Source organism: Quercus robur, chromosome 11 (assembly GCF_932294415.1).
Source record: "Quercus robur chromosome 11, dhQueRobu3.1, whole genome shotgun sequence".
In the NCBI taxonomy this organism is placed as follows: Eukaryota; Viridiplantae; Streptophyta; class Magnoliopsida; order Fagales; family Fagaceae; genus Quercus; species Quercus robur.
Genome location: NC_065544.1, coordinates 20,211,274 through 20,343,052, shown reverse-complemented (window position 1 = coordinate 20,343,052; position 131,779 = coordinate 20,211,274). Strand labels below are relative to the sequence as shown.

The 131,779-nt window shown below is 35.1% G+C and overlaps 4 protein-coding genes and 2 long non-coding RNA genes across 11 annotated transcripts; 3 read left to right on the top strand and 3 right to left on the bottom strand.

Moving 5' to 3' along the window:
* Positions 1-14,167: 14,167 nt before the first annotated feature.
* LOC126707336 (chaperone protein dnaJ 20, chloroplastic-like) lies at positions 14,168-14,931 on the top strand. Its single transcript, XM_050406943.1, has one exon. The coding sequence runs from the start codon at positions 14,233-14,235 to the stop codon at positions 14,758-14,760; it is 528 nt and encodes a 175-aa protein (XP_050262900.1). The 5' UTR covers positions 14,168-14,232; the 3' UTR covers positions 14,761-14,931.
* Positions 14,932-17,032: 2,101 nt separating this feature from the next.
* LOC126707333 (high affinity sulfate transporter 2-like) lies at positions 17,033-70,263 on the bottom strand. Of its 3 annotated transcripts, none has more exons than XM_050406937.1 (15): positions 70,000-70,263; positions 69,784-69,891; positions 21,366-21,619; positions 21,219-21,267; positions 20,906-21,113; positions 20,510-20,684; positions 20,322-20,387; positions 19,952-20,065; positions 19,740-19,856; positions 19,530-19,656; positions 19,132-19,418; positions 18,829-19,019; positions 18,269-18,354; positions 18,105-18,181; positions 17,033-17,500 (listed from the first exon to the last, which is right to left on the bottom strand). In XM_050406937.1, the coding sequence occupies exons 2-15, from the start codon at positions 69,848-69,850 to the stop codon at positions 17,357-17,359; spliced, it is 1,962 nt and encodes a 653-aa protein (XP_050262894.1). In that variant the 5' UTR covers positions 69,851-69,891; positions 70,000-70,263; the 3' UTR covers positions 17,033-17,356. The 3 variants fall into 3 exon arrangements, with proteins under 3 accessions (XP_050262894.1, XP_050262895.1, XP_050262896.1); XM_050406938.1 differs by having other exon boundaries at positions 21,366-21,486; positions 69,651-69,891; positions 70,000-70,261; XM_050406939.1 differs by lacking the exons at positions 69,784-69,891; positions 70,000-70,263 and adding an exon at positions 21,836-21,903 and having other exon boundaries at positions 21,366-21,728.
* On the top strand, positions 23,795-26,027 carry LOC126707337 (uncharacterized). Its single transcript, XR_007648904.1, has 3 exons — positions 23,795-23,986; positions 25,237-25,678; positions 25,912-26,027. It is a non-coding gene; the product is annotated as an uncharacterized LOC126707337 (long non-coding RNA).
* A 14,682-nt stretch (positions 70,264-84,945) lies between the features above and the next one.
* LOC126707335 (sulfate transporter 1.3-like) lies at positions 84,946-99,829 on the bottom strand. Of its 3 annotated transcripts, XM_050406940.1 has the most exons (16): positions 99,720-99,829; positions 99,483-99,608; positions 98,888-99,029; positions 94,675-94,991; positions 94,525-94,573; positions 94,220-94,427; positions 89,539-89,713; positions 89,357-89,422; positions 89,003-89,116; positions 88,790-88,906; positions 88,582-88,708; positions 88,184-88,470; positions 87,883-88,073; positions 87,344-87,429; positions 87,180-87,256; positions 84,946-85,829 (listed from the first exon to the last, which is right to left on the bottom strand). In XM_050406940.1, exons 4-16 carry the CDS (start codon positions 94,969-94,971, stop codon positions 85,686-85,688), a joined length of 1,938 nt encoding a protein of 645 aa, XP_050262897.1. In that variant the 5' UTR covers positions 94,972-94,991; positions 98,888-99,029; positions 99,483-99,608; positions 99,720-99,829; the 3' UTR covers positions 84,946-85,685. The 3 variants fall into 3 exon arrangements, with proteins under 3 accessions (XP_050262897.1, XP_050262899.1, XP_050262898.1); XM_050406942.1 differs by lacking the exon at positions 99,720-99,829 and having other exon boundaries at positions 84,946-85,288; positions 99,483-99,708; XM_050406941.1 differs by lacking the exon at positions 99,720-99,829 and having other exon boundaries at positions 94,675-94,971; positions 99,483-99,708.
* A 699-nt stretch (positions 99,830-100,528) lies between these two features.
* LOC126707349 (uncharacterized) lies at positions 100,529-104,650 on the top strand. The gene is made up of 3 exons (XR_007648914.1): positions 100,529-100,803; positions 100,892-101,032; positions 104,382-104,650. It is a non-coding gene; the product is annotated as an uncharacterized LOC126707349 (long non-coding RNA).
* An 8,003-nt stretch (positions 104,651-112,653) lies between these two features.
* LOC126707741 (protein TIC 40, chloroplastic) lies at positions 112,654-131,627 on the bottom strand. 2 transcript variants are annotated; one of them, XM_050407608.1, is made up of 13 exons: positions 131,099-131,627; positions 130,952-131,009; positions 130,816-130,833; positions 126,884-127,145; positions 124,290-124,396; positions 124,077-124,203; positions 121,086-121,158; positions 119,606-119,646; positions 118,799-118,844; positions 118,396-118,490; positions 114,057-114,160; positions 113,810-113,857; positions 112,654-113,078 (listed from the first exon to the last, which is right to left on the bottom strand). In XM_050407608.1, exons 1-13 carry the CDS (start codon positions 131,344-131,346, stop codon positions 113,019-113,021), a joined length of 1,287 nt encoding a protein of 428 aa, XP_050263565.1. In that variant the 5' UTR covers positions 131,347-131,627; the 3' UTR covers positions 112,654-113,018. The 2 variants fall into 2 exon arrangements, with proteins under 2 accessions (XP_050263565.1, XP_050263566.1); XM_050407609.1 differs by having other exon boundaries at positions 126,887-127,145.
* Between the last annotated feature and the right edge of the window lie 152 nt (positions 131,628-131,779).

The window sequence follows — 131,779 nt, the reverse complement described above, 5'->3', positions numbered from 1 at the left end:
ATAGAACTTCAGATTTCTTATTCAACCATCAGAGACTTTAACAGTTAAGTTAATTGAAATCCAGTGCTGGAGCAATATTTAGTTGTGAATTATCATTATATTTATCTATTATTTACTTTGAGTCTTTGAATAATGAGGGAAATTATCCTTATCAATTAGGAAGTCTTTGAATAGGAGTCGATAAGCACAATACTTATCCTTATCTGTTGCTTGGATTGATTAGTTGTTTCTTTCAATTGGAGTCTTTAAGTCTTTACAGGACGTGACATTAATAAAAGAAGCATTAAGAAAGCATGATTTTTATACCCATAGAATGGTAATTTGAAATATTTTGGGGTTCTCTTAAAAAAAAAGAAATATTTTGGGGTTAGCAAATCTGTTTTGGGCCTTGTGGCCCGATAAATGATGTGGTGGATTTGAATTATTTATTTACAAGGTTTATTGAATTTGGATCCATGGGTTTGGCACTTGGCAGTCACTGTTGGCTGTTTTGGGTGAATGACAAATTGTCAAAGTCAATAAGAGAGTAAAAATGACATTCTCATATGTATTTAACGCCAAAAATGTAGTAAGAGTTGATTGAAGAACTAAATTGCTCATATTTGCAAAGTGAGGATCTAAAATGATCAGATTAAAAATCTATGGACGAAAATAACATTTTTGTTTTTTGGAAATTTTGAGGAACAAAATAATAGTTTAACCAAATATTATTATTAAATATAAGAGGATTAATTGTATAATTTTTTTTAATTATAATACCAAGTATTTTAACACACATTCAAAGATGAGAGAAGGTCTTAAAGAAATTGACAGTAGTCTTAAAGAAATTATATAATATATAGTAATCTATATTTTGTGTAACCACACTTTATGTCTTATGAGCCAAGATTTAAAGTTCATTTGTCAATTACCTATCTTGATTTTTAATTAATCAATCTTCTCCGTAATAAAGAATGAGATCTTAGTCTTACCAATGAATAGTGGCAGCTGCAGATATACTTCAAGGGGTTTAAATGAATCCCCTTACTTAAAAAAAAAAAAATATATATATATATATATATATAATATTGCTTTACTAATTTAATTTACTCTTAAAAATATTTTTGTACACTTTGTTTTAAATCTTGCACACCCTGATTATATATCAGTTTATTCCACAATCAAACAAGAATTTAGTGTATTATTTATGTATGGATGAGTGTGGTTGTGTGGGTTAATAATTATCCGGTGCAAGTGGGGTTGAGTTTTGTCATTAAGTTTAAAATATTTTTTTATAGAGACAATGATAAATATATAACCACAATTGCGTAAAAAAAAAATTATACAAACTTAACAAAATAAAATGGTCATATTTACATTAACAATAGATAATGACAACTAATAATAAACTATTATGAGACGATTTCAAAATATGAAAACTCATAGAAGAAAATTGTAAAACTTCATGTATTTGTGATTTTTTTTTTGATAATTCAATATATTCAAGTTTTTTATTTATTAAATTTTGTTTAGTTTAAGTTTCTTAATGACCCCCTAGAAAAAACTCCTAGTGCGACCACTGCCAATGAAGCATTTCATAAAGCAATGCATTTATTGGATATTGTACAATTACAAATTTACAAGGAAATTGCAACAATGTACTAACATCTTTAGAAAGAAATTAGATATTTACTAATGAATTAAGTTATATCATTTAAAGATTTTAACTAACTTTCTATAATGTGTTATTATGTAACTGGATCGACAACATTCTCAGTATCCTTATGAAGAATAAATGTTGACAAGGATATTAGCATGTATTTGTAAATTTCTTTGGTGTGCTCTAAAACGTTCCATATCAAGATTTTTTTTCCACCTATTTATATAGATTCAGTGGTGGAGTCAAGATTTTAATTTAGGAGAGCAAGATCAAAAAAAAAAAAAAAAAAAAAATTAAAAGTAGAATTAATTTGAAAAATTAATCAATTTAATAACAAAAAATATAAAAAAAAAACTATATGTTTATTTAATTTTATCCATAATACATATTTCATATCATCAAAATAAAGAAATAAAGTAAAATAAATTCATAATTAATAACAATCAAATTAAGAGAATAATTTAAATGCACAAAGTTTAAAAATATAATTTGATCCTCAAAATAAAATGAGAAAAATAAATTAATATGAAAATGTTAAAGAATATAGCAAACTTTTTGTAAAGTTGCATACATGTCTCATTTCTTCCTTGAATGTTTTCATGTAGAATATGACCTTTCTTCCATTGTTATTTTAAGTAGCTAAATTTTGAATTTATATAAAAAGTTAGTATTTGAAACCCACAAAAATATCAAGAGATGAAAGAGAAATGTTAGTTGACACTCTACAGTTTTAAACTTCAAACCATCAATAATGCTATAGATTTAACTTTTTCACAATAAAATTCATACTCATTGAAGTAGTTGACTATGAGTAATGAAGTAAAAGTGTTAGTATCAATTACGTCTACCGTCTACTGTTCAACGTTAATTACTTTAGCAATTGTATAATTTGTTTGTGAAAAATTGTGTATACAACATTAGTGTTGGTATACAAAGATATAGCATTAAAAAAAAAAAAAAAAAAAACCTTTTGCGGCCCCACTAATACTTTAGCGAAAGAGAGTCAAAGCAAATATTAAATGATCCGTTTGGTTGGGAGGATGAAAAAGTGAAAAGATAAAAAATAGGGAGGGAATGGAAAAGTGGGAGGATAGAAAAGATTTTAGTTTTCCTCCTTTTTGTTTGGTTGAGAGGGTGGAAAACTTTTTTTATTTGGTTGAGAAGAAAAATGGGAAGATAGAAAATAAAATTTGTATAAATTTACTCATATTTCCTTATTAAAAATGATGCCAAATTAAAAAAAAAAAAATGAGAGGAGGGTTAGTTCTGTAATTTGACTGCAACAACTCTTTTCTTCTTTATTTTCTCCCTAAATTGTGGAGATAATGTTTTAGTAAGCTCAGAGAGAAAACACATAGACTTCACCAATTAAAATTTTTTTTTTTCTCTCCTCTGTCCAAGAAAACACCTACAAAATTTGTTTTCTCTCCCATATTCTCTTTATTATTATTATTATTATTTTTTCAATCCTCCGTAAAATCCACCCAATCAAAGGTACCTTTAAATTTTACCTAAGCCCCCACAAATCACCGTCTTTTATGCAGGAAAAGACAAAATGAGGTTGCTAAGTTACTTTATGGAAGTGAATTGATTAGTGCAAGAGGGGGAAAAATAGTGAAATAGTTCAAATAAGCACCAGCAAAGATCAATTTTTGGGGAGCTCAAGCCTCAAGGGGGACAATTGCCCCCTCTCGCCCCTTGGCTCCTCCAGTGGTTCCCAATACATGTCTTTGCAAGTCCTGTGTAATTATAGCTTAGGGCCAATTCCTCATTTGTACAACAAAAGCTCTTCAAATGCTAGATCTCTTTCATTCTAAAACTCCAAACAACTAACACTTGCTATCTGAAGAACTTCAAGTCGGTCTTAGTGCAAATGGGCAAGCTCAAAGCAATTTATGGTGAGGTTTTTTATTATTGTTATCATGGCACTCGTGGCTTTTATTGGAAACACCCGAGTCTTTACTCTTTAGTTGAGATTCCTGGTTATCCTCTACAATGTGAATAGGTTTCATCATAGCCTTAACATTGGCAATTATATATAAAATGCATGGGTGAAGTGTTTTAATATATTGATAATATATAAGTGGAAGCTAGTTGATTTCAATGTTTTCATAAAATATTCTTACAAATATAATTTTTTTGAAATAAAAGCCATAGTGATTTCATTTATTCAATATAATGAGTAACAATGAGAGAGAAATAAGGGACATTCTTCAAGCCAAACAATGTTCTTATTTTCTTTATGAGCACTAGCAAGAGCTAGAGTAACTCTATTACATCTTAAAAGAACACTAACCAAAGAAATAGTACAAAAAATTTCACAAATAATAAAAATATCCTCTAAAATCTAAGCAACATCTAAAGGTAGTTCGATCTTACCCCACTTCAACAACTCCACAAGTTCATGAAGACATTTTGCTACGAACTTTGGAAATCGACATTCTAAATAGAAAGACAATGCTTTCCACTTACATAACGAGTACATTTTTGCCAAAAATATGTTTTGCATTTTTGGGTGTTTGTTTGCTGGTAAAATTTGGTCAAATTTGTAAAATGCTTTTAGGTGAGAGAAATTTTATTTGTAGCCCTCTCTTTCTCTCTCTCTCTCTCTCTTCATTGACACCATTGATGGTGTTCGGGGCTGTAGGTTTTGGTGGTTAGGCCGCCGCTCATGAACTCTTGAAATGTTTCTACTAAAAAATGTTGTATAACAAAATAAACAAAGTGTTTGAGATAAAACATTTTGCACTACCTATTTTATAATTTATTGATACGACAAGTTGTGACTAGTATAATATTATTTTTATATAGATTCGTTATTGATATAATTTTTATCGTATATTAGTCACAAATTACAATTTTAACAACTATAAATAAAAAATATAATGAAAAATTTTTAGTGACTTTGGCTCCATTTAGTATGCGAGTTCAAACATATGTTTTCAGTTTTTAAACAACATTACACGTATTTTCACATATTTTTTCATCCACACGTATTTTTAAAAAAACTGAAAACTGTTGTTTAAACATAGTACAAACGAGCTCTTTACTTTTTGGATCCATATTGATTTGGGTGATTTGGGTTATGACTTGAAACCTATGTATGAAATATCCCCCCCAAAAAAACATGTATATTGTTTGGACTTGGGATCCGAAAGTGTCCGTTATTGGTTTGAATTTTGAATGGGAACGAATTTCAAAACTTGCAAGTTATCCTTTGATAAGATTTTATCCTTTGTTGCTTTTAATGCTTACAAACCTTTCACGTAATCACATGTGCTTGTGAAGATGATAGGTCTATATGGAATATAATTAAGTTTCCAAATCCAAAATTGTCCTATATGGTTCGAGACCCAGTAGCAGAGGGTACGTAAAAAAAAAATTGAAACTTTCTGTAGTTTACTGCTTTTCTCAGCTAGCTAGGCAAGGCCAAAGTACAATTCATGTATTCACATCTTTTGGAAACTAAAAAACTACATCAAAGAATGGATTCAACTCTTAACTTCACCTTTCCTTATAAATTCAATAGCAACCAAGAACATAAAGTTTCTTGCCACAAAAGGAGAAACAAACTACGAAAAGCAACCTATACATGTCAACATTAATTTATATACAAGAGTCAGATATTAATCAAATTATCAAACAACTGCTAGCTTCCTCCTCTTGGCATTAGCAATAATAACAGGCTTGCTCGACTTGTAAACATGATATATAGACCGAAACCTCCTTTTCCTTCGATCGAAAATCTCATCATCTTCTTCAATGGTTTCTCTGATGTTATTAGTAGAACATACATCAGCTGCATCATCACCTTCGCTCTGTTCTACTTTCACCTCCGAGCTGTTCGCGTTGTTATCATCGTCATGGTTGTGGTTGTCATCCGAGTCTCCGCTGAGTTGTATTAGCTGCCGAGCCACGTCCATCTCTGACTCTGAGAAACTATAGCCGATATGCTTCTTCTGGGTTCTTCCATCTTTGCAAGCCAGTGATAGTTTTGCCATTATTTTCCCGATGAAATCGAGAGAGAAAAGAAAGAGAGAGAGGAAAAATATCAAAGATAGGCATAGATGCCCTTATATATAGAAGAGGATTGAGTCATAGGTCGGTCAATTATTATTATTATATTTCAATACGCGGCTGCAGATAAAGTAAATAATCCCTCCTTTCTTGCTTGAAAAGTAATCTATATTTTGCGTTAGCTTATCAAATATTCTGTTTTTTTTTTTTTTTTTTATTACTAAAAAAGCTCACACGTCGGTCAATAATATGTGTTCTTTTTGGGCCTACGTTATTATACAGACTGGGCCTTCATTAACAATGTCCTAAAACTTAAAAAGTTTAGAATGGCATAAATCTTTTTGTATGGGCTTCTATTTTTTGCATAGACTTCACCTGGCTAATGGGTCGGGGTAATCAGGTTCATGTCGAAAATGGGCCTTCGTTAAAAACAATATATGTTCTTTTTGAGCCTACGCTATTATACATACTGGGCCTTCGTTAACAATGGCCTAAAACTTAAAAGTTCAGAATGGCATAAATATTTTTGTATGGGCCACTTTCTCTTTAAAGGTGTGGCATACTTCTTGGTAAATTTGTTTGCACAGACTTCACCTGGCTAATGGGTCGGGGTAATCAGGTTCAAAAATAACAAAATACTCAGAAATAATAGTTAAATACTTTATAGATTAGGTGATTTTCTATTAAGTGCCAAAAAATGGAATAGGAAACAAAGCTATGTAATGTTTCATGTGGGGGACATATATGCATTGATGAGCTTATTCAGGTGTCTTTTTTTTAGTATAATTAAAAACAATTATAATTACATGGTTCAATTATATAAATATATATATTTATATATATATATATATATATTTAAGAAGATGTTCAAATTAGACATGGTATTAGCTTACAATTTTTTTAAACAATATATTTCTAAAATATGTAACGATTTCTCATATATATATAATTTAAAATTTAATTGGATTTAGATTCTTCGGATTTTCCACCTAATAATTTACTTGCCACAAAAATTAAAAAATTAGATGAACACGTGATGCAAAATTGGATTTTAATTGAAATCCAATTTAAAATCTAATTAGATTTAGACTTTTCAATTTTTACACTTAATAATTTATTTGGCACAAAAATTTAAAATCAGATGGAACATGTGGTGCAAAATTAATAATCCTATATATATATATATATATGGCGAAGTCAAGCCTCATAGATACGTACTATGAGGAGAACGTGATTCAAGTAGTATTCTTAGACATGGCAAAACAGGCAGGTCAGGTCAATCGGGTTGCGGGTCAAATGGGTCACGGGTCAAAAACGGGTCATTTTAAGCAGGTTAAAAATGGTTCAGATTAATCGGGTTGCAGGTCGGGTCGGGTTGACCTGTATTTTTCACATGAATTTTTTATTTTATATATAAATATATATATATATATATATATTTATATATATAAAGAAAACAACATGTATTTGCCATTTGGAAAGTTATGCAACAAATTACTTGATGTAAAATGCATTATTTTGAATTCACTACTTATATCAAGAATGAATTCAGTTCAACTTATTAATACTTATTAAATAATTTTAAAATAATACAAATCCTAACATTGCTTTCTAAAACAAAATAACATAAAGATAAGTAAAACAAATAAACAAGTTTTATTTCTACACAATATCAATATTCCAAAATATAAAACAAAATTACAAATAACTTATTGGATAACTCATTTGATAAAGAATAAAAACATATAAGAAAGTTACAGTCTTGAAAATTAATTTTATAGTTTATTATCAATTGTGGTAGGTACTCTATTTCAATTTGAGATATACATTAAAGTTTGATTGCTTACTTATTTATACATGGTCTTTTTTATAAATATCATATCATTGTTAAGCAACACACATTTTAGGAAATATCATAATTTATTTTAAACATAAATTGTTAAAAAATAGGTCTAAACATTCATAATTTATACTAATTTGATACTTTGGCTTTATTATTTTCACACTTGTGAATGTGTCTCACACATTTCTACAATTTTAAATCTATTTTTAACTCTATTATAACCAGATTATCTAGGTATGTATTTTGCTATTAGATATCTAAAAATCTTTATTCATTACATAATGCTCAACCATTTATCTTTCAATTAATTTGCATGCAGTTATGTAAACATATCAATTGTTTCCTTAAAGCGCACAATAAAAAATTAAAGCAATATTGTCTTAATTTCACTATTTTTTTTTACGAAAAAAAAAAGTTTTAAAAAAATAGTTCGAGTTCGGGTTGAGTCGGGTTGACCCACAAAAAACACAGATCAGGTCACGGGTCAACCCGTTTTTTGCTTCGGGTCAAAAAAATTGAGTTCGGATAAAGTATTTTTGGGTCGGGTCAGAAAATTCTAACTCATTTTGCCATGTCTAAGTATTCTATTGAAAGAACATTTATAAGTGAGGTTTTCTGTAGCAAATCTAGAGGTATAAATCCATACTTGATTATCTCAAAGTGTAATTGTTTTTACTTTCATTTCCATCAAACTCTAATCAAGCGAAATAATCGCAACACAACATCCCTTAAAAATAAAAAATAAAAATTTAATGAAGACAAAATAGGCAGTGTCCAGTGTCCTTACTTCTAGTTTCTAGTTTATTTGATAGATCACAAGAACTTGATTTATTTTTATTTATAATTTTTATCTATCCCCAATCACTCACAATCCCACATAATGGAACATATTAAAAATTAATAATTGATTGAAAGTTAGGTCAAAATGGGCATTTGTCCATTTCGCCCAAAACAAGTAGCAAAATATCTCTATTTTGAAACTATCTAACAAAATGCCCTTGTTTTGAAACTCAATTTTTAAAAAATCGAGTTTTTCTTTAAAAAATCGAGTTTTAATGAAAAACTTGATTTAATGAAAATCAAGTTACTTGCAAAATGTTACATGGAACTGGAGTTAAATGTAATTTATTTTTAAAAGTTTTTTGCCTATAACTCGATTTTCTAAAAATTGAGTTTTTCATTGAAACTCGATTTTTAGAAAATCGAGTTTAAAACAGGGGCATATGGCTAAATAGTTTTAGAACATGAGCATTTTGCTACTTGTTTTGGGTGAAAGGGGCAAATGTCCATTTTGTCCTTGAAAGTTAAGTTAAAACATAATATTCAAAAAAAAAAAAAAAATTTGATAGATCGCATGAACTTTGTTTTATCTATACCGAATCACTCTCAATCCCACATATACGATGGAACAAATTACGGAAAGCCAACATTAATAAGTGATTAAAACTTTGAGAGTTTTTTTTTTTTTTTTTCTTCGAAAGTTGAAACATAATCTAAAAAAAAGAAAAAAAATGATTGAAATATACGATATTTAACAAAATTATACAATATTTTTGATATCAAGCCAACACTTGATTATTTTAGGATATGTATTGTACGTATATTTTTTTCGTACATGGACACCATGTAAGCGAAACCCTTTATTTATTTTCTTTTTTTAAAAAAAAAATTTAAAAGATAGTAGGATTGATTTGTTTTGTTTTGCTGAAAATTAACGAATAATTTGACCATACTGGCCGTTAATAGAAGCATGGGTGTTCACATTGTTTTGGATGAAAACAAATGAAGAAGACTCCCTACTCACATTGGTTATATCAGTCAAAGAGGGCTTGAAGTGGGGAAGGGAGCTGTGTGTGTTTGTAGACACACTATTTCGTTCCTCGATTATAATGCATACCTTTTGCGCATGTGTCCCCCCAATAATGAACTAATTAAATGACGTGCATAACTCTCTAATCTCTCTCTCATTTGACACTTTATTATTTTATTTTTCAACTCCTTTATTTATTTATTCATAGTTTTTACTATCAATCTTTATTTTAATTGCATTTGAAACTACAATTTTTAATCCATGCACGCTTGTCTTTTTTTCATTTTTCCACAAAATCCTCAAATTTTGAAAGTTATATCCAAAAAGATCATGTTATGTCTCTCAACCTCCTTCTGTTAATTTAACTTAAAGAAACGATTGCATTTTATTTCAAATATATTGGCAAACCCAGCTTTAGTGGTAAAAAAGAAAAGGACAAAAAACAAAACAGAATGGTTAATAGTGAGACGTACATTTTGGGTACAGGGGACAGACACCTCCCACACTAAGCAAGTCCGGCGTGCCCTCAGTTGCAAGATTTTTGTCTTGGTTGTCATTCCCCTGTTCCAGTCGGGCAGTAGAGGGTGTGCAAACAAAAACAGATAGTAGGTACGTGGACTTTAAAATTTGAAAATAGAGAGTGGAGACCATATAAGGACGGAAAATAACAATAGGAAAGGGGAAGAAAATTTAAAAAACAGAGAGGGGAGAAGATAGAAGGGGGGAACAGAGTAAAAAGAAAAGAAGAAAAAAAAAAAAAAACTAGAGAGAACAGAGGATAAACATGGAGACTCCATTTTCGATTGATTTGGGAACTAAGATGTACCTGTCGTTTTTCATCTCCTAAAATCATTTTCACCACATCTCTTTGCATTCTAATTTTCAAAAAGCCTTCAAAACAAAAAAAGACATTGAGAGAGATTGAAATTTCTTGGGAGAAAACCCAATCTTGAGGGGGGACAAATCTAGAGCCAAGCTAACAAGTCCAATATCCAAGTTCTTGCTGTTAGCCAGGCCCACGTTGTACACAGATAGTTCAACACCTCTCCATCAACCATCGCCGGTGGAGCGTCGCGTGGTGGGAGGACCATCCTTTAGAGAACGCCGTTGTCGTCGCCATTCATCTCATTGGAGTCATCATCAAACTCGTCCAAGGAATTGCTGGGTATGTTTTCAACCTTCCCACTTCTTATTCTTGCGTGTTTCAGTCATTTGAAGCTTGGTTGTTTTGCTGGGTATTTGCTTTTCAGTTTGAATGTTAAAGCTTGAAGCTTGGCTGTCTTGTGAACAAAGAACAAAACTTGGTTGTAATAAAAGAAAGCTTTTATGATGACCTGTCAGAGGTAATAAAAGAAAGCTAAAAGTGAAAAGTGGGGTTAAATCATGTCATGTGACTTCTTACAAGATGTGATAAAAGACAGTTTTTTTTTTTTTTTTTTTTTACTGTAGCTAATCTCTACATGTTGCCTAGTCCCATGTTGTTTCCAACAACTTCCATGATTTCAGTTTCTACAAACAAAATAAAAAAAATATACTTTGTTTTGTTACTTCAAATTAGAGGCAAGTTCATGATTTCGGTTTCCACAAACATCAATAAAAATATACTTTATTATTATTACTTTTATTATCATCATCATCATTATTATTATTATTATATTTTTTACTTCAAATCAAAAGCAAGTCTATGTTTTCGGTTTCCACAAATAGAAATAAAAATATACTTTATTTTTACTTCAAATCAGAACCAAGTCACAAGCTAATCTGATTAAGCCCACTCTTCTCTTAGAAAAAGTAATCCCACTAGTTCCCTTAAAATGAAATCTTCTCATGTTGCTCAGATCATGACTTGGAAGAGTTTAAGCTTACACATGTTTTTTTTGTTTATATATATATATATATATATATATAGAGTAGTTGTTAATTTCTTTGTCATCATTTTGTTTCGTTATTAACTTGCTGCTTAATTTTATTATCGTTATCTTGTCTTATGATTTAGCTTCAAGCCACCATGTCATAAAATCAACTACTTGCTTGATTTGGTGTAACGAATTCGATTAATAATATTGTGCCCATTGAACGATTAATTGAACATCAAATAGTCCTTACTTATTTAGTAGAGACCAGTAGACTTACCGGGCATGCGTGGGTGCCTCATACCTTCTCACGACATAATTTGACACCCGAACTTGTCCTTGGTGGACGTAGACCATTTTCCTTATCTATTGAGTCAATCAAATAAAAAAGAAAGGGTTTTATTTCTTGTTTTATTTTCCCTTATAAAAAATAATAAAATAAGTGGCGACTCCTCAACTTTTTTTCAAACTCATGATTTTTCTAATAAAAGATACTCTCAAGATCAAACCTTTATTTTCTTAAAAACCCATCCCAAGGGGTGTCACGTGGCCATGTCCACAGTGTTCAATTCTTTTTGTTTTTTAGGAGAACACTCGACATTCTGTCATTCTTTGCTCCTCCCTTTAATCCATTCAAAAGATTGCCTCGTACCTAGTTTGAACTATAATTCAATATTTGGCTTTTAACCCTAATTATTTAACACCAAAACAAAGCTATAAAAAGAAACTTGAGGCTCACAAACACAATCTTTTAGTCAAACTAAAAAAAAGATAATTTACATGTCTCTGCAATGTTATTATTGTGTACTCCAAGAGTATACTTTCTCCCTCTCACATATGGGTCGTGGGTCTCACTCATTATGGGGTCCACCTCTATGTGAGAGGAAGAGAGTATACTCCCAGACTATTTAATAGTTTTCCATATCTACATGTTGTAAATTCGTAAGCTGTACTGATTAGAAATTAATTGGTTATGGTTTTGCAATTAAAAGATAAATATTTATTGATATATATATATATATATTAGTTTTCATTAAATTTGCAGAATTAATTTTTATTATGGATGGCAAATGTGAGGCGGCTGGTGTTAGTTGAGGTGATTGGATCTTAGGTCAGTGGTGTATGGTATTAGTTGGTCAATTTTGGGTTCTAAGAGACTTGGTATTTGTGGATGGCTGATTGGGTGGTTGTGGAAATTATGGATGGGTTTGACCACCACCAAAACCAAAGTGGTGAGCAGCATATATAGACATATAGGTAGGCGGTTTTGGTTTTATATTTTTATTTTATTTAAAAATAATAATAATGGACGTCATTTATAGATAACTTACAATTGGCATTGTGGTTAATCTTTCTTAATAACATATGAAACTTCAATACTAACATAGATATTGTCAAGCCTTTTAACTCAACTAGCACTTTATATTGTTTTTTATAGAAATATTTATAGTTCAAATCTCTCTCACAATTATTTGAATTATAAAAAATAAAAAAAAAATCTAATATAGACATCTCAAATCTCACAATTCTCTCTTGTTGCTCTCTTAAAATCTAAAATAATTATATTCTTAAAATAATTTGTGAAAAGCTTTATAGTTTAACTGGCACATTCTAGTGTTTCCATCAAGAACATTAAGAGTTTAAATCCCCCCACCTTTACTATCAAATATTAAAAAAGAAAAAAAAAAAAAAAAGGCTTATATACATCCTTTTCATTTATATAGGGTGGGGACTAGAATGGCAACTAGGAAAGAAAATGAAGAAAATAAAAAGAGTATAAAGAAATTGTAAGAAAGAATTATCGATTTTTTTTTAACACTAACATTTAATTAAAACTTTTGGTTGTCATATGTGCAATCACATCATATTATTATTAAGCAGTTATAAAGTGAAATTAATTAGGTACAATTCATTAGGATCCTCAATTAAATTCAAAGACATGTTTATATTAGCTAATGAAGCACAAATAATATTTTCTTTTCAAATGAAAATTAAATTCTATGCAACTATGTCTTTGAATTTAATTGAGAAACTTAATGTATTGTACATAAGAAATTGTATTTAAGTTTTACTTAAATAAAATGTTAAAGATCATATTTATATTGGTTTATGTTTATTATGTGTAATGGCCTAAGTGGCCTGATTCAGTATAAACTATAAACTACACCTAACCTTAGACTTTCTATTTTTTTGTGAAACACCTAATCCTAGACATTGTAGCATCTATATATGCCCTACTAAGGTTCTTTATATTACACATTGATGATAATAAACATGTACCCATCTAAAACTTCTATATCGTGGACGTAGGCCATTAGGTTAAACCATGTTATTCTCTTGTGTCCTATCTTTCTTTCCTTGCTTTCACATCTTCTTTTCAATAATTTTAACATAAAATAATCGTATTGGTATAGGTTTTATGAAGTAAGAAGTAAAATTAGTAATTAACTAATATGATTGGGCATATTAAAGAAATTGATTTATTCTAAAACGAATAACTTCAAAATATATACCCATACAAAAGAGCAGTTTTCATTTCAATAATTAAGTGTTAAGAGAACATTTTTTTTCCCACAATGATCTTAATGGTTAATTATTAATAAATTATCTAATATATCAACATATACGTAAAATAAAATATTTTTAATATACTTGTTATAAAATTGTGAGTTTGATGTGAAGGAGGGGAGTATGATGTTTTACCAACACTAGATATTTAATTATTATATATATATATATATATATATTCTTTTGTAAACACGATTAATTGATATAAAAAAAAGTGTAAAATAAATTGAATCAAAACACTTGGAGGCCGCACACCACGATAACACCAATCGATTCGATGCTTACCAAGGAGAAAACGCGTTTAGTTTCGTAATTACCAACTTCACCACTTTTTCAATCTCCATGGCAACTTCAAGAGCCAAGTCAATGTTTTCATGCCGGGCACATTCATTTCCTTTAATAAATAAAGAGACTAAAACCACAAACCCGATAGACTGTGCTCCCTATATATAAGGATTGACATATATTCCTCTTTCTTTCAAGCTTTTGCTTATTAAAAGTCATGGCTTTTTTGCTAAGTTCAAGCCAAACCAGTGTCAATTCATTGTTCTCTCTTTCACTTCCCATTAAACAACAGCGGCCTCGTGTGCTTGTCAATAGTGTTTCCTGCAGAGCCACCAAAGTTATTGGTAGTGAAAATAATTCAACCAATTTCTATGAGCTCCTTTCTTTGAGTCCAAACAACGCAAACATCAACGAGATAAAGAAAGCATACAGAAGCAAGGCTCTTCGATATCACCCTGATGTTTGTCCACCTCCCATGAAGGAAGAGTCGACCATAATGTTTGTTCAACTGAATGCTGCATACAAGACTCTGTCAGATCCTATGTTGCGCAAAGAGTATGATTGTGAATTGTTGGGGCTGAGAAATAATTATGGATCAACATTGAAGATGGATGTGGATGTTGCAAGAACTAGGTGGCAAGAACAAATTAATGGATTGAAAAGGAGGTCAAATCGTCGTACGGCTCAAAAGGAGGGGTCAAGGGGTAGTAGAATAAGGGCTCAGAATACGAGGAACAAGGACTAATATTTTCATTTTAAAAAAAAAATTACATGTCAATAGTTCTCAGGGTCTGGGCAATTTATCTGTTGTATTTGTTATTACTTTGTAATAGTTTGTTCTAAATTTATTTATTAACATTTTACACGTAAATATGAAACCACGTACAATACATCGTACGGAAGAATTCTTTATTTATTTATTTTAAAAATGCCAAATTCACAAACTTTTTCATTTCAAATTGTTGATGTGGTATGTGATTATTAGTAAGTGAAAAAATGATATTAGTGATGTAGCTTAAATGAGAACTAGTAAGAATTTGCCATGTCAATAATTTATAAAAATATTATAAAATAATTTACAATTGTAGCATTATTATTTATTTTTGAATGCTTCGATTTTTTAGCATAGATATCGACGTGTGAAGTATCTTTGATGTGTGGGGGTTATTGTTAAGATAATGTAATACCCATTCTTATTTGTATGTATGGTTTTGAACTTCAAAACTCAAATTAATTTATGCTGAAAATAGTTTCACAAATAAACAAGTTTTTATTGGACAAGTGTAAACCAAATAATTAGTACGTAAGAACATAAAAATAAAAAATAAAAAGAGAAGTTTAGGAAAAGTTGTATAGAATCATGGAAAAACGTTGACCTTAAAGGTTGATTTGTACAACCCAAAATAAAAATTTGGTGTGATTGGTTCTCAGCACTAAATAACATCCTAAGATCGGACTATAGTATTGACTTTTGTATTGGACTCACTTCCACACGCAAGATTTCAAGGAAAACCTTTTAATGTGCCTTTCCTTTACAATACATATGGTAGAATACTATTCACACAAGAGAAAATACATGGGAGATTGAAGAATAACACTTTCAAGAGAAGAAAAGTACAGTGTTATTGTTCAGAGAGAGAGAAAGAGAGAGTAATTAGTTCTAATGAAAATTAGGTGTTCTGATGGTGTGTAAAATAAGCCACTAAGTTAGTTAGATAACAATAAAATAGTAGCTTAGCTTAAAAAGAAAGCAAGATTCAATGTGCAGAAATAAATCTTAATTGCTCAAAATATCTTGAAAAAATAGCAAAAATAAAAGTCCAAAGTAAAATTGATCTGGACCTAGATGTTTGAGATGAGACAAGGTACGTACACGTGTGTTATAGATAAAATACAAGTTTATACTAGACCCATATATTAATATATCAAAGGAGGTTCATAATTGCTCATAAATACACGAATGAGCTCACTTCAAATGAATGTGAGTCTGAGTCTCTGACAATAAACTCAAAATATTTGGAACATGTGCACAAAAACAATTTATTCGAAGAAAAAGAAAATCTTATAAATAGGTGCCCTAGAAAAGAATAAGCCAAAACCACAAAAGACATCCACATTACCCAGAGGTGAAATATTTCTCAAATATGAAATTATCAAAACTGGAGGTTCATGGAGTAATTGAATTTATTTCAATGAAATTTAGGTTATGTTTAAAAAAGAATGGGTAATTATTACAATGAAATTTATTACTCCTACAAACAGTCGTCTTTGTTTCTTAGAGATTATTCAATAGAATTTATATTTATTACCAAATCCCTATTAATTATTGAATTTTAATGAGACCATATGCACTTTGGATAAGTAATCTTGCTGACCGCAAAAATCTTTATTTCTCTTCTCTCTTTTGTGCTTGTAATTTTTTTTTTTTTTTGTTTTTTTTGAGAAGAAGTAATTTTCTTTATTTGATTTTATGGGATGGGCTAACAGTACTATATCATACATACAAGAAATCTAAGAGCAAATAACCTATATATAAAATAAAATAGATGGGGATCGTTGTCTAGATGGGGATCTTAATTTAGATGAGCATCATTGCCTTCCAGGTGAATAGGGGAGAAAATCATCAAGATGCAAAATACTAACAGTGCATTTGGTTGGGCAGAGAAATGAGAGAATAAAATGGGTATAGAGAAAATAGACAATAGATTGATAAACATGATCCCTTATTTGGTAGAGTATAGTGGAAGAAGGGGAAAAAAAAGTGAAAAATGATTATATTTTATTCGGACCATAATTTCTGATCTTTCTAAAATGTTAGTAAATAAGAGAGAAAAGTCTTACATAGATGATTTAGCAATCTTATTCCTTTAGTTTATTATATTACAAATACATTAATAATAATTTATATAAGATTGGTTGATTTCTCTGCACCTTTTTCTCAAACCTTTATAATGATAAACTTTATACACTTTAATTTCTCCTCTTTTTCCCTCAAATCTTCTATCCACTCTACGAAATAAAACCTAAAAAAAATTGATTCAAAGGAAAGGAATAACAAAATAAGTACAAAGAAACTCAGAGAGTCAGAGTTCATTGAAAAGAAAATGAGTGGATGAAAAAGAAAAAAGCAAAAGACAAAAGAAACAAGATGCCCAACGACCAACGTTATATGGCCATTCTACTTAAAAAGATTAGGGCTCCCCAGAACTGAAAATAAATTTGCTAACAGCTATGAAAACTATCAAACACTCCACACTATTTCACAATTTAAACACCACCCCAGCTTCACACCTTAACTAGCTATTTGCATTCTTTCACAACACCCTCGCTCGTAATATATATTATGGCAGTTCTTTAATTCTCGGCGACAGCATTTCAATAGCATCTGCAACTGTGAGAAAGATCATGTCTTCACCGATCTTTTTTGTAAACGCGGATGCATGCAGCTTTTCGGTCACGATTGCCCCAGGGTTTGCTAAAACAAGCTGTTACAAAACCATGATCAAATTATTGTCACTAATACTTTTGGTTCTCTAATAAACTTCACACTGATGAGTGAAATTCAAATCCTAATTCTTCTCATAAAATGATAACATATAACTTAAATTGTGCTACAATATTCTTGGCATATCTGTTAATGAGTAAAATTATAGTCTAGTATGTAGAAAAAAAAAAAGAAAAAAATAAATAAACAAACCCTACAATTAAAGTGTTTAAATGGGGTATGGTTTTCATCAAAGAAGTTTATTTAGGATTATTCAGAAGAAATATGAATTGTTTGCCATAACCAGCTAGGTAGTTACATATAATTTGAAATTTATTAGATTATAAGGAAATTTAATTTTGGTGAAACGTGTTGTACATGTTAGGTAGCTAGGTTTACTTGTCTAACAAAATTTAGATAATTAATGCTTCAACTTGGAGTATTCTGTGTTGACAAAGAAAATGCAGTGGATGTAAATCAATGCCAATTAGTGAACATATAATATATGAAACAGTAGAAGTCCTAGACAAATATCAAGATATATCTAAACACAGTTGAGAAAGCAAATAATAGGCACATAATTTCTGAGTTTAAATTAATCTTACCTTAACATCTCTGTTCTGAAGTGTCTTATGTAACTCTTCGAAGGAATGGATGCCACTGGTGTCAATATCAGTAACAGCTGCAAGATTGTGAATCATATGAATATATTCCTCTAGTAAGTATTAGAACCAATTCCATAAGGACCATGACTAAACAAATTGCTTACGTGACATTTCAACGACGAGATATTTGATTCTGGGTCCACTGTTTATCTTCAAAACTTCTTCTTCATTGCTTAGCCATCTCAAAATCCTGCAAGAAATTGGATTTAACAACTGTCTACTGGACTAGAGTTCTTACTTTCAATTTTTCCATTGTAGTCTATTGAACAAAACTAGGCCATTTTTTTTCCCTTTCTATGACTTTGGAGGTTCTTATGTTTGCTAAAAGTATTCCTTATTATATGTAGAAATTATCACAAAACTTCCATGAAAAAGTCCGGGGATCATAACAGACACAAAAGCCCTACATGCCTAGGTAATCGTTTATTTATGTGCAAAATCTATGCTTTTTATGCTCACATGTGGGCAGGAGGAGGTAATATCTTATGTTTGGATTGCATGTAGTGGAAAGGTAAAATCCTTTTTTCGGAAGATAGGGGGCCATGCCCTCCAATTGATGAAAAAAAAAAAAAAAAAACCCTTAATCTTAACAATTTTAATTCGGCAAAAAATATATATATATACAGGGCTGTTAATTTGTCATAGAAAGAGAGTCTCAAAATACCTCTCCTTAATATAGTTGGAGTTTGAAAAGTAGATAGCAGAATCAACTCGAATAATCAGAATTCCAGAAACAGTTTTTGCAGTAGAATATTGTTCCACATTCCTGTAAACATGAGTCCCTGGGAGATTCCCAAGTACAGCAGTTCGTGGCCTTGTAACCTGTAGGAGGATTTTGGCAAAGGATATAGCCACCTACCATAACAAAAGGTAAGAGTTTTCAGTGAGAAAATCAAAAGATGAAACACTCAAAAATGGGATTGAGTATTTTTATTCAAAACACAACTTTTGTTGAGTTCTTACATACCGCAATTAAAAGGCCTATCTCCACACTTTTAAAGACCACACCAAAGAAGGCTCCCATACAAGCAAGAAAATCGAATTTATCAATCTTCCATAGTAGTATCGCAGCTGGAATGTCAACTAGGGGAAACACCGCTGCAATGATGATAGAAGCAAGTACAGCATTTGGGGTGTACTTAAACAATGGTGTGATGAGTTCCAATGTTAGAAGAACAACACAAGACATCACAATGTTGGCAACTGCTGTGTTGCAGCCAGCCATGAAATTTACTGCAGAGCGAGAGAATGATCCTGCATGCACACGATGAAGATGATTAATAAAATGTTGAAAGAAATTAATCTGTGATTAAAATTTAGAGGCTCAGAAATATATAATTTCAATTTGAGTACATTTTTACACACCTGTAGCTACATAACAAGATGTCATGGAGCCAACAATGTTCATAGTTCCCATTGCCACCATTTCTTTGTTCCCATCCACATTGTAGTCCTTCACAGCAGCAAATGTTCTAGCAATCGCTATAGCTTCCTAGAATCCAACAGATTTGGCTTTAATATTGGAGAGTATTATTAGGCTGATTTCTCTTAATGATTGTAAAGAAATTAGCTTACCGTCAATGCTATTAAACCAGCAACCACACCGATCTTAAAACCTTTGAGAAGTAAATCTCCAGTCCAATAGATTTCTTGAGCAGATGATGGGTTTATGCCCTTTTTTATATATTTCACCTGACACAGTAAAAGAAACCGCAATGTGAGCTTGCCAAATCCTTTTTGTGGCAAGCTAAACACAAAATCAAAATGATAAAATTAAGAGTACTTACAATTGCTACACCTTCCTTATCAGCACGAGTAATATATACACAAAATGTGGCTACCATGACGGAGGTCAATGGAGCAATAGCAGATACCCAAAATAATTTGGGGTATTTTTTGGCCTGTGCCAATATCAAAGAAAAAGTCCATAACAATGAAAATGATTTAATTTAGGTAACATAGGAATTGAAGAATAAAAATCCTCTACCCACATAGTATTCTAGTTTATATTCCACCAAAGAATTTCTATTTTTTATTTTTCTTTATGAAGTAGATAAAATGAAAATTAAAAAAAAAAAAAATCCCTATAGTTGAGAGAGTATAAAGTGAAATATCAAGAGTGAAACATAGTATTTTTATTAGAAATAGGATACTTACAATGTACTTGGTGAGCAAAAGGAAGGCCAAGAATGACAACCCAATTACTATGGTCTGCCAGTTCCACTGTACAACAAGTTAGAAAGTCATTCACACTCACTCATGGGATTTTCCGACCCATAATAAACATTGACATCATTTGATGAAGAGAGAGAAAAAAAATAAAAATAACGTTACAAATTCTGTACCCCATGATGTACTGATCCAAAAACTGAATGCATCACTGAAATAATGTCAGTCTTCTTTGTGAAGTTTGTTATACCAAGAAGACCTTTGAGCTGTTGAAGGCCTATGGTAATGGCAGCCCCAGCCATGAATCCAACAATGGCAGCATGAGACAGAAAGTCAATTAAGAAACCCAATCTGCAAGCAATGGTCAAACCATCATTTTAATGTTAGGGAGATTACAAATTTTATTTTATAACAAAAAGTAATTTAACCATTAAATGAATGTTAAAATCTACCAATTATAGGTATTAAAGTCAAATATGTAGTACCCTTTAGCATTTTCAACTTGATATAGCTATCTAAAAAGTCTATAGCTGAATTGTCAAAGAACAACAGCTAATAAAAGAATAATATACCTGAAAAATCCAAGTGCGAATTGAGTGACTCCAGCAAAAAAGGTAGCAGTGAATACAAGACGCCTATAAGCAAGAGCATTTTTCTGTGGATCAATCTCATTCTGCGCCATAGTTCCAATCAAAAGAGACACCACGGCCACTGGTCCTATGGCAATATCTCTGGAGCTACCCATGAAGGCATAAATAAGAGGTGGAACAAAGCTAGAGTCTAGAGAAAAGTCAACAACAAACAACATTAATTATTGATTAATAAAGCAGAACATATTGTAGCAAAAAAAAACCGAGGATGTTTATGAGAAACAAGGAAACTCACATAACCCATATTGGGGATCAAGATTTGCAAGCTTTGCATATGCAATATCCTAGTAGGAAAAATATTTGAGCATCATTAGAAATGGAAACTGAAAATTAATATATATAGCTAAGCTTATTTTGTTTTATGGAAATATTTTTCACTCACCTGAGGGACACACAGGCTAGCTATGGTGAGTCCAGCAATCAGGTCACCTCTGAACTTTTCCAGATTGTAGCTTCTTGCCCATTCAAGAATCGGGAAAATAGCTTGGAGTACAAGAAAAAACCTTGTATGACTTTTTTGGCCCCGAAAAGCTTTTAAGGGTTCATCGTGGAAGAAAGTTTCCTTGATAACAGTTTGAAATTCAGTGAGAAGATTTTGCTGAGGAGGCCTTTCCACCTTGTGAATATGAGAAGAAGGTTGTGGATGGCGTCGCGATGAAGGGCCGCTCCCGATCTCCATCTCGTGAGTAACACGCCCACTCATTTGAGCCAGAAACTAGTTAGCTCTAGTATATGTATATCAAACCTATATTAAAACAATGGGGCAGAGAAAATTGAATAGAACTTAGAAAATACTGCTAAAAATGATTTTATTCAACGGAAGCAAATTGTAACAAGTTAATGGTTACTAACTGTGGAAAGTAAGGCTGAGTTAAGCTGATAGATAAAGATGGAAGTACAAGGTACAGGGAAGTAAGTTCTTATTGCTTATATATATAGGCAAGCCTAAGCTTTTTGGTTTATTTATTATTTCGTCTGATATGACCAATTACTTAGCATCTAGCCGTCACGACTATGATGTATACAAAGGTTGACTTTCTCAAAAATTAACCTACAATTAGCGATTAATTTCAAGCTTTCAATAATATGATTGGATTTGTTTTTAACTGTCACTCAATATTATTATTATCAATTTATTTCTCTTTAACTTTTTATTTATATTTTATGGTACCTTTATCATTCTTGTTCCCCTTAAAATAATATATATATATATATATATATATACACAATACTTACGTATTGTTCCTTAGATTCCCCTTTTAAAATTTTGTTATGTGAATTTTTCCTTATGAGATAGAAGTATATTTTTTAATTAAATAGACACATGATTCAATCTTAAGTGGGAAATCTAAGGAACAACACCTAAGGTATTGTACCTAAATTTTGTCATATATATGTGTGTGTATGCGAGCGCATGTATATATTATAAGTACTATTTTTAAAGGAAAATGAGTGGTTGATCGTAAAAAAGCATTAAATGCGAAGATATAGGTAAACGTGGAGGGTTGGTGTGGCACATAAGGCCCATTTCTGGTACCCACAATTGTATTTGATTGAGTTTAGGTAGCGGAGGTGGAGACAAATGAACCAGAGCCCTTTTGATTGAGATCAATATTGAGATTCCACAAGGACAGAAGCAGGGATAGCAGGAGCGCTCTACAACAAAATGTAACTATAGTGACGAATTTTAGTGGCAAACATTTTTTCGTCACAAAAAAGTACCAAATAGTGACAAAATTTATATTTCTTCGCTATTTATAAAAAAAAATTAGTAACATTTAACAACGAAACTTAGATTTCGTCACTATAGGTTGTGTTGAATGAAACCAAATTGATCTACAGCGACGAATTTGTTCGACACTAAAAGTTTAAATTTTTTGCGACAAACACTTTTGTCACTAACCTCGTTTGGGAGGAGGGAATGGAAAGGAATGAAAAGAATCATTTTAGAATATTCTTCCATTCCCTTGTTTGAGAGTTTTAATGGAGGGAATGGAAAGCTCATTTTCTTGTTTGGGAGTTTAAGTAGGAGGGAATGGAATGGGTAGGAGGGAGCACTCATTCCTCTCTATTCCCTTAAAACCTCAAATTTTCATTCCCCCCGAAATTGGGAGGAATGGGAGAGAATGAAATTAGATTTAATGATTTTTTTATTAAAACTCCCAAATTACCCCTATATATTCAATTCTTTATTTTAAAATAGGGGTCTAATAGTAATATTATCATAAAATGATTTCATTCCATTCCCTCCATGTTACTCCCAAACAATATTACTTACACTTTATTCATTTTCATTTCTTTCCATTCCTTTATTTTAAAACATCCAATCAAGGTTACTTAATTTCATTTCATTCCATTCTTTTCCATTTCTTTCCATTACTTAAATACATTTCATTCCATTCCATTCTATTCATTTCCATTCCCTTATGATCATTCAATTTCATTCCATTCCATTCCATTCCCTTATGAACTCCGAAACGGACAATCAGGGAAGAAAATAAGTCATCACTGAAAGGAAAAACCAAAACATTAGTTTTATTATCTACGATGAATTCGAGTTCGTTGCTAAAGGCAGGCAATAGCGACGAAACCCAAGTCATCACTAAAGAGGTCATATATATATCACACATTCATCAGCCCCTTTTTTTCACTTCACATTCAACCCTTTTTTTTTCCCACTCATTCTCTCCCTCACACCGTTGACTCCCAGCCCGCCGACGCCGACTTTGACCCAGCCCACTGGCGTCGACCTAGCCCCCCGCCAATGACGTCAACCCAGTCCCTCATCACTGTCGCCGTGACCAGCCTTTTTTTTTTTTTTTTTTTCCCTGCTCACTCACTCTGATTCACTCTCACTCACTCACAGCGCCAACGCCGATGCCAATGCTAACCTAGCCCATCGACGCCATCAACAACAACGACATCCCCAAATGACGCCGTCGAGCTTGACTCCTACATCGCCGTTCAAGAGATCGATGGTTCTGCTCCCACTCCCAAAACAAGGTACCCCCTCATCTCATCTCATCTCTTTGTTGCAATTTTCAGATCTCGAGTTTTTTAGATAAAAATCCTCTTGATGATTAAAAGAGAAGAAGTATTTTTTTTCTTTGTTTGTTTGTTTGTTTGTTTGTTTTTTTTTTTTAATTTTATATGTATTAATATTTTGGACATGCTTGAGGTACTTTTTGTCTTTTAGTTTCCTTTATGTAATCAAAGTTCTTGCATTAGCAATTTGGCATCATTAGCAAATGTGTGAGAAGATTCGTGGAAAAAGGGTATTGAAAGTTTCAGGTCTATTTGGCTTGGTGGGGACTAAAGAGAAGCTACTTGGAAATTGCTTGATCTTTAGCTCCTTCTCATTTTACCCAACATTTTTTTGGATTGGAGAGACACCACCAAAAATAGGAAGCTTATAATTTATTTATGGAAATTTATTATTGTTATTTATGGATTGGAATGTTATATGATAAGTACACAAGAAGCATCAATTGATTCAATTATATAAATATATAAATTTATATATATATATATATATATAAATGTACAGGTATCTTAATTGCCATAAATATTCCAAATTGAAAATTGAAGTACAATGAGGCATATACTAAATAAATATTCTTGGAATGTATATTGAATTTTATAAAATTATTTTTCTTTTTATGATTGGTCTTGGTTTTAGTAAAACTCCTTTTTAAGTTTATTCATTCTGTGTACTGTTATTTCTTGATTTTTGTTTCTCTACCAAAGAAAAAAAAAGGAACGTAATAAAAAGAGAGAATAAATTAGAAAATCAAATTTAGATCAAGCTTTCTAGTCTTTAGTAGGAAGATGCTTTTAGATGATACAAAATTTGCTGTCAAGATCAAAGTTGTCCAATACTATAAGGACATAGCCTTGAAGTGATACTTGCCATTTTTTAACACATATCTTGCCCATGTTGCATCCATTACAATTGAGCACTTCCCTTGGTCAGCTTCCAACCCCCATTCCCTTTAGGTTTTTACCTTTTTAGTTTAAAGACACAACTTTTGTCATGACTCTGAAATTGTTGGTTGTAACTTGTAAATAGTGGAGAAAAAAGTAGTGAGTTCATGTGAAAGTAATTGTCCACCACTCACAGTTGACCACTTCATTAAGTTGTGACAAAATTTCTAATTATAGAAGAACTGTTTTACCTTTCTATTGGTTACATTTTTTTTATGCTCATTGAAAGTGCAACATTTTTTTTTTTGGGGTGAATTTCGATATTAAAGGAGTCGGCGATCTCGAGTTTGAAGGGGTGGTTGGCGAATCCGGTGATTGTGAGCAACCCGATTCTGAGGTTGATTGCTGGGATCGTGTTTACAATAAGGCTCTTAAGCACACCAACGCTGGTGGCACTATGGAACTGTAAGTCTTAAATTTTGAAAAATAAAAAATTTGGGATTAAGGTTGTTGTTTAGTATTAGATTAGTAGAGTTATTGATATAGTAATAAAAGACTAGAGTAGGAATAAATCAAAATTAGACATTATTGTGCTTCACAATAAATCAAAGAGACAAGAGCTAGGAACCAAGAGGAGCGAGTTAGGGACAAAGAGGTGCGAGCTAAGCAAGAAAATGTCCAAAAGAATATTCTTAAATTTTTGAGGAGCAAGGGTTATGATGAGGTTCTTACCTATGAGGGTGGTTCATCTTCAAGTTAAAACAATTATTGGTTAGTACTTTTTTTTAGCAATTGACTCGTACTACATTGTGTGACTACTTTTTTTGATGCATTATTTGAAACTAATTGTATTATATTACACTTGAAAATCTATATTTGCTTTCTACAACTTATACATTAGGAGTTGTGGCTACTCTTAATGCATTGTTAGAAATGTTTCTTATAATATAGTTAATATTTTTACTTTACAATTTTAATGTAGTATTGTTTTTATATTTGTGCAGATTTCTTATTGGTGGCTTTTAGGGGATTTACTTTTGGCATTACTTGAAGACATATGAGGACATCTTCTGTTGATTATAATTATATTATGCTACACTTTTTGTATTGTATGTATGTGTTGCAAACAATTATTGTATGGAAGAAGTTTGAATTGAATACTTGTTTTATTTTTTACTTGTGGAATGTATGGATCATTTTTTTTTTTTTTTTTTTATAAATGTGTTGTTGAAATAAATGTGTTATTTAAATGTGATGTTTTAATAATGTAATGACATGTTACAAATTAATATCAAAGCCATGAAAAAAAAAAAATAGAAAATAAGTTTTAGCGACGAATTTTTCCATCACAAATATAGCAACAAAAAATTGTTTTAGTAATGAAATATTTCGTCACTAAATGTAGCAGAATTTTGTAAAAAATGGTTTTAGTGACGAAAATTTTCGTCGCTATAATTCTGGTGATTCAATATTTTCAATTTTTGATGTTGATATCCCAAAATTTTAAAATGCTTATATAAAATCTTGACAAATCAACCCCAAAAAAATTGAACTTACTATTAGAAAGAGGATCACTCAAGTTTTTGGATTTAAAATCAAAACATGGACCAAAATATATTGTAAATGAACCAAACTGTTTATAAATAGCTTGAGCACGACTTAAGAAAATACTTGTTTATGTTCGTTTATTTGGCAAGAAAACCAAACTCCAGCCTAAATTTAGGCTCAATTATTAAATGAATCAAGTTTGAACATTATAATGTATTCATGAACAAACTCGTGAATATGAGACTTGATTTAAATATATAATATTATATTGTTACGTATATACTTGTCTAAAAATATAATACATTTATAGACTTAAGATTGGATTTTATATGCTTGTAAATAGGTCCATATAATATCAAAGTATTATTTCTAGTTCATTCATTCATATTAGAAGTAGTCTAATTTTAGTAAAAATTCATAGATTTGTAAAGGAGTAGAAAAATGTGCATTAGAAAAGTTTTACAATAATCAAATGATCCTATTCCTACTAAAATTTAATAACGTTATCCAACGCAGCTCTGAGTCCACAAATTTTTTTTGTTATGTAGATGTTACAATGTGAAACTTCTGTCCACAAATCTAAGTAGCCACTTGAAGATTCTAATCAAGTCAAAAGTTATGATAACTTTTAAGGAATTGTAGAATAAATTATATTATGCACAACACACTCTCTTAATCATAATAATTTATTTTTGGATAATCATAATAATTTATCTATTATGATTATATTATATCATTTTATAGATGTTACTCAAATTTAAGTTTCCTTAAAGTCTACCAGTGATATTTGCTATATGTTTTGGTTGCATCTTTGCATTGTGCCATTTTAGGGAGTTGCACAGCTTCACTCTGTAGGTTATTCTTGAGGAGCCTATGAGGTGCTAACTTTGAGGAATATGGGGTGCTTTGCTGAGCATATATTCATGAATAAGTGGTACTTAAAATATTATTAAAACAGGATTTTGAAATTTTATTTATTTATTTAAATTACACGTTCAATAATAATAATCCCTCATCTACTTTTTTAGGTCTATTTTCATGTTTTAAGTGTGGATATTTTAATTAAGCCTTTTAAAATGTCTACATCAACGTATCAAATTATCAATTGTAGATATTGTGTAAAATGAAAGATGTAAAATAAGTATAAGAAAATATTTTCACAAAAAAAAAAAAAAAAAAAAAAAAACATAAGAAATGGGAAAGACAATATTGCTACACCTCACCAATTAAATACTAAACGCTCAGGAGTCAGGAGTCCCAAATTTTGGAGGTGCTTCATGAGAATTTATGGCCAAAGCTCGCCTATGATTTTAGGAGAAAAAAAATTAACTGTTAGGTCCACAATATTGCTACTAGAGGTTGATGCTAGGGTTTATTTCTGGAGCAATATTCGTTTTTTTTAGAGAGTTTCAACTAATGGCATCCGCTCATAATGATAACTATTTATTATTAAACTAAAACACTAATCAGTTTTTGGTATAGACAGGGATAAAATCTCAGATATCTTATTTAACTATTAGAAACTTTACCAGTTGAGCTAATTGGAATCTACTGCTAGGGCAATATTTAGTTATGAATTATCATTATATTTTATCTATTATTTATTTTTGGGTCTTTCAATAATGAGGGAAATTATCCTTATCAATTAGGAAGTGTTTGAATAGGAGTCCATAAACACAATACTTATCCTTATCTGTTGCTTAGATTGATTAGTTGTTTCTTTCAATTGGTGTCTGTAAGTCTTTACAGGACGTAACACTAATAAAAGAAGCATTAAGAAAGCATGATTTTTACACCCATAGAATGGTAGTTTGAAATATTTTGGGGTTAGCAAATCTGTTTTGGGCCTTTTGGCCCGATAAATGATGTGGTGGATTTGAATTATTTATTTACAAGGTTTATTGAATTTGGATCCATGGGTTTGGCACTTGGCAGTCACTGTTGACTGTTTTGGGTGAATGACAAATTGTCAAAGTCCCAATTTTATCGGATGTCCCCGCAATAAGAGAGTAAAAATGACATTCTCATACGTATTTGACACCAAAAATGTAGTAAGAGTTGATTGAAGAACTAAATTGCTCATATTTGAAAAGTGAGGATCTAAAATGATCAGATTAAAAATCTATGGACGAAAATAACATTTTTGTTTTTGGAAATTTTGAGGAACAAAATAATAGTTTAAGTGTTTAACCAAATATTATTATTAACTATAAGAGGATTAATTGTATAATTTTTTTTTAGAATGCTAAGTATTTTAACATACACATACAAAGATTAGAGAAAGTCTTAAAGAAACTGATAGTAGTTGTAAAGAATTTGTATAATATATAGTAAGGGAAAAATGGCCACATACCCCCTGAACTTTGAAGTAGTGGCCAAATTAAGAGAATAATTTAAATATACAAAGTGGTGGCTCTGAACTCGATGCCGTGCTGTGGTGGCTCTAATTCTACAGTCTCTCTCTCTCTCTCTCTCTCTCTCTCTCTCTCTCTCTCTCTCTCTCTCTCTCTCTCTCTCTCTCTCTCTCTCTCTCTCTCTCTCTCTCTCTCTCTCTCTCTCTCTCTCTCTCTCTGTGCCACCGGTCAGACTTAGGTTGTTCTTCTTTCTCTGTTGGGTTTTTTTTTTTTTTTTTTGGGTAAGATCTGTTGGGTTTCAATTTCATGAGATGAGTTCATATTTTAAAGTTACATGTGAGTGTCACGTGATTATTCCGTTAACACATTAACAGGAGACTAACTAAAGTATTGATTTGACAGTTGTGTAAAGTTTAAGGAGTAAATTGGCCAATATAAAAGTTGAGGGGGTGTCTTGGCCACTAGCCTAAAGTTTAGGGGGTGTATGGGCATTTTTCCCTATATAGTAATATATATTTTGTGTAACCACACTTTATGTCTTATGAGCCAAGATTTAAAGTTCATTTGTCAATTACCTATCTTGATTTTTAATTAATCGATCTTCTCCGTATTAAAGAATGAGATCTTAGTCTTACCAATGAACATTGGCAGCTGCAGATATACTTCAAGGGGTTCAAATGAATCCCCTGACTTGAAAAAAAAATTATATATATAAAATATTGCTTTTCTTATTTAATTTACTCTTAAAAATATTTTTGTGCACTTTGTTTTAAATCTCTTGTACACCCTGATTACATATCAGCTTATTCCACAATCAAACAACAATTTAGTGTATTATTTATGTATGGATGAGTGTGGTTGTGTGGGTTAATAATTATCTGGTGCAAGTGGGGTTGAGTTTTGTCATTAAGTTTAAAATATTTTTTTATAAAAACAATGATAAATATATAACCACAATTGTGTAAAAAAAAACATTATACAAACTTAACAAAATAAAATGGTTATACTTACATTGACAATAGATATTGACAACTAATAATAAACTATCATGACATGTTTTTAAAATATAAAAACTCATAGAAGGAAATTGTAAAACTTCACGTATTTGTGGTTTTTTTTTTTTTTTGATAACTCAATATATTCAAGTTTTTTATTTATTAAATTTTCTTTAATTTAAGTTTCTTAATGACCCCCTAGAAAATAATTCCTAGAACCGCCACTGCCAATGAAGCATTTCATAAAGCAATGCATTTACTGTATATTGTACAATCACAAATTTACAAGGAAATTGCAACAATATACTAACATCTTTAGAAAGAAATTAGATATTTACTAATGAATTAAGTTATATCATTTAAAGATTTTTACTAACTTTCTATAATGTGTTATTATGTAACTGGATTGACAACATTCTCAGTATCCTTATGAAGAATAAATGTTGACAAGGATATTAGCATGTATTTGTAAATTTCTTTGGTGTGCTACAAAACGTTCCATATCAAGATTTTTTTTCCCACCTATTTATATAGATTCAGTGGTGGAGTCAAGATTTTAATTCAGGAGAGCAAGATCAAAAAATAAAAAATTAAAAGTATAATTAATTTGAAAAATTAATCAATAACAAAAAAAATATAAAAAACTATATGTTTATTTAATTTTATCCATAATACATATTTAATATCATCAAAATAAAGAAATCAAGAAAAATAAATTCATAATTAATAACAATCAAATTAATAGAATAATTTAAATACACAAAGTTTAAAAATATAATTTGATCCTCAAAATAAAATGAGAAAATAAATTAATATGAAAATGTTAAAGAATATAGAAAATTTTTTGTAAAGTTGTATACATGTCTCATTTCTTCCTTGAATGTTTTTACGTAGAATATGACCTTTCTTCCATTGTTATTTTAAGTAGCTAAATTTTGAATTTATATAAAAAGTTAGCATTTGAAACCCACAAAAATATCAAGAGATGAAAGAGAAATGTTAGTTGACACTCTACAGTTTTAAACTTCAAACCATCGATAATGCTATAGATTTAACTTTTTCACAATAAAATTCATACTTATTGAAGTGGTTGACTATAAGTAATGAAGTAAAAGTGTTGGATACAGAGTATCAATTACGTCTACCATTCACCATTAATTACTTTAGCAATTGTAAAATTTGTTTGTGAAAAATTGTGTATACAACATTAGAGTTGGTATACAAAGATATAGCATTAAAAAAAAAAAAAAATTGCGGCCCCACTAATACTTCAGTGAAAGAGAGTCAAAACAAACATTAAAAGGATCCGTTTGGTTGGAAGGATAAAAAATAGGGAGGGAATGGAAAAGTGGGAGGATAGAAAAATTTTTAGTTTCCCTCGTTTGTGTTTGGTTGAAAGAGTGGAAAACTTTTTTATTTGGTTGAGAAGAAAAATAGAAAAATAGAAAATAAAGTTTATATAAATTTACTCATATGTCCTTATTAAAAATGATGCTAAATTAAATAATAATAAAAAAGCAAAAAAAAAAAAAAATCACCCAAATTTGTTAAAAAATAAAAGATATACCAAGTACAAAAGAGAAATTAAGTCACGTTCAAATAAAACCCAAAAAAAAAAAAAAAAAGGGAAAAAGAAAGTAAAAAACAACCAAAACGGCAAAACATGAGAGGAAGGGTAGTTCAGTAACTTGACTGCAACTACTCTTTTCTTCTTTATTTTCTCCCTAAATTAAGGAGATAATGTTTTAGTAGGCTCAGAGAGAAAACATCTAGACTTCATCAATTTTTTTTTCTCTCCTCCGTTCAACCAAACACCCACAAAATTTGTTTCCTCCCCCATTTTCTCTTTATTATTATTATTATTATTATTTTCAATCCTCCGTAAAATCCACCCAATCAAACGTACCCTTAAATTTTACCTAAGCCCCCACAAATCACCATCTTTTATGCAGGAAAAGATGAAATGAGGTTGCTAAGTTGCTTTATGGAAGTGAATTGATTAGTGCAAGGGGGGGCAAAATAGTGAAATACTTCTTGTAAAGTGGTGGGTTGTGCTAGCGGTGTTGGGCTGCTTTCTGCGGCACTAGGCCCAAGTTTTCTGGAAAAGGGAGTTGGGACCGGTCCAGCTGCAACTCAAGTTGGTCCGGCTTGTGCGCAAACTAGGCCAGGTTTACCAGGAACGTGTTTGCGGCAGGCAGAGCTGTTTCAAACAAGTTGTGACAGACATACATAATAATAATAAAATAAATAAAATATCTGGCCACTCGTGGGAAATGACCAAACAACCCTCAAACACAACTACAGCAATGATAATCACTTTTACAGAAGGAAAATAACAGAACGAAAATGAACAAGTATTAATATGTATGGGCTAATTAGAATGTTAGGAAATCAACTAAAATTTGGTCCGGAGGAGCAAAGCCAGAGAGGAAAGAACATTCCTTCTCAACGCAATTAATCTCTCAGGAGAAGTCCTACCGTGGAGATTAACTATTTTGAGAGAAACGGACCTGAATGGTTTATGCACAAAGGCTCCTTGTGATTTTTACAGAGAGCAGGACTTCATGAGGGAGAGAGGGAATCAATCTACCGGTGCATGCCTGCCGTTCTAATTCTCACTTTATTTTCTTTCTGGTTGTTTTCTTCCCTTCCTTCCCATTCATTTCTTTTTCTATTTCTTGGTTTTTCTCTTCAAATTCCTATTTCTTAGTTAAGGTTCCTGTTGTTACTCCATTTTTCTGTTCACGACAAGACTCTCTTTTTATAGTGCTTGTTGTGACTGGATTTTACTGTTTTAGCCCTTAACCTCCTTTGTCTGGTCTGGGTGTACTGGCCGACCATTACTATTCCGTCTGTGTGCCACCCTCCATCACCAGACAAAGAAGGGTATTTTGTTTGCTTGTCTGCCGTGGCACCCATTCCTGCTACAGTCTGAGTTCTTTCTCTCTCCCTATTCCTCATGACATGTACCTAGTGGTTCTAACTCAGCTTGCTTCTTTTGGATAGTAAGTCATCCCAGCAGGACACCTCCCCGAAAGAGCCTGAGTCGGAACCTCAAAAATAGATTTTTCCCTTCTCCCTACCTCCAAACCATGCCCTCTGAATCTCTGACCCCCGACCTCACCATGCTCTGTATTGGCTGGGTACAGGCTGGTGGTGCCTGGGCCTTGCGCGTGCCTTCCTTCCATATGTGTCCAAAGTCTGTCTGCTGCCCATTCGTTTGTTGTGGTCTAAAGACTTGCCTACATAGCCTGCTGTCCGTTTTCTTTGACCTTTTATGTGGGCTGCTTTTTGATTTCCCGCTCCTCTTAGGAGTTGGGCCTTATTTGATGATGGACCTTATATTTCTTTGGCCCACTTCTTGATTTCCCTCATTTCCTGCCATATTGTTCTGTTATTCTTGCTGTGATGACTCAATTCTGCTGGGCCTTTTTAGACCAGCCGTTTACTCTTTCCCCCAGTGACTTGGTATGACCACTGGTTTTTCCTACTTATAGGCTCCTGTGTCCCTTTTATCTTTCTCTTGGGCATCCTTGGCCCATTTGCTTTCTTTGGGCTTCCTTGGCCCACTTGCTTTCCATGGGCTTTTACTAACTTCATTGGGCTTCTTTGGCCCAATTACCTTATTCTCATCCTTGGGGTTCATGAGCCTGCCATAAATCCCTTACTTTCTTAGTTTGCATTACTTTGGGCCTGTGTCGACCTTTTCTCACTTTTCTAAATCATATACTGCCCATGTGTATGTTATTTCTATCTTTCCGGGCTTCTTTAAGCCCACTTGCCTCTTCGAGGCCCATTTGTTTATTTCATGGGCCTGTGATTCATTATTCCTACTGCTTGGGCCTAATGGTTTTGCTATCTGCTTGCCAATTCTTTGTTGCCTTGTTATTGGGCTTTTCTTCTTTCTACCTGGATTCTCACAAATGGCCCTCAACACTTCTAATAAGTAATAAGCACCAGCAAAGATCAATTTTTGGGGAGCTCAAGCCTCAAGGGGGACAATTGTCCCCTCTTGCCCCTTGGATCCGCCAGTGGTTCCCAATACATGTCTTTGCAAGTCTTGTGTAATTATATCTTAGGGCCAATTCCTCGTTTGTAGAACAAAAGCTCTTCAAATACTAGATCTCTTTCATTCTAAAACTCCAAACAACTAACACTTGCTATCTGAAGAAGTTCAAGTCTGTCTTAGTGCAAATGGGCAAGCTCAAAGCAATTTATGGCGAGGTTTTTTATTATTGTTATTATGGTACTCGTGGCTTTTATTGGAAACACCCGAGTCTTTACTCTTTAGTTGAGATTCCTAGTTATCCTCCACAATGTAAATAGGTTTCATCATAGCCTTAACACTAGCAATTATATATTAAAATGCATGGGTGAAGTGTTTTAATGTATTGATAATATAATTTCAATGTTTTCATAAAATATTCTTACAAATATAATTTTTTTGAAATAAAAGCCATAGTGATTTCATATATTCAATATAATGAGTAACAATAAGAGAGAAATAAGGGACATTCTTCAAGCCAAAGAATGTTCTCATTTTCTTTAGGAGCACTAGCAAGAGCTAGAGTAACTCTATTACATCTTAAAAGAACACTAACCAAAGAAATAGTACAAAAACTTTCACAAATAATAAAAATATCCTCTAAAATCTAAGCAACATCTAAAGGTAGTTCTTACCCTACTTCAACAACTCCACAAGTTCACGAAGACATTTTGCAACGAACTCTGGAAATCCACATTCTAAATAGAAAAACAATACTTTCCACTTACATAACGAGTACATTTTTGCTAAAAATATGTTTTGCATTTTTGGGTGGTTGTTTGCTTGTAAAATGTGGTCAAATTTGTAAAATGTTTTTAGGTGAGAGAAATTTTATTTGCAACCCTCTCTCTCTCTCTCTCTCTCTCTCTCTCTTCATTGACACCATTGATGGTGTCTGGGGTTGTAGGTTTTGGTGGTTAGGCCACTACTCATGAACTCTTGAAATGTTTCTACTAAAAATGTTGTATAATGAAATAAACAAATTGTTTGAGATAAAGCATTATAAACTACCTATTTTATAATTTATTGATACGACAAGTTGTGACTGGTGTGATATTATTTTTATATAGATTAGTTATTGATATTGAATGTGCGAAAATGTGTGAAAACACAAGAGCTATTTAGACCCAAAATTAAAGTTATGGCTCGATTGATTTTACTCTAACTTAATACTAAGTGCGGAATAGAGTAAATGCGAGCAAATAAAAAAACAAGCTACTTTAACCCATAAACATTATAACACAGTAGTAAAATGAAAGGTAAAAGAGTAGGGAAGAAGAATGCAAACACAAAATAACACGCCGATGTGTTTTCGAAGAGAAAACCGAAGAACTCGGAGAAAAACCTCTCCGTCGCCTTTCAAGCGATAATCGATCCACTAGACAATCAGTTGGGATACATGGGTTAGCAAGAGACCCTCCAAGCCTAATCTATCCGATGTACCTAAGTCCTCTAAACTCTTACTCCAACAAGGCTACTCGGAACCGTGTCTTGTCTAGCTCTCCGGATCCCGCAACAAGCTCCATGTTGCATCTGCCATCCTTGGTTTCTTCCAATGCTTCCCAGCAGTACCAAAACCTCACTGAACACTCTGAAAGGGTGTGGTAAGTGTTTGGGCTATCAACCTCTCAATGGTATGGAAATGGAGAGGTAGGAGTTAAGGAAAATCCATAAGCAATTGTGTAGAGAAATGTGGGTGTAACAATCTCTAGCTCTTAAGGTTTGTGGCTAGAGTTTTCTCTTTAAAACACTCCTCAACTTTTGTGGGTAATGTGAGTATATATAATGTGGGTATAGAAAGTGTGTATCAGATAACACAGTCTGGCAAAATAGAATGTTTCACAAGTGTCTTGCGGAAAAGCCTTACCCGCGAGCTACTCGCGAAACACAGCTGTTTTCATCTGTCCTAACTCTTCGCATTCCAATCATGTGCAGGCACATGCATCATTTCGTGGGATGCTTAGTCGCGAGATACCCACGAAAACTCTTCTGTCTTCAGTTGCTTGAGTCTTCACACACTCTCTCTCTCTCTATCACACAACCCTTACAATTAAATCCCACAATAAATATAGGATACAAAAGATTGAATAAAATTACAATCAAATTTGGCACGGAATTAAAGCCAACAAAACACATAGTTGTAAATTACAACTTTACAGATATAATTTTTATCGTATATCAGTCACAAAGTATAACTTTAACAACTATAAATAAAAAATATAATGAAAATTTTTGAGGGACTTTGGCCCTATTTGATACACGAGTTCAAACACATGTTTTCAGTTTTTAAACAATATTACACATATTTTCACATATTTTTTCACTCACACATATTTTCAAAAAAACTGAAAACTATTATTTAAATATACGTACCAAACGGACCTTTACTTTTTGGAGCAGTACTGATTTGGGTCCTGACTTGAAACCCATGTATGAAATATCCCCCCAAAAAAACATGTATAGTGTTTGGACTTGGGATCCGAAAGTGTCCGTTATTGGTTTGAATTTTGAATGGGAACGAATTTCAAAACTTGCAAGCTATCCTTTGATAAGATTTTATCCTTTGTCGCTTTTATTGCTTACAAACCTTTCACGTAATCACATGTGCTTGTGAAGATGATACTATGTCTATATGGAATATATTAAGTTTTCAAATCCAAAATTGTCCTATACTCCTATATGGTTCGAGACCCAGTAGCAGAGGGTACGTAAAAAAAAAATTGTGACTTTCTGTAGTTTACTACATTCATGCATTCACATCTTTTGGAAACAAAAACTACATCAAAGAATGGATTCAACTCTCAACTTCACCTTTCCTTATAAATTCAATAGCAACCAAGAACATAAAGTTTCTTGCCACAAAAGGAGAAACAAACTAAGAAAAGCAACCTATACATAATACATGTCAACATTTATATACAAGAGTCAGATATTAATCAAATTATCAAACAACTGCTAGCTTCCTCCTCTTGGCATTAGCAATAATAACAGGCTTGCTCGACTTGTAAACATGATATATAGACCGAAACCTCCTTTTCCTTCGATCGAAAATCTCATCATCTTCTTCAATGGTTTCTCTGATGTTATTAGTAGAACATACATCAGCTGCATCATCACCTTCGCTCTGTTCTACTTTCACCTCCGAGCTGTTCGTGTTGTTATCATCGTCATGGTTGTGGTTGTCATCCGAGTCTCCGCTGAGTTGTATTAGCTGCCGAGCCACGTCCATCTCTGACTCTGAGAAACTATAGCCGATATGCTTCTTCTGGGTTCTTCCATCTTTGCAAGCCAATGATAGTTTTGCCATTATTTTCCTGTTGAAATCGAGAGAGAAAAGACAGAGAGAAAGAGGAAAAATATCAAAGATAGGCATAGAAGCCCCTATATATAGAAGAGGATTGAGTCATAGGTCGGTCAATTATTATTATTATATTTCAATACGCGGCTGCAGATTAAGTAGATAATCCCTCCTTTCTTGCTTGAAAAGTAATCTATATTTTGCGTTAGCTTATTAAATTTTTTTTTTTTTTTTTTTTTTTTTTTTACTAAAAAAGCTCACACGTCGATCAATAATATGTGTTCTTTTTGGGCCTACGTTATTATACAGACTGGGCCTTCGTTAACAATGGCCTAAAACTTAAAAGTTTAGAATGGCATAAATCTTTTTGTATGGGCTACTTTCTCTTTAAAGGTGTTGCATACTTCTTGGTAAATTTTTTTTGCATAGACCTCACCTGGCTAATGGGTCAGGGTAATCAGGTTCATATCGAAAATGGGCCTTCGTTAACAGTAATTAAGCTCTTTTTGGGCCTACGTTATTATACTTACTGGGCCTTTGTTAACAATGGCCTAAAACTTAAAATTCAGAATGGCATAAATATTTTTGTTTGGGCCACTTTCTCTTGAATGATCTGTTTGGATAGAAGGAGTTAAGGAGAGTAGAGTAGAATTAGCTAAAAATAAGCTAATTTTGTACTAAATTTTTTCTACTCTCCTCTACTTCACCTCCCTCCCCCTCAATTCAAACGGACCATAAAGATGTTGCATACTTCTTGGTAATTTTTTTTTGCACAGACTTAACCTGCCTATTGGGTCAGGGTAATCGGATTCAAAAATAATAAAATACTCAGAAATAAAAGTTAAATACTTTAGAGATTTTTAAATTTACACAATTAAAAGTTCACTAATAATATCATTAATATAAAAGTTAGGTGATTTTCCATTAAGTGCCCAAAAATGGAAATAGGAAACAAAGCTATGTAATGTTTCATTCTAAAATGAAACGTTACATAGCTTTGTTTCCATTAATAAGATTACGTACTTCCTCTTGCCAATTAAGTTGTTGTCCCTTTTTCCTTGGATCAATCCATGGATATCTCACCTACTTGTTAGATAGAATTGTGCTTGTTATTGTATTTATTTAAAAAAAAAAATCACTTTAAAAAACAGTTTGGCTATGAGTTGACCCAACCTAACTCGACTTGACCCAGAAATTAATTGGATTGAGAATGGATCAACCCATTTTTTCTCCAAGTCCAAAAAATGGGGATCAAATTTGGTTAGGATCCAATTTTGCTAGGAGGATAAATGACACTAGTGTGTAACCCTATGTATATGCATGGTACAATTAAAAACAATTATAATTACATGGTTCAATTATACATTTTTTAAAGATGTTCAAATTATACATGGTATTAGTTTATAATTTTTTTAAACCATATATTTCTAAAATATGTAATAATTTTTCATATATATAAAATTTAAAATTTAATTGGATTTAAATTTTTTAGTTTTTGCACTCAATAATTTATTTGCCACAAAAATTAAAAAAAAAATATTAGATGGATACTTGGCGCAAAAATTGACTTTAATTAAAATCTCATTTAAATTTAATTTGGACTTTTCAATTTTTATACTTAATAATTCACTTTTAATATATATATATATATATATATGTATGTATGTATGTATTTGGCAGAGTCAAGCCTCATAGGTACAATGAGGAGAACGTGATTCAAGTAGTATTCAGTTGAAAGAACATTTATAAGTGAGGTTTTTTGTAGCAAATCTAGAGGTATAAATCCATATTTGATTATCTTAAAGTGTAATTGTCTTTACTTTCATTTCCATCAAACTCAAATCAAGCGAAATAATCGCAACACAACATCCCTTAAAAATAAAAATAAAAATTCTAATGAAGACAAAATAGGCTGTCTAGTGTCCCTACTTCTAGTTTCCACTTTCCAGTTTATTTGATAGATCACAAGAACCTTTTTATTTTTATTTTTTAATTTTTAATTTTTATCTATCCCCAATCACTCTCAATCCCACATAATGGAACAAATTAAAAATTAATAATTGATTGAAAGTAATTACGTTGAAACATAATATTCAAAAAAAAAAAAAAAATTGATAGATCACATGAACTTTGTTTTATCTATACCCAATCACTCTCAATCCCACATAATGGAACAAATTATGGAAAGCCAACATTAATAAATGATTAAAACTTTGAGAGTTTTTTTTTTTTTTTTTTTGAAAGTTGAAACATAATAGAAAAAAAGAAAGAAAAGAATGATTGAAATATACGATATCTAACAAAATGATACAATATTTTTGATATCAAGCCAACACTTGATTATTTTAAGATATGTATCGTAAGTTTATTTTCTTTTGTACATGGGTACCATGTAAGCGAAACCCTTTATTTAGTTAAAAAAATAAAATAAAAAAGAGAGTAGGATTGATTTGTTTTGTTTTGTTTTGCCAAAAATTAATGAATAATTTGACCATACTGGCCGTTAATGGAAGCATGGGTGGTCACATTGTTTTGGACGAAAACAAATGAAGATGACTCCCTACTCACATTGGTTATATCAGTCAAAGAGGGTTCGAAGTGGGGAAGGGAGCTGTGTGTGTTCAATTCTTTTTTAGGAGAACATTCAACATTCTGTCATTCTTGGCTCCTCCCTTTAACCCATTCAAAAGATTGCCTCGTACCTAGTTTGAACTATAATTCAATATTTGGCTTTAAATCCTTATTATTTAACACAAAAACAAAGCTATAAAAAGAAACTTGAGTCGCACAAACACAATCTTTTAGTCAAACTAAAAAAAATAATCCACATGTTTCTACAATAATATTATTGTGTGCTCCGGGAGTATATTCTCTTCCTCTTACATAAGGGTTATGGGTCCTACTCACTATGACGCCCACCTCTATGTGAAAGGAAAAGAGTATACACCCGGATTATTCAATAATTTTCCATGTCTATATCTTGTAAATTCATAAACTGTACCGATTAGAAATTAATTGGTTATGGTTTTGTAATTAAAAGATAAGAAATGTTAATAGATGTTTGTGGGGCTAAAGAATTTGACAACCACGGCCCACTTTATACTGAGCCCAAGACCCACGCCAAGGAGGGAGAAATGGCCGAGGACGAATAAAGAAAGCCTAAATAGCCTAGAAACGTTGCCGATGATGATCTTGCTCTCGGCATCCCAAATCCTAGGAGGAAAGAACAGCACACCGGCAAAGGCAGCCTCCCAGAGTGCCCCTAGGAGAAGGACAAGTACAGTAGGATACCCATGGGCGTATGGTGCAGGAGCAATCCAAAGAGAAACTGTCACTTCCGCATTGAATGCACCCAACTAACGTTCTGGCCGCATTAATGAGGAAATGACCCTTGAATAGTGCGGCCTTGGTTGCCGTAACTCACAGAGGGTTTGGGAAGGTGGCTGATGAGACGAGCACTCGAGTAATGACCTGCATGATCAACAGGTGGAGGGTAAAGATCGACTGGAAATAAGTATATAATGTGAGAGACCCTCCAAGAATGGGGGATCGCGGAAGAAAGAGCAGGAGGAGAGAAAAATGAGAAAACTGTAGCAGTCTGCATGATCTTGAAAACCTCTGTATCCTAGTACTAAAGGAAGAAGAAGAATACTAAGTTCCTTGGACGAAATGCTCGAGGACAAAATTTCATGCTTTAACCCATATCCTTGTTACTCAGCCCATACATAACCATGTCTAGTAATTGTGGTTCGGACTAAGACCTAGTTCTTAAACCCACTATCTAAAATTTATTGTATTGGGCTAATTGGGCTTGAGACCTTTCATCTAATAGAAGAAGTGCTCGAACCCAGCCCCTACAATTAGCGCCGATTGTGGGGAGAGCTTATGTGTTAATGAGTGCAACGGTTAATCATGGTGGGATTAAGCTCCTATCAACAAGAGTCCCTCGAGAGTGCCATTTTGGCGGTGATGCATGCTACACGAAGGCCTCCCCATCGTTTCCAAGAATACACAGTTATCGTTATAACTCAACCTCCGCTCAGGGCTACTCTTCGAGGTACTGATTACGCGGAGAAGGTTGCTAAATGGGGCACAGTTCTAGGGACTTCTGACGTCAAGTATACACCCCGTACACATGTCAAGGGGCTGGTCCTCGCAGGTCTAGTAGCCCAGCTTGATGAATCCCCATTGGGGAAAGTGCTAGATAGAACCAAGATCTTGCATGGTCCTCGGACTCAAACCTATGGGGAAACTAGCTACTTTAAGAAGAACCTAAGTACTAGACAGAACCAAGGTCTTGCATGGTCCTCGGACTCAAACCTATGGGAAAACTAGCTACTTCAAGAAGAACCTAAGTGCTAGACAGAACCAAGGTCTTGCATGGTCCTCGGATTCAAACCTATGGGGAAACTAGCTACTTCAAGAAGAACCTAAGTGCTAGACAGAACCAAGATCTTGCATGGTCCTCGGACTCAAACCTATGGGAAAATTAGCTACTTCAAGAAGAACCTAAGTGCTAGACAGAACCAAGGTCTTGCATGGTCCTCGGACTCAAGCTTATGGGGAAACTAGCTACTTCAATAAGAACCTAAGTGCTAGACAGAACCAAGGTCTTGCATGGTTCTCGGACTCAAACCTATGGGGAAACTAGCTACTTCAAGAAGGTCCAAGTACTAGACAGAACCAAGGTCTTACATGGTCCTCGGACTCAAATCTATGGGGAAACTAGCTACTTCAAGAAGGTTCAAGTACTAGACAGAACCAAGGTCTTGCATGGTCCTTGGACTCAAACCTATGGAGAAACTAGTTACTTCAAGAAAATCCAAGTACTAGACAGAATCAAGGTCTTGCATGGTCCACGGACTCAAACCTATGGGGAAACTAGCTACTTCAAGAAAATCTAAGTACTAGACAGAACCAAGGTCTTACATGGTCCTCAGACTCAAACCTATGAGGAAACTAGTTACTTCAAGAAAATCTAAGTACTAGACAGAACCAAGGTCTTGCATGGTCCTCGGACTCAAACCTATGGGGAAAGTAGCTACTCTAAGAAAAATCCAAGTGCTAGACAAAACCAAGGTCTTGCATGGTCCTCGGACTCAAACTATGGGGAAACTAGCTACTCCAAGAAAAATCCAATTGCTAGACAGAACCAAGATTTTGCATGGTCCTCGGACTCAAACCTATGGGGAAACTAGCTACTTCAAGATTCGTAAAAGTTGTGGATATGGCCTAAGTGCACGCTCAGTACCTCGGATCATAGGCTCGGCCCTTGCCCCCTAAGAATGTGGGAAGACACAAACTAAGTATCCCCTTAATGCCAGTGAGTTAGAACTTAAAGTTTAAATTTCTATTACAATACGTACACCCGGCAGCAATAGTGTGTATTTGGAGCTTAAAGTTTAAATTGGTAAAATCATTTGCTTTCAAATTAGAGTTCACCTTCCCTCATACCCTGTGTCAAGCGATTCATGGACGGATGGTAACGTTTTATTTCCAATTGCTTATTTCAATTTTTTGATAGTTAGGGTTGTAAAGCTGCTTAGAATAACCAAGTTACAAGGTACAAGGTTCACAGTAATAACAATAGTAGTAATAACAATAAACCCATGTAGTCGAAAAATTTTAATTACAGCAATTCCAAGGTCCTTAAAACAAAAAAGCAGTGACCAAAAAAAAAAAAAAAAAAACTAAGTTAAAGCTGATACAAAAATTGGCCAGGTCCCCTACTTCTTCAACTTTATTTTGGCCCCTTCCTTGGGGAGCTGAGTAGGATTGGCCTCAGGACCCTTGGAGACATCAGCTGGGGGAATGGTCTGAAGGGGTTGAACTAAGAGAGCTGGCTCCTCGGCATGAGAGGCCTGAGCACTGACTATAGACTCGGCAGCCTCCTAGGGCGCTTCGGGATTCGAACTTTCATGTGTTTCTGTCACCCCAGGAAGCTTGCCCCCCTCGGCTGGCTCGTCAGGAGTGGACACAGTCAAGGTAGCCTCAGGCCGAGCAACCTCAGCCTCCTCTGGAGCACTCACAGCCTCGAAGCTGGTAGGGGCAGTCTCACGGATGGCCGAAGGGTAGTATACCTTCTCCACCTTCCACAGATCGAATGAAGCCTCAGCCCCAGCTTGTTTGAGGGTTTCATTCCAGACCTGGGAGCAGTAGAGCCTGCATACTCCAGGGATTTGAGCCTTGAGAATGGCCTGAGTCTCAGCCACCCCCGAGTCATAAGCCTCCTCCTCGGCTTTCTCCTTGGAGCTCTCAGCCTCCGTCCTGGCAAATCCAGCCTCCGTCTTAGCCCTCAGAGCTTCGTCCCTAGCCCACTCCGCAATATTTTTGTCTCCCTCTGCCTCAACCAGTTTCTTCTTTAGATCAACGATTTGCTCCTTAGCAATCTTCAGCTGATCTTCAGTTTCAAGTAAGCGCTTTGTCTGGCTTTTGGCCTACCTCTGGGCACTGGCTAGGCCAGATTCGACACTGTCCCTGGCCCTGGTCATTTCCTTCAGCTCCTCCCTGGCCTTAGAGAGGTCAGCCTCGGAGTTTTTGAGGGTCCGCGCAGCGTTCACGCGCTTGTTACGTTCAAGCTCTAAGGACTTGCTCTGCTCCTTAGCCTCATCCTCTAGCCTATAAGTGGCCTGGACGGCCTACCAATTGGAACAAACACCCGATAAATGGGAAATCAAAGAGTAGAAATCAATGGAGTCACAAGTGTAAGAAGCCTTACCATGCCCAAATACCTCTTGATGTTGAGGAAGACCTCTTGCCTCCTTAGATTCTTCAACTCGGCTATATCATTAGGGAGCAGTAGGTCCTCTCCAACGCGTCGACCACATAAATGCCTTCACCGCCCTGGAAGTCCCTTAGGGAAGCGTTGTCCATCAGCGGCTCCCCATGAAGCATTGGGGTAGGAAGCCAAGCTTGGGGCGCAGGTTGGGCATCGACCTCTTTTCCCTGACTTTGATGCCCAATCTTTAATTGCTTTTGAGCCCGCAAGGCTTCACCCTCCTCTTGAGAAGAGTGATACTTCCCCCCATCCATTGGCTCCTTACCCTTGGAACTCATCTTCCTCTTTAGGTCGGTGGGCTCAGGCCGAAGAGGCAGAGTCGATTGGGGAGGAGCAGGAAGTTTGGATTGGGGAGATGGTGGCTGCGATCGGGAGGGAGAAAACCTGGTCTGAATAGGCTGGGACTGTGGTGGAGGAGGAGGAAGCTTGGATTGTGACTTCCCTGGTGCATCCTTCCCCGGCTGGCCCTCAATCAGGTCGAACAGGCTGGTCGGGAGCTTTCTCTTAAAGCCTATCTCCGCCTGAGAAGATGTCCCCACTAACAAGAGATCCGCCTCGGACAAATTGGGGTCACCCAAGTCACCAGAAGGATCCTCGGACGGACTAGCTTGGTCAAACACACCGAATCCTTCTTCGGACAAACCCAAATCACCCTCGACCTCCGCTGCTTGGTGGGATGAAGAAGAGCCTGCCAACAGGATGCCCTCTGGGACAGGAGATCCTTCAAGAATAAAAAATTCGTGCTCTACTACAGTGATTTTTTGAAGCCGAGGATCGTTAGCTCTGATCATGTGCTTCAAGGCGGCGAATGACTTCTGGATAGGATTGTACCCTAAGATCTTGTAAGCGGCTCTGACTTGGTTGTTAGCCTCGTTTACAAAAACCGCCGCCTTGAGAATAGTCTCTAAATCTCCCCAATTGGTCAGGTGAAAGTGTCGTTGAAAGGCGTGTGGATCTGCAAAAAGAAGACATGTTCATATTAGTAACCGAACCGTGCAAATTATGATGGCATAGAAGATTAGCCCTCTCATACTCTTTATACCCCACCTGGTTCCCCCTTCTTTGTTGGGCAATGAGGGCCATCGTGCCACTCCCCAAACACAATGAGAAAATCCTTGTTTAACCCTTTGCTGGACTCAGGAAGGCACTGAATAAGCCGAACCTTATCGTCCCTCGTCTTCATATAGTAGGATTTGCCCTTCAGGAGGTGGAGGTTGTAGCACCAGTTTACATCGTGATGGGTTAATCTTAGCCCTATTTTCTCGTTTAAGGCATCCACACAACCCAGGATCCTAAACACATTAGCAGCGCACTGGGTGGGAGCTAATCGGAAGTACCTAAGGTAATCCCTCATTACTGGCCCCATGGGGATTCTCACACCACCTTCTATAAAGGCGATTAGGGGAATCACCACCTCGCCCTAGTTTCTCCTAAAATGTCATTTCCCTTCCTCACAGTACCTTAAACTTATATTGGGGGGTATCCTATAATCGGCGATGAATTTTTCCATCGCCTCTTCGATTTCAACCAACTTTTTTAATTTACCCATCTTTAAAAACAACTAAAGAGACTCAAGGAATGACGAAAGAAGGAGAGGAACAAGAGAAAAAGAAACTTAGAAGAGAGAAAACGCGGGTTGGAGAGAGAAGAAAACTTATAGAAATGAGGAAAAGCTCCTTAGACAGGCTTTTTATGCTGGAAAGAGACTTGAGTTTGGCTGGAAGTTTGACTGAACCTAGGATATGTGCGCAAGAACTCTTAAGTGCAAAGGTAAAGAGACAAATCAGTTCAAATGGGTATTTATACCTCCCATTAAAAGTAATTGTGCGAGTTTTCTCACCTATAAAGGTAAGGAACTCTCAACCGTTAGATTATCATCGTACCATTGAACGTGGGGAGTACAGAGCCACCAGAATTTAATGAAGACATGCTTCATATACCAAGGCGCTAGGAACGTGCCTCAGGCAAGCGAAGAGGCTCTGGCATTGATGGAGGATAAGACTTGACAAGCCATGACAGAGGCCCGATGTCACCAAAACCCTCATTTCCGTCCGAAGAGCTGGACATCAGGATTTTGAGGGGCAATTGTGGGGCCAAAGAATTTGACAACCTCGGCCCACTTTATACTGAGCCCAAGACCCATGCCGAGGAGGGAGAAATGGCCGAGGACGAACAAAGAAAGCCCAAATAGCCTAGAAACGTTGCCGATGACGATCCTGCTCTTGGCATCCCAAATCCCAGGAGGAAAGAACAGCATGCCGGCAAAGGCAGCCTCCTAGAGTGCCCCTAGGATAAGGATAAGTACAGTAGGATACCCATGGGCGTATGGTGCAGGAGCAATCCAAGGAGAAACTGTCACCTCCGCATTGAATGCATCCAACTAACGTTCTAGCCGCATTAATGAGGAAATGACCCCTGAACAATGCGGCTTTGGTTGCCGCAACTCACAGAGGGTTTGGGAAGGTGGCTGATGGGACGAGCACTCGAGTAATGACCTGCATGATCAACAGGTGGAGGATCAAGATCGACTGAAAAGAAGTATATAATGTGAGAGACCCTCCAAGAATGGGGGATCGCGGAAGAAAGAGCAGGAGGAGAGAAAAATGAGAAAACTGTAGCAATTTGCATAATCTTGGAAACTTTTGTAACCTAGTACTGAAGGAAGAAGAAGAATACTAAGTTCCTCGGACGAAACGCCCAAGGACAAAATTTCATGCTTTAACCCATATCCTTGTTACTCAGCCCATACATAACCGTGTCTAGTAATTGTGGTTCGGACTAAGACCTAGTTCTTAAACCCATTCTCTACAAATTTATTGTATTGGGTTAGTTGGGCTTGAGACCTTCCATCCAATAGAAGAAGTGCTCGAACCCAGTCCCACAATGTTCTTAGAGCAATGATTAATAATCTATTTAAAGAAAGTTTTATGGGGGAAAAAAAAACAATTAATGTTTTGATAATTTTTTTCATTTCCCATAAAAGTGGTTTTAAAATTTTTAAAAATAGATTGTTAACTATTCCCCTAAAAGCACTTGTTAGCATGATCCTTAAAAAATAACTATTTATTGTTATATATTAGTTTTCATTAAATTTGCAGAATTAATTTTTATTATGGATGGCAAATGTGAGGCGGCTGGTGTTAGTTGCGGTGATTGGATCTTAGGTCAGTGGTGTATGGTATTAGCTGATCAATTTTGGGTTGTAAGAGACTTGGTATTGTGGATGGCTGATTGGGTGGTTGATGTGGAAATTATGGATGGGTTTGACCACCACCAAAACCAAAGTTGTGAGCACTGAGCAGCATATATAGAAATATAAGTAGGCGGTTTTGTTTTTATATTTTTATTTTATTTATAAAAAAATATAATGGACGTCATTTAAAGATAACTTACAATTGGCATTAATGCATTATGGTTAATCTTTCTTAATGACATATGAAACTTCAATACTAACATAGATATTGTCAAGGGCCATAGTTGTCAAATCGTGAATCGATTTTTGATTTTTTTGTATCGTGTATTGATACACAAACACCTAATAAAATTATAAAATAATTTAGATATACATATATAAAATGTATATTCATTATAAATTCAAAATATATTCAACTAATGACCAATTTAATCATTACTTATGTAATAAAATTTAACAAAACTAGCTAAATAAATCAAATTAACTTATGTTTATAACATGCACATTCAAATTAATTAAACTTAGAAGTAATACATGATATTTGAACCAAAATAATAATATTTTTTCGTCATCTTGGTTAATCAACTCGATCCATCTAAGTCAATATTATCATCATATTCAGCATCTTGCAAAATTATTTTTTCATAGACATTTTCTTTATTATTATCAACATTTACTTTTTTTTTTTTTTGGTTTTTTAATTCTAATAATTTTTTCTTGGCATTCTAGCTTTTTAGACTCAAAATAATAATAAAAAATAATTATATTTTCATTTAATACATTATTAATAGCATAGAAAATAAATTTGCACATATGAAAGTGAGTGTTATGAGTATAGTCTAAATTTTGTAGGAGAAAGAGAAGGGAGGAAAAAACTCATGGACTTGTTATTTCATTAGACTCAATTAAGTTTCCCAATAATTTTGTATTAACAAAGTCTGACAACTTGTTTAAATCAAATAAAATCACAAATTTTAACAAAAAAACCCATTTTAAACTCACATGTCTATGTATCGTACGATTCACCAATACGATATGATTCATACGACACGTACCTATGTATCGGATGATTCATAAGCACTTACGATACACCCTTACGATACGAAACTTTTTGTACATGATACGATACGTATTGCGTATCGTACGATACTGACAACTATGTCAAGGGCCTTTTAACTCAACTAGAACTTTATATTGTTTCCTATAAAAATATTTATAATTCAAATCTCTCTCACAATTATTTGAATTATAAATTTTTTTTAAAAAAAAAAAAAAAAAAACCTAATGTAGACATCTCAAATCTCGCAATTCTCTCTTGTTGCTCTCTTAAAATTCTAAAATAATTATTGTAGTTGCACGATTTTCCTGGTCCAAATCCTACTGATCAGGCCTTGGCCCAAGGCGTAACACACAATAAATCTTTATAGAGGATGGGTCAAAGAACTTAGCCTCAGTGAACTTAGTCGGTCTGATGCATGGACAATGTTATTGCAGAAACAAAAAACACAAGAATGGATGTCTAACAGAAGATTCTATTTCCTGGGCACAGATCATACATTTTTTCGTCCCTCTCTTTGAGGGACTCCACTACATTATATAGGTCTCTCATTCTTATCTGAACCTTACACTTGTTGATCATCTAAGCCCCCACTTGAGCACCTGTCCTATCAGCCACCCTTATCACTCCCTTGTGAGTTGCAGTGGCCAAGGTAGCACTGTTCAGGGGTCTTTTCCTCATTAATGCGACCAAGAGGGTGGTTGTGACACATTTAATGTGGTGGCGGCAGCTTTCCATGAGATATTTTGGGTTTTATTCTTTTTTATATGCTTGGAGGATGAACTGCAATGGTTGGGGCGAGCTCTTAATCCGGACTTCGTAATGTCCGAGGAGGAGTTACTCTTCGGACAGGTTTCTTTTACTGCAATTGGGCTTAAATAATGTTTGACTTCTCCTCGGACAGGATTCTTCTTCGGACGGGCCCGTAGTTTAATTAGCCCATTATTTTGGGCCGGGCCCCACAATAGCCCTTCAAAACTCCGGTTTTGATCTCCCTCCGAGGAGAAAAGCGGGGTTTTGACATTTATGAGGGATGGAACGGATGACCTCTTGGTCCGCGCGCGTGGGCAGTTACTTTTGACGCGCCACAAGTTACGAGGCGCGGCCATTTACTCCAGACAGCTTTATGTCTCCTTCATCCAACGGCGAGATGTGGAACAAGCGGCCAGCATTGCTCCTTGAATTCGTGAGCGGGAAGGGTTTTCTCTCTCCTCTTCCTGCTATATAAAGCGCCTGAGAGGCTCATTTTTTTCTTTTTTATTCGTACATCAGAACAGAGAGCTCCAGAGAACTCCAGCGCCCAGAAATCCTTGAGCACCTCCTTCCTTCAAATCTTCATAATCGTCTCTGCGAAGCGCCCTCCACAGAAGAGATTTCCGATCACCTCACCGGTCATTTGAGAAGATATCTGTAAGTTCTGTTCGCTCCGTCGCTTCGATTTCCTCCTCGGATTTTGTTTTTCTCCTCGGTCTTTATTTCCATTCCTCCAGTTCAGCTTAAATGGGTAGATTCAAAAAACTAGTAGACACTCAGGCTGCCATGGAGGCTTTTAGGGCAAAATACCATATCCTGTCGGGGGTGGTTCTGCGGTACTGTCCCTCAGAAGGAGTACTGTTAGATAGAGGAGTGGGTGTAGTAGTCATTCCCATGATTGCCTTTATTCAAGGGGGAATGACGCTCCCCATGCGTAGGATTACCCGGGACTACTTATTCCACCATAGGTTGACGCCACACCAGTGCGCTCCAAACATGTTCAAGGTATTAGGCTGCATAGACGTCTTGAACGAGCGAATGGGTCTGGGTCTGACTTGGCATGACGTGGTATGCATGTACGAGTGCCACTACGTCGAGAATGGAGGGTATTACCTTAAATCTTGATCCGAGATGGTTAGGCTAATCTTTTGTCTCCCCATATCCAATAAGACTATGAAGGATGATTTCCTCATTGCCTCAGGAGAATGGAGTGATGGCCTTCATTGTCCTACTCAGGCAGGAACCCCAGGTGCGGCACCTTTAGGCCCAATCCTTTAGGGGAGGGGCTTAGCTCCTCGGACTTACTCTCTTTTCCGCTTATCATAGATCTTTTAGTTTAATTCTAATTTTCTTCTCGGCTGTATTGCAGATAAAGCTTTGGTTGCTCCCAAACTGAGCCACGTGAACGTTCCGGCCCTAAATTATCTCTTAAGGTCAGAAATTTACGTCCACGAGGACGGGCAGCTGCGTGCGTGTCATTTGGTTTTGGGCTATCAACCACTTACCCGTGCCTTCCAACCCGTTGGCCACGCCATTAGAGTTGGTAGCCCCCGGTTAGCTAGGATTGACGTGTCCAAGCCTGGGTGTTTGGCCCGAGTAGATCTTAAACCAGTCGTGCTACCTGGAGTCCGGGATCCTCCACCGGTCATGCAACCGCCTCCAGAAGATTTTGAAGTTGCCGCGCCAGCTGAGGAAGAGGCCGAATCCTCTCGTCTTTCCCTTGAGGAGGAAATAGACGAGTTTTATTTCAAGGAGGAGGTTAACAAAGCCCCCGTAGTTGAGCTCTCGGACCTTGAAGGAGAGCAAGATCACAACTCCGTGGCTGGCGGTCCAATCATTATAACTTGCTCGGACGATTCTTCAGACGAGGAAGCAAGCGATATGGCTGGTAAGGGGAAGTCTTTGTGAGAACTGATGTCCAGCCGAGGAAAGGGTCAGTCCTCAAAGGCACCTGCCAAGGTACAAACCCAGGACCCTCCTCCAATCGCCCCTCAAGTTCCTTCTGACCCTGGCCTCAAGGTTAACCCTGACCTAAAAAAGAAGAGGCCGGCTGACACCCCTGAGGAGGGTGAAGTGGTCCCCTACCCGGCCAAGCAGCAAAAGGCCACTCGGGGTCAGAGGAGTAAGAGGGCCAACTCCACGGAGAGCCGGGATGAGGAGAATCGGGCTGAGGTGCGCGTCAATCCACGTGCATGGAGTCCGAAGATGGAGTTAGACGGGGTTGCTATCCCCTATACTGCCTCTGTTCGCGAGTACAACAGGGGCAGAGCGGGCTACATAGCTGAGGCCCTGGAGCAGCCAGTGCTCCTTCCTCAGGATATGGAGGCTTACAGGCGGTTCTCCCAACCCGAGCTTTTTCTGTCCCTTAAGAGGGACCTTGCGATGGTAAGTCATTCTTGCACCCTTTGTTAAGCCATCAATATTGTTGCATTCTGTCCTCACTCTAGTTTTGTTTTGTTGGCAGATCACCCAGCAGGTGTTTGTGGCTGAGGAGTTTTGCTGTAGCAACCGCAACTTGGCTGAAGCTGAGGTTCAATCCCAGGCTGAGGTGGAGAAGACCGTGGGGTCCCTCAAGCAAGAAATCTTTGAACTAATGGAGAAGTTCAAAGAGTCGGAGAAACAGTGCAAGAGCGCGGAGGCTGGCTTGAAGAATGCTGAGACCCAAGCGGAGGATCAGCGCCGGAAATTGTACGTAACTGAAACCAGTCTTGCTACTGAGCAGCAGAATGTACTGGATCTCAAGGCCGCTCTGCAGAAAGCTCAGGATGAGATGAGGCGGGTTAAAGAAGAGGCCCAGCTGATCCGAGAGGCCGCAGAGGCTGAAAAGAAAGCTCATCATCAGCTCGGGGTCCAGGAAACGGAGGCCAGGCTATCCGAGGAGATTCCCGAGGTGTGTAGGGAATACTGCAGCATTTCATGGGCTCACGCCCTTGATGCTGCAGGAATTCCTGCGGATTCGGCGCTGAGACTGCCTGAGAACGTCTTCTACCCTCAGGAGATCCGAGAGAATCCTGATGGCGTCCAAGCAGCTTCTGAGCAGGACTTGGCGGTGCCTGATGCCGTCCCTATGCTTGATAAAGTGAAGGATCCTGCCATGGACTCTACCACTGAGGCTCCTCCTCCTCAGCCAGAGCAGAAGAAAGATCCTCCTGTCAAGGTTTAGCTTTTAGGCTTTTAATTTTTGTATTCCCCCTTTTTTTTTAATGAGAGTCGTCCTGTTTTTGTGTTCTTTTGTAAGGACCTCTCTTTGTATTGACCTCAGAATATTAATATAGAATGTTTGTTTTGCTTTTTATGGATGTATGCTAGTACCACTCCTTTTTTTTTTTTTTTTTTTTTTTTAACGTTTGCAATGACATAAACAAATATAAGCGGTCGAGATAAAAAGGATGCTGTGCAGCGAATTTGAATGAGGGTTGCAATGGTGCTAGACTGCACGCACGCCTTAAAATGATTTCCCTTAGGTAATAATTTCCCAAACTGTCATAAGTAATAATTTCCCCTAAGTCTGTGGTCCGAGGAGCCATGCAGGACTTAGGTTCTGTTTAAAACTATGAATAGTTGCCATAAGTAATAATTTCCCCTAAGTCTGTGGTCCGAGGAGCCATGCAGGACTTAGGTTCTGTTTAAAACTTGGATAAATTGTCATAAGTAATAATTTCCCCTGAGTCTGTGGTCCGAGGAGCCATGCAGGACTTAGGTTCTGTTTAAAACTATGAATAGTTGTCATAAGTAATAATTTCCCCTAAGTCTGTGGTCCGAGGAGCCATGCAGGACTTAGGTTTTGTTTAAAACTTGGATAAATTGTCATAAGTAATAATTTCCCCTAAGTCTGTGGTCCGAGGAGCTATGCAGGACTTAGGTTCTGTTTAAAATTATGAATAAATTGTCATAAGTAATAATTTCCCCTGAGTCTGTGGTCCGAGGAGCCATACAGGACTTAGGTTCTGTTTAAAACTATGAATAGTTGTCATAAGTAATAATTTCCCCTAAGTCTGTGGTCCGAGGAGCCATGCAGGACTTAGGTTCTATTTAAAACTAGGAATAAATTGTCATAAATAATAATTTCCCCTGAGTCTGTGGTCCGAGGAGCCATGCAGGACTTAGGTTCTGTTTAAAACTATGAATAGTTGTCATAAGTAATAATTTCCCCTAAGTCTGTGGTCCGAGAAGCCATGCAGGACTTAGGTTCTGTTTAAAACTATGAATAGTTGCCATAAGTAATAATTTCCCCTAAGTCTGTGGTCCGAGGAGCCATGTAGGACTTAGGTTCTGTTTAAAACTATGAATAGTTGTAAATAGACCGATGGGCACAGGATAATCACGAAACAAAACATGGGCAAAGCCATTTTCATTAATATTAGTATCTTCTTAGGTTATTTACATTCCATGGTCGAGGTACAGTTTTTTCATCCAGATCTTCTAGATAATAAGCGCTTATCCCGGCCACGGATGTGATGCGATACGGTCCTTCCCAATTGGGCCCCAGCTTGCCCTAAGAGGGGTTTTTTGCGCTGCCGAGAATTTTTCTCATTACGAGATCGCCCGGACTTAAAGGTCGCAGTTTAACATTGGCATCATATCCTTGTCTTAGCTTCTGATGATAATAGGCCATATGGATCGTTACTTTTTCCCTTCTTTCCTTGGCTAGGTCTAGACTTCTTCCCAATAACTCGTCGTTACTGTTTGGGGTGAATGAGCTAGACCTCAGTGTGGGAAAGTTGTTCTCGATTGGGAGCACGACCTCAGCCTCATAAGTCATCGAAAAAGGGGTTTCACCGGTTGACCGTCGCGGCGTTGTCCGATAGGTCCATAAGACGTGTGGGAGCTCTTCTACCCATCTCCCCTTTGCCTCATCCAGTCTTTTCTTCAGTCCGCTCACTATGACCTTGTTCACGGCCTCGACCTGCCCATTTCCCTGGGGGTAGGCGGGAGTGGAGTATCGGTTAATGATCCCAAACTCGCGGCAATACTCCCTAAAGTTCTTGCTGTTAAACTGGAGACCGTTGTCCGAGATGAGTGTGTGTGGAGTTCCGAAGCGGGTAATAATGTTCTTCCAGATGAATTTCTGGGCATCCACGTCCCTAATGTTGGCCAAAGGTTCAGCCTCCACCCATTTGGTGAAGTAATCGGTTCCAACTATTATGTATCGCTTGTTTCCCGCAACTTTGGGGAAGGGACCGACAATATCAAGACCCCATTGTGCAAACGGCCAGGGGCTAGAGAGGGGGTTGAGGACTCCTCCGGGTTGGTGGATATTCGGGGTGAATCTCTGGCACTGATCACACTTCTTGGCGTACTCTTGGGCCTCTCTTTGCATGTTCGGCCACCAGTATCCTTGGGTGAGTGCCCTGTGTGCTAGCGACCTTCCTCCAGTGTGACTTCCACAAATCCCCTCGTGTAACTCTTCAAGTAGAGACTCAGACTCTTCTGGATGTATGCAGAGTAGGTATGGCCCAGAGTAGGAGCGCCGATATAGCTTATAGTCCTCCGATAGCCAGAACCGAGGAGCATTCCTCCGTACCTTCTCGGCCTCCAACTTTCCCTCTGGTAGGATGTCGTCTTGGAGGAAGTTCTTTATGGGATCCATCCAGCTGGGGCTCTTTCTGATCTGATGGACCTGGGCCGGGTTTCTTCTAATGGGACTTGCTTGGACTAGATCTTCGACAAGGATCATTCACGGTAGATTATGCGCCGAGGACGTGGCAAGAGTGGCCAGCGAGTCTGTATGGGTGTTTACACTCCTGGAAATGTGTGTCAGATTGAAGGATTCAAAACTCGTCTGTAAGCGTTTAACTTGTCCTAGATACTCTTGCATCCTAGCATCTCTGGCTTCCAGCTCACCCATCACTTGGCCGACGACCAACCTGGAGTCCGAGAATGCTTCTATTACTCTTCCGCCCAATCTTTGAACCATCGTCATCCCTTAAAGTAAGGCTTCGTATTCGGCTTCATTGTTCGTAGCTGAGAACCCGAGCCTCAATGATTTTTCAATGGCAGCACCGTCCAGTGATATTAAAACTATCCCAACTCCAGATCCTCTCTGGTTGGCCGCGCCATCCACGTAGACCTTCCAATGCAAGGTCCCCCCTGCTGAAATTGTACCAACCGATTTTCCATCCATGTCTTTCTTCTCGGTTATTGTTTCTATAAAGGGTTCAGCAAACTCCGCGACCAAGTCTGCGAGGACCTGACCTTTGACGGAGGATCTGGGCATATATTTAATATCAAAGGCCCCTAAAAGCGCACTCCACATGGCGATCCTTCCTGTGTAGTTGGCGCTTCGAAGCACCGCTCGAAGGGGGAGCTGAGTTAGAACGATGACCGTATGCGCCTGAAAGTAGTGAGGGAGCTTCCGCGTGGCGTGCACTATCGCCATAATTGCTTTTTCCAAGGGTAGGTATCGCACCTCAGCCTCATGTAATGACTTGCTCACATAGTAAACTGGTCGCTGCACCCCATTATCATCCCGTATCAATACCAGGCTGACAGCATGGGGGGCTAGAGCGACGTATGCAAACAGTACCTCGTCTGCCTCGGGGCTGGACATGATGGGTGGTCGTGATAGGTATTCCTTAAGCTGCTGGAAGGCCCGAACACAATCCTCCGACTATTCAAACCCTTTCCACTTATTTATCAAGAGGTAGAAAGGTCGACATCGATCTGCTGATCGTGATATGAACCTGTTTAACGCTACGATCATGCCTGTGAGCTTCTGCACTTCTTTCGGATTCCAAGGAGCATGCAGGCTGTTAATTGCTTTGATCTGATCGGGACTTACTTCTATTCCCCTGTGGGTTACCATCTACCCCAAGAATTTCCCAGACCCGACCCCAAATGAACATTTGGAAGCATTGAGCCGCAGCTTGTGCTCCCTTAGGACAGCAAAGATTGTTTCAAGGTCTTTCACGTGCTCGGACACCACTTTACTCTTTACGACCATATCATCTATGTAGACCTCAATGATTTTGCCCAGCTGTGGCTCGAACATCCTGGTCATCATCCTTTGGTAGGTTGACCCCGCGTTCTTCAATCCAAACGGCATCACCTTATAGTGATAGTTTCCGACGGGCGTCATGAAAGCTATCTTCTCCTGGTCTTCTAACGCGAGGGGTATCTAGTGATAGCCCTGGAAGGCGTCCAGGAAACTCATTCGAGGGTGACCCACGGTTGCGTCCACCAATCGATCGATTCTGGGTAAGGGAAATGGGTCCTTTGGGCACGCCTTGTTCAGGTCCGTGAAATCCACGCAGACTCTCCACTTCCCTGTCTTCTTCCTTACCACCACCGTGTTTGCCAACCATTCGGGGTAAAATACCTCTTTGATCTGATCGGGACTTACTTCTATTCCCCTGTGGGTTACCATCTACCCCAAGAATTTCCCAGACCCGACCCCAAATGAACATTTGGAAGCATTGAGCCGCAGCTTGTGCTCCCTTAGGACAGCAAAGATTGTTTCAAGGTCTTTCACGTGCTCGGACACCACTTTACTCTTTACGACCATATCATCTATGTAGACCTCAATGATTTTGCCCAGCTGTGGCTCGAACATCCTGGTCATCATCCTTTGGTAGGTTGACCCCGCGTTCTTCAATCCAAACGGCATCACCTTATAGTGATAGTTTCCGACGGGCGTCATGAAAGTTATCTTCTCCTGGTCTTCTAACGCGAGGGGTATCTAGTGATAGCCCTGGAAGGCGTCCAGGAAACTCATTCGAGGGTGACCCACGGTTGCGTCCACCAATCGATCGATTCTGGGTAAGGGAAATGGGTCCTTTGGGCACGCCTTGTTCAGGTCCGTGAAGTCCACGCAGACTCTCCACTTCCCTGTCTTCTTCCTTACCACCACCGTGTTTGCCAACCATTCGGGGTAAAATACCTCTTTGATAGCCCCCGCTTTTTTCAGTTTTGCCACCTCGTCTCTTACGGCACTAGCATGTTCCTTTGAGGGGCGTTGGGGTGGCTGCTTCTTCGGAGTGGAAGAGGGGTTAACGTTCAGGTGGTGACAAATAAGGCTAGGATCAACTCCCGGGGCGTCGTAGGCGTCCCATGCAAACACATCAACATTTCCTCTGAGAAATCTGACCAGTTCCTCTTTTTCTTGAGAAGGCAACTCAGAGCCGACCTGAAAAAACTTCTCCGGGTCACTGTTGACAGCGAATTTATCTAAACTTTCACACCTTATCTCCTCGGCTAGTCCATCGCCTTGCCCTGCCGAGGCGACTGGTTGCTATAAGCTTTTAGGGGCCGAGGACTCAGCATGGGGCCGATGTAAGATAGCGGCCACCATACACTGCCTGGCCATGGCCTGATCTCCTCGGATCTCTTCTACTTGTCCTCTAGATGGGTATTTTACTTTTTGGTGGAGTGTGAAGGATACGGCTTCTAGGGCGTGGATCCATGGCTTGGCAACTATCGCGGTGTAGGGTGAGTAAGCGTCAACCACGACAAAATTTACCTCCACCACCTCTAACCCAGTCTGTATGGGTAGTCGGATCTGCCCCTTTGGCGTAACAATCTTTCCTTCGAAGCTGAGAAGGGGGGAGTCATAAGCTGCCAAATCTTCCGGCTTCAGGTTCAGCCCCTTGTATAGATCAGGATACATTATCTCTACCGCACTTCCTGAGTCTACCAACACCCTTTTCACATCGAAGCCTCCAATTCTTAACGTAACCACTAAGGCATTGTCGTGAGGTTGAATAGTTCCTCTCTTATCCTCGTCCGAGAATCCCAATATCAAAGAGCTTCCCTTTTTTGACCTTTTGGGTTCCCTTTGCCTGTCCTCGGAGGGGAGCCGATCAACAGCCAGTACCTTGGGGAGGGGTGGCCCAGTTCTTCCTGGTGCGGCGAGGATGACATGTATCGTTCCGGTGAGGGGTTTTAAGGACACATCCTTTCGAGACTCTTGTATTACTTAACCGGGATGGCCGCTCGAGGGGTGCAGAAGGTGACGTAACTTCCCTTCTCGGACCAACTAATCTAGGTGATTCCATAGATTCCTGCAATCTTCAGTGGTATGCCCATGGTCCTGATGATAGTGGCAATACAGGTTCTAGTTACGTTTGGAAGGGTCTCCAGCCATCTTTCTCGGCTATCTGAAATAGGGCTCGTGCCTTACTTTCTCCAGCACCTGTTGTACTGGCTCCTTGAATACGGCATTCACTGTCTGCGGGTTGCTCTGTCCAGCCTGTCGCGAAAAATCTCTCCTCAGCTGGCTATGGTTGTAACGTTCCGACCTAAAATCATTTGCTTTGGGAGGAGTGATCTTCTCCTTTCCCCTTCCTTGCAGCTGATCTTCCTTTACCCTTTTGTACTTGTCGATCCTATCCATCAACTGATGAACGTTGGCAACCGGTTTACCAGTGAGGGATTTCCTTAAGCCATGCTCGGTGGGGAGACCGCTTTTGAATGTGCTGATAGCAACATCATCATGGTTGTCATCTAACTCGTTATACACCTCCCAATATCTATCTGAATATGCTTTCAGGGTCTCTCCTTCGTGCATGGATAAGGACAATAGCGAACTGAGGGGTCGAGGGACTCTGGTGTTTGTAATAAAGCAGGAGCAGAAGGCCTGAATGAGCTGCTTGTATGAGCCTATGGAATTGGTCTTCAGGCTGTTGAACCACTTCATCGCCATTGATCCCAAGCTGGATGGGAAGATTTTGCACATTAGGGCTTCATTCTGTGAGTAGATCGCCATTTTTTGGTTAAACTGACTCACGTGCTCTATCGGGTCTGCTCGGCTGTTATAGATGGCGAACACCGGTTGGTTGAAGCGTCGAGGCAGCTTAGCCCCTTCGATTCTATACATGAAGGGTGACCTTGAAACCTGGTCTAGCGCCCTCTTCATAGCATCGTTTCCCGAACCCTTGCTGGATGGGCTCTCATATTTCCGTACAGGGCATGGTTCCCTTTCGTAAGAAAAGGTTTCACTTGGGGGGGTCCTCGACCTCCGTCGATAACTCGCATCCTCCGCATTAGAGAACTCGTCTGAGCCAGAGGGAGATCGTTTTCGCTGCACACGTCGCAACTTCCTTTTCAGGTCATCTATCTCTCGCCGTATGGCCTGATGACTATTTCGCCTCTGGGACACGTGACTACCTGTCTGAGTGTGACTCTGGCTCGTCCGGATAGTATGCACACTTCCCTCACGATTCCCTCTGCCGCCTGGGTTGGCAGGGTTATTTTGCCTTTGGGACTCAACGGGTTGTGTCTGTTGGGAGTTAGCCTGGTGAGGATTCTCCTGGTGTGGACCGAGTTCTGCCATGCTCGACTGTTGTGCTAGCTGATACCCTAGTTCTTCCCACAGACGGCGCCAATTGTAGTTGCACGATTTTCCTGGTCCAAATCCTACTGATCAGGCCTTGGCCCAAGGCGCAACACACAATAAATCTTTGTAGAGGATGGGTCAAAGAACTTAGTCTCAGTGAACTTAGTCGGTCTAATGCATGGACAATGTTATTGTAGAAACAAAAAACACAAGAATGGATGTCTAATAGAAGATTCTATTTCCTGGGCACAGATCATAAATTTTTTTGTCCCTCTCTTTGAGGGACTCCACTACATTATATAGGTCTCTCATTCTTATCTGAACCTTACACTTGTTGATCATCTAAGCCCCCACTTGAGCACCTGTCCTATCAGACACCCTTATCACTCCCTTGTGAGTTGCAGTGGTCAAGGTAGCACTGTTCAGGGGTCTTTTCCTCATTAATGCGGCCAAGAGGGTGGTTGTGACACATTTAATGTGGTGGTGGCAGCTTTCCATGAGATATTTTGGGTTTTATTCTTTTTTATATGCTTGGAGGATGAACTGCAATGGTTGGGGCGAGCTCTTGATCCGGACTTCGTAATGTCCGAGGAGGAGTTACTCCTCGGACAGGTTTCTTTTACCGCAATTGGGCTTAAATAATGTTTGACTTCTCCTCGGACAGGATTCTTCTTCGGATGGGCCCGTAGTTTAATTAGCCCATTATTTTGGGCCGGGCCCCACAATTATATTCTTAAAATAAGTTGTGAAGAGCTTTATAGTTTAACTAACACATTCTGGTGTTTCCATCGAGTACATTGAGAGTTTAAATCCCCCCACCTCTACTATCAAATATTAAAAAAAAAAAAAAAAAAAAGCTTCTATACATCCTTTTCATTTATGTAGGGTGGGGATTGGAATGGCAACAAGGAAAGAAAATGAAGAAAATAAAGAGAATATAAATAATTTGTTAGAAAGATTTATCGAAATTTTTTTTACACTAACATTTAATTAAAATTTTGGTTGTCATATGTGCAATCACATCATATTATTATTAAGCAATTATAAAGCGGAACTAATTAGGTACAATTCATTAGGATCCTCAATTAAATTCAAAGAAATGTTTATATTGGCTAATGAAGCACAAATATTGTTTTTTTTTCTCAAATGAAAATTAAATTCTATGCAACTATATCTTTGAATTTAATTGAGAAACTTAATGTATTGTAAGTAAGGAATTGTATTTAAGTTTTACTTAAATAAAATCTTAAAGATCATATTTATATTGGTTTATGTTTATTATGTGTAATGGCCCAAGTGGCCTGATTTAGTATAAACTAGAAACTACACCTAACCCTAGACTTTATATTTTTTGTGAAACACCTAACCTGAGACCTTGTAGCATCTATATATACTCTACTAGGGTTCTTTATAAACATGTACCCATCTAAAACTTCTATATCTTCTATATCGTAGATGTAGGCCATCAAGTCAAGCCATGTCATTATATATATTCTCGTGTCCTATCTCTCTTTCCTTGCTTTTACATCTTCTTTTTATTAATTTTAACATAAAATAATCGTATTGATATAGGTTTCACGAAGTAAGAAGTAAAACTAGTAACTAAAATGACTGGACATATTAAAGAAATTGATTTATTCTAAAACTAATAGCTTCAAAATATATACCCATACAAAAGAGCAGTTTTCATTTCAATAATTAAGTGTTAGAGAACTTTTTTTTTTCCCACAATGATCTTAATGGTTAATTATTAATAAATTATCTAACATATCAACGAATACGTAAAATACAATATTTTTAATATCCTTGTTATAAAATTGTGAGTTTGATGTGAAGGAGAGGTGTATGATGTTTTACCAACACTAGATATTTAATTATTATTGTTTTATATATTCTTTTGTAAACATGATTAATTGATATAAAAATAATAAAAAAAAGCGTAAAATAAATTGAATCAAAACACTTGGAGGCCGCACACCACGATAACAACCAATCGATTCGATGCTTACCAAGGAGAAAACGCGTTTAGCTTCATAATTACCAACTTCACCACTATTTCAATCTCCATGGCAACTTCAAGAGCCAAGTCAATGCTTTCACGTCGTGCACATTCATTATACTTTCATTTCCTTTAATAAATAAAGAGACTAAAACCGCAAGCCCAATAGACTGCTCCCTATATATAAGGATCGACATCAATGACATATATTCCTCTTTCTTTCAAGCTTTTGCTTTTTAAAAGTCATGGCTTTTTTGCTAAGTTCAAGCCAAACCAGTGTCAATTCATTGCTCTCTCTTTCACTTCCCATTAAACAACGACGGCCTCGTGTGCTTGTCAATGGTGTTTCCTGCAGAGCCACCAAAGTTATTGGTAGTGAAAATAATTCAACCAATTTCTATGAGCTCCTTTCTTTGAGTCCAAACAACGCAAACATCAACGAGATAAAGAAAGCATACAGAAGCAGGCTCTTCGATATCACCCTGATGTTTGTCCACCTCCCATGAAGGAAGAGTCGACCATAATGTTTGTTCAACTGAATGCTGCATACAAGACTCTGTCAGATCCTATGTTGCGCAAAGAGTATGATTGTGAATTGTTGGGGCTGAGAAATAATTATGGGTCAACATTGCAGATGGATGTGGATGTTGCAAGAACTAGGTGGCAAGAACAAATTAATGGATTGAAAAGTAGGTCAAATCGTCGTATGGCTCAAAAGGAGGGGTCAAGGGGTAGTAGAATAAGGGCTCAGAATATGAGGAACAAGGACTAATATTTTCATTTAAAAAAAAAAAATTACATGTTAATAGTTCTCAGGGTCTGGGCAATTTATCTGTTGTATTTGTTATTACTTTGTAATAGTTTGTTCTAAATTTATTTATTTGTTTATTAACATTTTACATGTACGTATGAAACCGTGTATAGTACACCGTATGGGGGAATTCTTTATTTATTTATTTTAAAAATGTTAAATTTCCAAACTTTTTCGTTTCAAATTGCTAATGTTGTATGTGATTATTAATAAATAGAAAAAGTGATGTTAGTAGTATAGCCTAAATGAGAAATGTAAGAATTTGTCATGTTAATAATTTGTTAAAATATTGTAAAATAATTTACGATTGTAGCATTATTATTTATTTTTGAATGCTTTGATTTTTCAGCATAGATATCGACGTGTGAAGTATCTTTGATGCGTGGGGGTTATTGTTAAGATAATGTAATACCCATTCTTATTTGTATGTATGGTTTTGAACTTCAAAACTCACATTAATTTATGCTGAAAATAGTTTCACAAATAAACAAGTTTTGATTAGACAAGTGTAAACCAAATAATTAGTACGTAAGAACATAAAAATAAAAAATAAAAAGAGAAGTTTAGGAAATGTTGTATGGAATCATGGAAAAACGTTGTCCTTATTGTACAACCCAAAATAAAAATTTGGTGTAATTGGTTCTCAGCACTAAATAGCATCCTAAGATTGGACTATAGTATTGACTTTCGTATTGGAGTCACTTCCACACACAAGGTTTCAAAGGAAACCTTTTAATTTGCCTTTCCTTTACAATAGATATGGTAGAATACTATTCACACAAGAGAAAATACGTGGGAGATCGATGAGTAACACTTTCAAGAGAAGAAAAGAACAGTGTTATTGTTCAGAGAGAGAGAGAGAGAGAGAGAGAGAGAGAGAGAGAGTAATTAGTTCTAATGAAAATTAGGTGTTTTGATGGTGTGTAAAGCAAGCCACTAAGTTAGTTAGATAACAATAAAATAATAACTAAGCTTACAAAGAAAGCTAAATTCAATGTGCAGAAATAAATCATAAATGCTCATAATATCTTGAAAAAATAGCAAAAATAAAAGTCCAAAGTAAAATTGATCTGGACCTAAATGTTCGAGATGAGACAGGATACGTACACGTGTGTTATAAATAAGATACAAGTTCATACTAGACCCATATATTAATATATCAATGGAGGTACATAATTGCTCATAAATACAAGAATGAGCTCACTTCAAACGAATGTGAGTTTGACCATAAAACTCAATATTTGGTACACGTGCACAAAACCAATTTATTCGAAGAAAAAGAAAATCTTATAAATATTAAATAGGTGTCCAAGAAAAGAATAAGCCAAAACCACAAAAGACATCCGCATTAGCCAAAAGTGAAATATTTCTCAAATATGAAATTATGAAAACTGGAGGTTCATGGAGTAATTGAATTTATTACAATGAGATTTAGGTTATGTTGGAGTGTTCTTGAGGACTGGCAAGAGCTTTTGAGTATACATCGATTGATGTAAGTAAAGATTGTTGGCTCGCTATATTATGTTTAAAAATTCAATTTTTATTTATTCAATATTCATTTGTTATTTTTTTTCTATATGTAATTTAATAATTTTATCTATGTTGATTTATTGCTTATTAAAATATTACTCCTATAAATTTATTTGACTCAATTGGCTATTTAGAAAGTTTCTATTTTCTTCAAGGCCGGTTTGGATCAAGCACGTGTAAATTTTGTGAAGGAAACTAATGATTTGATGGAAATATTTGTTTGAACTATATATATGAAATTATGATATATGATTCTTCTAGGATATGGAATGAAATTAAATTAAATACAAATCCGAAATTAATTATACCTTCTTTGGACCTACCAATGGGGCTATACATTGGCCAAGAGACTAGTTTTTATTCTAGGGCTTATCACCAGAATTGATTGGAAAATACATTCTGAAAATTAAATATAGCATGATCATATTAATAAAAATTATTATGTATATCAAAATTGATTGGATATGTGTAGAGTTTCAAGCCAAATGATACATATATACACACACATATATATATATATATATATATATATATATATATTTATATTTATTTTAAAGTTTTTGGAATTCATTGCAAATCATATGCCAATTTTTTAATTGAACTGACAAACAATTTCCAAACCTATGAGTTTTATTATATAAATAGTTTATTTATTTGTTTTACTTGTTTTTATGCTTAATCTAGTTTAGTTTGGATTTTGGTTACTTGTAACAAGTTTGGACTATCTTTTTTTTTTTTTTTTTTTGATGAGAAGTTTGGACTATTGTTGGGGTGGTGCGTGTGACTACTAGAATATTGAAATTTGTGAACTTATTCTGATAATTAAAATATTCTAGGAAATTTCATTTACGATTTATTAGAGATTAGCACATGAACAATCGTCTTTTGTTTCTTAGAGATTAGTCAATAGAATTTATATTTATTACCAAATCCCTATTAATTATTGAATTTTGATGAGACCATATGCACTTTGGATAAATAATCTTGCTGACCGCAAAAATCTCTATTTCTCTTCTCTTTTGTGCTTGTAATTTTTTTTTTTTTTTTAATTATTGTTGAGAAGAAGTAATTTTCTTTATTTGATTTTATGGGATGGGCTAACAGTACTATATCATACATACAAGAAATGTAAGAGCAAATAACCTATATATAAAATAGAATAGATGGGGATCGTTGTCTATAGATGAGCATCATTGCCTTCCAGGTGAATAGGGGAGAAAATCATCAAGATGCAAAATACTAACAGTGCATTTGGTTGGGCAGAGAAGTGAGAGCATAAAATGGGTATAGAGAAAATAGACAATAGATTGATAAACATGATCCCTTATTTGGTAGAGTATAGTGGAAGAAGGGGGAAAAAAAGTGAAAAATGATTATATTTTATTCGGACCATCATTTCTGATCTTTCTAAAATGTTAGTAAATAAGAGAGAAAAGTCTTATATAGATGATTTAGCAATCTTATTCCTTTACTTTATTATATTACAAATACATTAATAATAATTTATATAAGATTGGTTGTTTTCTCTGCACCTTTTTCTCAAACCTTTAAAATGATAAACTTTATACACTTTAATTTATCCTCTTTTTCCCTCGATCTTCTATCCACTCTACGAAATAAAACCTGAACAAAATTGATTCAAATGAAAGGAATTACAAAATAAGTACAAAGAAACTCAGAGAGTCAGAGTTCATTGAAAAGAAAATGAGTGGATGAAAAAAGCAAAAGACAAAAGAAACAAGATGCCCAACAACCTACGTTATATTGGCCATTCTACTTAAAAAGATTAGGGCTCCCCAGAACTGAAAATAAATTTGCAAACAGCTATGACAACTATCAAACACTCCACACTATTTCACAATTTAAACACCCCAGCTTCACACCTTAACTAACTATTTGCATTCTTTCACAACACCCTCGCTCGTAATATATATTATGGCAGTTCTTTAATTCTCGGCGACAGTGTTTCAATAGCATCTGCAACTGTGAGAAAGATCATGTCTTCACCAATCTTTTTTGTAAACTCTGATGCATGCAGCTTTTCGGTCACGATTGCCCCGGGGTTTGCTAAAACAAGCTGTTACAAAACCATGATCAAATTATTGTCACTAATACTTATGGTCCTTTAATAACTTCACACTAATGAGTGAAATTCAAATCCTAATTCTTCTCATAAAATGATAACATATAACTTAATCGAGCTACATTATTCTTGGCATTTCTGTTAATGAGTAGAATTATAGTCTAGTATGTAGAAAAAAAAAATAAAGAAAATAAACAAACCCTACAATTAAAGTGTTTAAATGGGGTATGGTTTTCATCAAAGAAGTTTATTTAGGATTATTTAGAAGAAATATGAATTGGTTGCCATAACCAGCTAGGTAGTTACATATATTTGAAATTTATTAGATTATAAGGAAATTTAATTTTGGTGAAACGTGTTATACATGTTAGGTAGCTAGGTTTACTTGTCTAACAAAATTTAGATAATTAATGCTTCAACTTGGAGTATTCTATGTTGATAAAGAAAATGCATTGGGTGTAAATTAATGCTAATTAGCGAACATATAATATATGAAACTGTAAAAATCCTAGACAAATATCAAGATATATCTACACATAGTTGAGAAAGCAAATAATAGGCACATAATTTCTAAGTTTAAATTAATCTTACCTTAACATCTCTGTTCTGAAGTGTCTTATGTAACTCTTCGAAGGAATGGATACCACTGGTATCAATATCAGTAACAGCTGCAATATTGTGAATCATATGAATATATTCCTCTAGTAAGTATTAGAACTGAATCCATAAGGACCATGACTAAACAAATTGCTTACGTGACATTTCAACGACGAGATATTTGATTCTGGGCCCACTGTTTATCTTCAAATCTTCATCTTCATTGCTTAGCCATCTCAAAATCCTGCAAAAATTGGATTTAACAATTGTCTACTGGACTAGAGTTCTTACTTTCAATTTTTTCATTGTAGTCTATTGAACAAAAATAGGCCATTTTTTCCCTTTCTATGACTTTGGAGGTTCTTATGTTTGCAAAAAGTATTCCTTATTATATGTGGAAATTATCACAAAACTTCCATGAAAAAGTCCGGGGATCATAACTTACACAAAAGCCCTACATGCCTAGGTAATTGTTTATTTATGTGCAAAATCTATGATTTTATGCTCACATGTGGGCAGGAGGAGGTAATATCTTATGTTTGGATTGCATGTAGTGGAAAGGTAAAATCTTTTTTTCGGACGGTAGGGGGCCATGCCCTCCAATTGATCTTCTTTATGTTAAATTGAAGGGGTAAAAAAAAAAAAAAAAAAAAAAAAAACCCTTAATCTAAACAATTTTAATTCGGCAAAAATATATATATATATACTGGGCCGTTAGTCTGTCATAGAGAGTCTAAAAATACCTCTCCTTAATATAGTTGGAGTTTGAAAAGTAGATAGCAGAATCAACTCGAATAATCATAATTCCAGAAACAGTTTTTGCAGTAGAATATTGCTCCACATTCCTGTAAACAAGAGTCCCTGGGAGATTCCCAAGTACTGCAGTTCGTGGCCTTGTAACCTGTAGGAGGATTTTGGCAAAGGATATAGCTACCTACCATAACAAAAGGTAAGAGTTTTCAGTGAGAAAATCAAAAGATGAAACACTCAAAAATGGGATTGAGTATTTTTATTCAAAACACAAAACTTTTGCTGAGCTCTTACATACCGCAATTAAAAGGCCTATCTCCACACTTTTAAAGACCACACCAAAGAAGGCTCCCATACAAGCAAGAAAATCGAATTTATCAACCTTCCATAGTAGCATCGCAGCTGGAATGTCAACTAGGGGAAACACCGCTGCAATGATGATAGAAGCAAGTACAGCATTTGGGGTGTACTTAAACAATGGTGTAATGAGTTCCAACGTTAGAAGAACAACACAAGACATCACAATGTTGGCAACTGCTGTGTTGCAGCCAGCCATGAAATTTACTGCAGAGCGAGAGAATGATCCTGCATGCACGCAACGAAGATGATTAATAAAATGTTGAAAGAAATTAATCTGTGATTAAAATTTAGAAGCTCAGAAATATATAATTTCAATTTGAGCACATTTTTACACACCTGTAGCTACATAACAAGATGTCATGGAGCCAACAATGTTCATAGTTCCCATTGCCACCATTTCTTTGTTCCCATCCACATTGTAGTCCTTCACAGCAGCAAATGTTCTAGCAATCGCTATAGCTTCCTAGAATCCAACAGATTTGGCTTTAATATTGGAGAGTATTATTAGGCTGAGTTCTCTTAATGATTGTAAAGAAATTAGCTTACCGTCAATGCTATTAAACCAGCAACCACACCGATCTTAAAACCTTTGAGAAGTAAATCTCCAGTCCAATAGATTTCATGAGCAGATGATGGGTTTATGCCCTTTTTTATATATTTCACCTGACACGGTAAAAGAAACCGCAATGTGAGCTTGCCAAATCCTTTTTGTGGCAAGCTAAACACAAAATCAAAATGATAAAATTAAGAGTACTTACAATTGCTACACCTTCCTTATCAGCACGAGTAATATATACACAGAATGTGGCTACTATGACAGAGGTCAATGGAGCAATAGCAGATACCCAAAATAATTTGGGGTATTTTTTGGCCTGTGCCAATATCAAAGAAAAAGTCCATAACAATGAAAATGATTTAATTTAGGTAACATAGGAATTGAAGAATAAAAATCCTCTACCCACATAGTATTCTAGTTTATATTCCACCAAAGAATTTCTATTTTTTATTTTTCTTTATGAAGTAGATAAAATGAAAATTTAAAAAAAAAAAATCCTTATAGTTGAGAGAGTATAAAGCGAAACATTAAGAGTGAAACATGGTATTTTTATTAGAAATAGGATACTTACGATTTACTTGGTGAGCAAAAGGCAGGCCAAGAATGACAACCCAATTACTATGGTCTGCCAGTTCCACTGTACAACAAGTTAGAAAGTCATTCACACTAACTCATGGGATTTTCAGACCCATAATAAACATTGACATCATTTGATGAAGAGAAAAAAATAAAATAAAATAAAATAACATTACAAATTATACCCCATGATGTACTGATCCAAAAACTGAATGCATCACTGAAATAATGTCAGTCTTCTTTGTGAAGTTTGTTATACCAAGAAGACCTTTGAGCTGTTGAAGGCCTATGGTAATGGCAGCCCCAGCCATGAATCCAACAATGGCAGCATGAGACAGAAAGTCAATTAAGAAACCCAATCTGCAAGCAAGGGTCAAACCATCAATTTAATGTTAGGGAGATTACAAATTTTATTTTATAACAAAAAGTAATTTAACCATTAAATGAATGTTAAAATCTACCAATTATAGCTATTAAAGTCAAATATGTAGTACTTTTAGCATTTTCCACTTGATACAGCTATCTAAAAAAGTAAAAAGTCTATAACTGAATTGTCAAAGAACAACAGCTAATAAAAGAATAATATACCTGAAAAATCCAAGTGCGAATTGAGTGACTCCAGCAAAAAAGGTAGCAGTGAATACAAGACGCCTATAAGCAAGAGCATTTTTCTGTGGATCAATCTCATTCTGCGCCATAGTTCCAATCAAAAGAGACACCACGGCCACTGGTCCTATGGCAATATCTCTGGAGCTACCCATGAAGGCATAAATAAGAGGTGGAACAAAGCTAGAGTCTAGAGAAAATCAACAACCAACAACATTAATTATTGATTAATAAAGTAGAACATATTGTAGCAAAAAAAAAAAACCGAGGATGTTTATGAGAAACAACGAAACTCACATAACCCATATTGGGGATCAAGATTTGCTAGCTTTGCATATGCAATATCCTAGTAGGGAAAATATTTGAGAATCATTAGAAATGGAAACTGAAAATTAATATATATATATATATATATATTTAGCTAAGCTTATTTTGTTTTATGGAAATATTTTTCACTCACCTGAGGGACACACAGGCTAGCTATGGTGAGTCCAGCAATCAAGTCACCTCTGAACTTTTTCAGATTGTAGTTTCTTGCCCATTCAAGAATCGGGAAAATAGCTTGGAGTACAAGAAAAAACCTTGTATGACCTTTTTGGCCCCGAAAAGCTTTTAAGGGTTCATCGTGGAAAAAAGTTTCCTTGATAACAGTTCGAAATTCAGTGAGAAGATTTTGCTGAGGAGGCCTTTCCACCTTATGAATATGAGAAGAAGGTTGTGGATGGCGTCGCGATGAATGTTCGCTCCCGATCTCCATTTCCTGAGTAACACGCCCACTCATAGAGCCAGAAACTAGTTAGCTCTAGTATATGTATATCAAACCTGTATTAAAACAATGGGGCAGAGAAAATTGATTAGAACTTATAAAATACTGCTAAAAATGATTTTATTCAACAGAAGCAAATTGTAACAAGTCAGTTGGTTACTAACTATGGAAAGTAAGGCTGAGTTAGGCCGATAGATGAAGATGGAAGTACAAGATACAGGGAAGTTTTGCTTATATATATAGGCAAGCCTAAGCTTTTTGGTCTATAAATAATTCTCCCACATATAGCATTACGTTGTGAGTATTAGTTCAGTCTTTTCTCTTTTTCTACAATACTACTTTGGGTGGATAACATTTTTTTTTCTTCTTTATTTAAAACTCACTCGTTTGCGTGAAGCAGTATAAAAGAAAGTTTTTTTTTTATATCAGTTCTCATTTCTCCTCTCTGTATTTTTTTTTTTTTTTTTGGTTGTTGTTGTTGTTGAAGATAACTTAAAACTCAGTTCTCATTTTTTATGAGACAAATTTCTAACTCGTATCTCTATCTCTACTTTTACTTAGCTCAATCCAGGTTTCCACTTGCATCAAATGAATATGCTCTAGGGAATTTCTCTCAATGTAGACTCTGTCCAAGTTGGCCTCTGCTTTATTATTTTTCTTGTTTGAAATTGAAAGTCCAACTTGGCCTTTCACAGTCTAAAATGACAAGTATGACGGTGATGGATTTCATCATTGTCAAAACTCTCAAAACCAATCCAGAAATAGTTGTAAGCAGAAAGTATAAAAAAGTCAAATAGCCACAAGACCTCAAATTTATATATATAGTGAATAAACTAAGCTATTAAACTTTAATATAATGAAACAACCAAACTCGAAAGACGTATTCATATCGTGCGCTTCCGTATCAGTGCTGTATTCACATATATTCAGCTCAATAAAAAATGTAATATTTTATTTTTATGAAACCAATAAACAACGTCAAAAATGAAAGAGAGGAAAACAAATTACGTCTAGATTCATCGAACCTAAAAGCGTTGAATCTCTGCTCTCTCCATAAAACAAGTAGAAGAATTCATTATTAAGTAGATAGCATAGAACAAAATGAGGATATACCCCTTTCGCGCAAAACATGTAGTAAAATGCTCATGTTTTAAATTTATTTAGAAAAAGTACTTATGTTTTAAACTATATTTTCTAAAAATCAAGTTTTAATGAAAAACTTGATTTTTAAATAATCGAGTTATAAGCACAAAAAAAAAAAAAAAAAAACTACATGGAATGAATGATATATTCTTTAAAAAAAATAAATAAAAAATTTAGTTATCGTATGAATAAAATCTAATATACACCTCTTAAATTTGGGTCATTTGTTATTTTGATAGGGATAGGAGTAGAAACTTATTGATCAAAATTTGTTATTTTGATAGCTAAATTTAAGTCATTAGTTATTTTGCCTGTTTGGGTACTCGTAGTTTTTGGTAATTTACTTTTATAATATTTATCAAAAGATATAATTTTTAGTAATTTTTAAGTTAAATTTGTGATAAAAAGCTAAAAAATAACTTATTTCCAAAAAAGATAAAGAAGGGAGTATTTGACAAAATGGTTAGACAAAAAACTTTTAACTTTTAAGTCGTGGTAACTTCTTATCAAAAAAAAAAGTAGTGGTAACTTCCAAATATGTCTTAATTATTAACTCTTTTTTATCATATCAAAATAGTCATTGTCTTTAAGTAGTGGATGAAAAAAAAAAATCCAAAATAACAAATAGTGAATTTTTTTTTTTTTTAATACAAGATAGAGATTTCTATTCTAGCATAATATCCAAGTGCATATGTGTGTAAAACTCCCTCTTGGAAACTTGAACTTCAATCCTTGCCTTCCCATATTTCACAAACACTTATACTTGTGCTACATAACATTTACTAAAAAAACCAAGGAGAGTAGAAAAACCTAGATTCAACAACCTCATCTAAACACAACGGGAGCATGTCACCTATAGATGGTGAATATACAATCCTTGCAATGTGATAAGGTGGTCCACCAAAATAACTGGAACTCATTAAAAATATCACATCATCACCAACTCAAAAATATCTAAACAATTCACATATTTATTTCCTCTTCCTATACCCATTCCTAAATGGTTGAATTAGGGGTGTGCAACCAACTCACCAATCCGCCAAAACCGATCCGATCTAACCCAAACAATTGGGTTGGGTCGATTTTTAGGAGTAGGTGGGTTGGGTTGGGTTATGAAAATATTTTTAATAGTGGGTTGGGTTAGGTTTGGGTCATAACAATCACAACACGCCTAACTCAACCCAACTCACCTATATTAAATTTTAAATTGTATGTATTTAATATATATTTAAAACTATATTATATAATTAATAATTTTTTTATTTAATTTTTCCCCCTATGCAGCTCTTTCTATATAAAACTCAATTACCTCACAAATCCTAACAATCTTATTTCTCTATTTGCCGCCTCCCACTCCCACTCCCACTCCCACTCCCACTCCCATTCTCTCACTTCACTCTTATTTGTTTATAACCGGGTTGAGATATTAATTCATATATATTTTGTTTATTAACTCAATTGAATATATTTTGTTTATAACTGAGTTGGAATACTAGTTCATGTATATTTTATTTATCAACTCAGGTGGCAAGTGAAATATATTTTTTTGCTCAATTTAATAATAATAATAATAATTGTCCAACTTATAGGTTCAACCCAATCCATGTGGTTGGATTGGGTTGGGTTGAACTCCTTTGATAGGTTGGGTTAGATTTTTTTTTAACCCACCATGGTAAATTAAATTAAAAAATTCCTTCAATCCGACCCAACCTGACCATGCACATTCCTAGGATGAATAGTCATAGACTAGAGCCACCACCAACCACCACTCATCATTGCCTCTCTTCATCCTGTGAAACTCACCCTCACCCATCAAGTACCACCATGGATCGAGTGGTGTCAATAAACCCACCAAAGCCACCCAATCAGTAGCCACTAACCTCCTCCATACACATACGTACACAAACATACAGAGAGAGAGAGAGAGAGAGAGAGAGAGAGAGAGAGAGAGAGAGAGAGAGAGAGAGAGAGAGAGAGAGAGAGAGAGAGAGAGTGAAACCAATGGCATTGTTGTTAGTGTCACTCTCACCCATCTCAAGGGATCTGCCTCGAGATTGATGAGCCCTACACCTGATTGTTGGTGTTGGCCACTCACCGCTCTAACCAGCACCAACACCTTCATCTTCATGCTTTCCGCTGAGTAGAGATCAATGAGAGGCAAGAAAAGAAAAGAGGGAAAAAAGAAAGAAGAAAGGATTTCAGGAAGATACTTGGTGGAGTTTTGCAGTGGCGGCTATGGCATTAGATTTGGTAGATTTTTGTAGTCCGATGGCTGGTTCGAGTTAGATGTTGTTTGGTTACAAGAAAGGAATGAGAATGGTTTGGGGACTAGTAATAAATATATGGGTTGTTTGGTTATTGCTAAGTTAGCGATGAGGTGGTGTTTTTATTTAGCTTGTGTTTTTTTACTGGGTCACTTGTCTTATATTGCAGGATTTGATATTCATTAACTGGACATGATAAAAATTGCTTCTAAACAAAACTACATGGTTTTGTAATAAGTTAATGGTAGATAGAGGAAATAACCTAGTTTGTCAACTAACGTGAACAAGGAATGAAAACAATGTTAGGTTCATAGATTTATGTTGACAAACCATGAACTAGTGTAATATGTAGAATTTTTGTTAGTCTTAATTTAGCATTGAGAATATGTCAAAGAATAACATGAGTCAAGATCAAGCTATGAATGAATCAAGAATTTCAGACACTAGAATATTATTGCACTACATTTTGACATAAGCCCGATCTATTGAGTTTCACTTAACTTGATCAATGGAAGTATATGTCTCGACCAATCGAGAATCATGCATATAGATCTTGAACTATTTCTGTCAGATGTTTGATATAAGGTTACTTGCACTTCAAGTCCACTATATAAGCAACCCTATAGCACGCTTTCCAAGACCACAGGAGGGCAATGTATCGTACAAAGATTTGAAATTTTTTAAGCTCTCTTGAAGTATCGACAAGAGACTTATGTCCATAAAAATGATTTGGTGATCAAGTTATTGCATCCAGTCTAAGTTGAAGTTGCTAGTACAAATCTTTGAGAGGTGTTCTAGGATTCGTTAGCAGATGTGTGGTCACATGCAACAAGTCTAGAATAAAAGAGTCTGTGGATTTGAGTTACGTGTGGTTATGTTAGTAAGTATTACATGAAGAAGCAATAAATTTATGGTTAAATGTATTGTATAAACTTTCATTTTATTTTAGTAGATTTGTTTACCTTGAGGATTGTAGGTTAAATCCTTGCAAGCTTTTACTTTGAAACTGTTTGTTTTCTTGGTTTTCCTGAATCATCATTTTAGGTGTTTATGTGTGATTCATGCTTATGTGATGTTATTCAATTTAGATATTAAACAAAATTAATCTAATCAATCACTTGCTATCCTTGTTTTTGAAGTAATATAAGCCTTCTTAGATCTTTCTATCCTTGTTTTTCGAGTGTGCTTTCTTAATCCTTCTGATGTGTCTCTGGCTAGTTTGGATTTAATTTGTCATAGAATTTGAAAATTATATGAAATTAGTGTCTTGTATCAAAGTTTTTTTTTTTTTTTTTTTTTTTTTTTTTTAATAAGATTCTCTTGCATCGTTAGCTTTCATTTTCTATATATGATGCCTACGACTTCTACTCAAGGAATTTCCAATGGCTTCTTGGTGATGGCTCATAAATGTTTTTTTTTTTTTTTTTTTTTTTTTTAATAAAAAAAAGCCACTAGAAATTTTGTTGGATAGTGTTTTAATGAGATTTTAATCATATGTGTTAATATCTATTGTTTTATTTAAAAAAATTGTATGTGTCATTATTTTATTTAAGGGGGTCATAGAGGGGTTGATCCTTATTGAATTTAAACTATTTTCTAAATGCTTCTAGTAATGTTATAAAAGTATTCATTAGCATTCAACTCCAAAACAATGATAATTCTCATCTTACTTTCTTTTTCTTCATACATCCAAATAATAAATATGATTAGTTGATGGGCATTGATCGTCTACCACTCTCGTCCATCACCTGAGCAATGTTGTCAACAAACTCTCGTCATGAGATGGTGGATGACCCATGATCCCCAACAACATCTCAAGAGTCAAGACCAGGGATGGACCTAGGTGGGGCCTGGCCACCCCAGGGTTCAATTTTTTTTTTAATATAGTTATTATATATTTTATTTTTGTAGTCAATCATCTTTTCCAAAAACTTAGGCCTCTATTTTCTCTAATAAGCGTAATTAGTCTAACCCAAATAACAACTATTCAACCCAAAAACTTAACAAAAATAATAAAAACATTCACAATGGTGATTGTATTTTAAGGAAAAAAAAAAACTATTTTACCACCGAAGAACCAAAAAATCATATGTTATAGGAGAAACTAAAGCTAAATTTTTTGCAATTACAGTAAACTGGTATAAATATTAGTTAATTCTAGCAAGTTGTTAAAAATAAAATACAATATTTTATTATGATTATATTTCTTCTTTTAATTAGAAAACTCAAACTCTCTCTCTTCCTTTATTATTTTAATGAGATGCTTATATTATTTTAAATGAAGTGATAAAAAAAAATAGAACATTTGATATTGAGTGTATTGTAAAGTGATGTGGTAAAATAGATAAAGTAACTTTTTAAGGTGCTAAAAACTAAAATATTTAGCACCACCACTGTAAATGCTCTAACTTCGACAAAAAATAAAAAATCTTAGCCAGTCTAGAATTAAAAAAATATATATTTTATTTTTGTTTTTGTCTTTGTTGGTAGATAATTGCATCTTAATGTATTTAGAAATAACGATTTTCTGTATTTATAATTTTTTAATACTATATGGATACCTATTCGAAGTTTTTTTTTTCTTTATACTCCGGTCTTCACTAGCTTAAAATTCTAGGTCCATCCCTATCAAAACGTATAATCGAGAGAGAGAGAGAGAGAGAGAGAGAGAGAGAGAGAGAGAGAGAGAGAGAGAGAGAGAGAGAGAGAGAGAGAGAGAGAGAGAGAGTGTGTGTGTGTGTGTGTGTGGATTTTGATAATTCCTTGGATACCAGTAGGTTGACAAGTCTCGAACGATGATGATCTTTGGGCTATATCCTGTGAAACAACACTACTGAATCAGAGGAGACCGGTAGGGACCGGCCAAAAGCCCTCCGACGATAAAGTTAGTGAACTTGGAATTCTCTGTAAGGAAGGAGTATTCTCTTAAATAAAAAATGTCTGAATACCTTACTTTCTTATCGAAGGATCCTTATATAATGCGTGGAACGGTTATCTGTTTAATAACCGTTTCTAATGTCGAGGAGTCCGGAGACTTTGGAGGTAACTTCCATAACCGCCATGGAAGTTACCTCAGTTGGACTAGCGTTCCATGAAGAATTTGGCATTTAGAGTTTAATCAGATGAGCTCGTCCATCTTTTGTCAAGGACGGACAAGATTATCCAGGATGGGTCATCCTTGTCCAAATGACTCTAAGGACGGATAAGCTTCCATGAGACCTCGTCCGTCCGAAGACAGACGAGGTTAACATGGACGCTTGGGATGATCTTACGTCTGGTTCTCCCTAGCTTGTCTTTTATTGGACGAGCCATATGGACGAGTTCCAGACTTTTCGTGACACCATCAGTTGCCCCCTTGTCCATATGGATCGTCTAAAAGATTTGTGCATTCAATGTCTAAAACTGTTCATGCCATTTGTCATAACTTAACTGATGTCCAGTCTCGTCGATTTATTTTTTCGAGGAGTAGGCCACGTGTTGCATCCTGGTTGGTCATGCCGTTTCGATTACCCAGGTCAGATGTCTACAAATAGTGGAATTCCTCCCCTACCCTTTACATTTCTGAAATCTTTCTCCGTCTAGAGCCCTCGTCTAGAAGTTCCTCCGCGTCCATAGTCCTCTCTCGTCTAGAGCTAGGTACTCTCTTCTTTCTTGTTTTTAGGTACTTAGTTTGCAAAATGTCTCATATTATTTCCTCATCTAGCGATAGCACAGAAAAAGCTATAGACGAATATTATGATACTAGTAGCAATGGTAGTTCTAGTAATAGTAGCAACAGTAGTAGGGAGAGCTCTACGGACGAGGGGTATACCTCTGGTGTGCCTGGGCTTCCTTTAGAAGTTATCCAAGAGAAAATTAGGAAAGCCTCTGGTTCCAAGGCTGGCACCTCATCCAATGTACCTCCATCTAGTCCTTTGGACAAGGAAGAGACAGTTTACAGTTGTACTGTAGGTGTTCATTCTAAGACGAATGAACAAAGGTTAAACAATCTTAGGGTATGGTACCAGATCCCGGATGAGCTTAACCTTAGGTTGCCCGTCCGTGGAGAGTGGTGTTGCAACCCTCATTTTGGGGTAGGCGTCTATGAGGCTTATTTTTTGGGGGGTTTTAGGTTACCCTTGAATTCATTTGCCAGAAAGTTGTTGGTTAGGTTAGGTATAGGTATATGTCAGTTTAACCCCAATGCATGGAGATTAATTATCTCTATGCAAGTTTTATGGAATGAAGTATTTGGGAGGGACTGTCCCCTTATTGTGGACGAGTTCCTCTTTTGCTACAAACCTTCAGAGATAAGTCAATCCCTTAGCTTTTACCAGTTCACAGCCAGGGGTAAGGATTGTAGATTAATCAAGTCTCTGGCCTTGTCTGACAGAAATTGGAAGACAGAGTTTATCTTTGTCTCTGGTTTTTGGTCAGGAAATCCTGTGAACGTTGGCAGGGACCCTTTTGCTCCTTACACTGGGGATTTAGGGAACTTGCGTCCTGAATGTACGTCCTTGCCCTTTTTCATATTTCTTTCCTTCAATTCATGCCTTATTTGCTTTTAATTTTTGTTTGCTATTTGTTTAATAGGTGTTAAGCGTCCGTCTTTGAGTAAATTTCATCGCGATCGTGTCCATAGAGCTTGTCTTTTCGCCAATAGGGATTTTCGCTACTTAGTCACCCTTCGCCGTCTTGCCAAGTGGGGACTTGGCCCTGAACCCTCAGACGAGGCTATCGCTCACGAAGTCACAGTTAGAAGAAGTAAGTTCCTACCTAATGTCATCTTGAATACTTATTTTCTAATCAGATTATTTTTCACTTATTATCATTGTTCTTCACCTGTAGGAGTATCAACCATGAAAGAAAACAAGGGAAAAGAGGTTGTAAATGAAGAGGATCGTCCTGAGTCCCAGCCACAAGTTCCTCCATTGGCTGGGGACAAAAAGAGATCCCTATCCAAAAGTCTTGACTTAAGGAATCTTCCCAATCGTCGAGGCAAAAAGGCCAAACATGGGTCGTCCCAAGTGGTTAAGCCCAACATTCCCTCGTCTCAGCCTGTCAAGATTTACGATGTGGACTCGTCCACTCCAATTGAAACTACTCCATCCAAGACACCTCCGTCTAAAACGACTGTGCCTGCCACGCCCCAGCTTTCTCATCAGGTCCCTTCAAATATTATTGAAAATGAAGACCTGGCTTGGGAGCGTTTTCAGAAGGCTGTTTTGGACGAGGATATAAATGTTTGCTATGACATGTCCTTGAAGGATTTCGAACATTCCGGTGTTCACGATCTTTTCAAGGTAAGTAATTTTTCATTCTTCCTCGTTTTTGTCACTGTATACATTTTCGTCTAACCTTCATCTCATTTTCCTCGTCTTAGGCTATGTCAAAATTCATAGCAGCGTCTAGGCAGGCTACAGGACTGGACAAGACGAGAGTCTTGCTAGAGACGAGGATTTGGGAGGTGAAGGAGGAATCCAAGAAATGGGTTGGGGTGGCTGCTCAGGCTGAGGAGAAAACAACGGAACTCCAGAAATTGATTGAGGAGTTGAAGACTAATGCAGCAGAGAAAGGCACTCGTCTTGATTATTTACAGAAGAGGAACAATGAGCTGAGTGTCCTTTTGTCCAAAGCTAAGGAAGATGCAGTGGTCAAATTTAAGGCGTCCAAGCAATACACTGATCTTCTGGACGAGAATTACGCAGCAAGTTTTGAGGACTTCAGGGTGGATGCTATGGAAAACTTCCCAGAAGTTGACTTTAGCTCTATCAAGCTTAACCTTGCTACTGCTGCTAGCTCTCTTCTTTAAACTAGCTCCAAGGATGTCAATGTGGAAGACGATGCCAGTACTCAGCCACCCTAAGACGACCCTAATGTCAATGCTCCCTCTGCTTAAGGACGAGACCTTTACACTTAGAGCAATCTTTGTTTGTTTTCCTTTTATTTGGTTTTTGTTTGGTCCTTTGTTTTGGGACCTTCTTATGTAACTAGAATACACTAGCCTCGTCCATGGTTTTAGGACGGGGTTTTTAATCAATCATTTCAGTTTTTTGGACTAAACAAGGGCTTTTGGACGTAGGACGTCCACCCTTTGAATGAATGAAGTCTCATTTTCTTTGCTAGGCCATTTTCTCCCAAGAGAAAGGCTACATGTTCCTACACTAGCCATTAGGGTCGAAGCCAAACTTCAAATTAGGTCAGAAAGCTTAATGTAAGCTTATCAAATTTCATCACTTTCATTAACATCGTAATCTCATATTTGTAGATGCAATCCAAGAACACACTGCAATAAACTAATACCAATTTCATTGTTAGTGATTTTTCAAAATTGTATTTTAGGATTTCCAGAAATTAGGACACCAACAATAAAGGTTGACAGCAGTAAAGCATCATTATTAGCTTATGAATTATTCATGTATTTTCTTTGAATGATACTAGGGACGCATTTGAATCCACGACATGCCCCACTAAATTAGCCCCAAACAAAAAGCCAAATAAACATGCCCCACAAACCACAATAAATTTAATATTAATAATTTATTGACACAATAAAGTCACAAAAATTTTATTATTGAATAAGGCAAAAAACACATTTTAGTCCCTACATTTTCAGACTATTCTCATTTTAGTCCTTACATTTTATTTTTACCACTTTTAGTTCCTATCCTGAAAAACGCTTCTCACTTTGGTTCCTACCGTTACATAAAAAACGGAGAAAGCTGACGTGGGAAACGGCAGGAATAAATAATACTAAATTAATGTCCACGTGGCCTAAATTAATAATAATAAAAAAAATTTGGCATTAAAAAATGTCACATCAGCATCTAAATTAAAAAATTAATTTATTAATTTTAACTAAATAAAAAAAATTAAAAACTAAAAATCATATGAATTGAGATCTATGTGTGTCTTGAACAAAAACAATAAGAACACAAACCCAGAAATAAATTAAAAAAAAAAAAAAAAAACCACAAATTGGCCACAAATCCTCAACAACCCCAAAAAAAAAAAAAAAAAAAAAAACCAGATCCTTTATGCCTCTCGCTTTTAGATCTGGATCGATAAACCAACCGCTGCGTAGATTAAATCCCAAGTGTCATTTTGAGCACCAAACGGCATCGTTGGAGGAGATGGGCCGTTTGGGCTTCCATTGCTTAAGACACCGCTTCGACCTGTCCTCCAACGATGTCATTTGGGCTTCCATTGCTTGAGACACCGCTTCGACCTAACCAGCTTCCAATTCCACTCAACGTCAACTGAGGCGACCCGACCATGACCCACTGAGTCAACTCACCAAAAAGAGAAACCCATATAAGAACTCAGTTCTTGAAAACTAAGAGACTAAAAAGAAGAAGAAACTAAAGTAAAGGGTTGTTTTGCTTTAGAAGAGAAAGTTACCTCGGGTTTGGTGTGAGAGAAACTACTCGGGATGGTGAGTTTCTAAGTTTCTTGAAGAGAGGACTGAGTCAAGCGGTGAGTTAAGCCGATGAAGAAGCCTTCATCGTCGTTGCTTTCTGTTTTGGTGGAACCCACAACAGACTCAACCGGAGAGCTGAGAGCTGAGCTAGAGCCAAACAAGTTGAACTCGTAGGGGAACTTAATTGGGAAGGTGATCTAATCGGTAGTGATTGGGTGGTCTATCGGTCCAAATCTGAAAGAGAGAAGCATAAAGGATCCAGGTTTTTTTCTTTTTTGGGTTTGTTGAGGATCTGTGGCCAATCTGTGGCTTTATTTTATTTTATTTTTTAATTTATGGGTTTATGTTCTTGGATCTGGGTTTGTGTTCTTGTTCAAGACACACTTAGATCTCAATTCATATGATTTTTAGTTTTTAATTATGTTTTTAATTTTTTTAATTTAGATACTGATGTGGCATTTTTTAATGCCAAAAAACATTTTTTATTATTAATTTAGGCCACGTGGACATTAATTTAGTTTATTTATTACTGTCGTTTGCCACGTCAATTTTGTCCGTCTTTGATGTAATAGCAAGGATTAAAATGGGAAGCGTTTTTCAGGACTAAAATAGGAATATAGGAACTAAAAGCGGTAAAAATAAAATGTAGGGACTAAAATGAGAATAGTCTGAAAATGTAGGGACTAAAATGTGCTTTTTGCCTTATTCACTAATAAAATTTTTGTGACTTTATTGTGTCAATAAATTATTAATATTAAATTTATTGTGGTTTGTGGGGCATGTTTATTTGGCTTTTTGTTTGGGGCTAATTTAGTGGGGCATGTCATGGATTCAAATGCGTCCCTAGTATCATTCAAAGAAAATACATGAATAATTCATAAGCTAATAATGATGCTTTATTGCTGTCAACCTTTATTGTTGGTGTCCTAATTTCTGGAAATCCTAAAATACAATTTTGAAAAATCACTAACAATGAAATTGGTATTAGTTTATTGCAGTGTGTTCTTGGATTGCATCTACAAATATGAGATTACGATGTTAATGAAAGTGATGAAATTTGATAAGCTTACATTAAGCTTTCTGACCTAATTTGAAGTCTGGCTTCGTCCCTATTAATATTAAATTTATTGTGGTTTGTGGGACTAAAAGCGGTAAAAATAAAATGTAGGGACTAAAATAGGAATATAGGAATATCCTGAAAATGTAGGAACTAATATGTGCTTTTCACCTATATTTTCTTTGAATGATACTAGAGACGCATTTGAATCCACGACATGCCCCACTAAATTAGCCCCAAACAAAAAGCCAAATAAACATGCCCCACAAACCACAATAAATTTAATATTAATAATTTATTGACACAATAAAGTCACAAGAATATTATTATATTAAAGCTAATAATTCATTGTAAAACATAAAATACACAAATTTTCTATTGACTGAGTAGGACCACAAAAAGCATGTAAAGTTATGACTTACAACTATGCTTTATATTGGCTTTTATTCCATGACAAAAAGTATTGTAATTTCAATAATTTATTTCCTTGTATTTTGTGGGATTTTATTGCATTGGGTTAGTATTAAGTAGGTGAAGAATCAAGCATGCAATGAAAATCAGTGCAGTTTCGTGACTAACTCGCTAGAAGTTCGCTAGTAAAGGTTCTCACGAAAAAGCCATGTGAGAAGCACATGCTAGAAGCTAAAGAGTCAAGTGCCAAGCTACATTTCGCAAGTACTTTGCGAGAAAGGCCATCTTGCGAGGTACCCGCGAAACTCTCTGCCTGGAGGATTTTAAGTGTTATTTTCTTACCCTTCACTTATACTATTTATACCCTCATTACCCACAAAAGTAAGAGAGGCTATTTAGAGAGAAAACCCTAGAATGGTTTCTACAACACAACACACACACCTTTTTTAGAGAGAGAGCTACTCGTCCTTAAGTGAGAAATCATCGTAGTCTCTTCTCCTTTTATCTCCCATTGTTATACCTTAAGAGGAAATTTGTACACAAACACAATTTACACCTATTTAGAGTGTAGAGAGTGTTTTGGAGTTTAGGAAGTTTTGGGAATTTGAGAAAAGAAGCCGGTGAGGCTTGGCAGTTGCAATCGGCCGGTATTACAAGATCCAGAAAGCTAGTGAAGACAAGATTCCAAGAAGTCCGTTGGTAGCAGGAGCTTAGAGGGCTTAAGTACATTGGGTAGACTAAGCTTGAAGGATCATTTGTTATTCATGTACTCTAACTTATTCACTAGTGGATCGATTTCGACTTGAAGGGTTGTAGATAGTTTTTTTGTCGAGTTTTTTAGTTTCCTCTTCGATAACACGTCTTGGTGTTATCTTGTATTTACATCATTTTTCCCTTACCCTTTAAGCTTTATATTTATTGTTGCTTGCTTGCTTATGGCTTTGAAAGTAGTTTTGGTGATTGCGCTTCATTTACTCTTGTTCCACACTTAGATAAGTTAGAGTAAAAGCAATGAAACCGTAATTTTAAAATTGGGGGGTCTGAACAAGTATTAGTGTTTCACACTAATTTGAGCTTTCAAAGTCAAACAAAATACCAATTTCAATTTCATTCTTTTCTTATTAGTCCCCACTACGGCACTATCCAAAATTACCCCCTAACAATAACCACAAGTTAAAAAAAAATCCAAAACCTTTTTTTTTTTTTTGTGGTCTAAATGTTAGAAGCCATACATTTACACATGAATCTTGAGAGATATCAGTTACTAGTACTACCTACTAGTTCTATTCTTTGTCACAAATACTTCATACTAGTGGAGAGAAGCGAGGGCTAGCAGACGATGACAAAGACTAGTGTGTGGAGTTGTATGCGGCAGTAATTGGTGTTAGTAGAGTGGAGTTATGGATAGAAGACTGAGTTGGAGCTCTTGATTGAGCAAGAAATTTTGGTTAAAAAATGGTCAGGGTATTGTGATTGTTTTGTTGGTATTTGGGTTGTTTAGACCAGATTTATGATTTGATATGTAGATTTGTGCTCTATTTTATTGGTTTTTAGGTTTTGGCTATAAAGGTTTTTCAAGTTATTCTTATGGCAATTGGGCAAAATGGGAGTCAAATATATAAAAGTCAATTTTCCAAAAACTTTAGAGGGACCATTACCCCCAATGCCAAGACATAGTTTCGTTCCTACTAGCCATGGAGGCCAACACTAACACTGCCATTTATTCAAACTTAACCTCACCCACGACAAAACACATGCCAAAATAACTTTGTCAGTTTTTAGACCCCTTAAACAATTGATTAAACCTAGATAATTAGTCAAGTTGTTACTTAGTCCAATTAAACAAGTCTAGGTTATCACAATATAAAAGATCAAATCATGCAAAGCAGCAGAAAATAAATAACACAAGATATGATCACCCAGGAAACCAAACCGGTAAAAACCTGGGAAGGATTTAACCTAACTATCCTCAAGGTAAACTTGAATCCACTATCTTGAAAGAATCGAAGTTCATACAATAAGACTTACAAGCCCCCGCGCTCGACTTCTTATTGCTACCAACCAGTAGAACTTACTGACATGATCACGTGCAAGCTCCGAATCCACGGACTCTTTCTTTCTTTGGATTCCCACCAGCTACAAGCACACCCGCTTGTGTATTCTTTAAACTTCAATGGCAGCAACTGAATTGATCATCAAGGTGTAGAAAATATCTTCTCCTTGAAAACCCTAAGTTTGTGTAAAGGAAAACTCCTCTAGATCTCACAAGAGATTTACACAAACCGCAAATATGAGCAACACTAAAATGTGGCTAGGGTTTGCCTTTTATACTTAGGACAAATAAGAAACCCTAAAAACGTTTTAAAACAAATAGGGCTGAGTTGGACGAATCTGCAGAAAAGCAATCTGCCCAAGCTTCGATCAGTCGAGCCTAAGCTTCGATCGATCGATCGAGCCAGGCCGAAAGCCACAGTGCTTCCTGCTTTCACTCGATTCCAACTTTTCATTGACACACAACTTTGAGCTAGCTTTAAACACTTCTAAACACATTGTTTTGATCATGGTTTGCTAACATTACACATTAGAGTTCTAAATACATAAAATCCTAAACTTTAGAACCTAACAAACTTAAATAAAAATAAAATAATCTATAGAAGTAAAAAAAAAAAAAAAAAAAAAAAAAAAAAAAAGTCCCCTCCAATGCTAAAATATAATCCAAACAAAAACACAAATTTACAATGATCTCAAAGCACATTTCCAATATATAACCCGCCCCACACCCCACAAAAGCATTCATGTACAAAAATCCAATTTTCCCCACATTAGCACTCACAAATTCATGATAATCTAAAATCACATTTCCAACACCACTCCTCCAATGAAAACATTCATGTACAAAAATCCAATTATACTCTACATTATTGACTTCAAACAATTGCGTTTTTACAGGTTTCCTCTTCCTCTTCTTACCTCTATTGACATCGGCATTGTCCTTTCTCACATAATCGAATTCCTCGTTATCAAATCGCGTAGAAGGATAAAGAGTTCATTGAGTCGTAATAATAATACTATTATTATTATTATTAACATTCTCAACAACTTTGGTCACTTTATGGGTAATTTACTCCCACCTCCTTCGCCTCCTCTTCAACGTTTATCGCCTCTTTTCGTCAGCATACCTATTGAACCAAAAAATAATAATAGAATTCATTAGGGTTGCAGGTGGAGGGAGAACCCTTTTTATCACATGAGCTCTGATATGGTGTGCCCGAACTACTGCAACAACAATGGCACTCACGATTATTGATGATTTTCTAAAACTAACAATATTACTAGTTGATGGGTATTGCTTGTCCTACTGGCTACTACTCTCATCCACAATTAAAGTCATCGACATAATCTCATCACAAGGTAGTGGATGGCCTATTATCCCTTGCAACGTTTTGGGAGTTATGATGTGCAATCCACAAAGAAAGTGTACAGAGTTAATGTCCCAGGCTGAAATTTAAACACCCCAACTTCACACCTTAATTAGCTATTTGCATTCTTTCACAACACCCTCACTCGTAATATATTTTATAGTAGTTCTTTAATTCTCGGCGACAGCATTTCAATAGCATCTGCAACTGTGAGAAAGATCATGTCTTCGCCGATCCTTTTTGTAAACTCCGATGCATGCAACTTTTCGGTCACGATTGCCCCGGGGTTTGCTAAAACAAGCTGTTACAAAACCATGATCAAATTATTGTCACTAATACTTATGGTCCTTTAATAAAGTTCACACTAATGAGTGAAATTCAAATCCTAATTCTTCTCATAAAATGATAACATATAACTTAATTGAGTTATAATATTTTTGACATATCTGTTAATGAGTAGAATAATAGTTTAGTGTGTAGAAAAAAAAAACATAAAGAAAATAAACAAACCCAACAATTAAAGTGTTTAAATTAGGTATGGTTTCCATCAAAGAAGTTTATTTAGGATTATTTAGAAGAAATATGAATTGGTAGCTGTGGGGCCAGGGAATTTGTGATCCCGGCCCACTTTACATTAGGGCCCAAGGCCCGAGCCGAGAAGAGACGTTGCCGAGAACGTGTAGCGAAAGTCCAAATGGCCTAAAGGTGTAGCCGAGGACGATCCTGTCCTCGGCATCCCAAAATTTAGAAGGAAAGACTGGCACGCCATCCAAGGCAACCCCTAGAGCGCTCCCAGAAGAAAGGGCGAGTACAGTGTAGAAGCGGTTCAAGGGAGAGGCTGCCAATACTGCAATTAAATGCTCTGTGCCTGACAAGGCCATGCTCTTCAGTTTTTACAACCACCCCCAACCACTTTGGTTATGGGCTGACAAGACAAGTATCAGCCTTAAAAAGTAAAACCTACACGTGGGCGTATGAGAGAGGGGAAAAGCTAGTATAAAAGGAGGAGGAAGCAACCAAAAAGGGGGGGGGGGAAAGGGGGGGGGGGACAAATCGTCTCCCGGACCATTGAACCCTAGAAAATGGAAGAATAATAAGACCATAAAGCTCCTTGGACGAGGTCTAAGGACCGGAGCCACTCAGGTCGTGCCGGGAAAAAGTCTTGTTAGATACGCTAAGTTCACCCTTGTGCAATTACTGTAAACACTATGACCAACCACAGTCTGGTGACCAAGGCCTAGCCTTTCAGCCCACTCTCAACAAATTTATTGTTTGGGCCTTTTACGTTCGAACCCAATAAACCAAATTGGATCGCTATAAATTGAGTCCTTACAGTAGCCATAACTAGCTAGATAGTTACATATAATTTGAAATTAATAAGATTAAAAGGAAATTTAATTTTGGTGAAACGTGTTGTACATGTTAGGTAGCCAGGTTTACTTGTCTAACAAAATTTAGATAATTAATGCTTCAAATTGGAGTAATCTGTGTTGATAAATAAAATACAGTGGGTGTAAACCAATGCCAATTTGCAAACATATAATATATGAAAGTTGTAGAAGTCCTGGACAAATATCAAAATATGTCTAAATTAATACAGTTGAGAAAGCAAATAATAGGCACATAATTTCTGAGTTCAAATTAATCTTACCTTAACATCTCTATTCTGAAGTGTCTTATATAACTCTTCAAATGAATGGATACCACTAGTGTCAATATCGGTAACAGCTGTAAGATTGTGAATCATATGAACATACTCCTCTAGTAAGTATTAGAATCGAATCCATGAGGACCATGACTAAACAAATTGCTTACGTGACATTTCAATGATGAGATATTTGATTCTGGGCTGATTGTTTATCTTCAAATCTTCTTCTTCATTGCTTAGCCATCTCAAAATCCTGCAAGAAATTGGATTTAACAACTGTCTATTGGTCTAGTTCTTACTTTCAAATTTTCATTGTAGTTTATTGAACAAAACTAGGCCAATCTTTTTTCCCTTTCCATGTTTTTTGGAGGTTCTTATGTTTGCTAAAATATTCTTTATCATATGTAAAAATTATCACAAAACTTCCATGAAAAATTCCGGATCATAACATACATAAAAGCCCTACATGCCTAGGTAATTGTTTATTATTCTCACATGTGGGCAGGAGTTAATATCTTATGTTTTGATTGCATGTAGTGGAATGGTAAGATCCTTTTTTTTGGCGGGAGGGGGCCATGCCCTCCACAATTGATCTTCTTTATGTTAATTTTTAAAAAATGAACCCCTTAATCTAAACAATTTTGATTTGGAAAAAAAAAAAAATGGGGCTGTTAGTTTGTTATGGATAGAGAAAGTCTCAAAATACCTCTCCTTAATATAGTTGGAGTTTGAAAAGTAGATTGCAGAATCAACTCGAATAATCATAATTCCAGAAACAGTTTTTGCATTAGGATATTGCTCCACATTCCTGAAAACATGAGTCCCTGGGAGCCTCCCGAGTACTGCAGTCCGTGGCCTTGTAACTTGTAGGAGGATTTTGGCAAAGGATATAGCCACCTATCATAACAAAAAAAAAGAATTTTTAGTGAGAAAATCAAAAGATGAAACACTCAAAATGGGATTGAGTATTTTTATTCAAACACAACTTATGTTGAGCTCTTACATACCGCAATTAAAAGGCCTATCTCCACACTTTTAAAGACCACACCAAAGAAGGCTCCCATACAAGCAAGAAAATCGAATTTATCAATCTTCCATAGTAGCATCGCAGCTGGAATGTCAACTAGGGGAAACACCGCTGCAATGATGATAGAAGCAAGTACAGCATTTGGGGTGTACTTAAACAATGGTGTGATGAATTCCAATGTTAGAAGAACAACACAAGACATCACAATGTTGGCAACTGCTGTGTTGCAGCCAGCCATGAAATTTACTGCAGAGCGAGAGAATGATCCTGCATGCACGCGACGAAGATGATTAATAAAATGTTGAAACAAATTAATCTGTGATTAAAATTTAGAGGCTCAGAAATATATAATTTCAATTTGAGCACATTTTTACACACCTGTAGCTACATAACAAGATGTCATGGAGCCAACAATGTTCATAGTTCCCATTGCCACCATTTCTTTGTTCCCATCCACATTGTAGTCCTTCACAGCAGCAAATGTTCTAGCAATCGCTATAGCTTCCTAGAATCCAACAGATTTGGCTTTAATATTGGAGAGTATTATTAGGCTGAGTTCTTAATGATTGTAAAGTAATTAGCTTACCGTCAATGCTATTAAACCTGCTACCACACCGATCTTAAAACCTTTGAGAAATAAATCTCCAGTCCAATAGATTTCATGAGCAGATGATGGGTTTATGCCCCTTTCTATACGGTTCACCTGACACAGTAAAATAAACCGCAATGTGAGCTTGCCACATCCTTATTCTGGCAAGCTAAACACAAAATCAAAATGATAAAAATTGAGAGTACTTACAATTGCTACACCTTCCTTATCAGCACGGGTAATAAATACACAGAATGTGGCTACTATGACAGAGGTCAATGGAGCAATAGCAGATACCCAAAATAATTTGGGGTATTTTTTGGCCTGTGCCAATATCAAAGAAAAAGTCCATAACAATGAAAATGATTTAATTTAGCTAACATAGGAATTGAAGAATAAGAATCCTCTACCCACATAGTATTCTAGTTTATACTCCACCAAAGAATTTTTATTTTTTATTTTTCTTTATGAAGTAGATAAAATGAAAATTAAAAAAAATAAATTGTTATAGTTGAGAGAGTATAAAGTGAAACATAGTATTTTTATTAAAAATAAGATACTTACGGTGTACTTGGTGAGCAAAAGGAAGGCCAAGAATGACAACCCAATTACTATGGTCTGCCAGTTCCACTGTACAATAAGTTAGAAAGTCATTCACACTCACTCATGGGATTTTCCGACCCATAATAAACATTGACATCATTTGATGAAGAGAAAAGAGAAAAATAACGTTATAAACTCTTTACCCCATGATGTACTGATCCAAAAACTGAATGCATCACCGAAATAATGTCAGTGTTCTTTGTGAAGTTTGTTATACCAAGAAGACCTTTGAGCTGTTGAAGGCCTATAGTAATGGCAGCCCCAGCCATGAATCCAACAATGGCAGCATGAGACAGAAAGTCAATTAAGAAACCCAATCTGCATGCAATGGTCAAGCCATCATTTTAATTTTCATATGATTGATATTAGGGACACTATAAATTTTATTGCATAACAAAAAGTAATTTAACCATTCATTTATTATATTATAAAATCTACCAATCATCTATATCTATATATTATTAAAAACTGAAGCGTAGCATTTATTATTCCTACGCTCCTGTTAAGTCACATTAGCAGCCATATCAACAGCCACGTCATTCATTTATTTTTTATATTTTCTTTTCTCTATTTATACTTTCCTTCCCCCTATTTTTTTTTTAAACTTTTTTTCTCTCTATTAGTTCACACACCTACTGTTACATTTCTTCCACCTTTCCCTTTCTTTTTTGCCTCTTTATCTCCCCACTACTTTACCGTTATACTTCCTTACACTTTTTTATAATTTGCCTCTTCTTCTACTTTTACACCTACTGTTACCATTCTTCTAACCTTTCCCTTTCCCTTTCTCTTTCCTTTTTGCCTCTTTATCTCCCCACCACTTTACCGTTATACTTCCTTACACTTTTTTATAATTTGCCTCTTCTTCTACTTTTACACCTACTGTTACCATTCTTCTAACCTTTCCCTCTCCCTTTCCCTTTCGTTTTTGCCTCTTTATCTTCCCACTACTTTACCGTTATACTTCCTTCCTCTTTTTTATAATTTGCCTTTTCTTCTACCCATTTTATTTTGTATAAATTTGATATCGTTTTCTCATTCAATCAATATTTTTTCCACACAAAACTATGAGTACTCTCTCTCTCTCTCTCTCTCTCTCTCTCTCTCTCTCTCGGTGAATTTTTATTCTTTCTTATAACTCTAATTAAGGTTGATGGTTTTTTTTTAATATGTGTTTTGGTATTGTGTTTTTGTTAAATATCCCATCAGAAAGTCTTCTCTTTCCCTTTTATAGCTTTGGTTGAATTTTAGTTTGGGTTAATATTTAATTTTTTGGGAAACATGAATTTTAATATGCCTACCAATTATTTGAGTAATAAATTATTATAAAGCCTATTATTTATTCATTTAGTTTCATTTTAATTTTGGTTAAGATAACATTGTAATTTTGTAATAAGTTTTGATTATTATGACAATTTCCTTATTCCTTAAGAGATGAAAATTTTGAATAATAAATTTGAAACTTATAAAGTTTAGTTGTATATTAAGTAAATATAATACACTACAATAGAAGTTAGAAGAATATGGTTCACCTTAAAAAAAATAGTAATCAAACATAAAAAATAATAATAATAATAATATGATATATTTGTAGAGAAAAAAAGAGGACAAAATTTAGCTACAAAACTAGTTGTAGCCTGAGGCTACAAACTGCTCTAATAAACTGACATGTGTAAAAAATGGCATGTGCAATGCAGATGATTACTTAAGTAAACTTAACCCAACTAACCTTAGTTAACTACACTACTTATTAAAAAAATAAAAATAAAAACTAAAAACTAAAAACCAAAAAGAACCTATACGTATAATCTCTCTCTCTCTCTCTCTCTCATCGACTTCTCTCTCTAAACCGTAACCCAGAAACCCAGCTCCCACCGGTCACCCAAAGCCTCCTGTCTCCACTGCCGGCCAACCTCAAATTATGTACTGTCTCCACTGCCAGCCCACCATATATATCAAATCCTTCTCTGTCACTACCGTCGACCCACCGAGTTCCGCCGCTCAAAGCCATCTCTTATACGTAGCTCCGCTGCTTCACTAGTCAAAACTAAATTTCCTTTTTTTTTATTTATAGAAAAGTAAATTTACTCTTTTAATTCTATTAATTTTTTCTAAATGAATTGTGTTTGATTATTAATGTGAGTTTTGGATTTTCTGTTTTTGTTTGATTATTAATGTAAACATTATCGCTATAGTAGAGTGCTACACAATGCATAACTATGCTGTATCATTCATTTTATTTTCATTCTCTGCATCCCTATGTTTCTGCAAGCATCTCTTGTGGTTCTCTAATTCAGTACCAACAAACTTTGATCAATTAAAAATTTGGAGTCATTAACTTGCCGAGGTAGCTTCTCATTGTAGTCAAAGCGGTTTAATTAATGAGTATTTAGAATCATAGCCCTCTTAAAAATGGTTATCATCAAAAGCTTAGCTACAAAACCAGTTGTAGCCTAAGGCTACAAATTGCTCTAATAAAAATGACATGTGTAAAAAATGACATATGCAATGCACATGATTACTTAAGTAAATTTACCCCAACTAACCTTAGTTAACTACACTACCTATTAAAAAAATAAAAAATAAAAACTAAAAACCTAAAAGAACCTATACGTATAATCTCTCTCTCTCTCTCTCTCTCTCTCTCTCTCTCTCTCTCTTTCATCGACTTCTTTCTCTAAACCGTAACCCAAAAACCCAGCTCCCACCAGTCACCCAAAGCCTCCTGTCTCCACCGCCGGCCAACCTCAAATTCTGTACTATCTCCACCGCTGGCTCACCACCTCAAATCCTCCTCTGTCTTCTCCGCCAGCCCACCACCTCAAATCCTCCTGTCTTTACCACCAGTCCACCTAGTTCCGCCACTCAAAGTCACCTCTTATGCGTCGCTCCGCCACTACACCGGTCAAAACTAAATTTTCTTTTGTTTTATTCAAAGAAAACTAAATTTACTTTTTTAATTCTATTATTTTTTTCTGAATGAATTGTGTTTGATTATTAATGTGAGTTTTCGATTTTCTGGTTTTGTTTGATTATTAATGTAAACATTATCGCTATAGTTGTATTTATCTCAACAAGTAAAGAAATTAATGATGTATCTTTGGTTATGTTGCCAGATTTTGTATACCCATCAATCCAAGAAACAATGTCTCAATGGGGTAGCCGGTCAAAGAGGAGATGTGCAGATTTAATGCTGCTAGAGATGGCATAAACATGAGAAGCAAGGAATTTGTGGCATAAATGTCCAAGCCAAACCCTGTTTTTATGATGTGAGCATGGATTTGTTGGCTTTCTTCCAAGGCTAACATACGGGAACATGCTTTAAGTAGGATAGGAAAGGTGTAAGCATTGTGTGGGGCTGAATGACATAGCTGTTAATGGTACAGAAGTAGGTCTTCTTTTGGTTCATTGCTATTTGAGCAACTCCTTATCATGGTGTTCCACATGAAAGTAATGTGTCTGCTAATTCTGTCAAAAACCTTCCGAGCATATATTAAGTTTCCAAAATCCAATGAGGTATACTGAAAGTTAGAAGCCTACTCACTGGAATATGGTCTATAATGAAACCTGTTTTGTAAATGCGAGCATGAATCTGCAATAGTTCCATCATATTTGTACATCTTTCAAGTAGAGATCATGTTTGTGCTACATTTGATTCGAAGGAGAGTTGATTTGGTGGATTCAACAAAATAGGTGCCATTGAATTATTGGTACTCTCTATTTCTACTTGACTGCCGAGGCTCAACAACATTCAAAACAGAAGCTTTTGATGATAACCATTTTTAAGAGGGCTATGATTCTAAATACTCATTAATAAAACAGCTTTGACTACAATGAGAAGCTCCCTCAACAAGTTAATGACTCCAAATTTTTAATTGATCAAAGTTTGTTGGTACTGAATTAGAGAACCACAAGAGATGCTTGCAGAAACATAGGGATGCCGAGAATGAAAATAAAATGAATGATACAGCATAGTTATGCATTGTGTAGCACTCTACTATAGCGATAATGTTTACATTAATAATCAAACCAAAACAGAAAATCCAAAACTCACATTAATAATCAAACACAATTCATTCAAAAAAAATTAATAGAATTAAAAGAGTAAATTTACTTTTCTATAAATAAAACAAAAGGAAATTTAGTTTTGACTAGTGAAGCGGCGGAACTAGGTGGGTCGACGGTAGTGACAAAGAAGGATTTGATATATATGGTGGCCTGGCAGTGGAGACAGTACAGAATTTGAGGTTGGCCGGCGGTGGAGACAGGAGGCTTTGGGTGACCAGTGGGAGCTGGGTTTCTGGGTTACGGTTTAGAGAGAGAAGTCGATGAAAGAGAGGAGAGAGAGAGAGAGAGAGAGATTATACGTATAGGTTCTTTTTAGTTTTTAGTTTTTAGTTTTTATTTTTATTTTTTTAATAAGTAGTGTAGTTAACTAAGGTTAGTTGGGTTAAGTTTACTTAAGTAATCATGTGCATTGCACATGCCATTTTTTACACAAGTCAGTTTATTAGAGCAGTTTGTAGCCTCAGGCTACAACTAGTTTTGTAGCTAAACTTTATCCAAAAAAAGATTAAAATAAAAAACGTGTAGAAATCTTTTTTTTTTTTTTCAAATAAACAATACTTGAAGTAATGGTTTTTATATATATATATTACACCTTTTTACGTAATATTTATATTTTCACGCATAGCGTGGGTCTGCGGCTAGTATTTATAAAAGTCAAATTATGGAGTATTTTTTAGCATTTTCCACTTGATATAGATATCTAGAAAGTCTAATGCTGAATTGTCAATGAACAACAGCTAAAAAATAATAATCTACCTGAAAAAACCAAGTGCGAATTGAGTGACTCCAGCAAAAAAGGTAGCAGTGAATACAAGACGCCTATAAGCAAGAGCATTTTTCTTTGGATCAATCTCATTCTGCCCCATAGTTCCAATCAAAAGAGACACCACGGCCACTGGTCCTATGGCAATATCTCTGGAGCTACCCATGCAGGCATAAATAAGAGGTGGAACAAAGCTAGAGTCTAGAGAAAAGTCAACAACAAACAACATTAATTATTGATTAACAAAGTAGAACATATTGTAGCAAAAAAAAACCGAGTGATAAACAAGGAAACTCACATAACCCATATTGGGGATCAAGATTTGCTAGCTTTGCATATGCAATATCCTAGTAGGAAAAATATTTGAGCATCATTAGAAATGGAAACTGAAAATTAATAATATATTTAGATAAGCTTATTTTATTTTATGGAAATATTTTTCACTCACCTGAGGGACACACAGGCTAGCTATGGTGAGTCCAGCAATCAGGTCACCTCTGAACTTTTGTAGGTTGTAGCTTCTTGCCCATTCAAGAATCGGGAAAATTGCTTGGAGTACAAGATAAAACTTTGTATGACTTCTTTGGCCCCGAAAAGCACGTAAGGGTTCATCGTGGAAGAAAGTTTCCTTGATAACAGTTTGAAATTCTGTGAGAACATTTTGCTTAGGAGGCCTTTCCACCTTGTGAATTTGAGAAAAAGGTTGTGGATGGTGTCGCGACGAAGGGCCACTCCCAATCTCCATCTTGTGAGTAATGTTAGGTTCTAACAGTTTAGAACAATTGGCAAACTATGAATACAAACTTGTCTAGGTATAGATCTTAGAGTCTATAGGATATATTAGATAATGCTCAAACTACTATAAGTCAGAATACAAGAAAAAAAATGTTGCAAGTTCAAGAATTCAAAACATACTAGGTTCGACCAATCGAGATGCAAGTTTTGTAGATTTTAATTTCGGCCCACTACTCATTAAGTCCAATAAGTGATTAGAGTTCCAGATCTATTTCACATAATATTTAAAGGAAATCCTAAGGCACATTTTGTTGAGACTTTGGAGGTGCTCTTATGAGATCTAAAAGGTGTTGTGCTTTATCTTTCCAAAGTTACTATCAGAAATCATTCTCATACCATTAAAACCGGTAGATTTGAAATTACTGCAACAAGATCATACATAGTTAATAATTTAAATCTTCAATGGTGGTCTTGGAATCACAAACTGGAGAGTTTGTGTTGCTAAACTTTTGAGTGAGATCTCAAAGTCACAAGCGTGGGAGCTTGGGTTTAGCAAATCCAAGGTAGAAAAGTCCATGGAGTCAAAGTTGCACGTAGTCGTGTTAGTAAGTTCTACAAGAGGTAGTTTTAGATTTAGGGTTTAAATTTATTGTAATATTTCATTTTATCATAGTAGATTTGTTTTACCTTGAGGATAGTTAGATTAAATCCTTTCCAAGTTTTTACCTTGAAACGGTTTGTTTCATTAGTTTCTCTAGGTAATTATATCGTTGTCTTATTTATTTTGCTGCACTGCATGATATAATCTATTACTGTTTAACCTAGATCTCATAATTAACCTAAGTAACTACTTGACTGATTCATTAGGTTAAACAATCTGCTTTTAAGGGGTCCAAACAAATAAACAAGTAACACACCCACTCATTAGAGCCAGAAACTAGTTAGCTCTAGTGTATGTGTATATCAAACCTATATTAAAACAATGGAGCAGAGAAAATTGATTAGAACTCAGAAGATACTGCCAAAAATTATTTTTATTCAACAGAAGCAAATTGTAACAAGTCAATGGTTACTAAATATGGAAAGTAAGGCTGAGTTAAGCCGATAGATAAAGATGGAAGTACAAGATACAGGGAAGTTCTTATTGCTTATATATATAGGCAAGCCTAAACTTTTTTTATTTTATTATTATTTCTTCAGATATGAGCATACGACTTAGCATCTAGCTGTCACGAATATGAAGTATACGAAGGCTTTTTTTTTTTTTTTTTTTTTAGGAAAGATTTATACAGAGGCTGACTTTCTGAAAAAATTAACCTACAACTTAACGATGAATTTCAAGCTCAATATTATCAATCATTAACTTTGTATTTCTTTTAATTTTATGGAACCTTTATAATTCTTGTTCCCCTTTAAGGAATATATATATATATATAAACAAGATATTCTCTTAGATAGAAGTACACAAAATCTGAATTTTATTAATCTGAATTATCTTTGAAGCCTACAATATATTTAAAAAGTACGAAAAAAACCTACTGAACCATGTATTTGAAGGACAAGTATCCTAGTCACTGCATTGTGAATATTAATTTGGTCTTGCTCACTTTCTACATGGCATTAGAGCCATAGCTTCTAGAGCAATCTCTCTAGTTGCGTTAGATTTTTTTTCCATATCAAATGCCTTTTTTCTCTCAAGGCCCAGCAACATGCAACATCACGTGTATATATATTCTTATCATCATAAGAACTAGCAATTTATTCTGAGCAGAATGTAAGGAATACACACTACAACGAACCTCAATTGATAATAGTAGTTTTTGTAAGTGTCTTATTTGTTAAAGATATTAAAATAGATGTGAAAGCAGAAGTATAAAAAAGTGACACAAAAATTACATTGTGAGTATTAGTTCAGTCTTTTCTTTTTCTACAATACTACTTTGCGTGGATAACATTTGATTTTCTTCTTTATTTAAAACTCACTCATTTGTGTGGAGCAGTATAAAGAAAGTTTTATTGTCCAGTTAATTAAGAACCCATTGAAAGCAACTTGAGATATCTGAACGTGTGAAAAAACTATCGAAGTATCAACATTTTTTTCTACTTGCATTCAAATGAATATTGTCTAGGAAATCTCTCTCAATGTAAACTCTATCCAAGTTGATCTTCTCATTCTTATTTTTCTAGGGTTAAATTAAAAGTCCAACTTGGTCTTTCACAGTCTAAAATGACGAGTATGGTGGTGATGGGTTCCATCATTGTCAAAACCAATCCAGACACAGTTGTAAGCAGAAAGTATTATTAAAAAAAAAAAAAAAAAAGGTCAAATAGCCCCAAGGCCATAATTTTTTATTACATATAGTGAATAAATTTAGTTATTAAACTTTAAAATAATGAAACAAGCAAACTCGAAAGACGTACTCATATCGAGCGCCACCGTATCTCCGCATTGTATTCTTATATATTCAGCTCAATAAAAAATGTTAATTTATTATTATTATTTTTGTTTTTTTTTGAAAGCATTATTATTATTTTTTAAGAAACCAATAAACAATGTCAAACATGAAAGAGAAATAGAAAGGATCGAGGAAAACAAATTACGTCTAAATTCATTGAACCTAATAGCGTTGAATCTCTCTCCGTAAAACTATTAGAAGAATTCATTTAATTTATATAAGTAGATAACATATACTAATATTTCTACCAAAAAAAACATATAGTAATATCTACGAAAATCATAATAAATAGTAATTTATAATAATATCTTTCATGTTATTATTATTTGCTCATTTGCGGCACGACAGGCCATGTAGGTGGGAAAAGAGAAAGGTATTATCACAGACATTTTGGAAATTGATTTCCCAGAATTCAAAGACAATCTTATTATGTGGGGGTCACTAGGATGTTCATGACCATCTATCTATAAATTAAAATATGAACGAAAAATAGAACAATTCCATTACCAGAGACGATGACGATGATCTCTCTCGGTTTTCGTTGATTACTAATTTTCTAATGACACCTAAATATAGTCCCAAATTCACAGCATGCTTAAGCCATGCCTACAAACACACTCTCGCACTCGCACTCGCACTCGCACTCGCACTTGCACGGTTTTGATAAATTGTCTTATGGCTTTGCTGTGCTCTGCTAGCTTATGCTGCTTGTATTGGATTTGGTTTGTTTTAATAAAGTTCTATCACATTCATAAAAAACTAAAAAAATAAACGTTGTTGGGCCTATTCTTGGGCTTGGGCTTTGTGATATAATTGTTTGGGCAAACATTGATTTGGGTTAGGAATTGTGTTGATAAAAAGCTATGGATCATCGTTATTGGGAAAACGTTGATTTGGGCTAGGAATTGTTAACTTTCGCTTATATAGCAAATCGGTGCCATATGATATGAACCTCTTAACTTGCATCTCAATTAAATTGTATGTGTGTACATGTGCGTTAGCATCAAATTGAAGTATATGTACTCTTGTGCAATTCTGATACTTCCAAAAAGATTAGAATGAAAGCTAACGCTAACAGTTTAATTTCAACCATGTTTCACAAAGGATGGACAAGTCTTCTATATATATATATATATATATATAGAGAGAGAGAGAGAGAGAGAGAGAGAGAGAATGAATGTTACAAGTGAGTGAACAAGAGGAGAGTGAATTGAACTATTCATTTTTGTGTATGCACTATGCAGAGCTTGAGACTTAATTAAGAGCTCCAACTGAAAGAGTAAGGAATTCTTTAATAAGTTGGGTGAGTTGTAGCTTTAAGTGAGTCCCTTTCCTTGAGTTATTTTTCCTAATCCCTATATTTATTTTATTATTCTCCGCTGATATAAAAAATTGATCCAGCATCATCTTTTCAAAGAAGAGAAACTTCCAAGTAATATATTTCAACAACTAACTAATATATTAATATACCTGTAATAGGAGACTCCAGTGCCAATTCTTCTGTCGCCTTTTCCTACTGATTGTCCCAAGACGGAGAGATTGAGAGGGTTGGATGATGCGTATAGACTTTTAGCCATACTTTGTGAATCTTTTTCTCATTTTATACACTAAGCTGAAATGAGAGTTTAAAAACAAAAAGAAAATGTTAAAACAGGTTCTCCATATTATATATATATAGAGAGAGAGAGAGAGGATCAAATTTCAGATTTTCATGTTGATATACTATTTATTATCTAAATTCATGTTTTATGTAGAGAGAGAGAGAGAGAGAGAGAGAGAGAGAGAGAGAGAGGGGAGTGATCAGAATCAAGTTATATTTTGAGTAATTCTTGCTTCATTTTGCTCTTGAAAAGTACATATTTGAATTATATTTTCTCTGTGTTCTTAAACTGCACCTTAAATTTCGTATCAATTTGTTGTTATTTACTTATTGGTCCATAAATTTATGATCTTAATATTTTAGATGCATGTAAAAGATATAACAAGATAATTTAATCTAATAATGAATTTGTTAAAAAAATAAATCCAATAACATAGTAAATATTAGTAACACCACGTTGCATACCTGAGGTCTTCTGCATCGGTGTTCTGCTTACTGCCTATGCAAACCCTTTCATATATAAGAGAGAAGAGATAAAGGGTTCTCTTTAATTAGAAGAAATCCATAGAGCTAAGAAAAAGAGTGCCTTTGCTGTTGGATAAAAGAACGAAAACAAAGAGAAGAGATTAGCAAGGCTTCATTACAATTTTATAGGCAAACATATATATATGAGTGTGTGTGTGTTCAGCTTAAAAGAACTACTTGTTTCTAATTCCTGTCATCTTAGTATTTGTTTCTTGCTGAAACTAGGAATCTATGACCATTTCAACGTTTCGGCAAAGTTAGAATTGTGTTATACACCACCGCCAAGTTTTATTAGCCGACAAGTTTTCACCCGTGAAAAAGCTGAAAGAAAATATATGTATATACATATACATACATACAAAACACAGAGAGAGACAGATTTAGTCACTTACGGTAACGTGGGGGCATGAGAATTTCCAAAATCCAATGAGTAAAAAACAAATACAGGAAAGTGATGTCCATAAAATTTGAAAAATTGCATTACACGTTACAATCCATGTTGTCTTCTTAAATGTTGCTTGATAAAAGTTAAAAAGAATTACGACAGATAGTAAATTTTAGAGTTTTATCACCCTAGCTACTAATTTAATAGCCAGCGTCAAATCCAATACTAGTTTGAATTTTATTTAGAGTACTCAATATTCTATTATGCCTAAAGTTTTAGTTTGAATTATGTTCAATATTGAGGTTAATTTAGGCCTGGTTCATGCTCTCATACATTTTCTAGCAATTAATCTCAAACGTCTTTGCTCAATATTAAAAAATTATAAAACAAAATAAAATGTTTGTCCCAAACAGAAATGGAAGCAACCCACGTAGGCTTACACTCTCCAATCCACCATATCCATACATGTTTCACACGTTGATCAACCAAGCATCACAATCAACCCACCCACGTATGTATTTGCTATTTATTTATTTACTTCTTTCGTGTTGACCTGCACAATCATCTATATATATATATATAAAACCAAAACTTTTGAAGCTCTCACAAATTTCCACGTCAGCACAGTATTAAAAAAAAAACATAAATGAAAAAAAATAAATAAATAAGCAAAGAAAAACCTTTCCTAAAACCCGATAAAAACCTAAGTATAAAAAAACATAAGCACAAAAATGGCTCTGCCGTTCCTCTCTGTTCTCTTTTTCTCTACCTTCTCCTTCCCCAAAACCCAACACTGAAAATCAATCCTGCCTAGAAGCCATCCCCACACTGTCAGGTCTGAGATAGAAAGAAGGCATCACCAACCATATGGCTCCAGTATGCCTCTTTATCTCTCTCTCTCTCTTTGTGGGTAGCTCTGTTAATGGTTTTAAAAGTGAGATTGTTTGGCTTTTTGTATATACAGAGGGATTGGGAAGATGAAGGATTCGCTGCCTTCGCAAGTTCTGAATGAGAAGCTGCCACGGTTTTTGCAGAAGTGCGTGTAGACCTTCAATTCCGATCGCCGTTACGAAAACGACTTACGGTACCTCCGCGTTTGGTTACGGTTGGTATTTTACTAATCCATCGCTTTTTTTTTTTTCGTTTCCTTCTTGATGATTTCGATTCTGGGTCGTTGGGTTTCTTAGAAGTTGTTTGGTTCCTGTGGAAATGAAGGGGAAAGATGTGAAAATCAAATTTGGATGCGCTTTAGATTTTTTTGGTTATCCAAATGTTGAGAATTTATTCATTTATTTTAGTGCGTAGATGGGTTTTCGTGGATGGTCTGAGAGTTTTTTTTTTTTTTTTTTTTTACATTTTCTTATTGTTGATTTTGATGCTCGGTTATTCGGTTTTTGTTCAATTTCATAGCCTTTATATGATGAGGATGTAATGTCTGTGAACTTGGCTGAGGATATAATGTCTGTGAACTTTATAAGTGATTTTTGTTATGATAAGTAGAATGTAGTGAAATCTCCACAACTAGATCAACATTTTCTGATCTTTCACGAAATGAAGGATACTTCTCACTGATAATTTGGTAGCTCTATCACAAGAAATTGTCAATAAATGAGGTCCAAGTTATGTAGGGGGAACTAATGTCATATATGCATTGCAGTGCTATAGGGAATGCAAGATTAACCTTCTCTCAGCAGTGAAAGATATAAAAGAAACAGATACTACAAAAAAATTATGAAAATTTCAAAATACAGCCGATCTGGTAAAGCAGAACATTGTGAAAATTAGTGATCTACAGATCAGACATAGCAGTCAACTTTCTCTAGGTAACTTTACTTAAAAGACTATTAAAACCCAAATTTATGTAGAAATATAGCTTATGAACAAATAACAAATGAATGGGATGTAAAGTAAACAAAACAATTCTAAGGAAATCTAGGATAGTGACTAATGAAGTAGTTGGACCACTTAAAAAAACAAATTAGTATTCCAAAGTAGTAACATGATCCTCATCCTGAGGCAAAAGAGAAGACCACTTCTGGTCCTTTATTTTAGAAATAAAATGAGGGTCCAACAAGTAAAAAAACACAAAGTATAAGAAACTCAGACATTCTGAATTTGCAGGTTTGGTGCTATACAAATCCAAGAAAAGGCATGATTTTTTTTTTTTGGTATAGGTAATAGAAGTTTTATAGAAAAGGCATCTAAATATATTCTCTAAAAAATGGGCCATGAACATAAGAATTGTTATCCAAAGATCTTTGTTTAAACCTGCCTTCATGTAGCTCCCTGCTTGCCTCATGAGCCAAACCGAGGGTCTTTCAACATCTTCCCCATGAACAACATTAAGCAACAATGGTTCAGCAGCAGTGCTAATTTTTGGTTCTGCCACAGTCCCTGCATAGGATTTTCTTCAATTAGAAATACTCATGGACTAGAAGCATATCCCAATGAATTGTCACTCAAATCAAATGACACTTCCTCTTCTCGTGGGAGTGGATAAAGGAAAGAGGTCATGAGTTCAAAACCTACCAATAAAATTACAAAGTTACTGTTTTTACGTATTAAACCAATAAATATAAATCAAAGACATTTGGGTCATATCAAAATTATTGACATTAAATATGATTTACAATTGATCTCTACTATAATGACTTAAAAATAACTCGGGACAGTTTTATAATCTTTAATAAGAAAGTTGAAAACCTTAGCCTCTGTCATAGCATGAGCAAACCTAACTTTTAGATTGGTGAAGAAACATTAGACACACACCTTTCAGTTGCTCGCACATTCCAGAATTACATATCCTAAAGGAGCCAATTCTTCAGATTTCATATTCAAATTTCAAGTGATTGTGAAAGAAGCATCTTTAGAGGGACTTCATGACCACTCTATACTTGCTTTAAACCAATGTAATATTTTTTTTCCTTTTCTTTCAATCTGTGGTTTTTTTCTTTATTTTAAATACCACTTAGTATTTACAAAGTCTCAAAGTGTCAATTATTAATTTATTATTTATGAGTTTGCTACGAGAAGGTTTTGGTGTTCTATTTTGGGGAGTCGGCATTAATAGTATTGTGGTAGTCCTACACTCTTCAGCGTTTGTTATTTTTAGTTATTGTTCATACCATGTGTTCAGTGAAATTTCTTTTAGAAACATATGTGAATTTAGCATGTTGTTGTGACTAATGACTATTAGAAATTTTTGATAAAATCACGTTTCTATGCACCAATTCTTTTGGCTTTTCTTCATTGATAAAGTGGGCTACATCTTCCATTATATCTACGTCTTGCTATTTTCCCAGGAACATATATTTGCTAAATGAGCTTCTATTTGTTTCAAAGGAAAATTATTTATTTTCAACAAAAACAATTGTTTAACAACTTGCTCTGTTGGGTTAAATTGTTGTAATTGGCTGCATATACTTTCATTCATAAGAGATGCTTAATTCAAGGGCTTTTCACCGATGAGGGGCTAAGCAGTTTACTTAGCACCCTGTTACTATGATTGACAAAAGAAACGTAGTGACTAACCATCTTTAATCTTGCTATTTGCAGCATCACAAATGCACAATGTTAATATTTCATGAAGGTCATTAAAATGGAAATTAGCTGGTGTCATCTCATCATATACATATAATAAATGCAAAAAAGCTGCATTTGTTGGGTTTTCTTTGGTTTTCAATGCGACTGAGCAATTGTAGCAGGTAGTTGTGGATAAAGAGGTTGAACATGACCTAGGTGCTCTAGGAGGGTGCCTATTTTTTTTCCTTTTGTATTCATAAAAGGATTTAAATTCTAAACATCTAAAGTTTTTGATGGTGTGATTTGTTTCCAATCTAAATTCCAGACCAAAAGGATCCTAATTTTGTTGGCAAAGTTCTGCCTCCTTTGCCTTCCTTTTTGCAAAAAAAATTTGTTAAGAATAATAACTCCTATAAAGCTGAAGCTCCAGTTGTTTCCAATTAATGATGGTACTCACAAAATGGTGAGAGATTTAAAAAAAAAAAAAAAAAAACTTCTACTTTTTGATAAGTGAGATTTAAAGTTAAATAATAAAAATTAAAAAATTAAAAAAAAAAAACTTAAAGAGTAGCATAATCCTCACATGAGGCTCTTTTTTTGTGTGAATATTGTTACTTTTTAATTGATTTGGTTGTTTGTAGTTCTTTTGGGCTCTTTTATATATATTACTGTGAATGATGCTTTGATGAACATTTTCTTTCATTCTTTTTATTTTCTTTTAGGTTTGGGAAGCGTTGTAGACTTTGCATTTTCTTTTCTTTTTTTCAGCTAAATTGAAGTAATTTCCTATTTGTAGTCAGAAATTTCTAACTGAGGTGTTGGTCTTTCTTTCCTCAAGCAAATGAGTTAGGCTGCTTATATTTTGTACAAATGTAACTTTTGCTTGAAACCACCAATTGACAATTTTCATTCTTAAAAATTTTAACTTGCAGGGGATGGGATAAAGGAGGAGGATGCTTGCGTCAAGACCATCAGGTGGAATACTCTCATGGAATTGAGCAATCGGGATAACTCTTGCATCTACTATTGGCTTGCAAGAAGGAATGGGAGGGCCTGCATTTTTTTTTTTTTATAGTAGTGGTTTATCCTAAGAGTTTAGTTTGATTTGCATTTTGTTTGCACCCCATTAAGTTGAAATGTTCCCTCAAACATTACTATCTTAGCTTTAAGATAAAGATAGACCTAACATTATTAGTTACTATTGCTATATAATTTTTTTTCAATGCCCTGTTGTAGTAATTGTGGAAATTGTTAACAGATGAATAAAAGCATTTAGAGTGTGCAACAATTTGATATAGAAAATCTAATATTGTTTAGTAAGCATTTGGTTCCAAGAACACTAAAGCCAAGACTGTGAAGTAGTTGCATGTTTTTTGGGACTGTTTGCTTTTCAAGCTTTATGTCAATTGGGCAACAAAAACTCCAATCCTCTAATACAACCTTAACTAAAAGATAAATGCTATAAATTTGTAAAGTTATTATACAAAATTAATGCATTTCTGAACCTCTAAGAACAAAATTAATGCATTTGTAAAGTTTATGTCAAGCTTTATGCTTTTATTTAACAAAATTAATGCATTTCTGAACCTCTAAGAACAACTTTTCACAGTTAGATTTTACACAAACTCCTTTGTGATCCTAACACATTATGCCATTAAGAAAAAAAAAGTTTAAGATGTTATAAAACTATAGATTTACTATTTAAAATGATGTTATACCCTTTTTTTTTTATAGTTTCAATAAAATGTTAATCTATTACGTCCGTTACTCGATGATTGTTTTTTATCATTAGACCTAAACTTTAAAAGAATAAAAGAAAGATTATATTTAATAGAACAAAAAGACGGATTAAATTTATTTTCTAATAGTTTTCCCGTGCATCGCACGGGTTAGCGACTAGTTGAATTAATGATGAAGTGATAGTATAAACTTGGGTTTTTGACTTCTTTTATTTTTGGGCCCATAATGGAATTGACCAATTTTTAGGCACGGTAGGTACAATGGCACTGGGCCCATTAATTTGTTTTATTCATTATTACGTAGAAAATACAATTTTAAAAATGACTTATTTTCTAAAAAGTACTCTAAAGAAATTTTTTTTTATTAATTATTGTGGAGTTATTGTTTTGGTGACTATGTTTTCTAGAAAATGAGCTATTTTTCAAAAAGTATTTTTTATAAATCTATATCATTTTTCTATGTTTGGAAGAAAATTTAAATGAGTTGAAAAACAATTTTCTAATTTTTCTTATTTAATTCACTGTGAGATAAAGTTATCTTACAAAAAAATTTAGTGAAAAAAAAAATTTCTAAAAATAAACTATATTTTATTTGTTAACGTAAAATAGTTTTCCTTTGACTCATTTTTCTAATACCACTAAATACTGAAAAACATGAAAAAATAAAAACTATCTTTACACAAGATTTTCTATCAAAAGAAACGTAGCAGTAGTATTCTCTCCACGCACACTTTTCTTCTTCTCTTACCAATTTCAAGGAACAAAATTATCTCCATTTCATTGAAAATAGTCTTTTCTCACTTGTTTTTCTGGCATGTTCTTCACTGTTAAAGGTGGCATTGCATGATTAAGGTCCAATACAAATTTGCATGATTAATTTAATGTGGGTATTTGCATGATTATCTTGAATATCATTGATTTTCTTTACTATATGATGACTTCCTTTTTGTAATTAAACTTGATGGTTAGCATGTTGTAAGGTTTATTTCCAACTTGATCTTGTGCTTATTCTTGTGTAACAACGGGGAGAGTGAAGAAAAATCCATTGGAAAAATTGGGAGATACTTTGTAAACCAAAGAAGGAAGGGGAATGGGTTTTAAAGAGTTGGCAAAGTTTAACGATGCAATGCTAGCCAAATAGGTATGGAGATTTATTCATGATAAAAATTCATTATTTTATCGTATTTTTAAGTCAAAATACTTTCCCAATGGTACTATTTTTGAAGCAAAACAATCTTCAGGTTCATTTGCTTGGAAAAGCATTTTGAAGGCAATAAAGGTTATTTTAATGAGTGCAAAATGGAAGGTGGGAGATGGACAAACTATTCGGGTCTTCAAAGATTGTTGGCTGCCTGGAATTTCTAGTGGTAAAGTCATATCTGGGTCATTGGTTTTGGTCGCCTGCTGTCACAACCACTGGTGACTGAGATGTTCGCAACCACTGCCTGGTACATATGGGCTCACCGCAATAAAACCAGGCCTCAAGAGAAGACCGTACATCTGGAGATGATCAGAGACACGGCGAACAATTTTCTGCAGATCTTCAAGGCCAGCCGAGACTCCTTTTGTAGGAGCAAACCGAGAAAGGTGGTACGAAGACGCAAATGGTTGCCTCCAAAACCAAGTAGAGTATAAAATAAACTTTGACGGAGCGATGTTTAATGAGAGCAAGGAGGCTCAAGTCTTGGCTGCCTTGGCTGAAAAAATAGGAAAGCCTTGCAACATTGAGACTTTGGAAATGTTAGCGGCGAGGCGTGCTGTGATTTTTTTGGCATGGAAATTGGTATACAACAGCCCTACTTTGAAGGTGATTCTGAAACAGTGACTAAGGCTCTACAAATGGGTAATATGTTTTCCTCCTCTTTTGGCCACCTAGTTATAGAGGAGGAAAATTAGTTCATACAATCAATTTGATTCATATTTTTAACATGTTGTCAAATTAGTCCATACAATCATCTTAGTGTCAAAAAAAAGGTCCATGTGACTAACCGATTGCACTACTAGCATGGCCAAAGGTTTCGTGGCTAGTAAAATACAGTATTAAAAAATGATATGTCAGCATTTAAATAAAAAATTCAAATAACAAAATTAATGAAATGAAAAAAAAAAATCAAAATCTTATTCTCTTTTCTCTCCCTTTCTTAGTAACCAAACACAATAAACACAAAGAAAAACTCAATACACCACTGCAGACTTCAAGAAAAACCACAGCCTGCCCCCCATTTTCTATCACCTTTTTGACCACTCACCCATAACAACACAACAATCCACCCATTTTCCGATCTATCATCAAGAAATATCATACTTTCATTTATTTATTTATATATATATATATATATTTTTTTTTTTTGGTATTTGTGGCCTTCATGGCCGTCCTAATCTTCAGATTTTTTTCACTTAGGATTTGTTTGAAATCCATTTATTTTACTGAAACTGAAAACTTTTTGCTAAAAATATTGTAAATAAAGGTAAAAATTAGTTAAAATAATACAGTGAAACACATAAATAGTACTAAAAAATGAATAATACTAAAAAGTATAGTAAAACCCATGAATAGTAACAAAAATAAACTGAATAGTAAAATAAGTTGAATTTTTAATTGGTAACTAAACGCACACTTAATGTGAAATTGTTCACCGTCAAAGAAGAAGAAGAATAAGATTAGAGATTGTCCACCGTGGAAGAATTGTGGTTATACAATATTGGCACTGATCAAGCTTTACCCATACTTTTAGGAATTCTTGGGTACTCTCTTTATCTCTCAACTCTCAAGCAGTAATCTTTTTTGTTCTTTCATTCTAATAATTTAATTTAATTGTATTTTTTTATTTTATTCTTCAAATCTGTTTTTGATTTGACAAAGTCAAGGAAAATCTCATTAGGGGGTTTCTATCATTTTGTCTAGCAATATTAATTTTTGCTTCTTTCTTTTCATTAATTAATTTTAGCTGTGTTATTTCTTATTCTTCAAATATGTGTTGGATGTGACAAAAGAAGAATCTCATTTTGTCTAGCAATATTAATCCTAGTGCTTTCTATGCTACTACAATTTTCAAATGTTGATTTGTTCGGTTAATAATTTATACACAAAAAAATCATGATTATTGTGATAGAAAATGGGAGCCCTTGTGAATTTTCTTGATGTTTGTAGTGGTGTATTGAGATTTTCTTTGTATTTGTTGTGTTTGGCTGTTAAGAAAGTGAGAGAAAAGAGAATTAGATTCTGATTTTTTTATTCATTTTATTTTTTTCATTTTGAATGCTTACTTGACCTTTTTTTAATGCATAGATTGAAATTTTTATTATTATTATTGTAGGAACAAATACCCAAAATCATATAGTGGGCTTTGAGCTTCACCTAGGACAATTGACAAGTTCGTGGAAAGGCAAATGGTTGTAAAAGGGACTCCCAGTTAAAGTCTCATAAACAGGAAATGCATGAAAGATGATCCGAGGAGGAATACCTCCTCGGATGCGATCGATGTAGCTCAAATGCGTAACTCTAAAAATTAGAGGGCCCCTCCAAAGGCCCTAGTGATAGGAGTGTGCCATATAAACATACGGGGAAGAAGGAAACACACAAAATATTTAAAGAAAAGCTGCTACCACCGGATTAAATACATTGTAGCTACTTTTCTAGACGCATTTATGTGGAGGGGACCTCTGAACAGTGTTGCCTTGGCTACCACAACTCATAGAAGGCTGAAAGGGGGTGTCTGATGGGACGGGCACTCAAGTGGCAATTCAGATGATCAATAAGTGTAGGATTAAGATGGCTCGAGGAGGGCTATATAATGTGAGAGATCCCCATGAGATGGGGATTGGAAAAAAGAGGGAGAGAACAATGTAGCAATCTAAGTTGTCTCAATATCCAACTGTAATCATCATACACAATTGTAGCCTCCTCGAACTTAAAGTCCACTGATATTAATATCTCTTATTTGTGCCTAACTGTCATTTAATTCAAGACTTGCTGTTGTACAACTCATTAGGCCCTAGCTCTTCAATCCATTCTCTACAAATTAATTGTGTTGGGCCTCTTGGACCAAGACTCCATACATATTTGGGCTTGGGTACCAAATTGTGTCCTTACAATTATCTTAGCCACATAAACTTCAAACATGCCAATAGTGCAATCCGCTAGCCATATACGTTTTTTTCACTACTAAGATAACGATAAGGACTAACTTGAAAGCAAGTTAAAATAACATGAACCAAATTAAATACTTAAAAAAATTGATGAACTAATTGAAAGTGACCTAATATAGACCAAAATGGTCATTTTTCCTTAATTTAAGGGTAAATCATAGTGGAATCTACACTTCTAGAGAAGAAAAATGACGTTGTCTAAGTTCAATAAATTTTACAATTATCTTATATAATATGTAATAAAAGTGGATGTTATGCTATATCAATGTTTTAAGAAGTTCAAAATAATATTTTGACTAAAATTTGATTACTAAGAGTTTCAAATTTATAAAATTTATTTTTATAATATTTTATATTAATTCTCGTTTTTATAAAAACTCACTCACATGTAACTTAAGGGTTTTTTTCTTGATTATTTTTATTTTCTATTTTATTCTTCAATTTCAATAATATTGGCAAATGCTTTTTGTAAGTTAGATATGATTTAATTTATTATGTGCATCGTATCAACGTATAATTAGTATAGTATATCATACCATTTATTATATTTATAGAACTTATAACGGTTCAATAATACCATTAATTGAGTATAGGAACAAAAAAAATACATATAATTCCCCATGTAGTTCCCCATTATACATAGAACCCTTTTAAGGTTTGAGCATTTAACATTTAAATCCCATATAGTATTTTTTTATATGTAAATCATTAATTGAGTAACACTTAACCCCTTGATCTTTTGAACAGTTTTTAAATTGTGCACGTAAATTAATTAAAGATAACTACCTTTGCACCCTCCTTAACACCCCCCCACCATCCAAAAGGGTCACCCTTTTTTTTAATACAATAAAATTTCAACATGCAGCACCCGCTACATGATGATTAATTTTTATTATCCAACTAAGATACTAATCGATTTTTAATATAAAAAAAGTTCGAACCATTTAATTTCTTATTTAACAACAAAAAACTTTATTAGTTAAGCTAACTGAAACCTACAAAAAGGTAGCCCATTGAATACTCAATGCTCACACATCCTTTTTTTTGGTTGGTTGCTATAAATCTCTACTTATACCAATCATGTGCCAAATTCATCATTGATCCAATTTCTACTCTTATGGGATAGGTTTCAATAGAAATTGTTGAGTAACAACACCAAATGATTATATTAAGGGTTCCTTATGGAAATTTATTGACACTAAAGATATTGTACTGGAGAAGACAAAATTGTAACAATCATTAATAAGAGGATTTGTGCATTTTCCTATATAAATAATTAGTGCACCACCACCTATAGAGATAACTAGCCGATGTGCCAATCCTTTTTCTATATTTATTACATGGTAGAATCTTAAATTACTAAAGTTGAGGATCTTGCTTTTATATATACTAGTCGCAACTATACAATCTGTGGTTATATATACTTATATCATAATGTGGTATAATATATAAGTTTTTCTATAATTTGCTAAATATAATATATTAAGATTAGCCGTCTTAAGAAGAAGAAGACTCGTTTAACCAAAGACATATTAACACTCAACAATTTTCTTTTCTAAGTTCCACTCCCCCCCCCCCCCCCTTTCCTTTTCTCTCTTTCCATATTGCATATAAGCATCACCCATTTATACTCTCTCTCTCTCTCTCTCTCTCTCTCTCCCCAAATGCGATAACTTCTTTTTTTTAATAATTAACTAGCTAAGCAGATTTTGTATTTATATAAACTCAAATTCTCACTTCCAAGAAAACAACTTAAGAAACCATACTGAAATTAAACCTAGGTGATAAGAGGGAGAGAGAGAATACCTATAGTGGAAAATTAAAAAACACAACACCAAATTGTATCAACCCTTAACATAAAAATTCATTAAGGGGATGAAGGGCTGCAAGAAAAGAAATTAATAAAAATGCACCAAAAAGAAAGAAGATAATCAAAGAGAGAGAGAGACGGGGTTGTAGTCGACGGACTAGACCTTACAAGAGCGATCATGGAGGGAGCGGATTGGGTTGGAGGGGATCTGGGTTTGCCTCAGTCTGCGTGGCCTTCATTACAAGCACAGCAACCAAAAAAGTCAAGTCCCAAATCATAATGGTTCAAGTGGTTATTATGTTTTTTTTTTGTATGCAGCGTGATGATGTGATCATTTTCAAAGAAATAGTGAAATCTTCATCTCTCTGTCTTGTGATCACTAGATTTGTTTGAGTTTAATTGTTTCATCAATGAGTTATGCCAGTCTTTGGGATGAGTAGTTTCAAAGGTGGATGAAAATTTTATGATCCTTTGTATCTTGTTCCCAACAGCAAATCCACACAGGTTTTTTTTTTTTTTTTTTTTTTTTTTTTTTTTAATCCTATATTTCCGCAAAAAGGAAACTTGTTTCCTTACATAGTTCAAGTAGCTAATACATGGTGTGTATGTTCGTTGTTGTTTTGCCTAAACTTCAGATCCTATATGACAAGATCATGGAAAAGTATCCAAATCCAAATCACTGCAGAGGATTCTCCGTCCAAATGGTTCCTACACAGAACTAGTGTGAAGATTGCAAACATATAAGAGGTTAAAAATACAGAAACTTTTTGACTGGTTTTTAAAGTCACACCCATCTAAGTCATACAAGACTACTAGCTTCAGGTTTAGATGGAAATCCGTGAATCAATTTTTGGGTCTGATGGCAGGTTCGAATTCTGAGTTTGATTATTTGTTGATAATCAGGTTGTTGATAGTGTTTAAAATTTTCTGAGGTTGATCTTGAATGGTTGGGTATGCCTTGATTTGGTTGCTAAGAAAATGCAAGAAAAGAAAAGCCAAAAATGTTCTTCCCTGAAGGAAGAACATGAACCCAGAACATGAATGTCCTTCCGAAAAAATTAATGAAAAGCAACAAAAAATAAATGTTAATTTAATTAGATTTTTTATTTTTTTTTTTAGTTTAAATTGTTTGCCATGAGTTTCTTTAATTTAGAAAATGCTGACATAGCATTTAAAAAATACCCAATAAAATATTTATTTATTATTTTATTAACCATGTCAACATTTACTGTGCAAACAATGTACTCCGTCTATCACATATGCATTTTCTGTTAGTAGGTTGACGATAGTAACCAAAATGAACATGATTTTTCGTTTTCAAGGACTTAAGTAAGCGCAAAATCAAGTTGGGGACCAAAAGTGCATTTTCACCTAGCAATTAATCAAATTAGAAAGGCACCATTGTAATTATCAAACTCAAAATGAAAGTGAGTAAGAAGACAGTAATTTTATGCAGTCAATGAGCTTCCAATGCTTAAGTAAGAGTCTGTGTGAGGCGCAAAGACGGATCCCAAGTGGAGTATTATTGCAAGGATACAATCAAGAGGTATATAGCTATGAAGCGAAACTAATTCCAGAGAGTACAAAAAAGTGAGAAATTAACTATTTAACTACAAATCACAAAAAGTAAAACATCAAAAAAGCCATTACGAAAACTTGTTCAGCAAACTACTACATATTCTTAACCATATGATATAAGGTGAGAGAACTCTTAGCTGAACTCAAGTCATTGAGAACTAGCAGCCAAAAATTTACAACAGGATACGGCAAAAACAGTCTCGACATGTAGCGACGAGCAATTGAACATTGGATTTTCTTTTAACAAATGAGCATTTTCACTCCAGCAATTGGCAACTATGGATGAAAGAAAATCAAGGTGGACCTGTCACTCCAGGGAAGAGTTCTGATAATTTATTGAAAACATCCATAACCTGGAATCAAAAAGTAAAAGGAAAGAAAAAAAATCAATGTTATTATTATATACCTTAGTGGCCAGAAAAAAAAAATTTGTTATATACATAAAAGTTATTATTATATGCCAGGATGAAATAAGGACAAATCTTGGTCTAAGAAAAGAAAATTAAGGACATGTGTTACAAATCAATGTTCCATCCACAAGGATGGAAATTAAGGGTCTGTTTGGATATCGCTTATTACTAAAAACCGAAAACTAAAAACTGAAAATACTGTAACAAAATAATTTTTAAATGTATAAATAGTACCGTGAAACTCAGTTTTAAAGTTTTTTTTTGTTGAATAAAGTACTTGCGGGTCCCGTGAACAGTCCACAGGACCCACTGGAAATGCAAAACGTAGCAGAAAATTCAGCTTCAGCTCTATCCAAACATACACTAAATATTAAATAATTAATCAACCTGAACGTCTATGGAACAAGCAATGATATAATGAACCAAAGTATCGTGCCAAAATGCTAAATACAATTCACCATTTGGTAATCTTTCAAAAACAAACTGAAATTTTTCATGCAAAGTACCTTCAAAACATGTTTTAATTGGTCATGATGTCAAAACTACCTTAAATGAAAGAAGATATTGAAAGAAAAAAAAAAAAGATAATATATACTCTTAATATTAATTAAAATGCAAATACTCCCATGAATGGAAAATAACTGTCTTTTAAAGTAAAAAATGCTTGTCCGTACCTCCTTGTCATTTTGATATTTTGCAATGCTCAGTGGGTTCTGTGAACACTGGAAAAGAAAAAAAATGTTAGAAATTTGGTATTGCAGAGTAAATAAGTACTTTGGGTACGACCAAGGCTTGTAACTCAATTAGCACATTCTTGTGTTTCCAACGGAAACATCCATGATTCAAATTCCCCTACCCTAAATATCAAATTATCAACAACCAAAAAAAAAAAAAAAAAAAAAACCTTCAGGTTTGACATACATCCATGATGGCAGCTTGAACTCTAGGGTTTTGAAATGCCATGGCAACTTCAGGATTGGCCATAATTCTTGAAATAGCTTCTTCAGGTGTGAGCCCAATTTGATCTGCAAATTGCAAAATAGAAACAGAATTAGGAGAAGAGAAAATAGAATACTGAAAAGCCAAATAGGGTTTTACCTTGATAACATAACAATGAATGTAGGAATGCAGACAGCCTTAAGAGGAGTACTTCATATAAACAGAAGAAGAAAGCTGTAAATAAAAGACTTGTCAAGGTAATTGGTCCCTACTATGTGTTGTACTGCCTACCATATAACTAAGGATAAATAGTGCCAAGTCATATTTGAAATTGGCAAGCTTTAAAAAACCGTTACGTGTAATGTGCTATCTTCTAAGCTTTGGCACATACTTTTAGGTCGCACATGGATATGGGATGGTGATGCACACAATGCTGGGCATGCCAAATACTCTATTTCCTTGATGGCAACAAGAAGTATGCTTTCTATTTTATGTTTCAGTTGTTTTTTCTAGAGTATTTTCATAATTATGTAATTGTCAGTTGTAGGTCATAGTTGCTGATGCAGCACAAAATACTCTTAGCAACATTTGCAGCTAAAAAATAAAAATAAACTTAAAAATCAATATCTAAGGCTGCTTGGATCAGCACAAACAGGATAGAAAACCTAGGAATCAACATCTAAGGTTGGCCAGAGTCAGCACCAGGCAATTATATTCCAACTGAAATTTTATTAATCAAGCAAATTGTCTCCATTGGAGTACAATAGCACACTTAAATAGACTACCAAAACCCTAATCCTAATTGACTTGAGTCAAATGTCAATTGTCTAACAAAAAAATTAACACTATGAAACTAAACATAATAATAATATTGCTAATAAGAACTAAATAAAACCCAATGGACTTATAGTAAAAAAATACAAGTGAATCTCAAATTAAGTAAAACTAAATTAAAATAGAATTGTCTTCCTGTTCCTTAAATAATTCTCTCTTGGTTGGAGAAAACATGTCCTCAAGTTTTAAGTGTTTAGGAATATGAACTCTTACAGTGGATAATTGCACCAATCCTTGAAACACCTTTTATTTTTTTGATAAGTAACGTAAAAATATTATTAATAATAAAAAAAGTGTCAAACCGAGTACATTGGGGATGTACTATGGGGGCACAAATCAGGAACCAAAAATACAACGATCAAGAAAAACAGGAAAAGAAGAACAAGAAAAATGAGAAAAAACCACACTCCAATCATAGAGAGTGTGCAAGAAGAGGGACCGAGACTCGGTAGTGTATGGGATTGCCACTAATAGAGAGGCATCTGTGGCCTCATCTCTCGAACGGTTGGGGACTGAGACTCGGAGAAGCTGGAAGGTTCTGTTACTTAGGGATCCAAATGATTGGGAGATGGGAGAAGTGGATGAATTCCTTCATACCTTGGGTTCTAATTTACCTCAATCTGAGCAAGGAGACCGAATGATATGGAAATTGTCGAAGTAAGGGGATTTTAACATCCGCTCGTTCTACAATAGGCTTCGAAGTCCCTTGCCTATTTTCTTTCCTTGGAAAGGTATTTGGAAGGTTAAGGCTCCTACACACGTCTCTTTCTTTGTTTGGACGGCAACTTGGGAGAAGATTCTTATAGGGGACATTCTGCGATGTGGAGGCTTTGTTTTTGTTGACTGGTGCATTATGTGTCGTTGTAACGGGGAGACGGTGAATCATTTGCTTCTCCATTGTGAAAAAGCTTATAAGTTGTGGAGCTTGGTTTTTAGATCTTTTGGGATTTCTTGGGTCTTGCCAAGATCGGTTGCACATAGGCTTTTCGGTTGGTGGAATTGGTTGGGAAAGCACTCTTCTAGCATTTGGAATTTAGCTCCGCTGTGCCTAATGTGGTGTATTTGGAGGGAGCGAAATTGGCGAACTTTTGAGGACAGGGACAAATCCGATGACCAGTTGCTTGCTTATTTTAGTGGTTCTCTCTTTGATTGGTCTAGGACTTGGGGACTCACCTCTAGTGATTCTCTCCCTTTGTTTCTTAGTTCTCTCCTTTGTAATTAGCTCTTTGTTGTTTTCTGTTTGTTTTCGTGTTTCTTTTCTTTTTTTTTCTGTTTGTTTCTCTCTGTAATCTTTGTTCTGCCTTTTGTTTTCATGAGGTAGTTTCTTGAATATACTTCTTTCTTAATTATCAAAAAAAAAAAAAAAGACTTAATCTCTAGCATAGAACATTCACAACCCTCAAAGCTTCTAGCACAGAACATTCACAATCCTTGAAACACCTTTGACAGCACTAAAAACAAAGAAGCTTTCTTTTCCACCATATCATTAAATTCGTCTAGAAAGATAAAATCAATGGGTACAACCAATGTTTACAAACGATAAAGCCTATCTTAATCCACATAAAGCATATTCATATCAAGATTTTCCACTTTACACACCATGGCGGGTTGATCAATAGCAGATACATCAAACTCATTATTCATTGCATATTTGCATGTAAACCATCAAATTCTTTGCTCTTGTTGAACTTTCTCTTCATTAAGTAGTTGGAAATCTTCCTTCTTAGTAATAAGCAATATACCCCAACTACCGTGTGAGTTTGGCATCCCATAGTTTTCAGCTTATTTGTTAAAGGTGAAACGAATAGATAAAAGTCAGCTTATTTTTTTTTTAAAAAGGTCAAAGGTGAGACAAAAAACAAAATGCTGGAAGCAAAACTTGTTTTTCCTAACAAACACTAGACTACACATGGTTCAAGTATTCCAAACCCCTTTTTAGACTCTACAGTGTATTCTTTCTGCTCTAAAGTTGTAGCAACATTTGTTGGCACTTATACTTCTCTTTCAGCACTAGGTTTTGATGGCTCATGATCTTTCTTCTTCAACAAAATCTCATTACCCATGTCATTGTCTCTCTCATGTGTGGTGAATATGGTGAGAACAAAATGCTAGAAGTTTTGAGGACCAAGAAAGAACTATAGATTCTTTTTTCTTACTTCTCTGTTTGCTTGGCTGCCTTCATTGGGTTTTTTTTTTCTGTCTTCTCTTTAAGATTTCATTGATCATTGTACTCTACACCATGATTATGGTGGTCTCTAGTATACATCCTGTATTCATTGTCTTTATTCTTCAATAAATTACATTATTTATCAAAACAAAAATTCTCTAGTGTGTGAAACATTTCATTGCAACCTATCATCCTTTGGGAGGAAGGATCCATTGACTTGATCCTAGTAGACAGGTCTCAAACAACTTTAACTATGGCATCCATAGATACCAGAGCGGGCTCCATGACTGATTAGGACTCATAACTAGAAACCACATGAGCACTCATCTTATATTCTTCAAATTGTACTATGTAGTTAGTAGCAGATCTATTAACATATCTTAAGACTATTTATTCGATCCAAAACATCACCTAATAGGACTGGGATAGATATTTCTCTTGATGGGACTAGGGTAGATATCACACGACCATCTTCATTCTCTTCTTTCCTCTTCGTCCTTCTTGCCCACCAAAGAAAGAGAGGCCAAGCAAAGCAACATTACCCTGCCTTCCTCTTCGTCCTTCTTGCCCACCAAAGAAAGAGAGGCCAAGCAAAGCAACATTACCCTGCCGCTCCCCTACCCAGGTTGTTAATAACTTCAACAAAATTATTTTCCTTCGTTGAGCTTCCTAGTGGCAAATTGAGCATTGACAGTGGAGGCCATCACTGTGAGCACACAGAGTAAGGATGTGGTCCTCAACCATGATGAAGCTTTTGAGGATTTTCTTTTTCTTCTTTTTTTCTTCTTTTTTTTTTTTCTTTTTTTTTTTTTTTTCGCTTTGATTTGTGGGTCTGGTTTTGTTGCTTGATGTGGATCTGATTTGCAGATTTAATTTGTGAAAATTGTGGATCTGTTTTATCTTGTAATTATGTGCATCAAACTAAAAGACTTAACAGACCAAGAGCCTTGTGGCTCAATGACACAATCTGATCTTCCCCATAGGGAGAAACTAGGTTCAATCCCCATCCCCCCACTTGTTGTAAGCCCCCCACAACCCAACAAAAACCATAACAGATTTAACAAATTTGTGATTTGTTAGTTCATGATTCTTCTTCAAGAAAAGAAAACCTGTGATCTGACCAACCACCTTAAGGTAGGTGCAAGTGAATTTTAACAGATCTGATGGTTGACTCTGGGTCCAAGAACCCTTCACCCAAAATGCGGTTCGGGTTACAGGTTTATATGAAGCCTGACCCAATCCAAACAGTAATCACCCCCTGATGAATCCAAAATGCAAGGAACATGAACATAAAGCAGAGACTTGTTCAATCAAACTTACCAAACTGCTGCTTAACTTCTGGACTGTTAAGGTCAAAACTTTTCAAAGAATCCATCACACGGTTGTCCCAGTCGCTGCTTCCACTCATATTATTTCTGGAAACAATATCAATTATGGGAAAGGAATTAAGAACCATCACAAATTGGCCAATTGGGCTATCAGATTTTAACAGAACTACCAAGAGACTGCAGCCTACTTGGCCCAGAGGGGAAAACTTAATAATGAATCAGCAATAAACATTAAATGAAACAAAGAATTGATTACTTAGACATATTTCATTACAACATTAACATAGATACTATTGAATGGCTTCCAAAGCACTTGTTCACAAAAAATAAGTGCATTAGTGAGCGGCAGTATTTAAACAAAATCAAATGCATATAAGGTGAAAAAGGGATCTTACAGCATCTCCTCAAGCTGTTGACGATATTGTGGATTTTGAAGCATCCCTATCAAACAATAGACATAAAAATTCAGCATTGCTTAAATTAATGACATGACTAACATTTGCATAAAATAACTAGACTCAAGCCCTTGATTGGGAGCAACAAGCCAATCAGCTCTAGCTCAAATGGCACCTTTTTCTCTTGTAGAGCAAGACGAGGGTGAGGTGAGGTTGTGGGTTTACACACCACCCACTGGGTGGTGTGTAACTACCAATCAAAGAGAAAAAGCAGGGAGCAACAAAATTTATTCTAGCCCTACATGTTATACCATGCTAATAATACATTCTACCATGGACAAAACAAATTATTTGCTTGCAATAAAAGGAAATGAAAATGGCCAATAATCTCTAACTCAAATAAAACCTGCCCCCCTTGTAAGTACAAGGAGGGTGAGGTCGTGGGTCAAGGCCAATCATGCATGTGTAACTTACCAATCTAAAAAATAAAAGGAAATAAAAATGTACAAAAAAGGACTAGATATTCCATGCAATAAGGGTGATGATGTTGCAGAGACCCTCAATAAAAGAAGAATAGACATCAGCTCCACTAGGCATAGATGCTAACAAATTCAAGTTCTTACTAATTGTTTCCACAGCCAACTTTACAAGCTAAACAATGAAAATATTGTCATTACATTCCATTCAATTAGATAATTTATTCCGAAGTAGAGCCATGACCCACCATTCTCCAACAGAAGAAGTAAAACATAGTGGCATTTTTTAATCTATTTTTTAAGTATGCTCAGCTACATTGAACAGACTTACATTTGAAGGTATCAGGGTTCCTCATCTCCTCAGGCAAATGGCTGCAAATAATATGAAGAGAATTTAATTTCAAAAGACCCGAAACCAGATACCAGTATAAGCTATAAAAGGATTATTAGAGCAGCAGAAAACACAAAATTACTAATTTCTACAAAATCTATGTGAACAACAATTCTAACTTCCATGGAGCAAAGTTTAGTCATAACCAGCATGCCAGCAATCAAACAAGATTAATGATATTTGTAAGCTAGGAGAAAGAATCAGAGGAAAAACACAAATAATATAATCAAGTTAAAATATACTTTTCAATCCATGCAATTTAGTCTATGTCCAACTTCCTGCCCTTAAATTTAAAAGATTACAATTTCATCCTTGAAAATGTTTACAGGTATCAATTTTGTCATTCCATCCATCTAGCATTCATTTATTCCAGGAGATGAGCATGCCCACATTAGCATATGACTGCAGTACACTGCCATAGATTCCATCATCATAAATTACTGGAAAGTTCCAAAGGGCATGTGTAATTTGTGACCATAACAGCATGCTATTCCTATGCCAACTAGATATGCCCTAGAAACAAAAGTCCATACAAACATCATAACACTATTGAAATCCAAATGTGGGCTAGTCCTATGCCATGTCTACAAGGTTCATCTTTCAGCAAGCAGACCTTTTTCTATTTCTTTTTATTTTTTTAATAAGTTAAAAAATTTATGGATGAAAAGGATCAATCCCATGCTGAAAACAAGGAATAATCCTAAAGAATTTCAAAAGAAGAGAATTACAATCAAAGGGAAGAGAGTCAACAAAATCACAAATAGATGGATGTGTAACTGAAATTTCTATCAACCATTTTTCTTTTAATACGTGAATTCTAACAACCAATTAGCATGAACAACATTTCATGATTCAGGGACTTACTTATAATTTCAATGAAAAAGATTACTCAGGCAGGAATTCAAACCATAGCAACACACAGATAAGTTTATTATAATAAATAGATAAAATGTAATATTAGGGACAAACAATCTTCTGCCTGTAGAGAAGAAAAAATTTTATTCTTTCAAATTTTTAAGGGTACTCCTGGGAGCAAATCAGGTGGAGACAATGTGGGACTTGCAGCTCAGAGCACTCTAGCACATGGCTATGGACCATGATGTCAATGAGTCCATACTACAGCCCCTTCATACATTGGGCAGAACAGATCTACTAATCTTTGATTATTGGACCTGGGTCCATCATCGTCTTGAATACTGGGAAGGGGGAAGAAAGAATATTTGTATTCAAGTTGCTTGTATATTGCAAATATGAAAGACATGAATGACTATTGAAACTTTTGCTATCTGATAAATGTTTAAAACTTTGCAACAAGAAGAAACATTAAGGAAGAAATTTAAACATAGCAACGTGGCAAAATAAATCATTTATAATAATACGAACAAGCATAAATGTTAAATAGACAAAGAAGGCATATTACGGATAAACCATCTTCTGCACTGTTGGATCTTCCATCATTTTCTCCAAAGCTTCCACTGATAAGCCAGGTTTTGCTGTCCAATATAAATAACATACTTAGAAAGTTTGATTAAATCTTGAAAACCACCATAATTGAGACTCACAAGTCAAAGATAGTCTGCAACCCCACCTACGGTAGCATATGAGATCTGATCAACCTTCAAGTCAGACTATCAGAAGTAAATACAATAGCTTCATAAGTTCACAGCCCTTTTATGACAAATGTGTGACTGCATGAACAAAATTTGGTCCGACACTAGACGAAACATACATTCACAGAATTTTTGGATGAAGCAGACAAACATGTGCCCTTGCACATGATACATCTGTTGATATGCATGAAATCACCATGGCAAAGGAACATCTTAATAAGTCTCTAATTGGGGAGACTGGACTATGGTTGTAGTGAGAAGACCTCATGGATGTAGCTTGTGGCAAGGAATTCAGGCTGGTTGGGATAGATCCTCTCCCTCCATCTTTTAGGGTAGGAAATGGTAAGAGAGTAAGGTTTTGGCATAATGTTTGGTGTGGAGATCATTCACTGAAAGAATTGTGCCCGTAGCAATACTTGATTGCCTCATATAAGGATGCTTCAGTGAATTCTTTAATTACTTTTAGAGGGGATAATGGAAGTTTGTATTGGAACCTATAATTCTTGATTCTTCAAGGATTTTCATGATTCGGAATAAGAACAGGTGAATGAAATGATGCATTTGCTTTACTCCATGCAGATTTCAGAAGGAAATGAGGATCGCTTATTTTGGACTCCTGATAGAAAAGGAAGGTTTCCCTTCGAAATGTCTGTGGGGTAGTAAGGTATGCAAGGTGGCTTTTTTTTTTTGCATGAACAGTAACCATGAATTATATCCTAACATTGGATAATCTTATTAAAAGCAAGGTGGTGGTTCTTAATAGATGTATAATGTGTAAGTGTAGTTGTGAAATAGTAGAGCATTTCCCACTTCATTGTCCTCTAGCACAAGAGTTGTGTTCTTTGCATTTACAGCCTTTGGGATGTTATGAGTAATGCCCAGACAGGCGATAAGACTTTTGTTTACATGGAGAGGAGCATGCAGACATCATCGAAATTGGGTTGTTTGGCAAGCAACTCTTCATTGTATCATATGGACCATTTGGAGAGAGAGAAACTATAGGACTTTTGAAGATGAAGAGATATCAAAGCTAGATATTAAGTATAGTTTGCTGAGATCATTGTTTGAATATTACACGATGATTTTTTTTTTTTTTTTGGGGGGGGGGGGGGGGGGGGGGGGGGTGTTGTTATGTAACTCTCTTGTTGAACTTTTGGACCACATGAATGTCCATTTGTAATTACTTTAAGGAAGTTTGCCATTTCGAGCTTTCCTTTCTCTAAATAAAATATCTTACTTATCAAAACATATACAAATATAGTATTTTCCTATTAGTAAAATGAACATTTTATGACCTGAAAAAGAGAAATGCCAAGTATACACAAAGAATGCATAGGCCATAGGGGATTTATTCCAGCACAATTTTGATCAAAATGTTTGCTAAAAACGATTGCCTGAACTGTTGTCTTTATAGTCATTTTAAAAAAAGAAAAGATTTATTTGAGCAATTTCAAACTCTAAACATAACTATAATAAGTATCGACATAAAAAAGGAATTGAAATAAGATATAACCCTATTGTGCTTTATTTATTTTTTCTTGCCACATGACGTTTCAATAAGTTCTTCCAATTTAAGCTCATCGAGACCATGTTCCTGGCGGGTTAGTTCACTTCCATACTTTTTGAGCTTCTCTATCTTTCAATATTACTGAGATTCTAAGAAAAATCATTGAGTTGTTAAGCTTACCCAACATTTGATGCTCTTGTTGGAAGTGTAGAATGATTAAAAGTATAGTTCTTAATGTGTAAAATTGAGTTGGGTCTGTGCATGTCATCCATTTGTGGGTGTTTTGCTTGGACATGAAGAGGGAGAGGATGGTCAGCCGGGACCTTTCTTTAGACAAGATGGATTTGATAGTAAAGTATTAGGGATTTAGGAATTGGGGGAATTGGGAATGGAGAGAGAGAGCTAAGATCAATATGAAATTTGCTTAAACCCACAATTGAAGGTAAATTCAACATGGTCCATGCGCACATACCAATTGCTAACAAGAAGTGCCACAACACACCATCTAACCTAATGACGACCTCCTCAACCAAATCACCATGAGAGAAAGACAGAGGATTGCTAAAGTATCAAAATGGTAATGGCAGTGCTGACTTTTTTTTGGTGTGTGTGTGTGTGGGGGGGGGTGGGGGCGCGCAGGGGGTGTATTTTCATTGAAGGTAGTGGCAGTGGCAGTTATGAGAGCAAATCATGGACGTGCTGGCATTGATGGCGCTGGTAGCAAAAAAAGGTGGTGAATAGATAGTGGCAAAAATGGTGGTGGAGGGCAAAGCAGTAAGAGTAGTTGTGGTGGTGATAGGCATAATGAAGCTAAGATGGTGATGGTTGACAATTGTGAGATATGACATGGTACTCGCAAAAAAAAATTCCAAAATCCCTTCCCTTTTTATGATAAAAGGAAGGAATTGACATTCAAAATTTATCTGTTACATCATATGAAATCAAAATAGAAAAAACAAATAGAAATTCATTTATATTGTTTCAAGAGATGCCAAAACTGTATAATATTTGTACTATGAATTCAAAGATATATTGATGTTTTGTGTTACTTATCAAAATACATACATACATACATACATACATACATACATATATATATATATTAAGCTGGACCAGGGAGGAATCTTGAACTATGAAATAGATTCTAGAAGTTAAATAACTAATTTTACATTTTTTTTTTTTTGATAAGTAACTACTTTTACATATTTTATCAGTAAAACAAGTCATGGATATAAGTTTAAGATAAGGCACTTGTTAGAAACAGTAGCTAGTGGAAATACAATTGACTACTTACGGGTAGATTGGGATCCCTCAGAACCAGTGGAGTTACGGGTAGATTGGGACCATCCAGAACCAGCAGCGTTAGATTGGGACCATTCAGTGCCACCAACGCCCTTAGAAGCAGCTCCATTTTGAGAAAACTTCATCCATGCTCAAAGTTAAAATCTTTAAATATTTGACTTAAACCATTACAGACTTGTACAAAAGCTCAACAGCAAATACTTACCACCCCACCAGTCTGAGCATCCTTGGATGAACTTGTTCCAGTCACATCATTAAAGCTTTCATAAGGACTCTTTTGCTCAGCCTCTTCCGGAGAAACATCTACAAAAGCTGTTAGTACATGTTGCATTAGAATTTTTGTAGAAAACTTTTTTTCAATTCTGGTATAAATCCAAAGACTTTGCAAATTTACTGAAATTATGGATATCATTTGTTAAAGACAGAAATTTTCTTAATGTTCCCTTTTTTTCTCTTAATAAGTAATATTCAAGTTCTGAATGGTAAGAAATGCTTAAGACATAAACAAGAATATCTGTAAGCGTTAATGTAAGGCACCTACTATATCCTGTTTTATGGAGAGGAATTTATTTGGAGGAGGGAAGTGAGACAAAATATGGGGACAAGTGGGGTCGATGATGTTCAAATGAAGTAAAGGGGCACACAGAGGTAACATAATAGGTGTTTTCGAAATACATAAAGTTTAGTAGTGGGATTGGTAATCAAACTCAGTTCTTTTTCTTTCTTTTTTTTCCTTTCAATTTATCAGTGACATAACACACCTACAAGTTGAACTTGTTTTCTCTTCTTCTTTTTTGGGATAAGTAGTTGAACTTGTTTTCAGCATGATTTATAGTTTAGAGAAGTACCTTTGAAAATTTTATTCCCCAAATTGTTTGATATCACAGCTTATCAAAAAATATTGTTTGACATTGCAGTAGACAAAGAACCCTTTTTTTTATTGGCAAGTTACACGTCTGATAGGCTTTGAACCCCACAACCTTACCACCCACTTTGCTCTTATAACTTGCTATCTTGTTAATTATTTTCTAATGCTTTGATTCTAGCATTCTGACCATGGCCATGCTGACAAAATTAACAGCTAAGAAAGGAGCTGGGGGTGTTATAGATGCATGGTAGAAGTAATCCAAAGTAGAAATAGAGAAATGTACAGGGTGATCAAAGCTCTATGTCATGGGCTGCCATAAAGGTTACTGAGAAAGGAAAAGTAAGCAGTCAAGTACTATATCAGATCATCCATTCATTTTGTTTGAGCGACTAAATGATTTAATAAGGAAAGATAGTAGGAGCTTTGACCAAAATGAGAGAGCAATGAACAACTCAGACAAAGAGACTGCTCATTATGAAGAAAATCACTTCATGGTAAGGGTGTGCATGAGTCAGTTTTGGGGGTTTTTTCAACACAACCCAACCTCATCGGGTGGAGAATTCCCAACCCATCACAAGTCTAAAAACCAAATCATCAAGTGTGTGTGAAAGTTACCAATCAAAAAAAAAAAAGTCAAAAAACCAAAGCAACCCACATGGGTCGGTTGGTTCATTGGATTGGGCTCATTACAAAAAAAAATTATAATATCATTTTTGAAATACACAATACCAAAACCAAGACCCTACTATTAACAGTAACTTAACAACCATTTTTCTTCAATTTCCTCTATTTTCTCAGAGCAAAACAAAAACAAACCAAACAAATGAGGCATGGGTCATTTACTCGGGTTGATGAATTTGAAATGACACTCAAAATTAAGCCAATGCAAAAGAAACAAAATGAAATTAACAGACAAAAAAAAAATCTAATTATATATACTCTCCATAATCCTAATTCATCACAATCTCTGTTTGGTTGCAGAGAAATCTAGGAAAAGAATGAAATAATTTCAGTTCTAAAGATACCTTTGATTTGTAGCATTCAAGTAGCAGAAACTAAAAAATAACATAGCATTTTTAGATCGAAATTTAAGGTAAAAAGAGATCTCACGAAGAAGCTCTTTTTTTTATAGGCTAAAATAATTTTATTGAAATGAGACTACCTCATGAAAAAAGACATGAAGTAGCCTAAAGAATTATCTCACAGAGAAGCTCTTGCTTGAGAAATAGCAACGAGAGAGAGTTGGCTTGGAGGACTCACTTGAGAGAGAGGCTAAGGCTCGGGGAAAGAGAGAGGGAGGAGAGAGGACTCAAAGGTTAGAGAGAGAAGTGGGGTTAGGATAGGGTTTCAGTTGTCAACAGAGGAGGATGTGAGGTGAGGGGGAGAGAAAGGAGGCAAAATTATTTTGGCTGATGAGAACATAATGAGACAATTAGAGAGGGTTAGGTATTAAGGGTGTAAATGGAAAAATACAAATTAAAATATATATTTTTTAAATTATTAAATAGGTCAAGTCGAGTTGGGTTGAAAATTCATCAACCTGAACCCGACCCAGCCCAATGTTTCTTAAAAAATTAACACTATCTCTAGTCTACCTCCCATTTAAAAGGTTTAAAATCCCAACTATAGGCCCTCACTTGTTAAGGGGCATCTAGACCCACAAGGGAAATATTAGAATAATGGTGAAATGATTATATTCATCGTTTTCTAACAACTTAATCTTTTGGGTCAAGTAGTAGTTTATCATCTATAAAATAGAAACATGAATGAAGCAGTTAATAAATGAAATTTATATATCTAAGCTAAGAAAGATCTTCAAAAGGCTCACACAAATTGCATCTAACCTATAATAGGCACATGCAGCATACAATGAAGATCAAAAGGCAGAAACAAATTCTTTTAGGAACTTAAAACTAGGTTTAGAAGTTTACTACCAACTTTCTTCGGTTCCTGTTTTACTTCTTCTTCATGATTGAGAACAGTTGCTGGAGCTGCTTGTACATTTGTTGCAGGCACATCTACTGTAACTACAGGTTGAGAAGCTGCTGGAGCAGGTGAAGTGGAAGGCGCTGGTGCCGAAGGCATAGGAAATGGAAAAGGGGATCCAGAAGGAAAGGCTGCATTGTTGAATTGGTTATTTTGAGTATTCATCTGTCCCATCAACGTCTTGAAAGCTTGTTGCATTGCATATTTCTGAAAGATTAACAATAAACTTTACAAGGATTGGGATATATGTTGAAAGAGTGAAAGGTTGAATTATGCTATGCCATACAAGATCCAACCCTATGTCACATAGAAGAGAGTATACATCAATCTCACAACAACGTACTGATACAGACACAACAATAAAAGATACCAATATACATTTATTTTTTAAGATATAACAATATACAAATGCATCTCTATCTTATAAATAAGCATAAATGAATGTATGTGTGCATGCATTTGCTATGATTAGGATTGTAAAAAACCACTGAAAAACTGATCCGACCAACCAGAACAGACCCAAAAAGTCAAATCCGGCCAGTTTCAGTTTGTCGGCCATCGGTATTAGTTCCAATTTTTTAAACAATTCAGTGTTTCAGTCAGTCTCAGTGCCAAGAATTCACACAATGAGAACAAGTCAAATATATTTTTTTATGAACCTACTAACCTTTTGTAAACCCACCCTCATGTTATCAAATTCCCCTTGTCCCTTCTTCACATTCCCATTTTCTTCAGATCTCTCTATCACTCTGCCTCATTCCTCCTCACACATTTCTTTCGTTTGAAATTCAAATCCTAGCCACCGATATTTTGCTTTCCCTCCTCCACATCATGCTTCCTCTCGCCACAACTCTTTAAACACCCCCATCCCCACCCCCCACTTTTTTTATTTCTTCCCCTTCAAGTTTAGAAGCATCAACAACTTGATGAGAGAAAAGGGTGATATCAAACAGAGATAGGACTTGGAAGGAACTTGTTTTAAGAAAAAAGAGAGAACGCACTGGGTGGCACCACCATCTTCTTAGTTCTCACATTCAATGCCTACAACATGCTCAAGATCCAGAGCCATATGATTGAGGTTAACAGCCAATCCAATGGACAAGGTCCTCTCCATTGATGTCCATCTCTTTTAATGTTTATTCTTTATTAATACATATATTAACTCTTATCCTTTGGGTTTTGGGTTTTGTGTAGGTTTAAAAGAAAAATGACTCTGACACATGGGCATGTATTTCGAAGTCCAGCCCCAAACACCCGAACCGCACTGACCGAACCTGTTACATTAGTGAGGTTCAATGGCTTGCAAGCTCCTTTCCAAAAACTGACAGGTTCAGTTCCCTATCCACCAACTGAACCAAACCAAAGCAATTACACCTCTAGTTATGAATTTGTCTTCAAAACTACTTGTTGGACAACACTAGGGTTAAAGTCCATAATCCAAGTGTAATGGTGTTAAGGCTTGTGATACTTTTTAATTCTCATATTGATGATAGTAAAACCAATAGTTTGTGGATGCATGCATAATTGCCACACATACATATGCAAAAACACTAACATGCACGCTCCCACACACACGCACACGAACACGGATTTGGATCCTCTCCATTTCAAAGTGAAAAAGGGAAAAAATGGAGTGTGTCCATTTAAAAGCTAAGATTCAAAATGAAATATATCTAGGGTCTAAATTATGCCAACTCAGTTAATAACTGATAACTCTAGTTCAATAACTAATAGTAAAAATTAACTGTTGTTAAACTAAACTAGAGTTATCAGTTATTAAATGAATTGGCATAATGTAGACCCTGGATTTATTTCACTTTGAATCATGGCCTTTAAATGGACACTCTCCATTTCACTTTGTAATGAAGAGGATCAAATCCTACACACACATACATGTAGGAATAACACTTTTTTTTTTAATAAGTAATAAGTTTTATTGATATCAAAAAGGAACACCCTAGTACACAGGGAGTGTACAAGGGGTCAATAAATCAAATGCAAAAATTGCAAGAATCAAGGAAATCAATAACAGAGGGGAATGATTGCTTTTGCATAGCAAACAACCAATCCAATAAAGTTCTAAAAAAGAATAGCTTGAGGTCCGGAATGGATCTCTCAATATCTTCAAAAGATCTACTATTTCTCTCCCTCCAAAGACACCACATTAGGCAATGAGGAACGATGGACCAAATATAACCATTTCGATAACACATCAACACACAAACTCAAGAAATCAAGCTCCAACCAATCACAAAGATGGAAGCTAGCACATCTCCTCACTCACACACACACACACACACACAGAATTTACTAAGAAGAAAAAGTGAAATAAAAAGGGATAACCTACTACATGGGAAATACATGAGAAGACCAAAAAAGAAAATCTAACATTTAAAATTCAAAAGATCCAAAAGCTCACACATTTCTGGTAGGAAAAGGAACTAAAGGCTACTGTTCAATCAAAGAGAAAGCACAACAAACAGAAACATCAATTCCAACACAGGTAGTTCACATCTCTATAATTCCTTGCATTTCTCTTCCTCCAAAGACATCACATGATACACAAGAATTTCACCACTACAATGTTTTCCAAACTATCCCTTTCAACATGCCAATCACAGTCCAAAGTCCAGACACCAAAGGCCACAACTCTCTAGCTGTATCACACTCGATCTACACATACAACAACAATCCACAATTCAACATCACACATGGTCCATTGGTAAAATATTGATGTCCAAATAAAAAATGGCAATCTTGATGGTCCTCTAACCTTCCCAATACTCCTACATGGAAAGAAATTCCCTCCATCAAACTTAGAGAATTATAAAAAGAGTTTAATTGAAAGCCATGACTATCTGAATTTAGTAAGCTTCCAAATCATTGAATACTCATCCTCCCTTTAGACCTTGGTAGAATATAATACATCAAAAAAAATCAAGAATTTGAGTTCCCAATCTTGCACTAATCTATTAAATCTAAGATTCTAGTTGGCATTTCCATGCTCCTCACTTATATATTCTGCCACTATAGGATTCTTTTCCCTCGCAAGAAGAAAAGGTTTTAAAAAAAAAATACCACTATCAGTGTAGTGTCCCAAACAATAAGTCATGAGAAAACCAGTTTTATAGTCATCCCCATTTGGATTTAAGTCAATTTGGAAAAATCTCCCCACCACCCCCCCCCCCCCCTTTTCTCTCCCTTCCAAAAAAAAAAGTGATTTTTTTTCATAATCTAACCCTTTAAGGGCCCAAAAATTCCTGTAAGCACCACTCTATCCATAAATCCCATATTTTGAAGTAATTCACATCTCTCGAAATTCCCCGCATTCCTCTCTCTCAAAAAACTTTCTTTTTCTTAATCTAACTCTATAAGGGCCCGAAAATTCTTTTAAGCACCATTCTCTCCATAAATCCCATATTTTACATGCAACACCCTCCATCAAAAATGATCCCTCTCTTCCACACACCAAAGCCAAATATTTACCCACCAAAGATTGACTGAATATCAATAGCCTTCTAAACACAATTGCATTTGGAATAGGAACACACAATCTCAGGACCTCATTTTGATAGTCCCAAGATTTTCCTAAAATTTTGCATATTTCTATTTGACACACTAAAATTCAACTATGCAACAATACAAAGCAATGAACAGAGCAATGCAGCCTTCTTTAAAACACATCAGAAATCATATTTGATATGGTAACAGAAAAAAATGGGCGCACCCATGAACTCATTTCTTTTACAAGTAAAAAATAACAACATATCCATGACCATAAGAAAAAAACCCGAGTCTTCGCATCCGCTAATTTTTCCAAATATTGAAATACATGAATTGTGTACTCATTACCTTATAGGAGAGAAACAACACTCACCTTTAAATTTGTAGCCACCTGCCATTTCCACTGAACTTGTTAAAAAAACAATACAGCACATAAAGAAAACAATATTGATAAGAAATATAAAAAAAAAAAAAGGCCAAGTGGGTATTGTGTTTTTTTGAGTTCTCACCCATGAAAATAGTGCTGAGAGCCCAACACCAACTCCAATCCAAAACAGAGGTGACCCTCTACAAACAAAGCAAAAAAGAAGAAGTTAAATTGCAATACACAGCAAAAGAATGAAAGAAACAGTGAGAAAGAAAGAGAGAATGGTTACATATATGAGGGTGGTGGAGGTGGTGGCACTGAGAGTTGTGGATTGACACCAATTGAAGTTGTCTCTTTATTGCTACTACTTCTTGAAGCTGAAGCAGAAATGCTTGCAAAGCGTCTCCTCGGGTCGGGCCCAAACGCCAAACGGGTGCGGGCACGGGTAAGGGTAAGGGTGTGAAATCTGGGTGGTCTGAGTAGCTGACGTGGCAGCGGCGGGGCTGTTGAGGCGGTTAGAAACGGAGTAGTTATCATGATTTTCGATTTTTTTTTTTTAATGTTGTTGTTGTTCTGAGATAAGGAGAGAGAAAAAGGGTTTCTTTTTTTTTTTTTGAGGTTCGATTCTGTTTTCAAAGTGGTTTTTTGAGGAACCCTTTTGTGTCTGACTGTGTGAGTGAGTGAGAGAGAGAGAGAGAGAGAGAGAATTGAGGGTTTTGTCTCTGTGAGTCAGAGTCGAGTCCCACCGAGAACGACGATGGTTTTAGTTCTTCGGCACTTAGGTTCGGTTTGGTATAGATTATTTTGCTAAAAATTAAACTATAAAAATTGAAAGTATTGCAGTAAGATAATTTTTAAGAAAAATGATATGTTTATAATATTTTTATAATAAATTTTAGGTGGTAAATTGTTATTAGTTGTTATTATTGGAGCAAAAAAGTAACATTAGCGTTAATTTGAAATTTGAACC

What these genes read in the sequence shown, in the direction of transcription:
- LOC126707333 (XM_050406937.1), bottom strand. Translation starts at nt 69,850, where the DNA reads ATGAGTGGGCGTGTTACTCAGGAAATGGAGATCGGGAGCGAACATTCA. An exon ending in TTCGCACTTGGATTTTTCAG is followed by an intron (nt 20,685 to 20,905) that starts GTATATTATTCT and finishes CATTGCTTGCAG; the next exon opens with ATTGGGTTTCTTAATTGACT. An exon ending in TCCAACTATATTAAGGAGAG is followed by an intron (nt 18,355 to 18,828) that starts GTATTTTGAGAC and finishes AATTTCTTGCAG; the next exon opens with GATTTTGAGATGGCTAAGCA.
- LOC126707336 (XM_050406943.1), top strand. Translation starts at nt 14,233, where the DNA reads ATGGCTTTTTTGCTAAGTTCAAGCCAAACCAGTGTCAATTCATTGTTC.
- LOC126707741 (XM_050407608.1), bottom strand. Translation starts at nt 131,346, where the DNA reads ATGATAACTACTCCGTTTCTAACCGCCTCAACAGCCCCGCCGCTGCCA. An exon ending in ATGCTCAGACTGGTGGGGTG is followed by an intron (nt 124,204 to 124,289) that starts GTAAGTATTTGC and finishes GCATGGATGAAG; the next exon opens with TTTTCTCAAAATGGAGCTGC. An exon ending in CAACAGCTTGAGGAGATGCT is followed by an intron (nt 118,491 to 118,798) that starts GTAAGATCCCTT and finishes TATTGTTTCCAG; the next exon opens with AAATAATATGAGTGGAAGCA.
- LOC126707335 (XM_050406940.1), bottom strand. Translation starts at nt 94,971, where the DNA reads ATGGAGATTGGGAGTGGCCCTTCGTCGCGACACCATCCACAACCTTTT. An exon ending in TTCGCACTTGGTTTTTTCAG is followed by an intron (nt 89,714 to 94,219) that starts GTAGATTATTAT and finishes CATTGCATGCAG; the next exon opens with ATTGGGTTTCTTAATTGACT. An exon ending in TCCAACTATATTAAGGAGAG is followed by an intron (nt 87,430 to 87,882) that starts GTATTTTGAGAC and finishes AATTTCTTGCAG; the next exon opens with GATTTTGAGATGGCTAAGCA.